The following is a 144,179-nucleotide window of genomic DNA, read 5'->3' as shown; positions in this document are numbered from 1 at the left end:
TGAGCCAATCGACAAGCTGGCTTGCGATGGTAAGGCAGAGCTTCCTCTTCCATCACCTTTAAAAAAAACAATGTGTCAGCATGATCAATTTCAATGACCCATTTTCTAATTTGAAAAACGAAGTCGTGGTAGTCATCGTTTACCTGTCAGTGCTGAGGAGCGAATGCTGTCAAACTCAGAGAAGTCCTCCCTGGAACTACCATTTGGTGTGGAGAAAAGGTCAAAGCTACCAACTGAGGTAAAGACAGATGAGATGGGATTTATAATCAAGACAGAGCTTAGGCTTTTAACAAATAAGACATCAGAAAGTTCTTCATGTAGTGTAGAGACCTGCACTTAATTTAGATTTGAAAATTTAGATATTTATGTATTAGCCTAATTCAGGCTGTCCAGACTATGTTCTAAAAAGATGCTTGGTCGTGTCCTCGTTCATTATTCCATCCAATTCAACACAAATAAGATGAACCGAATTTATATTCAATGAATTTTTTATTTATATTCAACAGGAAATGCCTGAAACAATAGAAAGACTGATGCAGCAGCCGATGAATTTAGAAAAAAAATTACTTTTGCTAGGCAGGAGGGGAAGACTTTTTTTTTTTTTTGGAAAGAGGGCAGCAGCTGGACAATCTTGCATGAGAGGGTCTAAAAAAAATTTTCCCGCACAGTACTCTAGTGTAGAGCATGAACACACTATGAATGTGAAGATTAAGTAACCTTGAGTGTTCAGTGCTCACCTGTGGCAGGGGCTTTGGGGCGGGTAGCAGGCATTGGGCCCCAGGGATCAGCAGCTGCAGGAGCTGAGCTTGACCCCCAGGGGTCAGTGCTCTTCACGGGAGTGGCTGAGGAAGAGGCACCGGGAAGACCCCAGGGATCCACAGGAGCAGCTGGCTTAGGGGCTGCACCTGCAAAATACACAAAGATGGATGCATTAAATAACATAATAAAGGCATTTTCCATAGGTAACAGTTCAAACTGTGATCTTACACTACATTAGTATATCATTAATATATTTATGTAAATGATCATCTAAAACAAACTACAAGGATGAACTAAAAATTTTGGTAGACTTAATGAAGAAACATGCACATGTGAGCTTTCAATTGACTGCAACAACTTAGTTTAATATTAATAATCATTATTAATATTTTTAATTATTAGTGCCATTAAATAAAAGGTTGAGACGAATAAAAATATACATGGTCGAATCATTCATAAGACCCCTAAGGTTATATAAATTATAGATGAATTTCCATTGCATATTGACATTAAAGGGACTTCAAATCTTTCTGTTGTCTGAGTCAGATGGTTTCAGGTGCCCCCCGTAGTGTTGGTCTGGTTTCATACACGCATACAATTCCATTGAACCCGGATGTATCTGCTTTCGTTTTCATCATCACAAACGTGAAAAAGATAAATGTAGGCAAATGTGTAGTGCTGTTTTGACGAGCTGTTATGCACAGAAAAAGGAACTTCCACGTTGAAGGAAAGTTCTCTAGAACTAAAGGCAGAAGGACAGTCAGATTCACGTCAACTCAGAACAACAGGAACTACAGTGATGCAAGTTTATGCTGACTGACTAAATACGTGCCATGCAAACCACCCGGAAAATAATCTAAAGTATATAAATATAGAAAAATCTAATACTGTCAGCTTTTACCGTCACTTTTTTCTATGACCTGGTGTTTTTTGATGATATGTAGCACAAGATATTAGGGGTGTAATGATACTCAAATCTGAAACTCTCAATAATGTAGGGGTGTGAAGCTCCGTTCGATTATCATGTCATCAATTCGGTTCAGTTCGAAATTTTGATGCGTCACGGTTCCACAGTTACATTTTTTTATTCACAATACAAGAATTGCTGAATTAAAATGTATAAATGTATATAGTATATTATTTGTAATACAATTTTGCCCTTTAATACAAGCAGTTGTATTATTTTACCAGCTCAAAGAAAACATTATTTGTGTGTGTATTTCTGTTTTGTTTGAAACAATCACAGAAGATAACATGAGCATTTATAGCGAATCTAAATATTATTCCACTTTTTGAGCATTGTCGAGCGAGTTCTAACATCCCTATGATTGGTCTTTGTGTTCACGCGCTCAACATAAAGGGCTGCGATTGGCTCTAAAATTGTCAGCGCTGTTCACCGATGAGTGGCGCAGACACTGAAAAATGCAGGGTAACAGTCTGTACTAATAAACCACACATTGCGCAGCTATCACAGCTGATCTGTAATAGACGCCGTGGAGAAAGTTCGCTTTACAGATACACTCAACTAAGGATCCACAAGTATCATTTTAATAGGGATAGAGAAGAGGAAAAGTAACCTTACGTACATGCCAGCAATTTAATAGTCTAAAGTGAGAGAGAGACAGAGAGACTTTCATTTTCTCCCTTGCAGTGAAATAGTGTCTCCTGGTTCTCCTGTACTTCAGTGTCAGTGAAAGACTGTCCAGCATAATTGCATGTAGTGAATTGTGCACAGTTGTCTGCTTTTTAAGTAGTTGGAGCATTTTAATTACTTGCCCTCGAATAGTATTATACAGCAACATAGTACATATGAGATAAATGACATCAGTATGTAATAACCGGTGATGATCTAATAATGAACTGAAACTGAATTGTCCTTATCTGCATCGCGGTGCATAGAAGAAACAATTAATTTTGACACCCCTACAATACTGTCCAGGGCTCAAAATTGCAACCATTTTGGTCGCATATGTGCCCAAAATGTAATCTATGCGACCTCATAATATATTTGGGAGCATATGTGTGACTGCATATAATGGTTGTAGTGGGACCCTTTTTCATTTTTTCTAAAAATGTGCTGAATCGGTCTTCCCTGCCATTATATTGTTTAATATTAGCTATCAATTACTCAAGGCTTTCCGCTGTCAGATTTTGTGACTGCGGGAAATGCAAACGACTGAAAAGTGAAAAGTACACAGGTTTGCAAACCCCACCTAAAGTTACAAATAATGGCAGCGATGAAAGCGAAACCAAAACTTTTACAGAGTGGTAGAAGTGAGACTTTTCTTTCTTTTGTCCATTTTTTCTTGAGATGCATGTTATTTTTCTATTACGTTACTAACTAAAACAAAACTGTTTTGCAGCTTTCAGCATTGAACTGAATGATTTATTATAATCTTTTGTTTATTTTATAGCAGAAATATTATTTATTAAATTGACATGCATACAATAGTGCAAAATAAATATTTGCTTAAATTTTGTTTGATGCAAACCATACATTTATTTTTCATAAAGTAACACTTTTTTATAGCAGATAACTCACATTCAAGCACATTCAAGACTGCATGATAATGAGAAATGTAATTCATTGTTACTATTATTGTCATTTTCATCATCATTAATATTTATTAATTATTAGACAGTAATTTTGGAATTATTGCACAGAAATATCAAAAAGTCATCTCAGCGTTGGTTAGATAGTTATTTCTGGTTTTTGTAAGTCCTAATGGATGTTGTTTTCAAATACAATAAATCTCTTAAAATACAATTTGCAATGCTCATTCATTATTGATGGGTGCTCCAACATTTTTCTGATGCTCCTAAATATTCAAAGTTGGGAGCACTGTTGCTAGCAAGTAAAAAAGCTAATTTCGAGCCCTGTTGTATGCTATAAAACAAAGTGGTAAAAATGATAAACTCTTTAGTGAAAATTTAGTTATTTTAAAAATATTTCCCAAGTCAGTTATAACAGAGCAAATTTTTGTCAACATTAGTTTTTTTTTTTTATAAGTTAAAAAAAATTCTAATAACAAATTTCTTTAGTCTTTGTCATGGTGACAGTACATAATATCATTACTTTAATATGCATTATCATATAAACCATAAACATGATCATGATGCTAATGTAAACCACAAAACTGGCACTTCGATTTTCTGACTACCTTAAAATAGAAACCTAATGATTAAATATGAATAAACTACCTTATACAACTGGAAAAAATTAACTGGAAGAGCAAATTCTGGACAAAGCAAGAGCTTTTAAGAGCAATCACATTAAATATTTAATAAAACATCATTAATTACGCTTAAATAATATTACAACAGATTGACCAACAACAAATGAGCGTGCTGGGTAATACAAGTTAAATTGGAGTGTAAACAACCCAAATATGACTTGCATTTTTGCCTTCCAGGAAACATGTACACCTGCCTCATTGCTTTTCCCTATGCGTTACATGACTCCAGTCCATCAAATTCAAAATGAAGACAAATAGGCTGTTGGAAGAAGAACCCATTGCACACTCAGAGCTCAGAGTGCAGATCTGAATACTGAGTCTCTTTGTTTTGTGCACTCTGGAATGCACAACTACCAGCCCAGCTACATTACTCGGCTGCCATGAAGAGCTACAGGCCCAAACGACATTATGAAATAGTGTCTGTGGGGGGAGGGGCTCTAAAAGAACAGTGGGCTTTTGGAAAAAGGTGGTCTTTTAATTGTTAAATTGGGATCAGAATCATCTCCGTTATTTAAACATTAAGTCCACGTTTGGTTCGTTTTGCTTTTGTTGTTGTTGATAATGATGACGATGTTTTTTTTAGAACACAGCCTAATGTGATCAGCACAGCAGGAAGCTGATTCAAACTGTTGTCAATGTGCTATTATTAGCCATAGACAAATATGATACTGCACAAGAAGAGTGTTTGCTTGTGTATAAACTAATAAAACTAAAATTAGTGTTTTAAGGAAGGATTATGTAATTTTGTTCCAAAATGATGAGGATTTAATCTCCTAAAGGAATCAATTTCATGGGCAGCTGAAGATTTTTTAAAATGTTAAGTCAAAAAACAAATGAAGAAATAAATAACTAGACAAAGATAAAATATTTAAGTTAAATACTTAAGTGAATAATACTTAGGTGAATATTTAAGTAGAAACCTATGATAGTTTGGGGTATTGTACAACGGACACATTATTTACACATGTATATTTTAAATTTGGTTGCATTTTCCTCTCGTTCGATGGATTAAGATGTAATTTTCTGCTTCCTAAGATGTCAAATATGTTTACCTACGGCATTAGAATAAATTCAACTGGTCAAGAGGATTGTTAACTAAAAAGAAAAATAAATCTTTCAGGACGATGAGCTATACACGTCTATCCATCCGCATTTAAAACCGGAAATCAAACATATATTTAAACTATACAGGAGACATTGTGACGTGGCAAGAAATTCTGACAGCATTCTAAGAGTTGTGGTTGGGTTTAGGCACGCACCAGTGTGCGTACATTCATAGAAAACAATGTGTAAGGAACTTAAGGAAATATAACGGCCAACTGAAAGCAAATTCCTTGTGTGTGTGTCTGTGTTTACCATAGGACTGCCAGGGGTCTGAGGTGGGGCCTGCTGCTGCTGCAGCTCCTGCTCCCCAAGGGTCAGTCCCTTGATTGGCATGGCCCTCAGGAACAGCGTCCATCAGATCCATCAGAGAAGACTGGGGAGGCTGCGCACACACACCCACAACAACTGACATTAGTGCCTACAGAAACCATCCAAAGAAATCACATTAGCTAGAGAAAACAAGAATTTAGCAGCCAATGTGAACAGACATACTCACATTATGAGAAAATCAGTCCGCAAAAAGAGAAAAGGGAAAAAATAAGTTAAACCGAAGAGATTAAAGAAATATACTACAGCTTTTAAACAAAGGTCAGACTCACACTAGAGGTCTATGAAAAATCAACAACTGAGGGTAAAAAGGTGCTATAAAAATTATAATACCACTCAAAAATAAGATTTTCATTCAGCAAAGTTGAATTAAGTGACCTTAAGATGTTATAAAGAAATAGTTAAATTATGTTCTTTTCAACTTTAGCAAAAATTATCCTTATATTACGACCACGACTGTTTATAACAACGATATGCTTCTCGAATTGCAAATAAACATTAGAATAAACAGCATTGTATATTGGATAACAATAAAAATCTTGCAAAATTACAGTCATTTTCAACAATTTTTCTGTTTTTGCAGTATTGCTGAACAAAAATGTAGTCTTGTAGAAAAACGTTTTGGAATATTAATTTCGAAATACATTCAGAACCTTTACTTGAAAGAACTACAAAATGTGTACATAATGTTTTTCTAACACTTTACAGAACTCTGTGCACTTTCACATTTTCTGCTTTGACTGTTAGGGTAATGTAAATAATCAGAATTCTGCTCTACTTCCACATTAGTAAGTATTAACAAATTAATCATTGTACTTCTGAAATATCTGAAAATGAAAAGGTCTATAAAGCTTGACTGGCACTAGTCAGTAAATGTGTCATTTAAAAAAGATTCTGCTGTAAGTAGATCAGACATGACTGAATTTCATTTTCATTCATTCTCATAACATGCAATCAAATCAAGCATGCAGAAGGTGCTGCGTGGCCACAGATGTAGGTCTACTGATACGCTGAAACACTCAGTTTGGTCTGTACCTACCTCTTTCTTTTTCTTGGACACTTTGCCTGTGGAAGTGTCTTTACGGCTTTCTTCCAGAGCCATCTGGAGCCGTAGGTCGTCCCCACGACGCATCCTTTCCTCCTGAACAACCACACAGACACACAAAAGATCTCCTGTTACAGCACATGCATTAGGCAGTGCATGCTGTCTGCTGAATCATACTGTGAACCTGCCTGCCCTGTATTCTACGACAAAAAAAACCATGCTGTTGCAATTCATGATGATTCAGCACCAAAAATCTGAGGCATGTAAAATCAGCAGATCAATCCAAAATCTTGGGTTGATTTTTTTATTGTGGTATCAAACCAAGAGACACGCCCAGCATTTTGTTTCCTCATCTGGACTGTTTGAAAGGAGACAGGAAAGAAGAAAGAAAAATGAAGCATGTCAGTGGGAAGCAACCGAAGATAGGCTTTATTCTAGCACCAATGTTAATTTTGTGATAGCAAACAGCTTTGTATTTGATTAGCCATAGTCATGACAATTAAAGCTCCCAATCTGAAGGAGACCAAGAAAAGAGATCTGTTGCAAAAACTGCAAAAAAGGGACAAAAACTGCGGCATCAATGCCTGAAGTTTGATTAACTTAAAATATTAAACTGTTATGTGTGAAGGTTTCTAATGATATAGTACATTTAATGTAGCAGTCTCTTAAACCTGATTTATACCATTACATTGATTATATACCTATTACACATGTTCATTGCATGTCAGCATTTGTCTTCTGAGGGGCAAGTAATTTATTAAACGAAGAAAGAAATTCATGCAGCTTCTCCTACTGCAGCAAATTCTGTTTTTACTTTTAATATTTGGCACCAGTTAATCAGGAAGTGTGGATTTTGTTCACTTTGACTCATTCAATGGAAATGCTGCTTTATTTGCATGACTTTCATATCTCTGAATGAAAACATAGCTTATGTTACACTTTGTTGAGTCTCTTTGCCATAGTTTTGAGGTTATGCAAGAACTGCATGCAATACTATTGTAGAGACGAACTGGCAAATGTTCCACAACTTTAATCAAACTTTAATCACAACACAAAACAATCCACCTGGAGCTCCTCCATGGGACACAACATTCGTTAAACACTCATGCCACCAGCCTCGCCTTGCTCACATTTGCCCACTCTAGACACAAATCCCAAGCCGACCAATCACAGATATTGCACTACATGTGTTGTCATGAAGTATAGTTACATTTTTAGAGAGGTGTGTGCATCAAGATCCATGTCAGGATACAACTAAGGTTATGCGATTGTACAAAAGCTACACATGACCTTCCATGTGCACTCTATGCAGACTGGCCTTTAATATGGAGCAAGATGGTGCAGAATTAATTATGTTGGGGGCAAAAGACAAAACATTCTGCAGAGAGCAGAAAAGGCAATAAGTGATGTTTTTTCAACAATTTACAACAAGGCTCATTACAAGAATGACTCAAACTCTTCAGTTCCCTCAACCTCATAATGACCACAAATCTGGGGCATTTGAACGTCTCATACAAGTATGCACAATTATGAAATGACCTCTAGTTTACATCAAGAGTTAGGTAGAAATTTTCTCAATGAATGAATCACATTCTTCAGCAATGCCACTTGACTGTTATACTTTAATGGTTAAGTACAGCGCAACAGAGAATTGTATTAAATCTCATCTGTGCACTTCTCTTTCACAGAAACCCCTCCTCTTCAGCACCAAATGCCTGTTTTGTTTTGTTTTTTTTCGGAAATTCTTCCCAGATGTCTGAGCGCACACACAATTCCTGAAGACTATTCTTTGAGCTGTAATCACTGACGGGCCACAAGCAAAATCTGAGCTCGAAGGAACATTATATTTCCTACTGTATCAGCTGTCCCACTTCATCACTTTTATAAGACAAGCAAGATGCGGTTTTAAATCCCAGTGGGACAGCTGTGTGGTTGTATGGCTTCCATACTAATTTGTAAGCTTCCTAAACAAAATCCTCTCGCTGGTCTGGTCCTACTTGGCTAGAAAAAGACAATGAGGTGGCTTTACATAACCCACAATTAGGAAGAAAGCAAGGCAAAGAGTGATCAGTATTCACTATTAGTTGACGATGTGTTTGTTTGAAAGAAAAGAAAAGGGATGTTTGGCCTTCATGCAATGAAAATAAAATTATTTTCTCAGAAATATACTAATTGTATCACATCCGCCTAACTATGAATATACAATAGGCACAGTGAGGTAATTCTGTGTCTGATATACAACCGTGTGCAATCCTGAAACCAATACACTTTTAGAAAGCCAAATTATACAGTGACAAATAACAGATCAAACATAGAAACATGATCAATTTCTACTCCAGAGTCGCAAATATTTTTCACGTTTAACACAGCAAATGACTTTTTGATTGTGTTCGCTGTGGCTAGACCTTTGCTAATGGAGGACCATTAGAGCAAGTCATTCTCTGAAATTGCTTGCTGATTGTGTGAGTGGAAAAACAATACGGTTTAACAGTGGAGTGGTGTTCATGCATATTAGGGCAAATTAAAAACAAGGAAATAAATAGAATGAATAACAGAAGTCAGTCAACAAAAAAAGTCAACTCAAAACAGCATGTGGGACTGTATGGCTGCGCTTCGACTAAAATCACAAGGGAGATTAGCTCAAAAGTGTGGAGGAACTTACAAAGATGCACTGTTTTATATTAAAATCTTTCAAAACATTCAGACTAGACCTCACACCATGTCCAAAGCATTTGCAACTCTGTGTGCTTCAGAGATGAGGCTATTTTTATAGGCCAACACCCCCGATAGCATTTTAGAATTTCTAGTTTCAGTTAGGTTTTGGTAAAATGCCTGAAATAAGGTCTGTGGTTAAAAAGCTTGAGATAATCTGACACAAAACACACCAAGAAACCTGCCAGTGAATCTTTAAGTTTGTACTTGACTTGAAAAAGTTGACTGCTAGCAAGAAGCTCATTGGGACTACACTGAACAGTAGTGCAGTACATAAGGGTCAACTCACTACTAGCCTTATGTTGATGATCCACAGGGCAACATTGGGAAACTATGTCATAAATGGGCAACCAGGTCAGACACAGGGAAACTAATTAGGGCAATGGGTTACAGATACAATATTGTTGCCCATTTTTATCAGAAAACTAGCAAAAGAATATCGCTTTGCAAAATTGGTTATCAACATTGCTCAATAAGTTGCCCAGTGTATTATTAGCACTGGAATCAGCCATAGTACACTTCTATTTAAAGAGTTGTAATAGTGGTGATATTAAAGTTGCGCATTGTTAGTTACAATCTTTTTTATTTTGTTGCAGGGTTTCTGCAGGTTTGAGCAAGTTAAATTTAAGACATTTTAAGACCATTAAGAATGAAATTTTATACTCATACAGGGCTAAACGCAAAGCAGTTTTTCGAATGGCCCAGTTGAAAGTTTTTTATTTGCCCTTTCAAACTTTATAATATTTTAATACATTTCATACAATAATTTAATAATTAAAAATGATATATTTAAAAGCAAAATATTTTAAATATCATGCCAAAACAAGCAAGCTCTAGTTGTATACATACACTTTAACAACATAAAAATTTAAAAATGTTTTAAAGGTTTTAGAAACTATAATAAACTAAATGTATGCACAACTGTCTGTCCAGGTCAGCCTTCTCACCAGTAAACAAATGGTAAATTCAAAAATGTTATTGTACTAAAAAATAATCAAACCATTTTGGTAAATAGGTAAAAATCCGATTCTTAAATAAAAAGTTAATAGTTTTATTGAGATGGATTGTTGGTGATTGGATGAGTGTTGGCTAAATTAGGTAGCTAAACATGAACAAAGGAAAATTAAGACCTACAACACAATATTTCAGTAAATTTAAAGACTTTTTATGGCTTAAAATTTTGTTTTTGAGATTTAAGACCTTGTGGACACCCTGTTTGGTTTGATTAACATTAATGATAAAATGAGAAAAAATATTCAAACAAATGTCATATTCTCTAAACGGTTTATGCTAAACTATGACATTATCAACTAGGTTTATGTGCATTTATCAGTACAAAAATACTAAGATGTGAAAGAGAACTCAATTTAGTACTCATTAACCATCTCAGAGGTGACATTTTGTGTGCACACTTTAGGGTAGTTTAGAGAATAGCACATTTTTTAGATTGCATTGATTTATTTAGTTATTCAATTTACCCATATGCTGCTCTCTTCTTTCTACACGAAAGGCTAACTTCTGTCTCTATGTGTAGATCAGTGTGTTCAAATGGACATATCCAACCTCCCAAATGAGACCGGATCTTTTCCAGAATCAGTAAATTATGAAGCTTATCGTGATTAGCAAAACATAGTCGTCCAAAAAAATAAAAAATAAAAAACCTTGGCTTTTTGTCCAGTACACCGGACACAGGTGATGCTTTCTTCTGGAAAATACAGTGATACTGTATTAAAGCTCTAATGCAAATCTGTATTTCTAAATAGCCCTGTCCACCATGACATCTCAGTCCAAAATCCTGTTCATGACTACAGTAATGTTTAGAAAACTCTAAATCACTGGCTACAGACGTAGTAGTTTTGAGCTAATATTGGGTGAAATTATGTTCTTTACCTGTTCTGCAGCCTCTCGGCTCATAGCAAGAGCCAGCTGTAACTGTAGCTCCTCTTCTCCACTCGTCTGAGGCCTGGCTTGCTCCAACTCTGAAGACGCATTGGGAGATGTAGCTGAAACAGACAAAACACACAATGTCATTATCGCTCAAGCACTGCATTTCTACCTTACCTGGCTGGGTCATCTTAGGCCAGGTCCCGAGAGAGCCAATAAACACATATTACAATTACTGTGGAACAGATTTTGTTTACTCGTGTCCCAAAGTGGCAAAAGAACTAGTGCATCTCGATACTGGAAACATCTGTACTATTTTATTAGATGAATATTGCGATATGAATACAGTTTCACAAGATGGCTTGAATAGCACTATTTGGCGGTTTTCTGGGAAGTCTAACAGTATTCAGGAGCAGAAATTGAATAAATCACAATGCAAAAAAAAAAGCTTTTCTTGCATTTCTTTGTCTCATTTCTAGTTTAAATATCAAAAAATTCTTAGAGCAAGCAAACAATGTTTTGTTTACAACTTCAGAAGAAATAAGTCAAAGATAAGAGTATTATCTTTTAACAAGCAAACATATCTGCCAGTGGGGTTAAGTGAAATAATCTTGTTTTCGCTTTGAAATGTAGATATTTTGAATAGAAACGAGACAAAAATTTCATTTCATCTCATTTTCATCCGCATTTCCGGGGCCAAGTCATGGGGACAGCAGTCTTAGGAGAGAACCCCAGACTTCCCTCTCCCCAGAAACTTCCTCCATCTCCTCCAAGGAAATGCCCAGGCATTACCAAGTCAGCCAAGAGATATAGTCCCTACAGCATGTCCTGGGTCTTCCCCAAGGCCTCGTCCCAGTTAGACATGCCTGGAAAACCTCCCTAGGTAGGCGTCTAGAAAGCATCCATGATAGATGCCCGAGCCACTTCAGCCGACTTCTCTCAATGTGGAGGAGCAGCGGCTCTCCCCGAGCTCCTCCAAAGTGACAGAGAGGAAACTTATTTCAGCCGCTTGTATCTGAGATCTTGTCCTTTCGGTCATGACCATAGGTGAGAGTAGTAGGAACGTACGCCTGTACGCACCAATACGCCTGTCAATCTCAAGTTCCATCTTTCCCTCACTCGTGAACAAAACCCCAAGATACTTGAACTCCTCAAACTGGGCTAAGGACCTTCCTTCAACCTGGAGATGGCAAACCACCTTTTTTATCTGGAGCACAATGGCCTCAGACTTGGAGGTGCTGTTTCTCATTCCAGCCGCGTAGATAAAAATTCAAAGTAAGAAAAACATTTTTTACATAAATCTTACAAACTCTGTATGAATACAGTAAATAAATACAAATCTGTAGGTCCTGGTCAACCATAATTCAAACTTAACATTGCATAAAACAATATATCTTGGTAGTGCTCTTATTATTCACTCTGTCATTCACTGAAGTTAAAAGAAAGGAGTGATGTGTACATTAAATGAACCACTATTAGAATGGCACATAGCAGAATGAAGCAGTCAGAAGGCATTCTGGGTAAGGCACAAGAGCCTCATGATTATATGCCTGTTGCTAAAGCAGTGAATGAGAGCACTTCCTACAACACTGATTGGACAAGGACAAGTTGAGCCACTGAAAACCAAATAATGCACAGTTCACAAGGCCAGAATTATCACTGCGTTCAAAGCAGCCACAACTGTTCAAACAATAACGATGACGTCTGAAAAAAATAAAGAGAAAAGCTGCATGTCTGATGTCAAGGCTCTGATGTTTTAAGTCGCCATCATTAGTGCAGGCGATTTTGTTGTAAGGAGCATCAATCAATAGACTGCTCGTCCGTAATCCATAAGATCTCTGACAGCCATTAGGCCAAGTCTTGATGTATCGCTTCAGTAACGATCAGGAACACTGGACCTAGAGACTCTCAGTCCCTTCAGAGAAACAAGCTTCCCGGTTTCTAACCCCCAAGGGATTGGAAATTACGACCAAAGGGCTAGATTCTGTGGGAAAAGCAGCAGAGGCAAATAGGGGAAATGATGTGACGTGGGCGTGGAGCTTTGGTGAGATCACAGATGACATCATAGATGCTTCCAGTCTGCACCACGCCACTCTTACTGGGCTAAAATGGAAATATGACTCATAAGCCAACTGCGTGGTTCAATGTCAGTCTCTCTGAATCATAACAATCAAAACAGCATGGCTGATTTTTATTCACAGGCTGACTGAGGCAGATTTGACGGTTAGTCTTATTTTCTCTGCTTATTCTGGCCAATAACTGTATATTTAGATAGAAAACATCTACTAATTGAGCAAAAACAAGTCTTGAGAGTACAAAAGCATTCATAAATCCATCATATAAATGCAATTACAAACACAGTAAGATATAGAAGAAAAAGAACAGCACTTTTTTACTTTTTATATTCGCAAGAGAACATACTATAGAATTTCTTTTTCTGTTACCAAGAAGAAGGTCCTAAAAAGTAAAAATAGTACGCTTTTGTTCACCTCAACCGCAACCCTAGACAAATCAAGAGAGATAAGTGATGCAATGATAATTCATAACAGTGCTCACAATTGAGTACCCCATTTTAAAAATGAATGTTTTTATTTATTTCTCAGTGAATATAGGCAATGTATTTTGGTTCATTTAAACAAAACAGATTTATTAAACATATATATTTATTCAAATAATATTTTAGTAACCAAACATATTTAAATTGAAAGATAAAACAATAAAATTCAAGCAAAATATTGCAAAAAAATTACAACCTACAATTTTATTTTATTTTTTTTTTGCTTATCTTGATTTTTCCTCTTTTTTAAGTTTGTATTTAATATTCTTAGTGACATTAATTTGGGTGTACTTGTTTTTGCACCGTTATCGTAAGTTATTTTGTTAGATAAGCGCCAGATTTGGCTTCAGAAGTGACTATCTAATGTATATGCACAAATATAATACTGTATAGCTTTCTATTAATAATAATAATTTAAAAGACAGCTGTATATGTATGTATATCTGTGTCAATATTCCTAGACGTCTCTAGCTATTTTCAGCCGACATGCTGACATCTTGGCTTTATGTGCAACCAACTTACAGCCGGTATCATTTTAAAAGCTGGATATTCAGTTACTTCTAGGCTCACATACAGACTGAGAAACACACTTCAGAATGAAGACAAGATCAGGTCTAATACATTTAATAGAATTAAATGATTAATAAATATATATTTTTTAAATAGACATTTATGGTGTATGCAGTCTGGAGATGTACAGAACATTGGCTGCATTACACATTCTGATTACATTCAGAATCTATTTAAAACAAGGTCAATGTAATGTAATGTAATGTGTATTTATATAGCGCATTTATTGTGTATGGCCATACACCCAAAGCGCTTCACAATCATGAGGGGGGTCTCTCCACACTACCACCAGTGTGCAGCATCCACTTGGATGATGCGACGGCAGCCACAGGACAACGGCGCCAGTGCGCTCACCACACACCAGCTATAGGTGGAGTGGAGAGACAGTGATCGAGCCAATTCGGAGGAAGGGGATGATTGGGAGGCCATGATCGTAAGGGCCGATAGAGGGACTTTGGCCAGGACACCAGGTCAAGATCTTTCCTTGGCTATGACACAGCATCCAACCACGAGCCAAAAGGGTCTCATCCTCTGCTCTGAACATAGTATTTTTCAAAGTAATGGTTATGCAGCTTTATGCACGCTTTCTCAAGGTTATTAACAGCTCTTTATTTTTGTGTGAAACCTATGATGGGGATGTTTTCAGTACAAGCAAATGCTGAAACCATGCCCTGCATATCTTCAATGACATCATAATTCCGACAGACTGACAGAAACTCTACCGTGTAGAGAAAGGAAAAATGCTTGTTGTGAAATCTGAACAAGACGTCATGTGAAGAGGTTTCCAATTTAGAAACCGCAAATGTTTTTCTAGAGTTTTTTCCATCAGTGTTTCATAAGCGGTTCCGTCTCATTTCAATTCACTTGACTAAAAGAGAAATACACCTGTTGACAGCATGCAAGTTCCTGCTTAGTGAAGTGAACATGATTTTTTTCACCCAAAGTATTAACAATTTATTTTATGCTAATAAAAAAATAATTTAGTAATTTTATTGATTTATCTAAATTTAAACAAACATGGTCTGACAAGATTAAAAATACATAGAAGTATTATCTCAATTATTATAAATCAAGTAAACTGCACAGAATTTAAAGTACTTTCAGAAAACTGGGTTTTGCTGGTCTTACTGGAGGGAAATTACAAATGTCAAAAACCTGCAAAAGGCTGCCAAGCAAAACTGCATTTTAATAAACCCAATAATTGGTGATAAAATTAGATTAATTTCTTATTCACAATTTTATTGTATGCTCTATCCTGTTCATCATATAAAGGGGCTGTGCCTCTTCAGAAATGAATTAAATAACTCAACAAAAATGTAGCAAATAAAAACGTACTTTCTGAATACTTGAACACTTTCTGAATTGAATTACATAAAGCGAACTAAATACTTTGTGATTGCAGACTTTTTAAAGGATGAATGGCAATTATGACAAGAATCGGGACGTACCAAATGCCTTCATTTTTGTTCTGAGCATCTAAGTCTCATGGGTTTGGAAATAACAAATGTAAATGGGAACACATTTTTGGTTAAATTACCCCTTTCATTTTAATTTCACCACACTGCCAAATTTTCTACAATCAGATGCAGTGTGAATTACATTAGACTGAGAGCCTATTTACATTTTCAAGAGAAACAATACCCGGAAATTAGCACACCAATGGAAAATAGGGTTGGTCATGCCATCATCGCCGATGGCCGACAGACACCACGAGCCGGCATCGCGATCCTCCGCCCTGTCCACGTTGCAAATCCGCTTGCGAAAAATACACACTCAGGCCGTTTATACTAATAAGTCTTAATTTTTAAATGCCATTTTAGAACGAAAATGATCCACATCCACACTGGCGTTTAAGATTTCTAAACAGCCCTCCTTCCACACTACCGCTGAAAACGCACATCACGTGACCACACACACATTCACACACAGACGCACACACACTGTTATGCGCTCGAGACAGCGGGTCCAGGCAGTCAGCGGGTCAGTAGACTGCTTCAATCTTTCACTTTCACACTTGTTCTTAGTAATTTTAGCGAACATCTCAGATACTGTTGGCTGGTTTCTGTTGGTTGTGCACCTTTTTTTACCGACGCCATCGTAACGACACAGATCACTCTGCCCATTCATGAGTCCCGCGGAAAAAGTGATTGACAGGTGGCAATTATGTGTGTAACTTATCTTTATTCATTTACTGTATGATTTGTTTATGGGTAAAACAAAGACCATGCAGGTAAGGTCGTTAAAACGGTAAGCTACAAATAATTAATTCGTCACAAGTTAATTAATTATTCATAATTCATTCACCATTGCCTATGACGACGATGCCATCGTCCATCGCAATGTTTCATATTAGACATCGTACGATGCCAAATTGGTCGACATCGCCCACCCGTAATGCAAAACACACGAGCGTTTCTTCTACTGGTTTTCTCTTTTTGTTTATGACATTAACAGACCATTTCAAACTATAAAGCACCCCATACATTATCCATTTCCAGACAATTGCATTAATTCAATGCAACTGATGACTAAAGACTTACATGTAGGACACAAAACCAAATTCATATTTAGAATTTAACCATATGAATGATAAAAAGACACTGCTTGACTTTCTTCACGAATACTATCAAATTCTTTTTAAGCTGTATTAAAAGAGGCAGGGGGTAGTAAGTGAAGAGAGAAATATATGCAGCTTCCTCCTTTAAGCACAGGGCAGAGTAAAAGGCCTCTGGGAGTTGAGGAATTCTGTCTTCCTGTATTGAGCTCAGAGAAAGGGGTTGGATGTGGACAGCACACACAGCTGTCCAGCACAGCCACTCACTGCTGCAGGGAGGCACAACTGAGGATGTGTCTCCTGCAGGGTAACAGCACACCAGCCGTTTCCTGGTCTGCAGGGTAAAGAATTTGCCCCATGCAGTCAGAGCTCCAGGTGTGTAGAGTTTATCAAAATTAATTCAACAAAGTTGACTTTTACGATCGCTTGAACAAAGTTTTTGTCGTTGCCGTTAACAGCAACATTTCAAACATAAAGGGCAAAGAACGGCAAGCTACCAACCTTTTACTGTTGGTGAGGGGCATAATTTGGTCTTAAAGAATAATGCAGCCTGTGGCATTTAAGGAACCAAAGATAAAACCTTTAGTATCACAGTCACAGCAGATTTAAAAACCTACATACACAGAATAAAACTGGTAGGCTTATGCATTTTGGTTAATGGCATCACCCTGATTTTGGTTAATTCAATGGCAAATGTTGATCTCTGTTGAACCTGTTTGGAAGTGGGATGAGACTGCTAAACTGTAGATTGGATTGCAGCATTCACATTCATTCATACAAACCGTGTTAACAGAGCAATTCCTTTGAGAAATTAGGTTTAACAGAACCAAACACACCCCAGGTCTTGGTGGGACTCTGGCATTCTGTTTACAATGTCTTAAAAAAACAGCAAATATAAGATTCTGACAGTATGATAACCTTGGATAAAAATATCATGGTTTCACGGTATTGTGATTTCTGCTCTAAAATATAAACTTTTTTAATGTCTGGGTGAAAAACTAAAACTTCTTCCTCTTTAAACAAAATTAATTTTATTTAGAGAAACTTTTAAAATATTTTGGTGCAGTAAACAAGTCAGAGTAAATGATTCAAATGAATCCTTGACTTCTGCTGTCTTCATTAGCTTTAAAAACACAGATCTATTTCAACCGGTAAAGGTGTGTTTGGAGATCTTTTCTGCTGGACATACTGTAGTCCTAATAAAAAACACGTAATAAAAAAACCTTAAATATACCTTAGGAATGGTATAGCAGAAAATGTTGCAGTTTTAAAACCTTGACTTTTCCCGGTTATGGTCTCATGCCTAGTTTACTGATTTAAAAATATTTAAAAAATGATTTTAAATCCACGAACAACCATTACATTCACAAAACCTTCCATGCCACAGAAAGTTCTCTATAGCATTATAAAGTTCTTTATACAAGTTTTTCAAAATTTTCCTCCCATAAAAATAAACTATATTATAACCATCAACTTAATCAAACTGACTTGAAATAAATTTGATGGTATCTCTGCAAAACTGTTCTTTGCGAGTGACTGCAGAAGGCTATGTGCTATGCTTTAGCACAGGGATGGGCAAACTCAATCTTCAAGGGCCAGTGTCCTGCAGTGTTTTGATCCAACACTTATCAAACAAACCTGAACACACTAATCTGTGGTTGCATTTAAAATCACCTACTACTCAGTAGGTACTGCATTTGAATTTAAACATACTACTCTGACATTAGAAAAGTACTTTCTATACCAGGGGTCACCAATCTCGGCCCTGGAGGGCCGGTGTCCCTGCAGGGTTTAGCTCCAACTTGCCTCAACACACCTGCCTGGATGTTTCAAGTATACCTACAAAGACCTTGATTAGCTTGTTCACGTGTGTTTGATTAGGGTTAGAGCTAAAATCTGCAGGACACCGGCCCTCCAGGAACAAGTTTGGTGACCACTATTCTATACAGTATGAATGTAAGCAGAATAAACGGAAACTTGGATGTACTACATCCGCCATTTCGTCATGGTCACGTGACCTACCCACGTCAGTTGCGTCGCTTCACATTCAATCATAAATTTTCTAGCAGTACATGATAGGATAGTGTAGCGTGCATCCAATGCACACTTCAGAATCTCGCCGGAAGTAGCAAGTCATCCAGGTACTTATCACATACCGTGATAAGATCACTAGAAAGCTATAGGCAGGTGTGTTTGATTAGTGTTCGTGCAAAACTATGCAAGGCACCGGCCCTCCAGGATCGAGTTTGCCCATCCCTGCTATAGCAGTTTAGACTGCAATATGGCAACATGAAAACAATTCCGTTTGGCAAGTTGACAAGCTAAAGAAACATCTACTTACATCCATGATATGATGCAGGTGACCCCTCAGACTTGCCGTACTCCTCCGAGTAACTGGTGGAGAGGTTGGGTTGGCTGGAGCCACGGCCAAAGCCGATCTGATTGTTGCTGCCTACACTGGTGGCGACCTGTGCCATGCGCTCCTTAGTCTTCAGGGCCTGAGATCGCTCCCCTTTCAGACGGTCGTCATCTTTCAGCAGCACAACAAGCTGCTTGGACTTTTCTCTGACGTTGATGCCCTGGTCTTTTCCATCCCGATCGATATACTGGAAATCTTTGAGAGTCTGTATGGCAAAGATGTTCTCTTTGCACTGCAGGGCCACTCGCTCTGAGCCCGTTTTGATCAGGTAGTCCAGCAACGTCAGGGCCTTGTACACATGTCGCCAGTTCTTTCCGTGGTCATTCAACCTTTTCCAAATCATGCTCATTATCTCCGAAAAGGCCACCACATTGTAAGTGAGGTCAGCGATCTCTGACATCAGAGAACTGGAGGGCCCCCATGGGTCATTGGAAGTTGCTTCCCTGACCTTCTTCTCTGGCTCTGAATAGTTATTTACAACATTTTTCATTTGTCTCCGAATTGTTGAGCTTGGCATGGTGGCGAGTAGTGTTAAAATCCTTGAGAATCAAAAATAATAAACTCAGTTTTGCTTAAAAACAAAAAAAGGCCTGTTGTGAAATAGCTCGAGCACACGTTCTCCGTTTGAAACGGTTTCTCTGTGTTACTCGGTGTCTGTTAAAACCATTTCCACAGAGTGAAGGAAGCCAGCTCGATGAATTCCTCCATTACCTGAAACACAAAACCAAAATGTCAGACAGAAACAGAAAAGATTCAAATGAGCAGCTAGTAATAGTTGCCAAAAACAATTAGGCCACACAATAAAATCTAGAGCACATGAATCAGTAAACACAATTATCCTGATGGTTTCCTTTCCATTCATATGCAACAAAAAGAAAGTTATCACTCGATCATACAGAACAGAAGTTTAATGGTCCACTTCCAAACTGCACTTGCAGCTCCTCCTCTTAATACCACAGATAAAGAGAAATGGATTACAGCTGTTCACTCTTTAAACTAAGCCTAAGCAGTTTACCACCCCGAAACGTGTGGAGTAAAAGATAACTGCATACACACTGAAAGGCGGAGTATTGTGAAAAGTGCTTCCTATTACTCATCTTTACGGTAACACAACACTCATGTGGGAAGACATCTTATTTCCCAAACGTAATTGCGCCATACTGTGCTCTAGATTACAGTAGCACATGTAAAAATCAGAACCCAAACACTTTATCGCTTCATTTGCGCCAGCAGATTAGTCTAAAAATCATACTAAATAGTAGATTCCTGTCATGAGCACTCCGGGATACTTCATTCGCCAACAAAACATCTCAACCCATCCCATAAATTCATTAAAAGCTACTGAAATGTGACTCCTGCTCTCCTGTGGAGGAGCCAATAGAGCGCTGCCTTACGAGCAACCCCCACTGCCGCTCTCCCCAAGCCCGCATACACATGAATACAGCCACGGCCTAATGAAACATCTGCTGCTTTAATGACCAATTCAGGCCCAGCACATCAGAGGAAGAGAGGGGCAACTGTATCACTACCGGAACAAAGCTCCAGTGGCCCTCACTGTGACGGGGGCCCAGGAAGCCAGCACACAGGCCCGGGTCTGTGTGAGGATTCAGGGTAAGTGGTGGCCTCCTCCATACTAAAAAAACAGGTCTGGCAAAGCCCTGTCAATATCAAGGAGTCTCAGTGATCGGTGTTGAAACAGAGCCAGAGGCAGAGCATAGCAAGTCCTGTGAGCAAGCAGGCTCTGTTTTATCTCTCCGAGAAGACACAAAAGTAGTCCAGAAAAATTGACTGAATCAATACTTTAGGACACTTTAACACACACAAATAGAGACTTGACACTGACAGTCCTGATAAAGAACAGCCACAGAGTCAGATCTGCATCTACAATATTCCGTTTTGACAACACTTTTCACACAGTACATGGAACTGTGGCTATAAACATATTTTAAGGAAATCGCAGCATTGTTTTATCATCAACACTAGATCACCAAACAACCTTTTTCATTCAAAAACTGTTGAATACTTCTTTGAAATGACCTCTATTTGTCTTTCGTTTAATGGGGCAGTTTTAGTACATTTAAGCTTATTTGAAAATTTTTCCTTGGACTATTTTATCTATGACAAGTTGATCAAATGTTGCTCAGTGAGTATTCGCTTTTACTACAAGGAACTTTAGAAAAAGCTTTTCCTCATCAATTTGTTGCTGAAATTAATCATGCCAAAAGACCTAAAAAATCTGTTTTAACATGTTTTCCCACAAGAAAATATAACTGATGTTCTGAAAAAATTTAGAAGAATGTTTATGCAAGATGCTACAAAACATGATATACATTCACTGGCCACTTTATTAGGTACACCTTATTAGTACCGGGTTGGACCCATTTGGCCTTCAAAACTGGCTTAATCCTTCGTGGCATAGATTCAACAAGGTATACTGGAAATATTCCTTAGAGGTTTTGGTCCATATTGACTTTATAGCATCACGCAGTTGCTGCAGATTTGTCGGCTGCACATCCATGATGCGAATCTCACATTCTACAACATCCAAAAGGTGCTCTATTGTATTGATATCTTATATTGGTGACTGTGACCATCTGAGTTCAGTGAACTCATTGTCATATTAAAAAAACAGTCTCAGATGGTTCACGCTTTATGATAGAGCGTTATCCTGCTGGAAGTAGCCATCAGAAGATGGGTACACACTGTGGTCAAAAAGGGATGGACATGGTCAGCAACAATACTCAGGTAGGCATCGAGACTCATCAGACCAGGCAACGTTTTTCCAATCCTCTATTGTCCAATTATGGTGAGCCTGTGCAAATTGTAGCCTCAGTTCCCTGTTCTTAGCTGACAGGAGTGGCACACGATGTGGTCTTTTGCTGCTGTAGCCCATCTGCCTTAAGGTTAAACGTGTTGTGTGTTCAGAGATGCTTTTTCTGCATAGCTCGGCTTTCTATCAGCTAGAACCAGTCTTTGCCATTCTTCTCTAACCTCTGGCATCAACAAGGCATTTGCACTCACAGAACTCCCACTCAAAAAACATTTTCTATTTTTCAGACCTTCTCTGTAAACCCTAGAAATGGTTGTGCATGAAAATCCTAGTAGATCAGTAGTTTCTGAAATACTCAGACCAGCCCATCTGGCAACAACAACCATGCCACTTTTAAAGTCACTTAAATCACCTTTCTTCCTCATTCTGGTGCTTGGTTTGAACTGCAGCAGGTCATCTTGACCATGTCTACATGCCATGTAAATGGCTAATTAGAAAGCAGTTGGAAAAGTATACCCAATAAAGTGGCCGGCGAGTTAATATGAGAAATAGTGGTGTTTTTCTAGCCTGTTCTCCTAAAAAAAATAAAGGTTGCAGAAACAAGTTTGAATGAATGGCCCCATATGGCTCGTTTCCACAGAGTAGTACATTACAGTACACATTAATTCTTGTTTCCACTGTCAAAAGTACCAAAGTAGCAAGCTGTAATATCAAAACACTTTTTGGGGGACGCTTTGTAAAAGTATTAAGCAAAACAGTCTCAGCAAGTCTCACTGCCAAAAATTGGTTTACAGAAAATTGCCACTTGCGTGTGCAACAAGCCAGATGAACAACATCACTGGAAGTACTTATTTTAAATATACACTCAAAACACAACACTGTAATACAATCATGACATCCAGCAATGAATCAAAGTAGACCCAATCTCAAACAAGGCTCATCATCTTATTGTGACAAACAGCCACATGCCAATAAGCAAGAACAGGATCTGATTTATGTCCCCCGTTTTTGTTTAGAGGCCATTCACATGTCTTGGAATGTACATCAAAATTTGAAATGTCTGAAAAATGTCTCTTTACACATGGTTCTGTAAACAGAGTTTATCAAATACAATCACAAGTGGATCACACAAAAGGCCCTGGAATACTTCAAACAAATCAAAGAATTAACTGAAATGATGACAACTACTGGAAGAGCTTGTTTAGGCTCCTAAACGGATTTGAACAACCATGAAGAATAAGCAAGCAGTGGTTGTGTCCTGAAACTCTGCCTTCTTTTAAGTGATTTACTCATATCTCACCTGCATAAAGACAGGTTCAAATAGAGTCTAAAACACTTTAAAAAAACACTTCTTAAAGACTTAAAAGAGCGCATCTACTTCAAGTGGCATTCAAAAACACATTTGATCGAACTACTTTCACACTGCACATGTTCATGTGGTCAATGGAAGCCACAAAAGATCACCTACTCTCCACCTAATGACCTAATTTTTTAAACATTATGGTATGTGTGGTTGAAGATTGCTAGACAAAAAGCACTTTGCTATCTACAACTTTAATTGGTTTATAGGTGAAACAATATAAATAGCACAATATTATCTTATAACTAGTTCTGATTTTAACACAAGCCCATGTTTGGCATAGTTCTGCAGCAGAAATGACAGCTTTTTGAATCATTTTCCATGATCTCCAGTGTAAACTGTAAGCTTACTTTGCAGTATTACATCCAAAGACAAGAAAATTCCTTGCTCCTCAAAGTAATCAGTAAAATGGTTAGAGGAGGACAAAAGATATGGACTGAAAGAGGGTGTGTAGAAAGGAATGTGTCTCCATTTTAGTCTATATCTGAAAACTAATAAAAAGTTAATCACAAAAAAGGAGTGTCTTCCTCCACTACTTGTGACCTGACTAAACAAAACACATCTCAATTCAAAAGAGTAAAGCAGGGGAGTCCAAACTTTTTCTTATAAAGGGCCAAAAATCAAACTTGATTGAGACTAGTGGGCTGAAAGTGAATATAGTTGCCATGGGTAATTTCCTAATTTATTTATTATTAACTAATACAGCATATCTTTTATATTTTATAATAAAACTTTTAAAGTTAAAAACATCTCATTTATAACAGAATGGAGTTACACTAGTTTTTGCCTTGATTTGCGCACAGATGTCTTGTGCATAGTGCTCTCTCCGTCAAGTGACCTTATTATTTTATTTATTATTTATTTATTTATTGCCACATCAACACCTTATACATAAAAATATTACATGATTAAAACAAATTTGTATTATAATTAAAAGTTACTTAGAAATAATATAAAATATAAATAAGATGCACACAAAAACATATTCAAAGTTAAATATGATTCTTCAGTTCAATTTTTTATAAATAATTTAAGATTCTTCCTGGAGGTGAGTGACTTTATTAACATTTTATAAAATCAGATTTATTTACAACATTTAATTCATTTTAGTTGGCTTTTTTGTAGCTCCGCAAAAAAAAAAAAAAAAAAAAAAGGTTTGGCAAATTAGAAATGAACTCTTATGAAGACATTCGCCCCAACCCTCTCTCCATCCTTCTCAATCTTCTCAGATGGAATGACGGCCTAAATCAAAGTTTACAACGGGCGAACTTTGGGCATCTCTAGTGTAAACAGTGGGAGCCTTGGATTACATATATCGCAAAAAAAAAAAAGACTTATTCTGGTTCAATATTGCCTAAAAGGTCATTATTAGTCAGTTATTAGTTATTATTACAAAAACATAAGCCTGATTGCTTTAAACTGCAAAAGAAAAAGTATTAGACTAATTTAGTCGCTATTTTATACAATCCCTCCACCCCCCCATTCTATTACAATAAAATAAAAGACCCTATTTTGTTGCTTGATGAGCAGTTTTGGTTCCCATGTTGGTGCATTTCATGCTAAGACAGCTTTCCAATAAGACATACTACATCTTTAAGCAACCAATAAGCTATTCTTATTTCTTAAGGAGTTAGAATTTCTAGAAAAAACATTTAGAGTTCATCTGATTGGACAGCAATCTTTTTAGAACAGGGTTTCAATATTTTTGGTTCATTTTACTAGATGTGAAAAGTTACTTTTAGTTTCACATGGAAAAAAGAGCTATTGTAAATACCCAATGCAAATAACATCCAAGCATACAGAAACCAAAATGAAAACCAGCAGGTCCTACGTCGGACATGATAATTTGACCTTTCAGCACACAGCAATTGATGTGACCTACTCCTCTATCATTTCACATGCACAGGTCATGCCAATGCTTGTGACACCCACAAAAAGAATACTAATCGTGCATAAAAAACACACCAAGAGCTAGCACTGCTGTGAAGGACAGGTTACCCAGATATGACTCAATTCAAACAAAAGATAGCACACACAGCAAGTGCCAGCATGTCTCACGTCTTCAAGAAACCATCGTGGAAGTGCTTTAGAAAGCTTTGCTTTGGAAGAGCCAATCCAGCAGTAAAAAAAAAGCACTTTGCATGGTAATAGAAGTTTAGAAGCGGAAATTTGGTGGGATATACACATCTTAAATTACTCTATAGAATAAACCCTGCAGGGTCAAACTGAAAAAAGGCTAAATGTTATATAAGCCAGCGCACGATTACCACATACAGGTAATCAAGCCGGTTCTACCACTTCAAGTCAACTCTATTATATATAAAACCCCTCAATCATAGTCATTGAAATTGAGGGTTAAGATTCACTATCATAGTAAATTCAATCTCTAAATGAGTAAGAAAGGACCTGACAAATAATGAACTCCACTTTAGTTTCTAAATTAGGGCAGATGATCGCCTCTTGCTCAGTTGTCCTCTAGAGACTTGGTTTGTCTAATTACAGGAAGCAAAACACTACAAGATAAAGATGCATATGTTGCAGAAACGGATCATAGAACCAACAGACACAGATGCTCCTAAATCTCGGGTGTGTCCGGCAGAAGATAACCGGAGGAACTGTGTGAATGTCAGTGTTACGGTGATAATACTGTTTTGTCCGGTCACACTGTCCACAAAACAAACTGGTCAAACCACAAATCTGTCTTTACAAAAACTTAAGCAAAGGATTTGTGGCTATAACTGTAATCTCACAGACACACCTATAGCAAAACTAAACCAAGAACACTGTGTATGTAAATCTACAGAAGAAAGTGTTTGTTGAATACTTAAAGAAAGGACTGAATAAATTCAAGTTAAGTCATTAGAAAATATGTATATAAGATACCAACGAAAGACCAGGTAATTACACATTCATCTTATACACAAGTGTGCAGAGATTATTAGAAAATCAGTGTTCACTCTTTTTAAGTATATATTTTTATAATACTAACAAAATCCCAAAAATGACCTGTTACCATTGGTTTACTAAACAAGGCCGATTACAAACGTTATTCAAGTGTTATGCTAACTTCAGCACAGACATCTAAAGTAACAAAACATTCGTTTATTGATCAAAATTGTTAGTTAAACGTTAGACTAAACGCCTGTGCGTCTTTTAAAATGTTCAACAGATAAAAAAATATACGACTTTAGACGGTCTCCATCTAACCTTTAATTGCTAACTAGCAAACTAACTGTTACTAAAACCGCGACGAAAGTTTCATTAACTTAGGGAACTTTTTAAAAACTAAACTATTTTATGTAACTGATATACCATGGCAAAAACATTACACGACTTGGAGCAGACACACTGTGCTGGTTTGGTCTTTATTTTTAGATAGCCCGGTTCTTTAAAAGCTATAAAGTGAGTTTAAGTATTAGCCGCTTAGGCTAGCTAACTGTGGCTATGCTCCGACTAATAACTTGCTAGTTTAACCTAATGTCTTTCCAATTGATCTCAAACGCCCTCGAAACCTAGGCTTCATCGCACTCGTTTACTTTCGCAAGTGTGATTATGTAAAAACCTCTAGAATTAGTTAAACTTAAATCCGAAATGAATGTGCGGTGCTCGCTGGAGATATCGCCACACTGAGACAGAGAAGCGACTAGAAGACAAAAACAGTAACTTACCAAAGCTCCAGGGCCACTGATGACCGGGGGTGACACCCGGCATAGGTACAAACTAGTCGTGCGAGAGAGCTATAAACTTTATTTAGTAGTAAACGGTCGAGGCGGTGTGTGGATGTGCGCGTTAGTGTTTTGTGTATGTGTGTGTGCGCGTATGTGTGTGTGACTCCCACAGCGTTCAACATGGCGCTCCGGCTACACATTCATCCTGCTCAGGAGGGGCGAGACAAGCCAAAGGGTGTGACCAAACTCACTGGGCTTCATTCTTAAAACTGTTTATTTCACAAATATCGCCTCTTTGTGGACGTGAAAATCTATCTAGACAGCCATTAGGCTATGTGCAGCAGAATTAAGCGTGTATTTTCAGTCATCGAGAGATTACGTGTGCTGTTGAATCACTGAACGCGATAAAACCGGCGGAATGTGGCCCCCATGTGGGCTAATACTGGAGAAATGTGACTGACCCCGAGGTGGAATGTTTCTTGGAAATACACGAAATATTGTCATATTGTTTAAATAACTGTCTCAGACCGTCTGCAGAGTGGACAAATATAACACAGTAAATCTCTAGGTCTAGCACCAATTCTTTTTGCAAACAGTCAATAGTTTACAAAATTATGATACAAATAAATTCTGATACAATAATGTGTCATTTAAAATGTTAAGAAATTATTGAATATTTTAAAAATGTATTTTAGTATTTTATTTTAATTGCTTTAATAAAAAACGTTCCCCTATTAAATATAGGCCAACAACAATTTCCCCAATTTTCCACCAAAATGCTATGATGATACTTGAAAGACATCCGCCTAAGAGATCTTAGTCTCTTTGAGCTTGTTTATATTATTTTATAATTTCTCCATTTACAAAAAAGTTTACAATAAATTATTTAATATTTTTAAAAACATATTTTAAGCTCACTGTTCATCTTTTTAGTTAGTTTTTCTATTTTATTTTACAATAACACTCCTCTTTTCAAAGCTTTAAATTATTTTATCCTTTAACATAACCAATATCATATAGGGCAACACCATGGCTCAGTGGTTAGCACTGTCGCATCACAACAAGAAGGTCCCTGGTTTAAGTCCCGGCTGGACGAGTTGGCATTTCTGTATGGAGTTTGCATGTTCTCCCCGTGTTCGCATTGGTTTCCTCCGGGTGCTCCGGTTTCCCCAACAGTCTAAACCAGGGGTGTCCAAACTCGGTCCAGGTGAGTTTAGCTCTAACCCTAATCAAACACACGTAAACCAGCTAATCAAGCTCTCATTAGATATACTAGAAACTTCCTGGCAGGAGTTTTGAAGCAAGATGTAGATAAACTCTCCAGGACACTGGCCCTCCAGGACCGAGTTTGGACACAAGTAACTAAAACTGGCCGTGGTGTATGAGTGTGTATGGGTTGCAACCCAGTACTGGGTTGCGGCTGGAAGGATATCCACAGTCTAAAACATATATACATGTGCTGGATAAGTTGGCGGTTCATTCCGCTGTGGCGACCCTTAATAAATAAAGAGACTAAGCTGAGTGAATGGTTAAATAATCAATGTCACAAAACAAAGAATAACAAAATACAGACAAATCGATAAAATATTACATATATAAACCCAGATGTAACAATGCAAAAGCCCAAAGACTTTAATTATAATGATTATTATAATTTTACTATTAATTATGTATAAATAAATGTATTAATTCATTACATTTTATTTAGTTGGTTTGTTCTGTAAATGGAGTAATTTTCTTGCTTACAGACTTGCATTTTACAATGCAAATCCAATGCTCTCAAATGTCTACAATAATTACTATTATTATTACTATTACTATTATTGTAGACATTTTATTATTATTTACAGTTATTATTTAATAATTATTTAAAATAAATACTTTGGCCTCATTTCAACTGTGTTAATCTTTTTTTGTCCTTTTTTTCCATTTTATTTCCTAATATTTTGTTATTTTTCACAAAAACATTACTCTTTTGAAAGCTATACAATAATTTGTCATTTAAAACAATATAAGTGTAATAAAAGTATAATAAAGTACAACAAAACACAGACAAATCTATGACATTTTAAGTTTATAAATCCATAAATAACAGTACAAAATCCCAAATGACAGTACTTCTAATAAATTGATTTTTTTTACTTTTAATTATGTGTAAATAAATGTATTAATAAATTTTTTATTGTTTGATTTGCATCTAATGCGTAATTTTATTGCTTACAGACTTGCATGTTACAATGCAAATTGAATGCTCTCAAATGTCTACAATAAGTTATTTAATAATTATTTTTAAAAATATTTTGGCCTCCTTTTTTCTATTTTACTTTCTTTTTGTTGTTGTTGTTGTTGTTGTTGTTGTTATTTAATAATAACATTCATCTTTTGAAAGCTACAAATTGAGTATGATAAAGTATAACAAAATACAGACAAATTTGTGACATTTTAGCTTTATAAACCCAGATGCAAAAGTACAAAGTCCTAAAAGACTGTAATTATAAAAGACTTTTTTTACTTTTAATTTTGTATGTATACATGTAATAATGAAATTTATTTTGTTTAATTGTTTGTTTTGTATTGTACCTATTTTTTTACTGCGTGCAGACTTGCTGGTTGCAATGCAAATCGAGTGGTCAAATGTCAAAAAATGCTAATTTTAGATGCAACTTAAATTTAAAAGAATATAATTTTCAGACATAATACAAGTTTTGATAGTATTGACATGAGATGTCCAGTAAGGGGCAGCATAGTAAAAATTTTGAAAAGGCGTGCGTAACAATAAATGTTCTTTGTGGAGGACAAATTTACAAATATTCACCACAGTTTTGCCCCAAATATCAAATAAAATCACTCACTTACTCAACTAATTTTACCTTTTAAACAGACCCTGTCTCTTGTCTTGTGGTTAAGCTGTGTGGTCACTTTTATGACGCCTGCATGTGACATCCTCCTGAGAAACCAAAGAGAAGTTTCCCCTTAGTGATGCAGAAATTTGTCCCAATCTTCAGTTTTGTTTTTTTGTTTGGCAAGTAAACTGGATTATCAGTATCTAATGAAAAGGGAAGTTTTGAAACTCAGTCAGAGCCCAACACTTATTTATAACTGAAAATTCTGTCATTGTGTACGCCTGACTTTATTTCTTCTGTGGAACACAATAGAAGACATTAAGAAGAATGCTAGCAGCAGTTGTAGCTGCTCCTGCTGAATAGACAAAAACATTGAGACATTTTCCAAAATATCTTCTTTTGTGTTCAACAGAAAAAAGCAAGATATACATGTTTAAAATGATTTGACTGAGTAAATCCCTTGTTTCTATCCAGTCTTGTTTTGATGACAAAGAACTCCATGCATGACCTCTTCTTAACAAGGATGCACATATTGTGGTTATTAACCACCATTATAACCTTTTCATCCAAACCTGCCAACCTCCTTGTTTTACACTCATTCTGCCTTCATATAACTTATTAAATATAATTAAATATATAATTAATTCATCTCATTCTCATATATATATATACTTTTTGGAGACTTCTAGTTGATCATTTGGTATCAGAAGTGTCTATGAAAGGCAAAAGCCTCTAGATCACGCTTATTTTGCCAAAAAAAGATCATGCCTTTGAATTATTGAATTAGGACAGTAAAGTATTACTTTTCCTTCATATAGTGTATGACTCCCATGAGCTTGGAGGACTGCATCCATACATCTCTGCAATGACTCAAATAACTTATTAGTAAAGTCATCTGGAATGGCAAAGAAAGCGTTCTTGCAGGACTCCCAGAGTTCATCAAGATTCTTTGGAATTATCTTCAATGCCTCCTTCTTCATCTTACTCCAGACATGCTCACTAATGTTTATCTCTGGTGACTGGGCTGGCCAATCCTGGAGCACCTTGACCCTCTTTGCTTTCAGGAACTTTGATGTGAAGGCTGATGAATGAGAAGGAGAGCTATCCTGCTGAAGAAATTTGCCCTCCCCTGTGGTTTACCCAACCTCAGGCTGTTGATGTTGACATCCATTTTGCAAATCTCTCGCACGCCTCCATCCTGAATGTAACCCCAAACAACGATTTTTCCTTCACCAAACATGACTGACACTGATCTAGATGTCAAGTGTGTATATGTATACATATTTTATTACTTTATATCTCACTTATTAAAATGTCCTTTCTGTCCGTACTTCTGTAAACTACAAAAAAAAAAAAACATTGTGCTTGCACACACTTGACGAATATAGATCGTTCTGATTCTGACAATGTATTCAATTTCCAGATTTCACTGATTCTGCAAGATCGTGAGCCGTTATAAAGAGCTTTTTGAATACTGCAATGGCTATAAAAAGGTATGTATTTTTAGATTATATGTGCCTCTTAAAATATTCATAAAAATTTGCAGTAGGCTACCTTCAAATAGGACTAAGCCGTGACCTTGAACTTTAGAAAATTGTAATTGTATAGCTCTCCAGTTTTGTTTTTGACTGTATATTACAATACATTAAACATTTTAAAGGACAATGCTATGCTATAGAAGCTCCCTGCAGTAAATTGTCTCCAAGTAGCATCTCAAATGCCTCAGATCATTTGCACACCAGCATTTTTGCAGATGCAGTTTGCAGTGCAGGTGTGACATTCACAAATTGCATTTTGTGGTGCAAAATGTTTTCAATCTGAAGTAACACTTGAAGTGATGGGAAACGTTCTGCTCAATGTTGTTCACTTCCTAGCAAGGAGTATATGTTTATAACGTTTCTTTAAAGAAGACTTTCTTTATTGGGCTACAGTTTTAATGCCTTGAAAGAGAATTTGTAAGGATCTCCTCCCTTCATGGGGAACTTCATAACATCTCGAACAGCAATAATGACTGCCTGCATATATAATAAGTCCTATTTCTGTCTTCTTGTATCACACGGCTCTTTGAATTTTATTGATTTCTAGTGTGTTTTATCATTTGTTAATACCCATTCTGTCAGTACTCGACCCTAGAACATGACAGAAACAATTAGATGCATGTATTAAAACTGCCTATTCAAGGAGAACACATTTTAAATATTTAAAGCCTAGTTTGCCAAAAAATGAGAATTATGTTTTTGATTTTGCACCCATGTGTCATTACAAACCTGAATTTAAAATGAAAATTGAGATCGTTTAGGTGAAAACTGGAAGTTCCCTCATCCTCCATAGACGGCAATGGTCCACAATGGTACCACAAACATCTTCAAAACAGATCATATGCCTTTATTGGTTCAATGAGAATATTAAAATGCTAGGAGAACACTTCTGTGCGCACATAAAACAAACAAAATATACTTTTTTCAGCAGATTGTTCTCCTCAATGTCAGTATAGGGTGCACGTTCATGTGTTCGTTTGGCTGTACATCAGAGGTATTACTTCAGATGTGCCTGTGCTTTGTTTCAAACATCCAGTTATACATCACTGCAATGTTCGTAAACATGTGCAATACACTGACACTAAGGGGAAGAAACTGGTAAAGTTATAATTTAGACGTTATCTGTTTAGAACAGCTTATCTCTTTAACCCGACTGCATTTTTAAAATTTGCATTGTATTCTATTGACTTTTATAGTGTTTTTATTTAAACTGATTATTCTAGCTCTCCTGTACAGTGACCTTAAGTGTCAAGAAAGACGCTTTTAAATAAGATGCATTATTATTATTATTATATTATTAATTATTACATTATAGCAAATGTTATTCCATAGCTTGATGAGATTCTGATTGAACCACTGGAAGCATATGATCTGTTTTGAGGATGATTTTTTAGGTTTTTTTAAGTATCTTACTCAGTTTGGCACTTCTGGCCATTTTTCTGGCCATTGACTTTGAACAAGTCAGAAACCTTGCTGTTTATGAAGATGAAAGAGCTCTGAAATTTCCCCTAAAGTTTTTTTATTTGTGTTTTGAACATGAATGGGGTCTTTTGGGGTTTGGAACAACATGAGCATGAATAATTAATAACATATTTTTCTTTTTGGGTGAATTAATCACTTCAATCATGATTGTGTTAGTTTTTCAGTTGGCATTAAGTGGCCCAAAGTGTGCAAAGGAAATATCAACATCCAACAGCCTGAACCGCTAACGCAAGGGAGGATGAATCCATGCTTTCATGCAGTTTCTGCTAAATTCTGACCCTATACCATCTGATTGTCACAGCAGAAATCATGACTAATGTAGGTTTGTTGAGCCTATATAAACTGAAACCTCAGTTTAGTGTTATTGTTAGCTGACAGGTGTTCAGACCTTTTTTTCTAGAACATTCTTTGTAAACCGATGGTTCTGTGTGTGTGAAAGTCTCAGCAGATCAGCAGTTTTTGAAATACTCAGACCAGCCTGTTTGTGACAAACAAGTTTTTTTTTTTTTTGCATTTCTTCCCTTTTCTGATGCTCGGTTTGAGCTTCCTTTTGTTGGAACCTATAGAAGCTTTAGGTTACACTTTAGATCAAATAACACATATTCAACAATAACAAATACTTTCTCATTAGCATACTAACTACTTCCTATTGATAGTGTGATAGTTGTATGAGTTTAGATTTGAGTTAAGGAATCTATACAATACTGTTGTGCAGAGCTTAGTAAGTACTTACAAACACCCTATATGCTAGTAAAATGTGTGCTAATAAGCAATTAGTTAATAGTGCTTACGTGTAAAGAAACGTGTAACCTGTTTTAACATTCATTCATTTATTTTCCTTCGGCTTAGTCCCCTTATTCATCATGGGTCGCCACAGTGGAATGAACTGCCAACTTATCCAGCATTTGTTTTACAAAGCAAATGCCCTTCCAGCTGCAACCTACTATCTATACACTCATTCACACACACTACGGCTAATTTAGCTTATTCAATTTACCTATAGCACAGGTGTTTGGACTGTTGGGGAAACCGGAGCACACCGAGGAAATCCAAGCCTACACGAGGGGGAACATGCAAACTCCACATAGAATGCCAAACTGACCCAGCTGGGACTCAAACCAGTGAACGTCTTGCTGTGAGATGACAGTGCTAACCACTGAGCCACCATGTCACCCGGTTTTAACATCAAACGCATCCAAAATAAAAATAAAGGTTCTTTATTGCCATTGATAGGTCTGTGAAGGGGCTGGGTTGTGACTAGAAAGGTATTCGCTATGAAAAACAGCCATACAAAACATTCCCCTGCAGCCCAAGACCGGTTACTCACTGAAGCTAAGCAGGGCTGACCCTGGTCAGTTCTTGGACGGGAGACCATATGGGAAAACTAGGTTGCTGTTGGAAGTTGTGTTGTTGAGGCAAGCAGGGGGTGCTCAACTTGTGGTCTGTGAGTCCTAATGCCCCAGTAAATTGAAGGGCACACTGTACTGTCTGTGAGCACTGTCTTTCGGAGGAGACGTTAAACTGAAGTCCTGACTCTTTGTTGTCATTAAAAATTCCATGGCAATACTCATAAAGAGTAGGGGTGTAACCCTGGTGTCCTGGCTAAATTCCCTCCCTCGGTTCCTACCCATCATGGCCTCCCAATCATCCCCATCCACCAAATTGGCTCCATCACGGTCTTTCCACTCCACCTATAGCTGGTGTGTGGAGAGCGTTGTCCTGTCGTGATTGTGAAGCGCTTTGGGTATATGGCCATACATGATAATAAAAACATATGCCAGAGTAATTGGCAGTTCATTCAGCTGTGGCGACCCCTGAGAGATCAGGAACCAAGCAGAAGAATTGTGTGTAAATGGTTATGTTAAGCAAATTTAACAGATTTAACCTTTCCATTTCACAGAAAGTTTGTGTATGGTGTAAAATAAGTTCTTTAACACTGAATGCTCTTTGAAAAACCAATAACTTTTTGATTAACCAAAAAATAAAGAGTTCAGATGCAAAAACAGTGCAAAAGAAAGTGCAGCCTGAAATTTCCATAATTTGCATTTTTTTCAGAGTTCTTTGTTTATGTTAAGTTATTTAAAGACCTTTAAAAGAGTGTATCCTTTAACATAAACTTGAACCTACACACAAGACCCTGATAAAAACTGTCATTTTTGAAGGAAGTTTCAAACGGCTTTGGGGTTTTTTCATCTAAAGTCTTTAAATGTTTTAAACTTTTAATTTTAAGAGAGCAAGCAAAAATTAAACCCCAAAGACACTTCAGAGTAAAATAAGACCACTTTGTGTGAAAGATGCAGCCTGCATGCTATACATTTCCTCACAGCACCTCCATATAAGAACATGAGAGGTGTTCGGTGACTCATGCGGCTCTATGGGGATGTTTTTCATCTCGAAAAAAAAAACACACACACATGTTCTTTGAATCATGAAATCTTACAGATGATCTCCTCGGCTATTAAAAAATCATCTCCAGCTATTTCCAGACACACCAGCAGTGTATGCAACCCCACACTAACGCACAGATTCACCAGATAAACTTGGCCACAAAAAACAGCAGTCAGATCTGCAGTCAGGCAAACGCACGTGTTTCTTCACTCGTCATACGCAGGTCCGGCTCTCTGATGACGGGAAGTTTTCGAGAGGCTATTCTTCTCGTCGTCCTCCCATCATTTTCAACTTTCCTGTTTCTCACATAGCCGCGTTTCCTTCTATTAAAGCACGCAGAGACAGGAACTGCCACCCCTACCTCCCTCCCACATGCTCTCTATCTCTCTTTCTCTGGTTTAGATCCACACACATCCTTGTTCTCTCGGTTCATTTATCAGGGTGAAGTGTTTGACAGCGAGCGTGTCTCTGGACGCTCCGGTTCAGTGTGGATGCTCTCTGGACTCCTCTTTTCCTCTGTTCAGGATTCTGTGGTGGGACGATTACATACATCGATCTTCTGAGGTGTGGCTTTACCTCCAGCTCAGGATGGAAGCAGTAGCACTTTATAACTTTTGTGCCACAGAAAGTGATGAGCTAAGCTTTCAGAAGGGGGATGTTCTCAAGGTAGGAGCGTTTGGTTTTGGTTTATCCTCAGAGATTTGAGTTTTTTCCATGCATGATATGATTTAGTCAGATCTGTTGGCTGTTCTTCCACTAGATTACTAATATGGAAGATGATCCGAATTGGTACACAGCAGAGTTCGTGAACAGGAAGGGCTACGTACCCAAAAACTATATCAGTTTAAGACCGCACGCGTAAGTACTGTTTGTAATCATTACAACATGTTGATTTGGTGCTTAAGAAACATTTCACCATAAATAAATCATAAATAAGTCTTTAAATAAGTCATGACAACATACAGGGAAATATTTAATAAAGGGGCAGTGAATGGGATTTATTTTATCTAATTGCATCATGTGCTGATTAATCTAATTAATCACATTTAATAAGTACATAAATATTGGGTGGGAAATTTACCCCCAAAATGACATTTAAAATGAATGATGTTTATGAAGACTGCTAATTATATTACAAAAAAATAAAAAAACTGTTTACTACCATAAGCCTATGTTATTATTATTTGTGAATTGCAACAGTTTAAAACTATTTAAAATAAAGTCACTGCTTGGTTTAAAAAATTCAATTAAATCAGAAATAAAATGTATTTTTACAACAGAATTTTTCTATTAAATTAAATAATTCTCAAATACATTTAATTAAATATGATGTTGAAAGTGAATTATTTTACTTATATAAAAAACATATTCAAGACATTTATTACACATTTGGTCCATGGATAAAATAATTATGCAATAAATATCTTCATCTTATGTTTTTTCCATATCTTCTTTTATTTTCATGTAATTTTTGCTATGTTTTGAAAAAAGGTTTTAAAAATTACATAAAAAATGACAATGCTTTTCGAATATAGATTAAGGCATCACACATGTGTGTTCTTGTGTAATGTTACTAGTGATGTGGTGTTCACACTGACCCTTAAAGAATGTAGAAATGAGCATTTGCATCATCCAGTGTCACTTTTTTCAATTGTTTGTTTATTTGGCTCAAATTGATTTTACTATGTTAATGGTAGCTGCGATCTCAAGCTGTGATGCATGACGCACTCAAAGACTCACTCAAAGTAATATAATGTCGTAACAGTTGCGCTATAGGCTAGAGAAATGCAATATTGAACACTTGAATAAAAGAGGGAATGTAAAAAGGAATAAAAAAGAGATAAAGAGATGGTCTGCCTCTTATTATGTCTGTGTGTCTATAGGAACTTGGATTTCATGTAGGTTCTGCATGTAAAAGGAGCTGCATTGAGAACCATTCGATACAAATGCACACGTCCATCAAACCTAAAGTTCAGTGTTTTAATGTGTATGTGATTCGTACCACCCCTAGTGGAGAGATATAAGAGCATGGGATGAAACATAATTGTTTTTGCATAATCTAACTATTAGTAACAGCCCTACTTTAAAATTCTTAACTTGCTTAAATGTTAGAGTTCACACAAATATTTTCTCACTATTCCTAAACTTTTATGAATTTCTCACTTTTATTGAACACAAAGCAAGATATTCAGAAGAACGAAGGAAAAAGGCAGCTGTTGACATCCATACCAGGGACAAAAAATACTATGGAAATCAATGGCTGTATTTTCCCAACATTGTTCAGAATATCTTGTTTAGGTTCAAGAGCAGAAATTTTTTTTTTATCAGGTTCAGCCTGATCTCGCGAGGAAACGTAAGTATTTTACGTTTTGTCAGTTTAGTGGCTAATTCATACGAATTCAAGTGCAGTCGTACGAAAATGTACAATTTTAAAAATGAGGCATGGCACCTAACCCCACCCCTAACCGTCATTGGGTGATGAGCAAATCGTTCTAAATTGAATGAAATAGATCATACAAATTCACACGAATTAGCCACTAAATGAAAAAGTTACGAATTGCAGTGAGATTGTTTGGAAACAAGTGAAGGATGAGTAAAAGTTGGCAGAATTTTCATTTTTGGGCAAACTATCCCTTTATTATTCATTTCATTCTTTAAAGATCTGGTAAATTATTACAAATTTTAAATAAATTTTGTCAGCGAGAGGGCTTTTTTGGTAGAAAATTCAAATTGGCCCAAAAATCAAATTAATATAACTGTTGTGGTTGAATTTCAGATTTCTTTACTATTCTAAAAATGAATGAAGCATATCTGAAAATGGCATATATTTTGACCAATTATTTAAAATATAAATAAAAAAAAATCTACAATTACGCTCAAAAAATAACAGAGTACGCCACTGTATCTCATGATATCCTGAGAAAGAAAGCACAGCCTCTAATACAACAATGTCCTTCAGCTTACAGTGCTCAGCATATGCGAGTACACCTCCCACAAATCTCTCATTTAAATTCATATTTTCTAGAGGGTGCTTCGCAATATTTTATATGTGCACATACATTAGTTTTGTCAGTACTAAAGCCAAATCTGGAGCTTATCTAACAAAATAATTTACAATAATGGTTCAAAAACTAGTAGCCCAAATGTACTGTTGAATTCAGAATTAATAGCCACCCTTTATTTTTTATTTTTTTTTTTTAAATATTTCCCAAAAGATGTTTAACGGATCAAGGAAATTTTCACAGTATGTCTGATCATTTTTTTTTCTTCTGTTTCTTTCTATTCTTCCATTCTATTGTGGAGAAAGTCTTATTAGTTTTATTTCGGCTAGGATAAAAGCAGTTAAAAACATAAATAAATAAATAATTAAGATCAAAATTATTAGCCCCTTTAAGCTATATATTTTTTCAATAGTCTACAGAACAAACTATTAGTTTTAGAAATGTGTTGAAAAAAATATTCTCTCTATTAAACATACATTGCGGGAAAAATAAACAGGGGGCTAATATTTCAGGAGGCCTTATAGTTCTGACTTCAACTGTTGATGTTAGGGAAAAATATTCAATAAAATCTAAGTTAGGGTAAAATGTTCAATAAAACAAAAAAATACATAAAATTTTGTAGAAATATTGTAGCTTATAATTGTTTTTGCAATATTTTGCATGAATATAAATTTATTATCTTTCTATTTCTAAAGATGTTCTGTGGCTAAAATATGATTTTAATAAATATATTTTTTAATAAATCTGTTTTGTTCAAATGCACCAATAAATATTAACCATATTTACTGGGAAATGGATTAAAATATTCATTTTAAAAATGAGGTGTACTCATTTATGCTGAGCACTGTATGATCTGTAGTTTTTCTATAGCAATAAAAACAAAAATAAAAAAGACTCAATCCTTTTCACATCCCAGAAGCCTGTCTAGCTGTATACTGCATGCCTAATAACAGTGCTGACGTGCCTCGATCTTGCCCACAGATGGTTTGCGGGTCGAATCTCCAGACATGTGGCAGAGAATCGTCTGCACCAGCGGGACTGTGGAAGTTTCTTAGTCCGAGAAAGTGAAAGCGCTCCTGGAGAATTCTCCATGTCAGTGAGGTAAGACACTAAACCATGTCTGCAGCTGAGCTTGGGTCACTGTATTTTAATATTTGCTGCACGCCTCATAAAAGCATAACTAGAAATTGATTGTAGGGTCCATCAAGAGCACTCTGACCTACTTGGCAAACGACAGCAACATCCCCTGCTGCTTAAGAAAATGTACCATGAAGTTGTCTGAAAATGAGAGCACCAGAAAGCTATTACATCGGTGCACAGATTTCATTTAAAATTCATCAAGCGCATTGGTGCTTGCGATCACATTATTATTCCATCCGGCTCATTTAACATCCATTCCTTGATGGCCTGGTTGGGTTTGGATGGCAGAGCACAAGCTTTCCTGGCTGGGATAGTCAGCTGTGCAGTTCGGAGCGGGTCTGGCCTCAGGTGTGGCTTGAGTTACTGTGAGATCAAATGTAAGGCACACTGCGAGAAATGAAATTGGCAGCTGGTGGGCAGGTGTGATGCACACATCTAATGTGTGATGCAGTGATAATGTGTGACTTCCATGCATGCCTTGAGAAAGCAGATGGAATTTATTAATCATCACCTCTGTAGCTGTAACTATTAATTAAAGTGGCAGAGGTGTGATGTCTGATCAATTAAATCTAACTCTGATATTTTGGCTTAGACACACTAGAGGATTTTTCAATTCTTGGTTTTAAAAATGTGGTGGACAGACACCCTTTTAAAATAATACATCAGTAAAAGGTGTATTATTTTACTTTAAAAAGTACTTGAATATTATTGTACTTGAAGAAACTTTGTTTGTTTGAAATGTTTGAAATATGCTCATTTTACAACTCCTCTAAAGTAAAACAGTTGAGCTTTACCATTTTTCAATTCAATCAGTCAATCCCTGAGAGGTTTTAGCTTAGAATTAATCATTGAAATGGATTAGACCATTATCATCTCGCTCAAAAATGGCCAAAGGATTTAGATAATTTCCCTATTTAAACTTGGTTTACTGTGAGATTAAATGATTGTATTTCATACCACACGACTATTCTAGTTACACATTGTTAGGACCAACTGAAAATAAAAAAGTAGCTGTCTTCAAGGTTGATATAGTGGAGAACTATACTCTCATTCTGTCGTAATGATCAAGGGACTTTTCTTCTGTACTGTGGGTGCAGCAGGCGCAATAATATTATGTGGCGCAGCCGGCACATACTCTTTGTGCAAGAAGGTGGTCACTTTGGAAGACACCTAGCTGGGATTATTTTCAGGAGCTGTATGATATCATTGCCCCATGTGCCCATATGTTAATTTTGGACCTTTTTCATAAAGATATTTTAGTGTATTCAGCTGCATAACCTACTTTGATAATACTTTAGTTGTATTAAATGTCATAAATATATTTTTTATATAATCTGGTCATCATTAATCATTTATTACGCAATCTGATCTGCCATGACTGCAGCAAACTACTTGATGGCTCCATTGTCAACTCCACCCCAAAATGCGCTTTGCTAATTTCGTTGACCACCATCCGAAGCCTTTATTTAAGTTAAACGCACCTATTGGGTCTGACAGTTTGATTTCAATCACTGAAATATAAACTATGGCTGCACAATATTGGAAAAACCAGACATTGTGATATTTTGTTTTGCTGCGATAAATATTACAATATGCATATAATTTCACCAGATGATTTGAATAGGGATTTCATTAATTTAGATCGAGTGGGCAGATTAAGTATTTTTCTATGCAATGCATCTCCATAAACTACACAACAGAACAAAAGTGCTTTATGGTTTTCTGGGCAGTCTAGCAGTATCCAAATGTAGAAACTGAATAATCAAACATAAAATAACATGGTAAAAAATCATTCATTGTAAAAATCATTTTATGCAATTATAGAAATAAAATAATATTTAATAATATCTTTATCTTTTAATCTTTAATAAATAATCTAATCCTGCAGATACACACATTGCAATATCGTTTCTCATATGATATATTGTTCAGCCCTATTATATACAATCTCCAATCATTTAACTGTTGAACTGAAAACTGATGTAATCTTTGTTTTGTCCAGTAATGATAATTACTCTTCAAACTTTTTAAATCTTTAATACGGTACATTTACGAAAACATTTTTTGGAAATCTAGTGAAGTAAAAGTAAACGCTCAAAATAAAAATATTTTAAAAATGTACTTAAAGGGTCATGAAACCCCCTTATTTCATCTACTACAGATTAAAAAATTAAATGCGGAAAGATGTAAGCTGAGGTTAGGTAAACGGGCTTGACGGGGCAAAGTAGGGGAGAAAGAGGAGAGCAAGAAACTGTCATCTGTCAGTAGCTCAAACTGTGTGAGAGTGCTTGTTTTAAATGTAGACACGCACATATGTACTTACTTAAAAGGGATAAAAATCCTTGGGAACTGGATGATTTGAAAGTCGTGTCTATCAGTGTTTGAATGTCATATCAATCCACTGATGGATCTGCTGATAGACGCAGCTTTCAATCGCTCCAGTGGCTGTGTAAGCGCTCTTGTAAACCGATGATCATTATAGCCAACCACAGCCATATTTGTTGAGTGTGTGAACACAATGGTCGGTCAGCGGCACTCAAAATGCGAGCAGTAAATGCTGACATTGTCAGCATGCTATGCTGCTTACTGTGTGATCTCACATATTGACCGAATAATTCAGAAGCAGCATCTCAGACAGCAACGCATCATCGAATTATTCACTATGCGAAGTTACATCACCACTAGTAACATTGCCTCCATATCAGTTTTAAACCTGGAAGATGAAACTAGGGGAGAAAAGCCTCAAAATTAGCCAGTTGTTAAATATTAAAGCAAATGATGCTAACATTGTCTTAATGAATGGTAAATATGTTAAAATCTCAGAAAATGTTTAATTTTTTTTTTCCTTCAAGAGTTTCATGACCCTTTACATACTGTAGTTAAGTAATATATGGTATGTATATAGTTTATATGAATATAGCTATAATAATATGTACATACTTATGGTCTATATTGTTTTTATTTACAGCCACCTTAAAAAAAATAAGATATTTACTATTTCAGGATCTTAATGCCACAACACGTCTGAGTATTTTTTGTACAAAAGTGGGTTGTGATGAGCATAAAAGGAGCCCACAGCACACTGACCACTGAGTGGCACAAATCAGGTTTAAAATTGGGCAAAAACTATATGTTTAATTGTAAATAGAGGTCATATAGACTATAGAGTAAAATGAGCAATGTGAATGATTGAAACATCTTTGGTTTTAAAAAAATGTAAATCTTTGATAGATTAGGCAATTGGGTTCAAGATTACCTTAAATTCAATCATTTTGCAAAGCATTTATCTACCTGCAGATTTAATCTTTCACTCCAGAATTTTAAAGAAAATATCCTCTAATTTTCAGATAGCAAACGTTTGACTTTTAAAAACTATTTCAAGAGTTCACACTTAGCTGATGATTGATTATAAGCAAGTTTGGCATGCTGTCCCGGGAGAGAGCCCTGAGCTCAAAGGTTCTTGAGACTTGGGCTCCCTCCCGTTTGAAAGGCGAGAGGGGAGCCTTGAGCTCAGGTAGATCTCAACAACTCCCATTTGATAAAAACTGATGACTAAAAATTGAATGCTATGAAAAGATATGCTGCAGGGTGAGAGATTAACTGTAGTGCAAAATTTAGATTTATCAATTTACTTGTTGTACATGTTTTTGGAATGTGGGTAGGAACCGGAGGACCCGGGGAAAACCCACGCAAGCACGGGAAGAACATGCAAACTACGCACAGAAATGACCACCGGCCTGTTAAAGGACTAGGACTGGTGATGTTCTTGCTATGAGGCGACAGTGCTAATCACTGGCCACCGTACTGCCCAATGGAGGGAAAGGTGAAGAGGTAGGGGTGGAAGGGGGGATTCTTCAAATCAAAGATGCCTGTAGTGAATAAAAACCCTGGCTCTTTATAGTGGGTTAGGAATGGCCTGATTGGTGGATCAAGCATGCTAATGCAGAACCAGCTGTGTTCAATCATAATCACGTGATCCTCTCGAAATTAGTTTATGAATAAACTTCACTTATAGACACCCAATATAGGCTCAATAAGGATATTTAGAGTTTAAGACATTTTAAAAAAAATGCTTGATTAAACGAGATGTTGAGCATTAGCTGACAAACATGAAGCTTGTATTTATTTAACTATTAAGAGAATGCATTATTTTATTCTAAGCGATTTTGAGTTAATTCTGCTTGAATCTACATTAAGTAACAAATTATTCTGTAATGTATTTCATGATGAAAAACTGGGTTAATGCACACAAAAGAGGATTTTTTTTTTAATTTGACATTTAGATTACAATTAAACATTTTAGAATGTTTTCTGAAGGATCATATGTCCCTGAAGATGCTGAATTTATTCAATGTTTAACAATATACAACATATATTTTTAACAAAACTTTTGTTTTTACTATTTTTATCAAATAAACCTAGCTTTGCAAAGCATCCTTTTTGACTCCAATCTTTTCCATCTATAAGTGTATGTTTAGTGGAAGCCTTTTAGCTGTGCTGCAAAACTCCTAATCAGATTAGAATGCACATGAAGTGCTTTCAAACATATCTGCATCCTCTGCTGTGTGTCAGGTCTGCTGGCAAAGGTCACCTGGTACTAAGAAGACACTGTGTATGTCATATAGTGTGTATTTAGTGTGTGTATGGGGTCAAGTCAATCCACTTGCATGAATGAAGATTACTGATGATAACTGACCCGTGAAATGTCTCTGAACCATCTGTTTGGTCTTAAAGTGGGGCACTGACTGACTCCTTCACAAATCCAAGCCTGAATAGCTTGAATGACATGGTCAGTATAATTTCATAGTAAATACTGCATACTGTGCTATATACACATTTGTTCACATTGCTAAAGAAAACATCCCTATTATTACTTAAACCCAAGTATTGGTACACTTTCTCCAAAGTGCAAAATAGTCCCTCCATGTTTGTAATTTGTACATGAATCATACCATAACACTGGTCATACTGAGAAAAGGTGTTGCTATATTTAATTATAAGTGAAAAGACTTTTTTGCCAGGCTGACCACCGAGAGCAACACCTTTGCAACCATCCAGAACACCCTTGCAATACACTGGAAACCACCCAGCAACCTAGCTTAGCAACATCTTAGCAACAATTCAGACTACCTCAACAACATATTGGTAACCACAACTAGCAACACATTGTTTATACTTGCGGCAACCAATTAGAATACCCTAGCAACATCCAGTATTCATACAGAAAACCCAAGCAACATCTCAGTAGTCACACAGAGCAACCTAGTAATGATTTAGATTTTTTTTAGATTTCTGGGTCTCTCAGTAGCAGAGGTCATCATAGTTTGGTAAATTTAGAGAGAAGTGAATGGGGAAAAAAGAGGAAAAAAAGAGAACAATGTCACATTTGCCTCATCCAAACACCTTGTATATTCATTTATTTATCAATGTTTCTTCAGCTTAGGTCCTTGTTTTTCAGCGGTTGTCACAGCAGAATTTGGCACAGGCCAGTATAAGATTCCAACCGTATGATAACCTTGGATATAAACATCATGGTTTCGCGATATTGTGATTACTGCTTAAAAATATGTTCTTTTATTGTCTGGGTAAAAACAAGTAGGGTTGTGAGGTTAATCGAAATTAAATCACAATCACTATTTGAAACGTTGCGATTAGTTAATCGCAAGATGCTGCAATGTGAAATATATATGTATTATTTAGTTTCCACCACCCAAATGCGTGACTGCTGGCTGTGTGACAGTCTTACTAGTCAATTGAGTAAGCATACTTTTGTTTTGCACAATCAGAATTGCACAACTGAACTATGTCCACAATTAAAAAGAGAGAGAAAAAAAACAAGAAAGTTCTGACAAGTAGGATTATGGCTCTTGCTGCTTCAGAAGCATTACTAGATAAATTAATATCAAAGAAAAACAGCACATCGGTAATATGGGAATATTTTGATCACAGACAAAACAAAAACAGATCATTTTTAAGAGCTGTTGCAGAACTGTTGCCACGGCTTACAGATTACTGAGCTGGAGCTTGACTACAAAATAAATCATAAATCAAATCGCAATTGCAATATCTGTCAAAAAAAAAAAAAAAAAAAAAAAAACGCTTTTAGATATTTGCCCCAAATAAAACAGCACTAAAAACACGAAGTTTTTTTTTTCACTTTGAACACAATAGCTGCATCCAAAATCATATACTTCCAAACTGTATAGTATGCTAAAAACAGTATGCGAGCCAAGTAGTATGTCGGAATTTATAGAATTAAAAAAACAGTGAGCAAGAATTACCTGGATAACTTACTACTTTCGGTGAGATTCTGAAGTTCGCATTCAATGGACGCTACAATATTTATGGATGGAATGTGAATTTATGGATGGAAGTGAAGCAGGTCACGTGATAATGACAAAATGGCATCCATAGAACGTCCGAGCGCCATTTATACTGCTCACATTCATACTGTTTAGAACAGGGGTCACCAATCCTGGTCCCGGAGGGCCGGTGTCCCTGCAGGGTTTAGCTCCATCTTGCCTCAACACACCTGCCTGGATGTTTCAAGTATACCCAGTAAGACCTTGATTAGCTTGTTCAGGTGTGTTTGATTAGGGTTGGAGCTAAAATCTGCAGGACACCGGCCCTCCAGGAACAAGTTTGGTGACCACTGGTATAGAACATACTTTTCTGTCTGTCAAGTAATACACTCTAATTCTAATTGCAGTACCTACTGAGTAGTAGGTGATATTTTATTTTGAAAAATATTTTAAATGTTTTGGAGCAGTAAACATGTCAGGCAAAATAATTCAATAGATTCATTGAATGAAATTCCGCCATCTTCATTAGTTTCAAAAACACAAAACAGCATTTTTGGATATCTTTTCTGATACTGTTATACTGATACTGAGATAATGTTGTCCTAAAAAAGAAAAACAACAAATGGGATGGTATGGTAGAATATTTGACGGTTTTAAAATCTTGACTTTTCCAAATCACTTAAATCTTGAAAACGTAAATCGTCTCATGCCTATATGGAATGAACCACCAACTTATCCAGCATATGTTTTATGCAGTTGGAAATACTGGGAAACATCCATACACTCTCACATTCACACCATGGCCAATTTTAGTTCTTCCAATTCACTTACAGCGCATGTCTTTGAACTGTGGGGAAAACCTGGAAGAAAACCCACACCAACACAGGGAGAACATGCAAACTCCACACAGAAATGCCAACTGACACAGTTGGGGTTTCAACCAGCAACATTCTTGCTGTGAGGTGACAGTGCTAACCACTGAGCCACCATGATGCAACACCTCGTATTACCATTAAATTAATTTTTTCATTTAATGCAAAGTTGATATAATACAAAGATTAGCTTAATATAATATTAAAATATTAAAAGCCTTTGAGGATTTAAGATGATATGCGTCTATAACCCTTTACCTGGCACCATATCAAAACAGTAACTGTCAGAAGTACTCTAGAAACACTGTAGTAAACATTCAGTGCTGTAGTACAACACCTAATAAGTGAATATCCACCCTGAAATAATTAAAGATGACACTGCAGAGAATAATTCAGCCTGACAGTCATCTTTGGTGAAAGAACAGAATGCTAGCAAGCAGGTCTTGCGTTGGAGAGCGAAAACTGCCACTGTGCTTCTGATAAAATCATTAAACTGTCAATCACAGTGGTTTAAAAAAACAACATTGTTAAAGCAGCGAACATATAGACCATGCAACATACCGCAGCCGTGTGCTGTAGCCTAAACCCATGCAAAATGCACCTGGCCTGCTACAAACCACAACAGTGAAGAGTGACGCACTGAATGTAGGTCATTGTTAATGACATTGACGGCTGAAAGAGGAGACTGATTTGCTGACAAGCCACTCGTGCGCATCTATATTTAAGTGCAGCTTCTGCCCTCACCAATGGCCTAAACCTCATCTTCAGCACATTATGCCATCAAAAACTTCAGACCATCAAAGTGGAGTGACCTGCTAGAAAACTCAACTTCTTATATGCTTTCGACTTTCCTGGTGACTTTGAACATGAGATAGGATGCAATTTGTGTTATTTGAAATCTATTCACTTGTGACTATTTGAACTTACCACCATATTTGGCTAGACCTGTGACTCATTTCAAGACTGCACTTGTGACTACTAGTTTAATCCGTTTTTAAATAGCAACGTGTGACCCCTCTTTTAAGGAAGTTTAGCATATCACATTGACTGACGCAAGCTTTTAATTTTAAAAAAGAGCAAGCTATTAAACATTCACCTACTTAAAATGAGCAGGCTTTGGCATTTGGTTTGAACGTAAACTGAGTGACAAATGGATTTGATTACTGACAATGTGTATCTTAGTGAATTCACAAAAACAAGAGATTAGATGACTCCTCGCTTGTAGCTTTGATCCACTTCTCTCTCAAATATAAAGATATCTTATTAATATTCATCAAGTGAAAATTCATCTTTTAGACATTTTCATGCAGATGAAAGAACAAAGTTTAAAACATTGAATTATTTAAATGTTATTAATTTGACATTGATTTGCAGAAAAACAGTGAAAAGTTTACTGAGAAGACAAAATGACTGATTGGAGAACAGCTGTTTACCAGCCCTAAGTGTTCAAGACAATGCAGGGAGGATGTTTTGAACATTACAGTTTTGAGTCTGCATTATTGTGGTCAACATCAGCAAGGTCTTTCGGTGAAGCAGTTTAGTTATGAAGTTTGTTTGTGTATGGCTGGCCAGATGCGTTGATATTTAGTTTGATATTTCTAACGCAATGAATTTTTTAAAAAGTTTTTGAAATGACAACTCTGGCACAATATATTGTGTATATGTGATGTCAAAAAGTACATGTTATATAGCATTATTATCTATAGCATGAAAGTAATTGGCGGCACAGTGGCTCAGATTTAGCACTGTTGCCTCACAACAAGAAGGTCGCGGGTTCGAGTCCTGCGCTATAGATGAATTGAATAAACTAACTTGACCAATATGTTGACTGTGTGTGTGGATGAGTGTGCATGAGTGTTTCCCAGTACTGCATTATGGCTGGAAGGGCGTGTGCTGCATAAAACGTATGCTGGATAAGTTGGCGGTTTATTCCACTGTGGCAATCTCTGACATAAAGACTAAGCTAAAGGAAAATGAATGAATGAATGAATACATGTAGGTACACTGTTAAACCCAAAACGTTAAGGTAACTCAAACCATTTGAGGAAACCGATTGCAACAAACTATTTAAGTTCAAACACTAATCCTGAGTACTATGAACTTAATTTATTTGAGTAAATAAAGCAATTTGCATAGTAAAGGCCAATAAATGAAGAGAACTCAAACCAACAAGTACTGTAAAACCTAATAAGTTAAGACAACCGTTTGAGAAAATCGATTGCAACAAACCATTTGAGTTAAAAAACTAATCCATAGGAGTACTGTGAACTAACTCCATTTAAGTTGAAGTAATGAGGTATTTAATTAACTCGTTACCTACAACACTGAGTTCAAACTCTAGAATTAACCTTCAGTCAATTTTGAGTTAACTACAATCATTTCATTTGATAAAGTTGAATGTTGGGTTTTACACGGTAATACAGAGGTACTGTATTTGCTATATTGTTATTGTCATGTGATCTTTCAGGGAATCTTCATCGCTATTCACAATTTTTTTTGTTGCTTTTTTTTTTTTTAAGTACAGTGAATTTTGTAACATACTGCATTTCGCCTGCTGTACAGTAGTGACAGTAGTAAACTAAACTAAAATAAAATAAAATAAAATAAAACAAAAAATAAAATAATAAAATAAAATAAAATAAAATAATAAAGTAAAACAAAACAAAATAAAAATAAAAACAAAGCAAAATAAAAGTAGGAAAACCTAAGTTTCAGATCAAGTATTAAAATTATTAAAATTAAAATGAAAACGAAGCTAATAAAATCTCTTTTAAATTTAAAACATTCAAACTGAAAAAAGCATCACACTAAAACTGACAACATTAGTAGTCTGTAAATAATACTAAAATAGTGTTGTTGTTGTTTTGCAACTTCAGGCTTTTTGGGGGTAATGACATGATACCTTATACAGAGCTTTTCCTGTAAATACTCTGATATTCTGTAGAGCTGTGTGTTTATTCAGAATTGTTGTTTCCTTTGACCAGCTATGGGGACCATGTACAGCACTTCAAGGTGTTGAAGGACAGAGAAGGCTATTACTTTGTTTGGGAGGAAATCTTCCCTTCCCTAAACCAGCTGGTGGACTACTACAAGACAAACAGCATTGCGAAGGAAAGGACAGTTTTTCTGAGGGATTTAGATCACACACTAAAGGTAAGACAACACAATTATGACTACTTTTTGAAAATACCAGTGCCAGCAATGATGACTTCACACCTGAATGACAGAAGCGTAGCTAATGACTCCATTGGAAAACATCAGCAAATTTGTGAAAACAAAAGTATGTATGTTTCAGATGCCACCACAAAAACAGGAAAGGTGATTTGTGTTCAGATTCACGTGTTCTGAGATAAAGGTCCCGTGAAGTACTTTTTAATTCAATGTTTGAAAAAATCTCGACCAAAACATGAAGAAAGGAAGGGACATAGTGTAGCCTCTCCCCCTTTTTAAAAAACAGCCAATAGTGTTTCATTTTTAGCACAGCTCTACCAGTGAGAGTGGTTGAGCTCAAGCACATCAAATGAAAAGCAAATAAGAAGCTTCTTGAAGGAGGCGGGGCATGTCAGATTCTAGAGAGCATTTGATTGGTCAAGTTTGATGAGATTCTGAAGTATGAGGTTATGTTAATAAAACCATTGATTAATTTAGGCGGAAGTGAACTACAAGCTTTACATATTTTTATCAGGTTTCTAGAGTTCACACTTAGCTGATGATTGATTATAAAGCTTGATTGGTATGCTGTCCTGGAAGAGAGCCCTGAGCTCATAAGATCCTTGAGCCTGGGTCTCCCTCCAGTTTGCAAGACAAGAGGGGAATTTGAACTCAGGTAGATCTCGAGAACTCCCCTGCTGTAGTAGCTAATGAACAGATAGTGATTGCTCTTAAGAGTTAACTACTTACTAGGAGCATGTCTATGGTGCTGATTTGGATTAGTCAATTAACTTAAGTTGCATGTTTTTGGACGGTGGGAGGAAACCAGGGAACCCGGGGGAAAACCACGTGAGCACAAGGAGAACATGTAAACTCCACACAGAAACGTCAGCTGGCTTGGTAAGGACCAGAGCCAGTGACGTTCTGCTGTGAGGAAACAGTGCTGACCACTGGGCCACTGGGCCACCCATTTAGGAAAAGAGGAGGAGTAGGGGTGGAAGGGGGGGTCTTCAAAACAAAGATGGCTGTCATATGGAACATAAGGTATTTATAGTAGCTTAGGAATCGTCTGATTGGTGAATCATAAATTGAATATTGCGGGTCGGCTATGAGCAATCATAAGTACGTGATTCTCTTGAATTTAGTTTATAAATAAACTTCACTTATATCTTCTAAACATGAATTTGGTGACTGTTTTGGACAAACTAGCTTATCGATATCTTAAAAACTAGCAATACTAATGCTAACATCTAAAAAAAATTATTTTAATTTTATGGGACCTTTAAGTGTACCTTGCATAGACTCAATTATAATTTACTTAATTATTACAGCTCATATGATGACTTAAAGTGGTTCAAATGAAGTAAATATTTAAATTACATGTTTTGGTGGACTTCACACTTACAGCTGTGCACGCTGTCTGTGAAGTGAGTTTTTTATAGATCACAACCTTTGTGTGGGAAGTGGCATACGCATGTTTCCACTTCCGTTTTTGTGCATGCACCCTGTTTATATATGAGACCTCTTTGTCAGGTTTTTTAAGGACACATTCTATGTTAATCAAACTATTAACATAATTGAGCAATTCCAGCATTATGGATGTGATATTAGCAGTAAAAACAAAACATAAATTCACAGAGAAAGTTTAAGTTAACATTATATTGAAACATCCGGTTATATTTTCCAAAACAACCAAGCACTAAGTTATGGGATCAGAAAAATATCAATCTGTAAACATTTTTATATTTTAAATAAGGAAATTAAACATTTGTTATGGATGTGACCAAAAAGTATGCAAGTTTGCAGTGTACAACATACTTTGTAGAAATTCTGTGAATTAAACTGCACAACTTAAAAGAAATAATGCTAATCAAAGGATAAGAGTCGGCTCACTATAAAACAAAAATGACTGATTTTATTTTATTTAACATTATTGCATGTATGAGAAAAAGGCTTCGTTATGACACTGGTGGGACTTCAAAATTGATTATGGTTTGAAAACATTGACAGCAACATTTCTGATATATTTACAGTACTTTAAAGGGCCATGACCCCAATCCCCCCTTTAAAATACTTGCTTACACAGAAAACTTGCATATCAGGAAAAAGCAGCTGTTTTTAAAAACTGTTAAAACATCTTAGGGGTTTCATATTTGTGAGACATATGAAGTGCGAAGATGTCCAAAATGTGGAGTAAATGTGTAGAATGTAAAGGCAGGAGTGGCTCTGCTGACCTTTGTCTGTTATTGTTTCCCATCAGAGGCCTCATCACGCACATGCCCTGTTTGACTTCAATCCAGAGCACAACTCCCAGCTGCACTTCCTGCGGGGTGATGTCATAGACCTGCTGGACTGCTCTGATTCCCAGCGCTGGAAAGGTCGCTGTCGTGGCCGCGTGGGCTTTTTCCCTCCTGAGTATGTCCAACCCATTTATCACTGACTCTGAAGGACAATAACAACACTGCGTGTACATATCAGTAGTAGATTGCAGGCTTATTGTACTGGTTTGATATGATGGGAACGATCAAGCTGAGTGTGTTTAAAAATGACTTTGGGACGAGCAAACAGAAATGTTACTAAAACACAATCATGCTATTGACACTACAATAACACCTTTCAGGTTTTTCAGAATTCTCACAAACCCTCAACTTCACTATACAAAACAATATGCTTTAGCGTATTAAAATGAAAACGGAGAGTCTGATTTTTCTATTAATACAATCTCTTCACTGCACTTTGCTTACAAAGTTTGGATATTGGCTCTAATACTTTCATAATAAAATGATTTATTTATTATTACACATATTTCCTCTGTGTATATATATACTGTAAATATATATGTTGTTGATAGCTGTTGTCTGATTTTCCTTTAATGATGTAAATGTTACCATTATGATGACTGAGTATGAATGTGTGAAATGAATACAAATGAAAGTTAATATGTACATGTCAGTCCTTTTGATGCTCCACATTCATTTTTTTTCTCCAATGGAACTTTTACAGTATTTGTTTAATTTCAAACATTGTTGGGTATATTAAAAGGCACCTTTGATGAAAATCACCTTTTGTAAGCTGTTTGGACAGAATTATGTGTAGGTATAGTGTGTCCACATTCATACTGGGGTGATATAAAGACAATAAGCCTCTTTTTTAAAATTTCCTAACGTTAAAATAGCATCCAAATCCCTCCCATTTTGAGACCCACTACAACGTGATGTAGAAATGCGTTTTTTTCACTGCCCACCGAATTGATTGACAGATGTATTAACATGTCTCCATAGTATATATGGGCATATAATCAGGGCTTAATTTGTGCCGGAACAACCTCATTTTACTGCTACCCTCCTTACATGCACCTCTTGTTGTGAATCTCGAGGTCCCAGAACAGATCGGGGTAACGGATCCGGCATGCTACCCGAGGATGTAGAGGTGTCGCGCATGAAAGTGGAAAGAAAGTGGGGGGTAGAGAAATAGTGGGGCGTTGGATAGTGGAGAGGTGTAAGAGCCGTGAAGTAAGTTAAGAGCTGGGGCGGGGGATTGTAGTTGCAGACGAGAGTGAAGAGGGTTGGGGGGTCACGAAAAGAATACAGCGGACGGGGGAGGAGGGGGAGAAGGGGAATCAATAAAAATAAGGTGCTGGATCAGATTTCAGAGGTGCTGGATCCGGCGTGTTCTGGCACAAATTAAGCCCTGGATATAATCATATTAACAAGACAGGACGAGCGCAAAGCAACCGGGATTAAAAGATCTGTTCAGCTCTCTGTGACCATCAATCATTATCAAATGTCATCAAGAATGAGTTTTACAAGTTTAAAAAGTTTTTAAAACAGTGCATGTGTGTAATGAATTACAGCGATTTTATCTTCTTTTACATCACAGCCGCATATCAGTACAATTATAAAAGAAGACGATTCAATCCTGGCTTATGGACGTTAAATCAGGTTTATTTTGTACATTAACATTACAGATATCTATAGAACAGTGGATATTAACGTGTATCCTGTTACATTTGCCATGCAAAAACAATGCAAAGTTAAATGCTGCATTTGTGTGTCTGTGTGACTGCGTGAACTTTGTAATGGCATTGTGTGTGACTCATCGTTGCAACTCCACAACAAATACATCAAATATTAATTGGGAAAGTTCTTACTGTAGTATTTCTCACAAACATTACACGAGATCTGCTTCCTTCATGTCTGTCACTGTGCTTTTTATCTGATGCAGCCAAGGTGGAGATTGAGGCACACTCTGACAGGCACGCTGGAACGGTGTGTAGGGAGAACTAGCATTTAAGGCACAGCCACCAAAAAAAGCTACATGGTCTACAGAGCAGAAAAACTAATTTTCTGAAAGATATAATAAATAATCTGATGGGTGTTTGAGCTGAAGCTTTACAGACACATTCTGGAGAGACAAAAGACTTCTCTTAAATCGTGAAAAGGAGGTAAAATAGGTGCTCTTTAAAGTCCGCATGAACCGGAAGCTGCGACCTTTATTTTTTTCATTTTGTAATGCAGCTCCTAGAGAAACGGAATATAAAATGTGTAAACAGTGGGCGTGGCTTGTTTTTCTACAGCGAGCTGAATGGATGTAGTAAAGTAGACATCTCATTCAGAAGGATCGGGGGAAAAAAGTTGGGGTAGAGTTATTACAACCTAACAGACACTGCATTGCAAAAGATGCCAAAGACATTTAAGTGCAAAACAGGAATATCGCATAAAAGACGTGCGAATAAAGCAGCGTTTCCATCAAATGAGTTAAAGAGAACAAAATCGTTACTTGCTGAGTTACTGGCATCAAATGTTAAAAGTAAAAGCAAAATTTGCTGCGGTAGAAGAAGCTGTGTCGATCTTTTTATTCATTTAATACTAAATTCTGCGCCTCAGAAGACGATGCCGACACACAATGAACACGCGTTCGAAGGCATGAGACGCAGAGCACAGACGCTCTTGTCAGTTCTGGAGGTCATTAATAATGTAATAACACTAATACCGAAAGGATTATGGTGTTTAAGAATGACCGAAACAACATTTCAGATGTTTTACAGTGTGCTCAGCCTGCTGGTTTGTCCATTCCTAGACATTTTTATATAACAGGATCTCATAACAAAATCACATGACTTTTTTAAATGGTAAAAGTGTTTCATTTATAGTTTAGGTGCATCTTTTCATATGTTTTTTATGCACATTTTTAAAACTTATGCGCATCATGTCGTTTCCATCAATCATTTTTATGCATGCACATAAACGCACATAAAAGTAGGTGGATGGAAACATAGCTACTGACAGTTGGAGGTGTGTGGTTAAATATGTTAGCATATTCCTAAAATATACATAATCTGACAATTAAACTGTAAAAAAACAGAAAGTGCATTTTTGGATTTCAATTTAAAATCAGAAGGGCAAACTATTTTTTCCCTTAATGACATTCACAAATGAATTGTTCACCACAAAACTAGCAATGTGAGCTGACAAAGTTATATGGCTAGTTTTTATTTCATGTGGACTTTAATAGCAAAATTAACTAAATACTTAAAAAATATGGTCAGTAATCTAAATTCCTTAGTTTGGTTAAGTAATTACTTTTGAATTGCTTTTAACTACTTTCAACCTATTTGTTCCCAAATTTAATAGCTTGAAATGCAGATGTGATCGTTCTATAATTTAGTCACATTGTGGGAATAATTTGTTGTGATTTGATTCATTTTAAAAACATTAAAATGTAGTACAGTGGCTCAGTGGTTAGCACTGTCGCCTCACAGCAAGAAGGTCGCTGGCTCAAACCCTGGCTGGGTCAGATGCCGTTTTTGTGTGGAGTTCACAAGTCCTTCCCGTGTCCAAAGACATGTGGTATAGATTAATTGGATAAGCTAAATTGGTCATCATAGTGTATGTATGTGAATGAGTGTGTATGGATGTTTCCTAGTGCTGCGTTGCATCTGAAAGGGCATCCGCTGCATAAAACACATGCTGGATAAGTTGGCGGTTTATTCCGCTGTGGCGACCCCTGATAAATAAAGGGACTATAAAGGAAAAGGAATATAAAGGAAATAAAATGTAAAGTAATTGCCAGTATGCAACATTTCTGGAATCACATTATGTAATTCAGATTAGCCTACATGTAATAGATTAACACACATGCATCTGATCTGAACATCCCCTTTTTGATACATTAACATAATTTAACACATTATATTACCAATATTTACACAAATTACATTATTATGGTGTTTAAAAAGCTAATTCACGTCAACTCATTTAAAAGATTTCAAAAGAATCAGTGACACTCTGAAATGTATTGTGGCTAAACCACAGGCAGCCTTTCTGGGTCATCTGTCACTTCAAAATGAATGACTGCAGTATTAGGTGCTGTGTGTGTACAGTTAACAATAATACCAAATACTTACAAGACCAGCACGACGCAGCAGCTTATTTTACTGCCTAACTGCTGTGAAAGTATCATGGTATGTTTGAACCAATGGTTTGAACTCATGGAAAACAGCAATCTCTAAAAGTTTGATAACGCCGAGTTCTCTCGTTGGTTGTTAGTCACGTGACTGAGGTGTGCACGCTCACCTGCTTAACTTGAGCATTTGTCGTGAACACGCATAATAGAAAGTATTGCTGACAGGATCAACCAGATGAGCAGAGGTGACTCAAGGAACCGGATCTAACATTGTTTGCGTACGTCTTTTTTAATATACGAAATTTTAATGAGTGGTTTCAACAGTTAAACTGTACCTGTCAATAACAAAACTATGTTAAATGCTGTTTAAAATACAACTGAGCTCAAGTAATGGCACTGTCACAGGTCCAGTGCCTTGATGACAATCACATCAACGCGCGCACTAATGAGTCCAAGCCGGAGTTTTTGTACAGTGAAGGTCAGAGACTCGCGTTGGAGACACTGATCCACGCCGGACGGGACGCTTTTGAGGACTACATCAAAACAAACAGCATCCGCTGCTTTCTGTCGGACCTTGAGCTTGAGAGGATTTTCGGGACCGCGGAGGTTTATTCCCCGGGATCTCCTCAAAATAATGCTGAGGTTTACTGGGAAGGTGATGGGGAAGAGATTTCCCTACAGTACTGGCCCGACCGCTCGGACCGCTCCATCCCGCAGCTGGATATCGGATGGCCGGACCGGGCGTCCTACCGCGGGGTGACCCGTGTTCAGGTGTACACTCAACCCCCTTATGAGGGACAGTCACATATTAAAGGGGTCGTGAGAAAAATGATCGGCCAAGCACAGAAGGTAGGTGATGAATGTTTTATGAGGGGATGATTTTTGTTGTGACTCAGCTCTGGTGAATAAGACAGTACTGTTCAAAGTACAGTGGGCATGTAGAGATCTACACGTGTGCTCGAGCTCATAAAACAGGCTGATGTCATATATATTTTTGAGTTGTAGGGCTGGGCACCGCTGGAACTTACTAACTAAAGATTTAAACACTTCATAGGCTATATGGGGTTTAAAGCAGCACATCAATAAACAGCCTTAGTATTATTACCACATAATCAACCATGTAGGCTACTGTTTTAATTTTGTTTTCTGAGCTCCTCCAAATTTGAATGTTATACATTTTAAACATTATTTACAGAAATAAAGTGTAATAGTATACAAAAAAGGTGTCCGAATTCTAATTAAATATTACTATATAATAATAACAATTAACTGGCATAACATTTTTAGACTTTGCCACTATCATTCAAACCACTAGGTTTTACATATTTGTCTTAAAATTCTTAATAATAAGATTCAGTGTTACTTATTTTAAGTAATGAGATTAAGTTATTTTTTTCTTGCATCTCTTCTGAAGCCTGAATGATGATTTCACCCAAACCATTTTTAACAATAAATAACAAAACATTAAAGTAGATGCTTTAATTACTTTTTCAATGTAAATAAAGTACTTTAATTTGATATAGAAGCAAATGATATAAATATAATATATAAATATGATAAATAAAAAATGTCAATGTGAATAATGTTAATATAATTTATCCACACTGAACAAATAAGAGTATAAATAAATGTAAATAGTTATAATTACAAAGTGATGATTTAACATTATAGTTGTCAATTATTAGCACCGTTTATTTTTTCCCCCAATTCTGTTTAACAGAGAGAATACTTTAACACATTTCTAAACATAATAGTTTTAATAACTCATTTCTAATAACTAATTTATTTTATCTTAGCTATAATGACAGTAAATAATATTTTACTAGATATTTTTCAAGACTCATTCGGTTTAAAGTGACATTTAAAGGCTTTACTAGGTTAATTAGGTTAACTAGGCAGGTTAGGGTATTTAGGCAAGTTATTATATAACGATGGTTTGCTCTGTAGACTATCGTAAAAAGAATATAGCTAAAAGGGGCTAATAATTTTGACCTTAAATATTTTTTTTTTAAACTGTTTTTATTCTAGTCGAAAAAAAGAAATAAGACTTTCTCCAGAAGACAAAATATTATCAGACATACAGTGAAAAATTCCTTGCTCTGTTAAACATCAAACACACTTAAGTAAATTAAATGGAATAGAAAATACCAGATCATACTCAAGATCCTCTTTTAAAAACATTATAGGAATATGAATTACAAGTTTAGGCAAAAGTTTATCATCCCATAAAAATATAATTCAGAAAAAAATAAACATTTGGACCACAATAACAAAGTACAGTATGTTTTTGACAGCTCTTACATTGTATAGTTTTTGTTTGTTTGTTTGTTTTGTTTTACCACTAAGTTCTTGCTGAGACCCTTTCCTTTGCAGGTTATTGCAGTTGTCATGGACTTATTCACCGATATTGACATCTTTAAAGATCTCCTAGATGCAAGTTACAGGCGAAAGGTTGCTGTGTACATTATGCTGGAGGCCACTGGAGTAAAGCACTTCATGAGGATGTGTGAGAAAGCAGGCATGCACACTGGACACCTCAAGGCATGTCACAATTTGACCTAGAGTTTAAGATTATTAATGATTCGTTCACAGAAATAATTAAAATATACAGCGCTTTTATTACATTATTAAAACCAAATGAGAGAAAACTTTTGTTACCAAAACTACTCCAAATCAGAAAGTCAACAGCCTGAGGCAACTGTGAACACTTATGACTCTTGACACTCTTGTTAATCGAGACAGAACAGATTTCTGTTGCTGGAATTTAATTATGCTACACAAACAAAACATTTTTAAATAGACCAGAATTTTATACTGCATTAAGTCATTTCATCTATAGTGTTGTTTTCACACAATGTAATACAAACAAATCAAACGTACTTACTTCAAAACTTCTAGATTATGTGTAACAAACATTATGGCCCAGTTTCACAAACAGATTAAGCCATTAAATTAGCCTATTTAAGCCACATTTATAAAAATGGCCTTAGAAAAATACATTACTGGTGTGCAACTGGAGACAAAAGATGCCTGACATCTTTTGAGACATCTCACTGCATGGTATTTTTTAGTTGAGACAGCTCAAACATGCAATTTAATATTGACTAGCCTCAAACCTTGTCTGTAAAGCTGTGGACAAATGCAAATATCTTGACCTAAATATCTGCTATATTAGCTTTTGTCTATCACCAAAAGGTATCGCGTACACTTGGTGGTAGTACAACTCTGGTTGAATGTATAAAAAACACAAATGATGATGAAGACCTGATCACAACCAGAATAATTCTGTTTTGGCCTTATATGTTTGTTTTAATTGTTTTATCAATTAAAGTTATATGTCACGGAAAACATGCATACACATATGTACATACATTTTTTTCTATAAAAACCTTAAACAAACATGCTTTGTTTTACCAACAGAATTTGCGAGTGCGCAGCATTAGGGGTGCAGAATTCCTCAGTCGATCCTCAAAAAGAGTGTATGGAAGCCAAAGCCAGAAGTTCATGTTTATTGACGGTGACAAAGCAGTCTCAGGGTCATATAGGTAAGTCTGGTTATAGCAGTCTTATGCAAGGTTACATTTATAATTCTAGTTACTTAGAAATCCTTATGCTAGTATTAAAATTTAAAAAGAACCTCTTAACTTTCAGCTTCACATGGTCTGCCTCCAGACTGGACAGAAACCTCATCACTGTTCTCACCGGCCAGGCAGTCGACACATTTGACACACTGTTTCAGGACATGTACATGCTATCTAATGGAGTGTGCCTGAGCAAGATTAATCTGAGCAGTGAGCCTGAACCTGAATACGTCCCTCAGGCAGTACCCACTCCACTTCCATCAGCCACCAAAGCACTCAAGCTCATTAACCCGAAATACACTCTGGTCTCCAACTGTGCTTTTACCACCAATGGACCTGTATCTGACCAGACAAGTGCCCAGAACAGCACTTCTAAGAATCAGACAGAAGTTGTCAAAGTCACCCCAGTGGTGCCACCTGTTCACCCGGGACTGCTCAACCTGGAAAAGGCGGACATGATCAATTATATCCCAACCTGGCCTGATCCTGACCCACCGAGTGACGTCATTGGTTTCATTAATATAAGAGATGCTAACAAGCCGTTGCAAGCTCACCTTATGCGTTCAGAACTCTTTGAAGTGTCTCAAGCCATTCGATTCAAGGATCCTGTTCATGAGCCAGTGGAATCTTCATTTCTGAGAGCTAGTCCTGGACCCGTATCTCAAACATCGTCTCACCCTGAGGTTCCAGCTCAGAAGCAAACACCAGGAGAAGCTCAGATGGATTTTGATAAAAATCAACATCAAACGAGCAACCAGAGTGAGAATCTTGTTTTGCCTTTGGAAAAGCCAAAAATGATGCATGTGCTAGCATTTAATAAAGTAGATAAAGAGGAACCCTGTGTGTCAGAAAAAGACCTGGACACTAAGTCTTTACAGAGCAAAAACATTTGCACCAAAAAAGACTTTGCCAAAGCAATTTCATCTTTTCAAGACGATACAGTCTCAGATACAAAGGGAATCCAGGATACTTTACAACCTCTAAACTGTTCTAACCATACCTCAGAAGAGTTGTACTGGAAATCATCAGCAGTCTCCAACAAATCTGATCTTGTGGAGTCATTTGCAATCCCAAAAAGCCCTTCTGTCAAGCAAAGCCAAGATGACCAAATCATAACTGATGTTGTCACTCAAAACCACATTGAAACAAAACCAGAAACAAATCAAAATGGCTGGAATGGTACAAAGATGTCTAACTGTGACTCTAGCATGTCTTCGTTGTCTGATGAATACTATGAGTGTTTTAGCCCAGTGGCTGACTTCAGGTCTGTGGAAGATATCTTTGTGCCTGAAGAAACACGAGAATCTTTGCCTAATCCGATCAAAAAGGGTCATCAAGGGCAAGCAATTCTTCGTTCAAAATCATGCCCTGCTCAAGACTGTGAAGATTTGGGTAATTCTCAGAACTATTTTACTCCGAAACTTTTGAAAACCTCTTGCAGTATTATCTTCAATTTCTTATCAGCAGAGTGCAAAACAACAGCTGCACTTTCCAAAACCACCTTTGCCCAAGAAAACGACAAAGGTGCTATAATAAATGATAGTAAACAACCGGTCAAAGATAGTGAAAGCTGCTGTTTCTTACAGACTCCTAATGGTTATTTAAACTTCTCTTTAACATCAGATGAGTACTTTGAGTGCAGTGACACAGTGGGTTTGAAGTCAGAGATTGACTGTGTGGTTTCAAAGGAACTCAGTTCAGCTGAAAACATTAATGAACCTCAGCGAATAACAAAGCTCATACTGGAAGCTGAGAAACTACCTGAGCTAGGCTGTCAAAACATTAAAGAGAAAGTTGAACCTGAAATGCATTCTGGACAGGAGCAGCCTGAATTTCAACATGTACTACACATGACAGCTGATAGTAACCTGCCAGATGGCTCAAGGGCAGTTTTATTATCTGAAGATAATACTCAAGCTCAATCGAATGACAAACTTCTCAAACAAGTACAAGATTCTGAAGTTACATCAAAGCCAGCGGTAGACACTGAATCGATGAGCAGTGTTTTGCAACAACATATGGCACGTGCATCTCAACAGTTTTTAGAGAGACAAACCAAGGCAGTGTCTGTAGAGTTAACTGAAAAAATGTCAATACAGGACTTACAAATAGAATCACTACAAGAGGTATTACCTCATGCAAGTCAGAATATAAATAGTAAGGATAAGTTTGTGCTGTTTGATAAGAGAAATTCAAACCCAGAGTTTGAGTCGGAGGTTAGTGTAGATGTAGTATGTGAGGAACACTTTGTAAAGTCACTCCAGGATTTACAACCTGAGTTAAGTTCAGACTTAATACCCAAACCTCCAGAAGTAAACAAAGTAGCTGACAAAATGGCAATGCAGGACTTACAGCTTAAGGCAAGTCTAAATTTAATGTGTGAGGGATCTAAAAAAGAATCAGTACAAGGGTTACAGCCTAATGCAAGTCTAGATTTAATAGGTGAGGTAAAGCCTCTATGGTCATCTAAGAAAAATTCTGAGTCTGGCTTTGTGTCTGAGGTTAGTGTAGATTTAGTATGTGAGGAACAGTCTGTACAGACTCTCCAGGACTTACATCCCGGGTCAAGTTCAGACTTGCAACTCAAAACTTCAGAAGTAAATGTGTGTGTAGAGAAATCTGAAAAGAAGGCAATGCAGGACTTACAACTTGAAGAAGGTCTAGATTTAGTGTGTGAGGAATCTGAAAAAGAATCACTACAAGGGTTACAACCTGATACAAGTCTAGGTTTAACAGGCAAAGAGAATCCTCTACTGTTAGCTAAGAAGATTTCAAACCCAAACCTTGAGTGTGAGGTTAATCGAGATGTAGCATGTGAGGAAAAGTCTGTAAAGTCACTTCAGGACTTGCAACCTGAACCAAGTTCAAACCTACTACTCAAACCTACAGAAGTAAATGTGTCTGTAGAGGTAGCTGAAAACAATGCAATGCAGGACTTACAACTTAAAGTAAGTCTTGAGGAATCTGAAAAAGAATCACCACAAGGGTTACAACCAACTGCAATTACTTTAATAGATGAGGAGAAGCCTCTACTTTTAGCTATGAAACATTCTGATTCTGGCTTTTTGTCTGAGGTTAGTGTAGATGTAGTGTGTGAGGAACATTCTGTAAAACCACTTCAGGACTTACAACCTGAAGTAAGTCTAGACCTAATGCTCAAACCTGCAGAGGGAAATGTTATCCTGCACTATGCAACCGACAGTGTGTTTAATTGCTCAATACTGCAAGATAAGGCAGATGTAACTTCTGTAATTCCAGAGAAGCCTGAGATAACAAAGTTAATAGAGTTGCCTAAGATTAAGGAACTGCAAAAGTCATTGACTTGTTTAGATTGTAGTTCAAAACACCAACATAACCTCAGATCCGAAGAAGATGTGAATGAGCATTTAAGGTTACCGAATGATGAGGTCAGTCAAGCAGTGTTAAAGATAAAATCTGAACAGCACAATTCTCAGATGAAAATTCCAGAACAATTTGAATCCATTGAGCTGTTGATATTAGAAGATTCCGACCTCCAAATGACAGAGCAGGACCAGTCTGATCCCGGAAGTCCAATAGTTGCACTGAGCAAAGAAACAAAGATATGCAAAACCAAGCCTATACAAATGAAAACTACAATTGATAGAAAACTTACAGAGGAGAAGCTGGGTCATGAAGTTTACAGTAGAAATGGGAAGGAAACATGTTACCCAACTGCCCCTGATGAGGAGAAACAAGAAGGGGAACATATTTGTACAAATCAAACGTACAAGAACCTGCCAGAGGCAAAACCCAAGATGGAAAGTCTGGCAAGGAAGGTAATGAATTCTTTCAGTACTATCAAGAAGCAAACTCTAGTTCTGAATTAAGGGATAATATTATTAATTCATGTTCTGTTCTTGCTACTAGCACTCACTTCAGACGTCATCCAGAATTCCTATTCAAGCTAGAAGAGGGTCAACCAAGTTACCCATTGGCAAACTAGACACTTCTAACTGCTCATCTGGGCTTCAAGCTCCTAAGTGTGGCATACATAAACAACTGCCTGGAAAACCTATGGGACAGAAGAAGACTAGCATTACACCCCCTTCATCTCCTGAAAAGCCATCCATAGGAAAAATCACTCCAGTTAGGCCAACACAAATACCACAGAGACCCACTTGGACAGTCCCCACACCGAACAGTCCCACCTCTCCCACAAACCAGAACCAGCAGACTGCACCCAGAATCAAGCCACCAGACCAGCCAAATGTTTCCAGGTCTGCATCCATGACAAAGTATAGCAGGTCTTCTTATGAAATATCATGTACACGACAGGTTAAGAAGCAGGCGGTTAAAGGCATTCTGCCGAGCCCATAAAATAGCAGTGTTTACACTGGGAATGCGGTTAATGCCGAGTTCAGACTGCACAATTTTCAAAGTAGTCACAGATGTCTTCATACTGCATGACTATCTGAGCTTGTGTTTCATCGCTACATTGTTTACACTGCAAGATAGATCGGTGGCCGGGAGTTTCACACTGCTTGACTTTGGAATAGGAAGAATTGCAGACAACTTTGTCTTGGTTCGCAAACTACATCTCACATCCAAACACAAGCGAGAAGTGACATGGAAACAAGGTAGTGTATCTTTTGTTATTAACTACACAATGAGAAAGAAGCTTTTAGTGGGGTAGTGGTTGTGGTATTTCTCGGATGACATGTCAAACAGACATGGGCGCTCCTGCCAAATTTCAACTAGTTTTTCCTTCATTTCTTGGGCTCAAATAGATCAAAAAGAAGCATTTTTAACTTCTACCCTAACTTCCCGCTGACCTGCAGATACTTAACTAGTGGATGCCACTCTCATTGGCTGTAGGTAATCGTCAATGTTATTTTCAATAAGAACACATTTCACACGCCATGGTTTGAATGGCCGACAGCTCCAGATATTTAGCATGCCAAATATGTCATGGGTGTCAGCGACTCATCTGCAATTCTCTCAGATCTTGTCACAATAGTTCACACTGTGTGATTGTTACTCAGCTGAATAAGCACTGCTTTGCCTGTGATTTTGTGCATTCGATGGCGATTTTTCAAAACTTGTAGGCGAGTCAAAATTGGGGCTAAAATCATGCAGTCTGAACTCGGCATAACAGGGGAAAAAAAACAGCGTGATGGATGTAATGTGTATTTATGTAATACATTAGGCGTGTATGGCCATACACCCAAAGCACTTCACAATCATGAGGGGGTCTCCACACAATCACCAATTTTCAGCATACACTTGGATGATGCGATGGCAGCCACAGGACAACGGTGCGCTTACCACACACCAGCTATAGGTGGAGTAGAGAGACAGTGATAAAGCCAATTCAGTGGATGGGGATGATTGAAATGCCATGATGGTTAAGGGCCGAGAGGGATTTTGGCCAGTTACACCCCTACTCTTTACGAGAAGTGCCATAGGATTTTTTAATAACCCACGGAGAATCAGTACCTTGGTTTCTCGTCTCATCCGAAAGACAGTGCTCACTGACAGTATAGCGTCCCCTTTACCTTTATTGGGGCATTAGGACTCACAGACTACAAGTTGAGCACCTCCTGCTGGCCTCACTAACACCACCTTCAACAGCAACCTAGATTTCCCATGTGGTCTCCCATCCAGGTACTGACCAGGCTCAGCCCTCCTTAGCTTCAGTCAGTAAGGGGTCTTGTAATGAATCTTTTGATGAATGCCCTGTTCCAATTCTGCGGTTCTTCAAGTGTTTGTGCTACTTCCAAAATGAAGGATGGATGTATTTGAAACATTTGTTTATGATTTGATTCATGAAAATAGTCATATTTGGTGTAGGCATGGCGCAAGGTAATAGTGCAATCTGCTGTAAATTGATTTAATGAATGCAATGATGTGCAATAGAAAAAAATATATATTTTAGTATTTGTTTTTATTGAACTTATGTTGAACTTTGTGAGTTGATCAGTATTTATTGTTGTTATTGTACTTTGTTTGTTAATCTCATGTGAAACTTTGTTTTATTCATTCCGTTTACCAGCGCAATTGTATCTCGCTATAGAGCACTTAAGCAAACAGGGTTTTCCCTATTCAAACAGGTTTCATCATGTTTTATGTAAATTTTAGTTATACCTTTATGACAGTTCCTAAAGTTATTCTAAAACTCTATAACTATATTTATTTTTCTATTTAGCTTATTTCAAAATGTCTCAGTAAACTATCAAAAATCAACATTTGCTTTATTTATCTAATACGCAAAGCCTACTGAAGGAAAAACTGGACATGGATGCTGTTTATGTTTTGATTGAGGTCAGAAACTGCAGACTTTGTTTGGCTGAAGATTACAACTCTCAGACTCTACATTTGTAAACCAGCATTTATCAGATCGAAACAGACCTTCATCTGATCATCTGATTATGGCTGAACTTTACTCCCTTATTCAATATTATGATGTTTTACCATCATTGTTCTTTATTGGAGCAACTTCACACTGGGTTTAAACTAATCAGATCACAATATTCAGCATTTCACCACCATTTAATATCAAGCTAACTTGTTTACTCAGCAACCTGCTTCCTCTCTATTGCAGCAGACTATTGTGTTATAAGATTACAGTTCTGGGAAACTTTGCTGAGTGATTTACATTGAAGTTAGATTAGACATCTAAATAAGTTTGCCATAAGGTCTGTGTGAGTTTTATGCTGTCAGAAAAGGCAAATAAGCATGATATCAGCAGAAGCAAGCAAATTCAGAGAATTATTGTGACACTAATGACCCCACTAAAGGAGTTGTTTCAATAAGAAAAGCATCACACCCAACATAAGAACGCTTTTAATATTCATTATTATCAGATGTTCCATCCAGTTCAACGTGCATTACATATATAGCACAGTGATTATATGGTTACATCTTGTTTGGATGCTAACCACAAACTTTTTATTCGCCTATTTAGCTCGCCCAAATTGAAACCCAGTACATCAGCAACCTGTTGAACCACTGTTATTTGCAATAGTAATATGTGCACAATGATTTACTTGTTGATGCAGTGTTGTAATAGAAAAACAACAGAGCCAACTGTTGTGTCATGTGTGCTGTTTGAGTAATTGACTAATGCATTAAAAGGAGTGTTGAGTTTAATAAGAGAATTCATTCATTTTGTATTAGAAAAGTTGTCGTTATTGGCCCTTTATTGAGAAGCAAAGTCAGTAACGTCACACATTGGTATAAAATATATTTCTTTCTGAATCCTGAAGTAAATGTGCCATTCCAAACATTCTCCAGAACATAATTTATTTAAAAAAATGTTGAATTGAGAAGGGGAAACTTATAAAGAATTACATCAAATTGAAAAACTGAAAGACATGGTTTAGCATCTACAGTTAAAATGGATCAAAGAATAGTCAGAACAGCAAACATGCAACAAAATATCACCGTCAGACAAATCAAGATCATCTGAAATGACCTGTAAGTGCAGATATTAAGATGATGTCTGAGGAAATCATGCTATGGGGATGTTTCTCATACCGTGTCGTTGGTGCTATTTATTATTTCTGAGTTTCAGGGATCAGTGTAAATGCATCCAAATACGTGGAGATGAGGTTTTTCTATTCTGAAGAAGGAATGCCCCTGAAATTAGTGTTTCATCCAGACAATGACCACATTAAAACAAGTAATCGAGCAACAAGTTGGTTTCAGGTGAAATAGATTGAGGAACCGAAGTGGCCTGCTCAATCCCCTGACCTCAACCCAATTGAAAACTTGTGGTAGACATTAAAAGAGAAGTTTCTGAAGAAACATTCAAAGAAACTGCGGTGTAGTTGTTCTAAATGAACTGAAAGAAATTTTTGGCGACACTTTATAATAACTGCACACTATGAATCATTTATTAAGCATTAGCAGATCGTGAATTCATTATCGGTTAAGCATTAAATCTACATTAATAAACGTTAGTAAGCAGTTTATAACTGCAGATACAAATGCTGTATTCTTGACTTACAAGCACTTGTATAATGTGCTTAATGATTGAGCTTTGATACTTTAATGATTCTTTTTTTTATTACTAAATTAAGTATTGCATTATATACAAACCAGTTATTTAAGAATAGGCTGTGGTTTTTAAAGATCAATCAGAATGAGTAAGTAAATGATTATTAAACTACTCAAATCAACATTTATATATTATTATTCAGGCATATAATAGTAGTTAATTTGTTTATTAATACATGCTTTATGAACTCAACTTCATCCAGTTTTGTGACCTAATCTAAAGCTAGGACTATTTATGCTTTATAAATCTTGCTTTATAAAAATGACATTTAAATGCTCAGTTATATTCTAAACAAGAAAATAAAGAGAAAATAAATGACTATATTCATTTCTATTAATTTCAAGATACACAAACAAAACTGTATCAAATGAAAAATAAATCAATTGCAATTGATTCATATCAAATTGCAGTCTTAACTAAAATAAAAAATACTGTACAGTTTAAACATTGCTAAATAACATTGAAATGTTGCATCATGTTACATTGTTAAATTCTTGTATTGTCTAATCATCCAATTTTACAGTGATTTTATTTTAAGATAGGATTGCAAAGATGTATGGTTCATTTGATACTGAGCCTTTAATTGTCATACAGCAGTTACCAAAGCAATGGCTAAGGAACTAAATATTAGTGAGGTGATATAAACTGATATTACTGAAATAATGTCTATAGATTGAAAATGTTAAGATATTGATACTGCTGTTTTTTAACACTTTTTTTTAATATTGGCCACCTATAAATAAAAAAAATACACAAAAGTGGAACACACAAAAACAGGAAAATGCTTTAGAGCAATGTTTTTTGCTCGCTGAGAGTACTGTCAGGTCAACAAATGTTGCATCAACCCTTGCATTAAAGGGTATATATATATTTAAGTGTGGGCTGCAATATTTTTTAAGTACACATTAGAAATTCAGCGATGCAGGTTTGTGAACTTGGCTTCTAGGTGTGGCTAGGTTTGAATGAGCATTAGTCATGTACTAAATACAAAAAATAGAGAACACCAGTTTGCAGACCCTGCTGCTGCTAAAAACACTTCTGTAAACGAATCTCCAAGAAAAAAAGACATGCCAGACATTTTTTCTTACTTCCCTGTGAAACTAGTTTCAAGTTAATGTCTATCATACGTCTGAAACTTTGGAAAGCGGTACTTTCCATCACAGACGTCTTGTCACAATTATCTGCCTTAAGGTTGCTAGAATCATTATGCAAACAGAAGCGGTCTGTTTATCGTCTGACCCACTGAGGCTTTGCTTTGGTCATTTAATGCTGAGAATACATGTTTTTTCCCAGACCAATCCTGTCACACAGTGGCATAATTGATCTATTAGGGAGTTAAAACCAGTTAAAATCCATCCAGTTTCTAAAATTAAGCCTATATGACTTTGGTGTTTCTAGCATAACTCTGGAAATATTTGAACAGGGGATTTTGTAGAGTGCTGCCCTCTGTTGGCTAATTATTTTGAACTAAGCTCAACCAGCATCAGACAGATCCCAAGAAGCCAGCAAACAGTGTTCTCTGGTGATGGAAAGAGTACTGAAAAAATCTAACCCAAGTAAAAGTACCATTACTTGCCTAAAATGTAGAGCAAGTAGAGTAAATGTATCTGTTGTAAATATTACTCAAAGTATGAGTAAAAAGACCTTTCAAAAGTACTCAATAGTAGTATTACACTGTGAAAAGCTGACACATTTACTTGTGATTTTTGTATGTGTGTGTGTAACATTCTGTAGTGCAGTGGTACTCAAACTTTTTTCATCAAGTACCACCTCAGAAAAAAATTCTCTTTCCAAGTACCACCAAAATGAGCAGTATTGAAATTCAGTAGTGTAGTAGGCCCAGTAAAGCAGCTACAACTCTGCACAGTTAAAAAAATGTGGCAGATTACCTATAGAAATATAGGCTATATGTCATATATGGCATATTATATACATCATTTTTGATAAATTTTGAAATGTATTTAGCATGTACATGACATATTTCATTCCTCCACGTACCACTAGAAGGAAGCCCGCGTACCACTAGTGGTACACGTAGCACAGTTTGAGAACCACTGCTGTAGTGCATCTAGTTATTGCCCAGCAGGCACACTACATCTATGTTAGGTGACCAAAATTCAATGTCTAGTCAGCGTCTAAGGACAACGTTATTTTGACTTACAATAACATCATCAAATGGCATTGATATTTGGTTGATTTTAGGTTATTAGAAAGTGACCAAAATCCAACATCTTAAACCAACACCATATTGACGTCAAATACTGACATTTATTCGTCAGGTGTGGAAACCAAAAACCAGAAAAAAAGATTTTGGACAACTTCTTGGACACTTATAAATCGCCCATGTCTCGAGGTTGTTCATTATGATGCAATTTACTTTCTATGAGCGATTTGATTGAACAGGAACCACAGGACTGATTTTCTAATCCCCATAGACAAGAAATAAAGTAGTGGCAGCAGGTTGAAGGAAAGTACTGGAGTAAAAGTAGCGATACTGCACTATAAATGTACTCAAGGGAAAGTAAAAGTACACAGTTTTAAAACTACTAAGTAAATTACAATTCCTGAGACCAACTCCTCGATTACAGCAATTTGAGTATTTGTAATTTGTTACTTTCCACAACTGGTGTTCTCAGAGTCTAAAATGGACTAGCATAAATCAACAAACCCGAAACTCCAGATCTGACAACGCTGTCAGTCTAACCTGCCAACAAGAAAAAGGGCGGATCATTAATTAAACACTGCACACATGACATCAGTAAGTCTTTAACCTGTTTATTCATCGTCATCAAGTGCTGTGAATAAATACAAAAGCCTGACATATTAGTCACATAACAAAAACCCTGCATTTCATTTGAAAATGAGAAGTTCTCAGAGGCAAATTCTGGCCGCTATGACCAAACATTTATGAGGCAAACATTTCCACGGTCCCGTTACTGGCAAAACTTCAAACCTAAACTCTCGTGTCAAAGTGTTAGTAGAAGAATCGAGCAAGAAAAAACATTCAGTCAAGTGCATTAGGCTTTAGTTTCAATCTTAAGCACTATATTGAAATCTATGAACGTACCTTGCGTGTACAAAATAAATGTTAATTTAACATCAGCACTAACACGGACAGAACACAAATCAACTAGTGGCACCGAAAACGCACAATTCATGAGGCACTGACACTGATATGTCACAGCATAGAGTTCTGAATTGGAAACATTTTGGAGTTGTTGGCCACACAGTGGAGTTATCCGTTCTTTAAATATTAAAAAGAAAAATGAGAAAAGACAGAAGATCTACAGCTAAAAGAGCCGAAGATGTCCTTTTAGCATCCAGTGGTTCTCCCTTTAAATCGAAATCTTAAAAAGTGACAACATTTGAGATCACGAGGTGAAAAATTCCTGCACTTCAAGCCTGTTTTCACATTAGCACGCAAGACTGAAAGGGAAAGCAAATGACACGTCAACATTTATTCACCCTCTGAGTGCTTTCAAACCTTTATGAGTTTCTTTTATTTTCGTTGAACTCAAAAGAAGATACTTTGAAGATTGTTGAAAGCATCCATAGTAAAAAAAAAAATACAATAGTAGTCAATGGCCTCCAGTTTTTATCGTTATTTAGAAATATCTATGGAGGATGAGTAAATGATGACAGTATAATCATTTTCTGGTCAACAACCCTTTACACATCCTGGTTCTTCGAGCGTACTATTATTATTTCAAAATATTACACATAAAACAAGCGGTTTGGAGAGATGACAAACAGAGAAACGGTTAATGACACAAGCAATAGGGACAGAAAAAAACTCTTGACCTATGACTGACTGTACAAGAACCTGCTAATCATCCATACCTATATTACGAAACAGGTAAGACATGGATTCTCCATTGTGGATGCGGCGAATGGCTTCTGACAGGATCATGCTGATGTCCACTGTTTTGATCTTGGGACACTGGAGTTTTTGGATCTCATGTGGAATGGTGTTGGTGACAACCACCTGATTGTAGAGACACCAAAAAGTCAGTCAGTATTCATAAACAACAACAGGCATCGTTCTGAAAGGACGATGCTAAAGCTGACCTCGTCTATAGCCGACTCCTCTATTAGTCGAGGAGCATCTGAGGAGAGGATCCCATGAGTGGCCATCACGAAGATCTTGTAGGCGCCTCTTTCTTTCAGAGTTTCGGCGGCTGCTAGGAAACTGTCAACATCATCAATGATGTCATCCTTTAGATGAAAACAAGACGTATTAGAAGAAGGGTACATTTAAAATAGCACAATGAAGACATTCAAATCATCCAGAACTAACCACTATGATGGCAATTCGTCCTCCTACATCTCCAACTACAGTTATCGGTGGTTTTTCTTTGGGAATCAGCACTACACAAGAGAAAAAGGCAATAAGAAATGGAGATTAAGAAGTCAAATGAAACAACTGAGTGAGTTTGTACGAGGTGAGATTCTCACATGGTATTTCTAGGCTTGGATGGATGGCGCCAATGTTTTTGACAGTAGGTGGTGAATGGCGTCCATCAACCAGGTCTGATTCTGCATCCTGTGCTTCACCGTGAATCACAGCAATGCCCAGACGCAATCTTTCAGCAAATGACTGGGCCCTGTAAACACACAGACAATTGTGTTGTTTTTGTTGTGTTGCGCCATGAGCTCCGGTCCCCTGGTTAACAACCAGTTTTCTATAAAAAAATTCATATTGGAAACTCAAATAAAAACAGCAAGAATTAATTTACAATTTATACATCTGATTTTGTTTTTGTTAATCTTATATAGACAAATGTAAAAAAAAAAAAAAAAAAAATTATATATATATATATATATATATATATATATATATATATATATATATATATATATATATTTATATGCTTACTGATACCGGTCAACCCTCCCATTTTCCCTGGGATTCTCCCTTATTTTGCAATTCTATCCTTCCATCATCCCTTAAAGGTATTTTCCTGTAATTCTCCTGTTTTTTTAATCTTTCTATAAAGGATGGCAATAATAAACATTAACGAGCCGATCCTACATATAGGCAACTCATACTGCCGAACCACCAGGGGACACCCCTTGCTCTTAAATATGAGTCTTTTCTGTGCTTTCATTTTATTTAGGCATGATAACACTTTGAAATAAATTTATAAATGAAGGGATTCCCTTCATTTCCATTACAGGTGCCGTTGCCCCTCATATACAATCCTTAAAACAGACTATCAGATGATAAATAGATGCTGTTTCCCAAACAGATTCTGTACACTCAATTTGAAGCGGAGAGAAAGTGGACACCCTGGGTATTTAATGCATGTTTGAATAGACATATACACATAATAATAATAATAACAACAACAACAACAACAACAACAACAACAACAACATCTAAACATGTCGATCTTGAGGGGGGGTAATTTTGTCTTAAATAAGCATACAAAGTTAGGAAAGAAATTGAATGCTTTCATTATAGATCTGTGCATTTGTGAAGTGACTCCTCTGTTATTTAATATGGTCAAAAGAAAAATCTAAATCCCTTATTTTCACATCCCAATGTTGACAGGCATGCTGACAAACTACACTCCTGAAATGAAAGCATTTGCACACACTGAAAGTCCTGACATGTTTTTGACAAAGAGCACATTTATTTTTCATGTAGGCTTAGCGCTGGACAATAATAATAGTATAATAACAATAACTGTACAAATATAATTTTTCCTCAATAAAGTGTTTCTTTGTTCGATAAGTGTTAAGATATAAGGTCTATCTAGATGTGTATTAAATGCTTAAGAAAGTAATAGAAATAATTACAGTAATTGTTAATAAGCTATGGATTAGCATTTTTCATTTGCATGTATTCAGGCTATAGTTTAGCATATATAAAAATCAGAAAAAACAAAGTTACGTTTCAGCATAATAATGAGGTACAAAATGTGTAGTTTATCGTGTATGTTGTTTTTTTTTTTTTTAATTTATTTTCATAAAAGATTAGAAGTTTTACCTTTATTAGGATAGGACAGCATATTGACAGAAAGAGAAGTTGAAGGGGGTGAGATTGCGAAACGCTCAAACTCGGGACACCCACAGCACAGTTGTGGTATATGTCAGCAAACTAGCTATGTTTCCATCCAGCTATTTTAGACGCATTTTGGAGATGAGGCGCATTAAAAAAAAATCAGTTGATGGAAACGCGTAGATGCGCATACATTTTGAAAATGTGCATTAAAACATAAGCGCATAACTGAGTAGGATAAACTTTTTATTCAATAAGAAAAAAAATGTGCATGAACTGCAATGAAAACACTTTACCGAACATATTCCAGTAAGCGCAATAAAAAGGTCATGGGATTTTGTTATAAAAGATCATGTGATGATAAAAATGTGTCTGAATGGACAAACCAGTAGCGTAAGCACATTGTAAAACATCTGAAATGTTGTTTTAGGTCATTATAAAAAAACCTTAACAGTTTGTGTATTAGTGTTATTATATTATTAATTACCTCCTTCATGCCTTCAAACCACCACCACACGTTCAATGCATGATAGCATTTGTCCGATAAGGCACAAGTAATTAATTAAAGTAAAGATTGACGCAGCTTCTCCTACCGCAGAAAATTCAGTTTTTACTTTTAATATTAAGGCGCCAGTTAATCAGGAAGTGGCAATTTTGTTCTCTTTGGCTCATTGGATGGAAACGCTGCTTTGTTTGCACATCTTTTATGCAATATTCCAGTTTTGTGCATAAATTTAATTAGCATCTTTGAAAAAAAAACGTAGTTAGCGACAACTGGGCTATCAGCGTCCACAGGCAATGTTTAATTTTAATTATAAACAGATTATTTCAATACAATTTCTACAGATGTTTTTGTTTTACGGAACATAAATGTTCATCTAAACCGGTTTCAATACAAGTTTTATTAATATCAATATAAACATTGTAACTCGGATATGAAAAATATTCATCAGGTTGATGCATTTTCATGTTCTGACAATAAAAGAGTAGTCTAAATCAAAAGTTACCTGTCTGCTTTCTACATTGTTTACACAGGAGCATCTGTCTTTAAACTCGAAAGAAATACAGATTTGAGATTGAATGTTATAAGCATAACTATTAACTGATCTGAAAAAATTGTTCAAGGTATTTTTTGTAAAGATCACTCCTATTAAAAAAAACCCTAAAAACCTAAAGGGCCTGAGCAGCTGTATAATGTTAGTGAAAATACAGATGCAGCCCACACAGCTGAGAAATGGAGATCAATATATGAAATTCTACAGAGTGGTTTCCTCTTACTACCAAAAAAAAGAAAACAGATAAAAACAGACACGTGTGGGAAAATCAACAGTTAAATTAAGCTCTGCAATTTGACACTACAATCCACTCCACTTTATTTACTCAGCGATATATATAATATGGCTTTAATTAAAGGGACTTTACAAAATTAAAAGTGAAAAAAAACAGTGTCAGTTTTGTTTTCAACATATAAAGCAGCTCTTCACTCTACACTTTTACTAATGAATGTCTGATTTAAACTGACTACACATAAAAAATGAGCCAAAGAAACATTTCAATGTCAAAACATCCAGCCATGCACATTTTTTCAGCATGTTTACTTTGGTTTTCTCTTTCAAACGTTAAAAAACTCTAAACAAATGTTTTTGATCACTTTTTCCTTTCAAAATGGTCACACCAGTTCATTCATTGATTCTATTTAAAATAAATCAGGGCCTTAAAAGTCAACAATCTAAAGATGTACAATCTTAGTGTTTACAGACAAAACAGTGTTTGCAGATTTATAGTGTCACATGTTCCTATAAAACAGGCTCTAATAGTCTGCTGTGCTGAAAACATAGTCTACCACCACATGGAATCCAAAAACATTTACTTTCAAAATTAGATGAAGTTTTGTACATTGGGATGCATGAATCTTAAAAACTATTTAATATATCAATACAAAATTGACACTGGATGTATCTGAAAGCCAAAACCATCATCTCTCCATGCTTCAACCTCACGATTGCACAACTTTTACAACTATTGTTTTAGCCATCATGACTGAACAACTTGCATGACAATACAGAGGTAAGACAGGACTTTACCTTTTGGCTGATGCTGGAGATTTGGCCACAATTACAGCATTTCTGTAATCAGGAATCTGAATGCAGAAAAAAATAGCAAAAATAAATATGGTCATAGTTTAAAAAATATAAAAGTAGAGGTAGACATTTACAGCTAAGGTAAAAATAGCTGTATACTATGTAAAAAAACTGCAAAAATTCTAGTTTATCTAGATTTACTGCATTTATTAGGTATGAATTTTGGAAAATGGTAATATTTGTATTATTCTATAAACGTTAGGTATATCCACTAAACTACATCTAAAATATTTTAAGCATGTTTGGATTCTTTACTTTTGGGTTGGGCTGAATAACCAGTGTTTTCACTAGAGGTGATGATAAAAACAAAACAAAAAAAAAAAACATTCAAGGTTATTCCACCAAATATGGATTTCTTACGCTCTGAAATTAAAGCACTGGTATGGTGTCGTACAAAAATCTCTATAAACATGTCTGAAAACATCTTTATTATTTATTTAGATTTTTTTTTTAAATCTGTAGTTTCAGTTTTATTTAAACTACATGTTTAAGTGGTCTCTTAATTCATTTTAGTACACACACAGTTGCACACACACAGTTGCGCACACACACACACACACACACACTTAATTCTAGCCGAAGACATAAGACCTTCCCTCTGACTTAAGGCTGGTTTATACTTTTGCGTCTAGCGATCTCCAGAATGCATGGCGCATGCCTTGCGCATAGTAATGAATTTAAACTTCTGCATGCTGTTTGTGCTGCTCTGCAATAACACTTCTGAAACACTAGCTGGCTAGTGGTTAAGTTATTACCCTCTGTATTAATTTCTTCGGGGGTGTTTTGTTTTTTCTGAAATGCTACCTTAATGTACAAGTAGCTAAAACTCACTCGTTCTGAAGCAAGAACCTGTAAAAGTCCTTAAATCAGATTATAAGACTTCAGAGGTTCAATCGGAAGATTATCAAGCTACGAGAAGACTTTTGTGCACATTAAACAAAAATAACTTCTTTATTCAACATTTTCTTCTCCTCTTTCTCAGTACACATTTATTTATTTTTTTGCTATTTTTATGGACTTCGAACGTCTCAAGACCCTTTTTGTCAATAGAGGATGAGAGAGCTCTCAGACTTTAAAAAATATCTTAATGTGTATGGAACATAATGAGGGTGAGTAATTAATAGCATCACTTTCATAGCATCAGACGAGTCCAGTTTCTATTCTGCATTTTATTTTTGAGCAGCATAGGTGACATATTGCTAAAGTGAAACTAGACTGACCTATTATTAAACCTGAATGCCCAGACAGCACAAACAGGAAGAGCAACTACAAAATCAACAGGAATTGCAAATAAGCTCCACACAAGGACCTACTTCTTCCTGGATGTACTGCAGCAGGAATGGAGAGGCCCGGAGATTATCCACTGGAATGTTGAAGAAACCCTGGATTTCCTTTTGATGCAAATCCATAGTAATGAGATGAGTCAGACCTGATTGATGCCACAATGGACACAGCAAATGAGTTGAAGGACTGGATTTGCACAAAACACAAATGAGAGGACAATTTAGTGATGGACGGACTCATTTACCAGCTTTACACATCATTGAGGCCAACAGTTTGGAGACGATGGAGCCTCTCTTCCTCATTTTGCACTGTTTGCTGTAGGGGAAATAGGGGATGACGCCGATGATGTTTCGAGCGCAGGACGTCCTGCAGGCGTACACCATAATGAGCAGCTCCATGATGGTGGTGTTAACATCCCTGCAGATGGGGAAGAAGAAAGATTACAAGAACTGGGGTTGGAGAAACAGAATTTGCATTCACATACATTTGAGTGACATTTGATGTCTCTACAAAGCTAATTTGGTGTACTGAACGATTGTTTACATTTCATGTTAATACGTGTGCAACATAATAACATTTTAAGAAACTTGAACATTTCTGCATAAGTTTGCACCAAAAAAGCCTATGCAAATGATCACGCTTAAAAACCAAAAGTTAAACTTCTTATTGGTCAAACCAGCTCCAGAGGATGGGAACAAAATTATTCTTATAAAAGCTTGTGCCTAAGGCCACTGCCCGAGGAAGGACCACAGAAAAAGACTTGAACTCAGAGGACTCAGAGCAGGCAGGGACCCAGACAAAATGAGTCAATCTCACAGCTCAGACATTCCCATCTCTGATACTTTCCTTTCTTTTCTGTCGAGTCTAGTTTAAATTTAGCGTGCCTTAAAACCAGTAGTCAAACACAAATAGCCATTTTGCCGATAAATAAATCTTAATTCTCTTTGAGATAATTTGCTACAGCGGTCAAGTAAACCAGGGCTTCAGTAGAGGAAAAAAACAGAAATTGATTGTGAATTGTTGATTATAGTTTTACAGTTAAAGCTCCCATGTAGTATTTTTTCTCTATTCGACTTTTATGTTAAAACCAATAAATGGCAGTATTTTAGGTAAAATATAAATGTTTTTTAAGGATGCTATTATTGATTTAGAACATTCTATTACTTGATACAACACAATTCCACTGTAAAATCGTATTTGACATTTGTTTGTGCTTTAATTTCACATTAACAAATAATAACTTGACTTCTAGTTGATCATTTGGTATCAGAAGTGGCTTATATGAAAGGCAAATGCCTCTAGATTACGCTTATTTTACCAAAATGAAATATGATCAAGCCTTGATTTTTAATTATTTAATTGGGACAGTAAGGTCTGACTTTGGTTAGACAAAAGTCTCGTCACTTAACAGAAATAATGTGCGGTATAGAATATAAAGTCATGGTGCAGTGAAAAAAGAATGAATATAGTGTATGACTCCCATGAGCTTGAAGGACTGCATCCATACATCTCTGCAATGACTCAAATAACTTATTAATAAAGTCATCTGGAATGGCAGAGAAAGCGTTCTTGCAGGACTCATCAAGATTATTTGGATTCATCTTCACTGCCTCCTCAATCTTACCCCAGACATGCTCAATAATGTTTATTTCTGGTGACTGGGCTGGCCAATCCTAGAGCACCTTGAACTTTTTTGCTTTCAGGAACTTTGATGTTGAGGCTGATGAATGAGAAGGAGTGATATACTGCTGGAGAATTTTCCCACTCCTATGGTTTGTAATGTAATGGGCAGCACAAATGTCTCGATACCTCAGGCTGTTGATGTTGCCATCCACTCTGCAGATCTCTTGCACGCCCCATACTGAATGTAACCGCAAACCATGATTTTTTACTTCACCAAACTTGACTGATTTTTGTGAGAATCGTGGGTCTATGTGGATTCCAACAGGTCTTCTGCAGTATTTGTGATGATTGGGATGCAGTTCAACAGATGATTCATCAGAAAAATCTACTTTCTGCCACTTTTACAAATGATCAACTAGAAGTCAAGTTATTATTTGTAGCTCTTACAGCTGGAATCGATGACAATAATTTTATCAAGTAGTGTATTTAGAGCCCTTTTAACATTTTTAGAGGACACAGGATTGGGTCATAGCATTTAGTTGGTTAAAGTAAGGATTTTGGTGATTCTGTCCATTTCGGAGATTGAGGATCTCAGTACAAAGGTGGAGGAGCTGAACACGCAGTGCCAGCTTGGCCTAGGAACTGATGCTCTGAGGTGGATGGGTCACTTTCCAGTATTTTGTTCTTCCCCAAGCTACACAGACATTACAAATCCATCACACAAGTGCATAAAAAGTACAGCAGGTGGCAGTAATACTTCTAAGGAGTAAATGGCCAGTAAACAAAAAAGACAAGAGACAGACAGATATTACATAATAATAACAGCTTCATACATCAGTTAGAGACATTAAAGCTAATGATCCATTTTATGACACAGAACTTCTCATGACAAAAGACAATTTTTTGCATTCCAATCTGTACTTTTCCTCACAACATCCCAGACTTACTTTTTTTGAGCAAAAATCTTTAAGTAAATCTTTCTCTTTGAGTCCTTATGTGGTAAGACTCATCTATTCTATATTCAGTGACAAGAATAAAAAAAGACAAGAATTAATTAGTCATTTAGGGCTTCACTCCGATTGTTAACAGTGTGTATTAACTGTGCAAATCATCAAATAATTCTTTATCTAAATAAACATATCTGACAAGATTTTGGCATGTAAACTAGATACATTGAATGCGTCACCTATAGAAATCAACATGAAAGTTTACATGATAGACATTATTTTTTGTATAATTTTGTTTTCTGCACTAAACGCTTGATGCTCATTTGTGTTCTTCTAAAATCAGTAAATCATATGTATCAGCAGCGAGGAACAAGGTAGTGTAAATGATGAAATACATCTCATATTTATGTGAAATATGCCTTCAAGGCTTCTTACTTGGACACGGTCTGGATGATGAAAACATCTTTGCCGCGCACAGACTCTTCAATCTGAACCCTTGTTTCTGTGGGAAAAGAAATGTTACTTGAATTTTTTTTTTTCTTGCTTGGTTCAAGATAAATATTGAACTTCACACAAACAGACTGCCTATTTAAGTTTGCATAGGGATTTGACTGTACAGGCAGAGTTTCATCAGCGTCTGCATGTGCATGTGGGAGTGCAAGCATATCTCTCTCTTTTTTCCACAACACGCAAGCTTGACCCAAAACAAAGACTGTCAGTTTAATTGGGCAAAAGAAGCTCATGGCCCAGCTCTGTTTTGTCTGCTCTCTCTACAATGGCATGCAAAGAATGAACAGCCACTACAGCAGCAAAGATGGGAGACATTTGATAGAAAGTTGAGGTGAAAAAAAGACCATCACCTCTGTTCGCCTCCTGATAGACCTGCACCTTCCCAAGCTCCACCCCCAATCGCCTGTGCAGGAACAAATGTTCAGGAAAATTGATGAAATATAACAGCTTAAACATTAAACCCAAAGCTTTCACCGAAAACATTAGTATTTTGACATTATGGTTGTTCAGGTTAGCAAATCTAAATATGATAGGTCTATAACAATGCTAATTCTACATGTACACTACCAGTCAAAAGTTTGGGGTGAGTAGGATTTTTAAATGTTTTATAATACGCTTATCCTGCTCACCAAATTGTAAAATAGTGAACATTTTATTTCACTGTAAAATAACTGTTCAAAAGTAGTTTATCATTTAATTTAATCATTTATTCCAGTGATTTTAATAATGAATTTTCTGCATCATTACATCAGTCTTCAGTCACATGATCCTTTAGAAATCACTCTAATATTAAATATTATTATTGTGTTATTATTATTGTTGTTGTTAAGAGTAATAAAAACAAGAATGACAGAAGCAGTACTTTCATTTGAAACTACAGTGAAAATTATATTTAAATACTACATAGAAAGCAGTCATTAAAATGTTAATATTTAACACTTTAACAATTGTTTTTCTTTTTACATTTATTAAATGCCTTGATAAACCTTGATAAACAGAATCATTTTATTTAAAAGAAAATAAAAACCCGGAAAAAAAATTAACCCCAAAATTTTGACCGGAAGTGTATACATTTATTTTTTGCTATTTAAAAGAATTTAAAAGCACTGTGTTGGTTTTTAGGATTGCAGAAACTAAAGCAATTTCATGACAATGCAGCAAAATAAAAGTTTGGTCTAACTTGAAGAGGTTGAGACGGAAATATGCTATAGTTTTATAATAAATATATACGAACAAAGTAAGTGTTATATAATATTAATAAAAACAAAATAGCTATTTAAAGTAAAAGAGCGTTGGCGCAATAGCCTAGCGGTCAGCGCGTCGACATAAGGTGCTGTAGCACTTGAGGGCGTCCCGAGTTCGAATCCCGGCTTGAGGACATTTCCAGTCCCTAACCCCACTCTCTCTCCCACTTCGCTTTCTTTCTGAAATAATGTCCTATCCACTTAATCCACTTAGTAAAGGCAAAAAGGCCAAAAATAAATCTACAAAAAAAAAAAAAAAAATGCTAATAAATGTTAGTTTGAATACCATTTAAAAAAAAAAAGTAATGAGCAACCAAAAAAAAAAAAGTAGCTGTTAACATAATTTATATATATATATATATATATATATATATATATATATATATATATATATATATATATATATATATATATATATATTGTTAACTGCTTCTTTTTTTTTAAATGTAACGATGAAAATGATTGTTCTAATCCTACAATTCCTATTTCATGGTAAGATTTATTTCCTTTATTAGTCTGTTTGTTTTACTTATGAATTTACAAACTATCAATAATTTTATTTAGATATTAATTTATATTAATCACTGTTATCATTAATTCACCAATTTACTCAATTTCCCACACCTTACTGAAATTTACCATGGTTTCAATACAACCATTAATAATAAAAACATTTTATTAAATACATAATAACCATGAATTTAAGGCATACTGTTTACTGTTTGTATAACCAGTCAAATACCATGGTTATCCCGTGTTTGATGTAGCAAAACGTGAAAGATGAATTTGTGGTTACCATGGTCTTTTGGTTTCAATTGTAGTAAAACCATGGTTAACTTTCTTAAGGGCCGGACCCCGAAGCCCAGTGTGAAGAGCTCTGCTGTTGGTGGACTCACTCTGCGATCCTCCGGGCCAGCTCTCTGCTGGAGGGGTTGGAGTTGGCCGTGAAGATGACCAGGCCTCCTTTAGGAGCACTCATGTCCAGTGTTTGCTTTAGGTCGACCTCTTGGGACTCAGGCAGTGGCTCCCTGGGCACCCAGGCACTGCTGAGCCCTTCCTAACAACAGGACCACAGGCACACTGTTAGTTTAACAGCAGACTTTCCTGCAAGACATGGGGAAGATGGCATGTTTACAAACACATACACACATATATGAGGAAAAATGTGAGACGACTAGCTAACCACAAACACATTATATCTAATGTTACAGCATTACAGACTCTTCTGCGACTGCGCGACAGTGAATCACGATTCGTGACTAGTCAACCTGTCTGGCGTGTTTGATGATGACAATACTGCATGACTGAAAAACTCGACATCCACAACACAACGAGCACTCAGAGAATACATAACGGAGTCACATTAATAACAAGAACTTGTTAAAAATGAAGTAATCAAGCTAAATAGTTTGGTAAGTTTAGACATTATATTAGCAATGCTGCTAAGATATGAGATGTTGCTAGGGATTGATATCATTGATATATTCAGAACTATACACAGAGCGTAATACAGTAGAGCTGATTTAATGAAGTAAAAATATAGCCAAATCTCACCAGTTTTAATCTTTAAATCGATCCCTTCGCTTGGTTACTGTATCACATGCAACAATGTGAACTTTGCTACCCACAAGAAACACTTAAGATGGCTGCTCGATGGAAGAGCTTTCAAAATAAAAGACCTTACAAAACATTGCAAAGGTAGTCGACACACAAACACAAAACGTTTACAGACAAAATAGGCATACACATTTTTGTTTTATCTTATATCTGTTTTCACACTTATTAATTTAAATTAGGAATTTCCTTGTATTTTCATAGTAAGAGATTTTTTTGTACTAAAAATACTGTAACTATAAACTCAATATAAATTGATATAGCTGGACAAGACAAATAGCAGTGTCTGATAAGATAGATAGACAGACAGCAAGCCAGACAGGGAGGGAGGGACAGACAGACAGACAGACATATGTAGATGTAAGACCAAAGTCTTTTAAAATGTAATATCTATGTATTTTTACCCAAAAGTGAGCATTTACTCATCCTTCACTCACACTCAAGTGGTTCCAAACCAGTATGATTTTCTTTTTTTTCTGTTGAACACTATAAAGAAAATATTATAAAGAATGTTAGAAACCGGTGTCTAATTTGACATCCATAGTAGAATAAAAACTATGAATGCCAGTTGTTACCGGTCTCTAAGATTTTTCAAAATGATGTATTTTGTCAGACAGAAGAAACAGATTTAAGGAGGTTTGTGACAAATGGATCATGATTAAATGAAGACTCATTTTTGGGGGTGAACTTTAAACTACATCTTTCTGTAGCATTCAAAATTTCTTTAACAAGTGTTGTGAAATCTGTCAGCTCAAAGTGGACAATGAGGATCTGCCACATGGTTAGTTTGCTTTTTTTATCATGCCACATGATGAAAGCCAGACAACCCCTGATGCTTTTCACACAGAAGTGCAACTCTGTACCTCCATCTAGTGGTTAATAAAAAATTTCCATTTTCCACTTGGTTCCTAAAGTTGAACTGACACATCACATAAGGAGAATAAGGGGAAATGAAATTAACATCCTGAAAAGGCAACACAGTCAGCAGACATTTAACCCCAAAAATATTTGCAAAACAAAGAGCGAGGACATACGAACGTCATCGTTAGCCACAAAAAGAGAAATGAAACTTCTTTAGTAATAGAAGCACTAGATATTATTTTAACAGGTCTCTCTCACACACACACACACACACACACACACACACACACACACACACACACACACACACACACACAAACTCGCGCACACACACACACACACACACACTCGCACTAACACACACACACTTGCGCACACAAAATATTTTAAAACCAAAAGAAAAAAAAAACAGAATGTCAGGAACATTAACACTTTATTCCCTGATTAGGATTTACAAAGAAGACAATAAATTAAAGCACACATTATAAAAATTCACCAAAAATGATTCAGTCTTTGATGAGATGCAACTTTAGTAAGTCAGAATGTTTTTTTAAAAAATGTTAAAATTGAAAATCAACAGAAATAATAATTAGTCAAATCACTACGAACGACTTTAAAGCATAAAAGGGAATATGGTTATTGTAAATTTCAGGTGTATGAAATCAACACATGATTAGCAAATGTAATTTTTTTCCTGATGCACTCATAAAGAGCAGAAATAATGGTGAACGGGGAAGGCAGCAGCTGCAGAAAAAGCAATTCCCAGACTGTCCCCTACGGTGGCTGTGGCCATCGCAAACTCTCTCTCCCGCTCAACACTCTGTCAAGAAACAAAATACAAGACATAATGCATAAGAAAACATTCACTCGTTGAGTCTAACATCATGCGGCTGAGTTTCTGGGTCTAAACATTCTATCACACCGGTGTCAAACTCAGTTCCTGTAGGGCTGCACCTCTGCACAGTTTAGTTTCAACCCTAATTAAGCACACCTGATCAAACTAATGGAGTCCTTCAGGCTTGTTTGAAACCTACAGGTAAAGCTGCGGTCACACTAGAGTTTGAGCATGCAAAATTCTGTGGTACTGCGCTGCAAAAAGGGACGGGATTAAACAAGATGATTAGACATTTTAAAAAGTTTGCTCCATATTTAAAATTTTTGTCCATAGAGGTCATGTTTTGATCCTCGATGGGTCTCATGCAGTCAAGTGATGTGATTTCCCAGGTCAGGGTTCACCAAGCTTGAACTTTGCAACACAGCAAACTGTGAAACTTGTCGCACAATCTTGCCTTTCCGGTCTGACGCATTCGCGTGCGTATGAATGGAAGTCTATACGGCAGTGGCGCCTGCAGCTGTATGGCTGTACGCACTGTGCGTACCTACCATAAGAGGGCGGGAATTAATGGCGCCTTTTATTATTTATTTGTGACATCATTTAAATTGATTAATAAACAGTATACACTACAGCTGTCTGCTTTTCTATTATTGTGCCAAATCGTTTTAAGAACACTTCAGTACGGTTACGATTGTTTCTCCACTGAGCCTGGAACGGCGCGACACGATTACAAACTGTTCTCGGCCTGGAATTCTCCGCATGGAGACAACCGTGCTGAACTGTGCAGACAGATTCTGTGTGTTGATGCCGCGGCTCTGTTGCCACGATGACACAGCTGGCTCAGCAGAAGTGCGCTATTTATCAGATATCTACAAATAAACTATACTACATTTAACATTAAAAAAAGATACAGGTCTAAACGATGCAGTTTTGAAAAGGGGTTTAAAACCATAAAGCAGTCTCTGTCAGAGAATTACTGTCCTACCACATTCTTACGAACATATTTTATTTATTAAAATCATTATTTCATCGACTTAGATAAAACCAAGTATAATAAAAATTACTGACTCGTTGTCTAAAATTTTAAAATAATAAAATAGCCTATTATTTTATTTGTGGCAAGAGCTTGAATAATTTAATTGACATTCTGGGCAATGAGACCTTTACTTCGCCTGACTGACTGCGAGTTTATTGCATGCAGCGCTGCATTTGGTAGCACAAAAACTCGCTCTGATCCAGGAGAGAACTTTACCAACAGCTACATGCACTGCTGAAAGACTTTTTTTCTGCTGCGCATCGAATAAAGACACACTTAGCATCATCAATGTCCACTGTCCTATACATCCTATATCCATGAAACATGAACTTGCAGACTCTTTGAACAACGAGGAAATAACTGCACTTTAGTCAAGCCAGACAGCTTGTTTTGTAATTTAATGCCGGCTATAGCACCTGAAGAACGCTTACAGCGTGTTGTGATGTCGGCCGTCACTGAAGAAAGTCAAATCTTTCTTTACTTTTTGGAACTTTTGTTTGAAAACTTTAGTGGCACTGTAGATCTCCTAGGTACTGTTGTATGATTTAAATAAAGCCTTATATATGCACCAACAAACAAGTCAAATTAATAAATAAATAAAATAAATATGGATTCTTAAATGTCGGTATTGTTTTTTATAAAAAAAGAAGCAAAAAAATGTTTTATAAAAATAAAATGAGCAATTTTCACCATTTTTTTTACAATTCAGTTAAATAGAAGTTGGACATTTATGGGGCCATGTAACATGTTTCTGTGTGTGTTTTTGTCCTCGGTGATCTTTAATATATACTGGGTAGCTATGCAAAATATTTCCTAAATGTCAAGCAGGAATTTGTCTATTGCTTTAATTATGAAGAAAATAAAATATTAAAAATAACAAAAATAAAATGATAAAAATACAAAGATTAAAATAATTTTCCTAAATTATAGACAGAATTTTGCTAAATTATATAAAAAATTGTTTTTATTTCACTTGATGCATTCGTTATTTGATGTTTGAATACTGAAATAACAGCCATCAGAAAGAGGGCGGGGCCGTGCTGGATTTGTGTGTACTTTGGAATAAAATCCTGCAATCCCGTGTATAAGGGGAGAAAAGTCTAGTGTGACCGCAGCGTAAAAGTGTTGAAGCAGGGTTGGATCTAAACAGTGCAGGGGTGCGGCCCTCCAGGATCTGAGTTTGACACCCCTGATCCATCAGATGCCAAAAGCAAACAAATAGCACTAATACACACTCTCGTTGTGCTTTAATACTCCTGAAAATCATGATCATAAAGCTTATACCCATACCTAATCTCAGATGGTCAGACAGTGATTCATATGTCATTAATCATAAAAATATTGGTGGCTGTGATGCAGCAAGTACAGGCACAGTTGTACCATGATTTTGTAAAAAAAATAATTAAATAAAGGAGGTGACGGGTGGGGTGGGGAGAGGGTCAAATCACAAAATCCATTCCAAAGGGAGATATTTAGTTTTAATAATCAGTTTTCAAGTACTACAACAAATGGCTCATTTGATCTACAAGTGCTGGTTCCCGGGCTTTATGATTTCAAATATGCTTTTTTAGTCGAGAATGTAGTTGTTTAGATTGCAACTATGCAGTTTATTTGTAAGAATAGTGCCTATTTTAAAATATTTACAATTTCTAAGAGAGCTTGTTGGCGGCCATTAGCCTACCAAAGTGTAGTAGACCAAAGACGGTTGACGTTGTCCATCCACAATTTGGTGCCAGGACCGCATAATAAGCCCTTGCTTTGATTAAAACTGTTCTGTGTTTTCTTGAGCGCGAAGCTAAAAAATGGAAGCCTCACTGTTTTTAATGTGGACCGGATAGAGTCAATAAGAAGCTGCGAATAAGAAGCTGAATTAAGCCTCGTCCCTCCTTAACGCAAACACAACAGCAGTCTGGTAGTGACTGCACTGCATTTTTCGAGGTTAATTATTGTGATATTGTAAAGGTCGCTTAATGTATGATATGCATTGTGCATAAATGTCCCCTTTAAGAAGACTTGTGTGGTTGTTTTACCTTTGAGATGTAAGTTCAGTTCTGGCGAGCTCTGAGGAGAAGTGTGTGATGGTCCCTCCACTGCTGTATCATTCTTTTATTTCAATAATGTAACATTTTATTTTGCGACGGATGTTTGAGTGTCTCTTTCTTATCCTTTTGCCTACTCATTGTCGTTGACTGGCATGTATGTAGACGACAGCACTTGAGAGAAACGCATAAAGGCCTATAGGAAGAGCGAAATAGTTTCTGTCTCCTTTTTTTATTCCCTAAATTCTCTGGGTAAACATTGGGACACCTGGCACCCGTCACAATACCGATGACAACAGAAAAATACTGTAGACTATAATAGACTGTAGGGAGATACATCTGTAGATGGAGGGTAATTCATGTCACGTTCAGCCTTATAATCTTAAAAAGAAGCAAAATTAGATTTTTTGTCATCACTTTAGACATTACGCTATAGAGAATCATTCAAACACTAGCTCTAAAGTGACGTTGGTGAATTAGTAATGGCTTCTGCTGTTCTGACGTCAGCTGCAGATGTGAATGAATGGCGGAAGAAAGTAGTTCTTAATACAAAAGGGTTCCTCTGTGTTTGATTTTCTTTTTTATATACAAGATTGTGCCATCGAACTGTTGTTTAAACACAATATCACACTCGTAGCAGTGTGATATGGCTGTATATCAGCACTGGTGGGACGCTAAGGCACTTGGCCTGCGGTCTCATGCCAATGAACGCTTCCCTTCAGTGCTGATATACAGCCATATCGCACTGCTACTCGTGTGATATTGCTCATATATATATATATATATATATATATATATATATATATATATATATATTAGGGCTGTAACGATACATGATATAAAATCGAAATCGCGACACTCAGATCTACGATCATGTGTCGCGGTGTGATAAGGGAAAATCGCGACACACCCCGTGACTACCTTTCCAATAACGTCACGCGTGCCTGCAAAAGTTGAGCTAGTTGAAGAAGAACGTGAGGAAACACTTTTTTTCCGCTCGACATTACGAGCACTGCTCCGTTTAAGCCCTCGCAATTAGCGTTTAACCGGGAGAGCTCGCACGGAGCTCTTAGTAAGGGACTGTCTGAATGTGTCAGGAATATCAAAACCAAAACCAACTTAACCCCTCTTGACAACCGACAACGGCAGAAACATTGCCAGTGCTGTCAAAGCATTGTTGTTAATGTGGCTGCGCAGAGAGAGATGGGCGTTCACCAGATACCCCGACTCCTCTGCAGAGGAACCTTTTCTGTAACCTTGCTCTGCGCTTTCTGTTTAACCCTTTGGGAGTTAACGTTACATGCTGACTGACAGGTGCGTGATGCGTGAGGCCAGAAAACAGGACGAAGCTTTCAGTTAAGATGAACACAGTTTCTATAGTTATACTTTATTTGTAGATAAAGGTATATGACTCTGTATATAATCACTCTATCTTGCTGGAGTTTATAGCCGTTTCGCTTTACTTCAGGACGCATGCCGCTCTGAAGGTCTAATCGCTGTTTTAAGTTATCCAGAGCTGTATGAATGTACAAATCTTGAATATAACAATAGCATTAAATATTACAATTGTAACAACACAGACAGCAACACTTCTGCACAATCGATACCCAGCTGATTCAGTCGTTTCATAAGAGGACCGCGCTTCTTCTCTTCTTTTTTCCTTGTCAACATAAAGGCAGTGAGATGCGCCTTGTTTTCGGCTTATAAAGCATGTATGCACATTAATGCAATAGCATATTTAAACAACAAAACTGTTTACAAAAAGTCTACATATGCGCGCGTTGTTGTTGTTGTTTTTTCATCACTCAGCACGCGCACTTGAACCGCGAGGGAGAGAGAGGAAACCATCAGGACTTATTCTTTAAAATAATAATTTCTATTAAAATGTAAAAGTTTTTGTTATTATAATAATAACAGCGGGGCATTAAATAAATGCCTATTTTCCGTGGAGCGGGCAATTTGAGGAAGTCTGCGATTTTTATTTGACGGAAAAAACATGATTGGAAAAAAACAGCCTATGCCGGTTGTTAAAAAGAATCAGTCAGTATTTTCGTTTTGTAATATAAATTAATTATTTAAATGAAAATAATTTAGGGCAGTCCTATTTATTTTATTCATTTTATTTAGATTATTCTGCTCTTCTGTGCTAAACACTGCAGGTGCGTGAAGATGTTCTGTTGATCTGTTCTGTTATTAATATGCTAGCATTTAAAAATAAATCAATAGCCTATTTTAAAATGCAAAATTTTATGTGTCAGACACAAAATAGACACGTCAATTTGTTTAATATAAAATTAATAGTAATCTGACCAGTTAACCGTTATTATAATAACCGATTAATGAGCGGCGGTTGTCTGTTAGAAAAATTAACCGAAATGAGCATCCCTAGTAGCCATTTAATTTACTTTTTCTATGTAAGAGAACTTGATTGAAAAAGAATTTTTAACATGCTTGAACCATCTACACAATGGAGTTTAGTTCTGTTTGGTTTTACAAAAGTATTGTGTTACAAAGAAAACAAAAATGATATAATTTTATTAAATAAAAAAATAGTTTTAAAAATCTTTTTTTCCCCACCCCACACGAAAAAAAATATCGTGATACGAATCGAATCGTGGGTCAAAAATCGTGATATATATATATATACATATACACACATACACACACACAGTTATATTGGGCCTTTGCCAATACTGGAACTAACAGAACCATTTGTAAGTTATGTGAAAAATGTGTTTAATGCAACCCCAAACTGATTCAAGATTTTGTAAAAGAGCATAACAGGATCCCCTTGATACGTGACAAGACTATGTAAACAATTATAACAATTCATAAAGTTTTCTTAATTTAAACAAGTAAATGCTTTAACCCAGAAACAGAAAGAAGCAAATTTATTGATATGAAAGTTAAAAGGTTTGAATGATGTTCACCTACCTCCTCCCTGATGAAAAAGAAGGTATTTACATATGCTGCTCCTCCCAATAGACCCTCAAAGGCAATAATAACAAACACCACAGATATGTTTGGCAAGAACTGGTAATACACCGCGAATACCAACAGAACAGCATTGGCACACTGAGGGAGAAAGAGTAACGCATGTCATGAAAAGGGTTACAAATGTATTAACTACTGTTGTATATGTATGTGTTAGCTCATGCTTTCTTGTGTTTTACATCATATTTCACCTGTAAGAGGGACATGAGAAAAATCTTCCTGATTTTAAAACAGAAGAGAGACGTACGCGACACAAACACTCCAATCTGATAAACTGTCTGATACCTGCAGAGGAGAACATGACAACATTTAGGTTGAAATAAACTACATCATATTTCAAGCACACTGGTCTAAAACAGGGCTTTTCAATCTTTTAGGACACACGCCACTTTCTCCACTTTAACTTGCTTGAGTGAAACTGCCGAACTGCAGTTAAAGTCAAAAAATAAAGATGAAACACCAGAAATTACATAAAACTCTGCAGGAAACATGGATAGCCTGGTGACGCAACATTTAAAAAGCGCTTTATGTAAACACCCTAATTATTGTCTTATTCAGACTACGGCAAATGACTAGATTACTGATTTCCATGTAAACGTAGTCAGTAGTGTCTTTAAAGTAAGTGGAAGATCCAAAAGGGCAGATTTGATTCAGAAGGGCACTTTTTGCAACCCAGGCTCATTCTGAAAACGTACTGCTATGCACATTTCTGGAGAGCACCAAATACATCTTAGGAGCTACATTTTTTTGCAGTTTTTGTTTTTGTGAATCCACTAGAGGCCACTGTGTAAGCTATTTAGATCTCAAATTTCTCTTGTGAGTGCCATTTGCGTCTGCTCTTCTCACTTTAATCCACCAGAGGCCGCTGTCTGACTGACTGACTGACTGACTGACTTATTGACTGACCCACCTTCTTTCTTCCCTGAACCCAACCAATAGTGTTTTCTAAATCACCGATGACCTGCTAAAAAATAAATAAATAAATAAAATTCCCAAAAAAGAAAAGCCCTTGTCTGATTTTTACCACATTTTCAGATTTTATCACATTCTTACTCTGTTTTTTTCTTGTTTATTTTATTTTTTGGATTCTGTTTTTGATGCACCCACTTTCTGGAAATGTACTTTACCGGACTCGAACCCAGTCAAGCGAGAAAACCAACCATACAGAGGTAAGCGGTCAGCTGGTAAGTGCAAAAAGAAATGGCATCATAACACCCCGTAGCGATCTTTTAAAGATAAAATGTAGCCATATGTACTTCTGGCTACATAATTTGCAATCTCCAGAAACGTACATAGAGCTACATTTTCAGAATGAGTCTTTGTTGACTTTTTGCCAGATGGCTCACCAGTTTTACTTTTTTCCCCCCCTTAATAATTATAAAAAGCACCCGGTCCATTTTATTTGTACATTAACTCTACAAGTGACAGTTAGCTGTGGACCTAAAGTTAACCAGATTCACTCTAGTGATCGTATAAAAATAGTCATCATAATTTACTCGAGTGCACACCTTGAATTCTCACACCCCTCTTAATACACCCCACAGGTTGAAAACCCCTGGTCTAGAACATTCATAAAAGTGCATTTTTGATGTTCCCTTAAAGGTTCACGAAACCCTCAAGTACTTTTTGGAGATTTTAACAGATTTGTATGTGTTGAGCATCAGTTAAAACAATGTTAGCACCTGTCAGCTTTAATTGTGGGAAAAACTGGACAATTTTGCTTTTGTTAGCTAATTTCATCTTCCGGGATTAAAATAATTTTTGTGGTGGGATCAAAATCGGTGACGCATGGCACACAGTATTTAGCTGTTCATGAAGGGTCATATGTGTTTGTTTCCATGATCCACAGGGTTTTGTTTCATGTTTTTCTCTGCGATGCCGTCAGGGCCAATACAGCAAAGCTGTTTGTGTCCAGCAAGCATTTTTGTCGGGAGAGCAGTATGAGAGGTGGAGTATGTTGTCTTTTATCAGGAGTTCGTGCACATTTAGACACATAGCCGTGCTGCTGTGTTTGCCTAAATCTTCTAGATTACCAACAGGGCTAATGGTTAAAATAGACAGGGCAGGAGACCTGCAGCACTGAGTCTGCATTCAGACCTATGATTCAGACCCGGGGATTGAGGGAAACGTCCTCATTTATAGTGTTTATATGAACATGAATATCTTTATAATGATATAAATTGTGGTTGTCTGTATATGAAATTACGAATAACAAATGTAGCAGGGCAATAAATTACTGTTTATTTCTTTGCATTTTAACTTTATAAACTATAAAATCATGCGTCTCTTCGCGGTTTGCGTCTCATTTTGTGAACTAACTGACAACAGTTGTTCGCTGCCCTTCTTCTCCCCTGCTGGCCACGCCCACTCCTGCCCTTTGCTCGCGGAGCTCCACGCCCATTATGATGCATCTTTTTAAATAATACAATTCTGAGGTAGACCTAAACCGAAAGAGGGGGGTGTCATGACCCTTTAAAAAGATAGTTTACCAAAAAAGTATTCTGTCATCATTTCCCCATGTTGTTTCAAATATGCATCCCATTATGTCTTCTGTGGAACACAAAAGAAGATATTTTGAGAAATGTCTTGTGTGTTTTTATTCTTTTGTCAATATAACAGAAGTCAAACAGTACCAAGACTTTTTGTTCATTAACATTCTTCAAAATACCTTCCTTTGAGTTGCACAGAGAAGATAGTCAGTCATACAACTCTGAAGCTGCATGAGGATACATTAAATAATAATAAAAGGAAACACTACCAGGATAAAAATGTGTTTTATGACTGAGACTGAATCTTTTTTTCAGCATTACGGCACAAAGAACTTTTCTCTTGAGGACATTATTATAGTGCATTATTTATACAGCTTTTATACATTTTAATAATTCTGTCTTATAATTACTACTAAATACATTTTTATTCAAAGTATCTTTACCCATATCTTTTTTTTCTATTAATTGATGCATTTAAAAAAAATGCTTTTGCAAAAGTTATTTTACAATTAAAGGCCTTTTTGGATAAATATATACTTTGGTTAATCAAGGACTTATTCAATTAATAAAAAGTTACAGTTATGACATTTACAATATTACAAAATATTTCTATTTTACATAAATGCTGTTTTGCTGAATGTTTACTTTCTCAAAGATCACAAACATTTTACACTGTCCACAAAAGCATTAATCAGGTAATGCTTTTTTAGATGAATAATAATACATTTCACATTAAATTTGGAATAATGATTTGATTCTGAAGACTATAAATAATATAATAATTACCAAGATTTACCAAAGAAAATTATTTGGAAAAAGTAAATATTTTAAGTGTTATATTATACAACATCACTGAATTTCTAATCAAATGAATCTATTAATTTAGACCCCAAGGTACATTAGTAGTGCAACGTTACTAATAGTTGTAAAGGAAATTTTTAATAAACAACATATTTTTGTCAAATGCAGACAGCAGCTAAGCTCTTTTGTACTGGTCAAGGCCAAAGTCACACACATTGTAACACTCTTAGTCAGGAGTTAGGAAAGCACAACAAGATAATTTTTTTCCCACCAGAAGTATATCTTTTCTGGAGTTTGGCACATATTTAAGTGTACATGCACTGAGGGGTTTAAATCCGAAAAAAACAGGTGTAACACCTGTCATCCTGTAGGAATATTTTAATACTAAACAATATTCCTATTTTAAACTACTTTTTTGCTTTGCTCTACCCCTGACTGACTGAAGTCTAGCCTGATGATATGATGTCTTACCAGCGATATTGTTCAGCGTGTGAAAGTCTGGAGTCAGGAAAGTAGAGTAGCTCCATCTAATGAGAGATGAATGAATTTATAGTGAGTATTATTGCTGTATTGCTGTTTTACTGTTAATTTCTGATAGAGAAAACACTCACCAGTCCTTGGTTGATGAAATACTCAGCAAAGTAAACCAAAGCAAGAGGAAAAATAAACTTCAACAGACCCTAAAAAAAAAACACACATGTGTAAGAGCACAAACAAAAGAACTAGACTATAAAGTATCTATCTCTGTTTCCAAGCAAAAGCTGCGTAAATATTGTAATGTATTGGATAAAATATTTGCTAATAAATTACTCTTTCGATCCTATGTTCAAGAGAATAAAACAGTAATTTCCTGAAAAAATATAGCATGATTTATAAATAATAAAAATAAATGTTTATACAAGCTAAGAAGCCATTTTAGATTTTTTTTTTGTCCAAGGTAAACAAACGTCGCACCTTTAAGTGGAAGACAACACATATTATCACACACAGTAACACACTCACTCATTTCTTCATTCATTTGTATTGAGTAACAGTTTTATACATTATAAATAAACATTTAAAAAACTTAATAAAAGCAAAAACTAACTTAGTCACTAAAACATTTGTGCAAATTAAAATCACATCTTGGTGTTTCCATTCAATGTTTATGTAATATAAAATAGACAAAATAAGATGTGGACCGAAACATAGCTAATAAAGAACATTTTAATTGTGCTGGGCACATAAAAGGTGTTTAATTGAAAATAAGGACACTAACTGAATTTAGATGTTTAAAACGCAGCCCTAAAGCAGGTCTGTGTCTGATCAGAATTCAGCGTTTAAAGATGTTGTACTGCTTTAAACAGTAAACGGAAAAGTCAAAACATTTATCGTTTAAACATATAAAGATAAAGAGGTTTTAGATTTGGTTTCTGTGCCGCCTTTGCTGTGTAAAGATGCCTCAGTACAACTATTGCAAACAAGGATCACATGCAAATTCATTGCAAATAAGCATCATATGACTAACTGGATATGCTTCGTGTTACCTCAGTAATTGTATAATGACTTAATATAACAATATTACAGAGATACAGTTATTGGAACATGTGAAGCATAAGCCTGTGGGATTTACAGTTGATGTTCAGAATTATTAGCCCTGCTGTTAAATTTAAATTATTTCATATGTTTCCTCAATTTCTGTTTAACATAGAGAATAGATAATAGTTTTGATAACTAATATCTAATAACTGATTTATTTTATCTTTGCTATGTTGACAATAAACAATATTTTACTAAATAGCTTTCAAGACATTAGTATTCAGATTAAAGTAAAATTTAAATGGGTTGACTAGCCAAGTTAGGGTAATTAGGCAAATCATTGTATAACAATGGTTTGTTCTGGAACTAATGGAAAAATATTACTTAATGGGGGCTAATAATATTTACCTTAAAATGATTTTAATGGCTTTTATTCTAGCCAAAATAAAAAAATAAGACTTTCTTCAGAAGAAAAAAATATTATAGGAATTACTGTGAAAAATTGCTCTTGCTCTGTTCAACATCATTTGGAAAATATTTAAATATTTATAAAGAAAGAAACACTTTTTCAACAGCTCATTAAGCAGAGATGGCAAAAGTGCACACATCCTTTACTCAAGAATCAGTACAGATGCTCATGTGTAAAACGACTACACTTTTGTACTCAAGTAAAAGTAAAGAAGTATGGCCTCGGCAACGCAGTAGGCAGTAGTTATTACTGGCAATCGCAAGTTTAGCCACATTACTCCTATCCGGTGCTCCCTAAATTGGTTGCCGATATGTTTTAGAATTGAGTTTAAAATTGTAATGTATGTTTTTAAGGTTTTAAATGGCCGAGCTCCAACTCATCTGTTGAATCTTATCAATGTTAAGATATCTGACAAATGGCTGAGGTCATCAAACAAAAGAATGCTAGTTGTTTCCAGATCCAAATTGAAAAAAAGGAGATTGAGTCTTCTCAGAAGTAGGTCCTAAAATGTGGAATGGGTTACCTATGTCCATTAGAACAATTTCCAATCAATCTTTGTTCAGGGGGAAACTTTAACTACACATTCCAGAAAGAGCTTTTAAATTAGGAGAAAAACTGATCCTATTGTACCTATCTGGTGTCTTGTTATTTATCGGTGATGCTTTTTGGTATGTTGGATGTATTCTATGTTGTTTTATCTCTCTTTGTTTTTAGGTTTGTACAGCACAATGCTCAACGACTGTTGTTTTATTGTGTTTTACAAATAAATAAAACAAAAGTTTCATTTTTGGGTGAACTAACCCCTTAAGCGACTGGCGAGTGTGTGTATATATATAACAACTAATCCAAAATGACTTACTGCACATTTATTTTCATTCAAGCAGAAAAAAACTTAATCCACGAAGCAGGTCTAACCTTAATGATGTATTTTTTCTCAGTGAAGGTTAGGGGTCCGATGTGTTTGTCATCTATCAGAAACAAGAAAACACAGGCAGTACAGTCATTCGAGCAGACACCATACACATCATCATATTGAAAATAAGATACAAGCAACAAATTCCACATACCTTGATCTTCCAGAGCTGGTTCAGAGTCCTCATCTGTATCCGTGTCCTCCTCAATTAAAGCTCGTCTCTCCTCAGAGTTCAGCCCTCTGGAAAGGCTCTGACTAACCTCGGGGCATCTCCACTGTGGAAATGAGTGCGGAAACACCAGGAGGACAAAATAGCTGAAAGGAAAAGATGCAGTTTATGTGCTTGTGTTCAAATGTGATATACAATCTAGTAGGCTGAGAAAATTCTCCTGACCTAACAGCCAAAATAACAGGGACCACCAGCATGATCCATAGAGTAACTTGTGGGGTCAGGCCAGCCTGTGTTAATGCAGAGTAGAGTAAAGCTCCAGCGACTCCTGCTGCCCCTGTGCCGGACCCCCAGCCACTTAACACGTCACTAAAAAGATGGAAACACAAATGGAAAGCATTGAGAAACAGTTAATTTATAAATGAGCTAAAGAAAAAGTGCTTAGCTTGCTCAGCTCAATATAGCATATCAACAATGTATAGTTTAAACACAAAGGTCTGAAAACACTTGACAGGGATACATTTATATTTTTGGGTGAACAATTTTTTTAAACTGTGTTTGTAAAAATGGAATATGTATGCTAACAGTGAGTGTTTTGTGTTCATCAAGTATTTTAATTGACCAAACATACACAATATATGATGACATTTTACTTACTGTTCTATTTGCATATACAGTCTTATGCAAAATTTTAGCCACCCCTTAATACAGTGTTTCTCAACCACGTTCCTGAAAAACCACCAATACCGCATGTTTTGGATGTCTCCTTTGTCAGTCACACCCAATACAGGTCTTTCAGTCTGTGTTAATGTGTTGATGATCTAAATCAAATGTGTTTGGTTAAGAAGACATGGAAAATATGCAGAGCTGGTGGTCCTCCAGGAACGTGGTTGAGAAACACTGCCCTAGTAAATAATAAATAGGTGATTTTTTCTAATTGACATAGTATATCTTAGAAATGACAAAAAATGCACAATATTTTCAGCAAACATTTATGCATAGTTGCTAGTTTTTTTTATTCATAATTAAATCTGTTATTTATCAAGGGGTGGCAAAACTTTTGTATAAGACTGTATTTTAAAATGTAACATATTCCTTTGATTGAAAGCTGAATTATCAGCAACATTACTGCAGTCTTCTGTGTCAGAAATCCTTCTAATATGATTATTTGTCACTATAAAATTCATTTATTACTTTTATCAATGTTGAAAAAAGAGATTCTTAAGAACACCATTTAGTTTAGCATTAAATAATCTGATTTTATGCATCCACAGAATATCCTCACAACCTACTAAATTTGATTGAAAATAAATACATAAAAATCACCATCAATATACACAACTAAATTCTACATCTCTCAGTCATAATACAGTTAGATTGAAGCTTGCTTATTGGGCTTTTATATTTCGATCAAAATTACACAATAATAATAACTGTCCATTTTTCATCTTAATCCCTACTTTTTTTTTTAGGAGTCATCCCAAAATGGAATGAACTGCCAAAATAACTAATTCATTTATAAGAAAGTCCCTTTTATGCAAGTCATTTCACTTAGCGGGCATCTTTAAAACACCTCTCGGGCAGTATACTCGGGCATTCTGTCTGAATGGGGAAACATCAAATTCTCCAAAACTGCTTTAAAAGCTTAAAATTCAATTCCATATTAGGAACCACCAATAAAATTAAACAACAACAGTCCCTTTAGTTTCATTTCTAAACATCCAAATTATACAAAACCTGCAGAAACTCATGTCTGGCCCGAGCCCCTCCACCGGAGTATCGTCAGTCTATAGCGACTGATGATTGGCTGTTGTACTAGAAGGTGGGCTTTATTCACTATATAGCGATCGATGATTGGCTCATGTACTAGTAGGCAGGGCTTTACTCACCATTACCAAAGAGCATAGAATCACTAAGAGGCAACACTATAGTGCAATTTGGGAGCCATTATGAAATGAAAATTCCAATAGAACAACAACATTTATTATAAGTGTGTAAAATAAACTGTTAAAAGTGCTGATGATTGTGATAGTAAGTGTTGTATTGTCGTATTTCAGTTTGTATCTCAGCTTTAATGCGTCTTTAAATAAATAAATAAAAGCAAAGCAGCTGTCTGCCATCGCAACAGCAATAAGATCCAATAGACAGCAGATCGCTTTCACACCAAAATGGCGGAATCTAAGGCTGTTGCTGGGCGCTGCTGTTGCAATGTAACGTTCTATTGAGTGTCGCCTCTTGGTCATTCTAAGCTCTTTGCCATTATTCACCGTTACACATTTCCCCATTCAAAAAGATACAAGTGACATGTCTCTGCTTTCTAGAGTCTTTGTTTATAGATATTACAAATTTTGTTCCCAGAAAAGAGTTGCAGCTGGCAGGGCATCGCTGCGTAAAACATATGCTGGAATAGTTGGCGGTTCATTCCACTGTGGTGACCCCTGATAAATAAGGGACTAAGCCGAAGGAAAATGGATGAATAATTAAAACAAATTTTTTATACTAAATAATAATGATTATTATTAATTTAATTAGTGAATGTCCCCACTTGAATAAATGAATGGGTTTGTAAGATGCTCTACCTGCTGAAAAACACTGAGAGCGAGAGGAAGGAAAGTTCTCCCAATCCTGAACTAACACTTGCAAAGATGACACCTGAGAAAAGATTCAACACATTCATCAGATATCATGTACCAATTTTTAAAATAAGAACACAAACACACATGCTCATTACCAATTATGCTCATCGATATTGTTGATGAAAATGACACCATCAGGAAGCTGACTACTGCCGTAAAGAAACACACCAAAACACGGAATCTGTTTACAGTGAAGAGAGAAAAGAAAACATCATCATCAATTAAGTAACAATTTTATCTGCTTTTTTTCTCTTGAATTCAATAGAACTGCACTGCAAATAATGCTTTTCATGCTTTTTTGTCTTGTTTCTAGTCCAAATATCTAAAAATCCTAAATCAAAATGTATTTTGATTTATATTGTCTTGTTTTAAGAAATAACATCTAGGCCTGTCACAACAATAAATATATCGACTTATCGCACAACACATGGACATTACCTCAATCATCTTTTGGTGATCTACACTCTACACTCTCTGGCCACTTTATTAGGTACACCTTACTAGTATTGGGTTGGACCCCATTTGTCTCCAGAACTGCCTTAAACCTTCGTGGCATAAATATAACAAGGTCCTGGAAATATTCTTCAGAAATTTTTATCCATATTGACATGATAGCATCACGCAGTTCCTGCAGATTTGTCGGATGCACATCCATGATGCGAATTCACCACATCCCAAAGGTACTCTATTGGATTGAGGTTTGGTGACTGTGGAGGCCATTTGAGTACAGTGAACTCATTGTCATGTTCAAGAAACCAGTCTGAGATGATTCGTGCTTTATGATATGGCACATTAAGTAGCCATACACTGTGGTCATAAACCCTAGAGATGGTTGTGCGTGAAAATTCCAGGGGATCAGCAGTTTCTGAAATACTTCGACCAGCCAATCTGGCACCAACAACCATGCCACATTCACTTAAATCCCCTTTCCTACCCATTCTGATGCTCGGTGTGAACTGTAGCAGATAGTCTTGACCATGTCTATATGCCTAAATGCATTGAGTTGCTGCAATATGATTGGCTGATTAGAAAGATTAGAAATTAGAGCAGGTAGACAGGTGTACTTAATAAAGTGGCTGGTGAGTGTATTTCACTCGTACATAAAAAAAACATTCAAACAACATTTTAGCTGATTGTGCAACATCTGTATCTCTAATGGAGGTGTCGGTGTCAGTATGGCTAAAAAACACCATAGTATTTACTGTAGATGACTTGTATTTACTAGTATTTAGCATTTACTAGTAAATAGTATTTACTATAAATGATAGCATATTTTCATGTGGATGTTTGACAACTGAAAATAGATCTGGTAGCAGATATCACAGACTCTGTTACTGTTTTGCTTTGCGCTTTTTTGTTAAGATTTATTATTGATTTGTTTAGAATATATGCATTTTTATATTCTGATTCCAATGCCTGATTATTAAATTGTTAAAATGACTATAATTGACCCTAATTATTGTGTTAAGCTGCTATGGGGTGTTTGGGTCTTGGGGTGGGACTTGTGTTAAAACAAAAACAAAAATAATAACAATAGAAAGAAGGAAACTGTTATGTTTATTGTTGTATTGTATGTATTCTTTCCATATCAAAAAATGATAACACAGCAATAATTTTAAAACAATACCAACAATCAACTCACATCATTATAAAAACATTTTATAAGGAGTTCCTCCAAGTGCCATCTGAAATTTTCTTCTAGAATGAGCATTTTTCACAAACTCCTGTGTGTTCAGTAAATCCACTTTTAAGGCAAAAAATAGGCTCTTTGCGTTGCCTGATGTGAAGTTACTGAACAAAAATATTGGATGGTTTTGGGTGATACTTGGAGATTTTTGCATCTGAACTCTCAAATCTAAAACAATTTTAAAAACATCCCTCAGCACTTTGAGCAAACTTGTTTCCTTGTGGCATTTCAAATATTAGATTACAGCAGAATTCACTTTATGTTAAACAATCTAAAAATATTTAGTAAAACAGTAGTTCTCAAATCCTTTATTTCCCTAAGTCCCTTTGATTTTTCCAGTTGTTTGTGATTTACTTGATAAGAATGGATAATTTATACTCCCAATTCCTACCCAATAAAATATTAAAACATAACAAAGGGAAAAGGGGAAAAAAACTCAAATTAAATGAAATATTTTTAAGAATAAAATATGATGTGTTCTTCAGAAGAGTGTACTTGCATTATAATGCTATTACTCTCATTCTGGCATTATATAATAAGTGGCATAAAATGGTCTTAAAATGACAATAATATAGTTTATAACAATATATTTTGGTTCGATATATTGTATAACAAAAAAATATATTGAGACACGTCTAATAATATATACAAAATAAGTGAGTTTTTCCTTAAAACAAGCAAAATAATCTGTCTATGAGGTAAGAAAATAATCTTATGTCAAAAGAAAAAAAAACACGATTATTTTTAAAAAGTTTGTTGATTTAATAATCATTTGATAATTGGACTAGAAACTAATCTAAGTAAGAAAAACATAGCAGAGTGTTCATTTAACTGAAAAACATCAGACTTTGTCCCTTTAAGTTTAAGAACAGTTTTGCCATTGATTTCAGTGTCAATCCATCTCTTTTCACAACACTACATTATTTGCATTTAAAGCTACATGGCTAAACCTGTTCATATTTAAGCAGTTAGACCTCAAATAAAGAAGTGCTTGTCAACTTACCCATAAGGCACTTTGTGTATGTAGAAAGGTGCTGTGAGTTTGATTAATAGGGTGGGTAGGATATCAGCCAACAGCACAGCCTAGAAAGAGAGACAAAACAAAAGTCTCATTATTCCCTAATCAAATATTTGCATACGACAAGGCAACATGACAGACAAGCGTATAAATGAACAGGGTAAATGAAAAATGTAAGAGAAATATAAAGGCACTGAGGGAAGACAGACTTACAGCAGTGGACACAGGATTGCAGTCATAGCGACTGCTGTTGCTACTGTTCCTGAATTCTATGTTAGTCCCATTTGGAGCTGGACTCTAGTGAGTGAACCGAACAAAAGCATCAATAGTCACACAAGTCAAAAACAAGTACAGTTTAGCATAGTTCAGTCTAGAGTGCATACAATTTATTTTATTTATTAATATTTTTGTATTAATACATTTAATAAACACTTTATTACGCCGATGTCTAGATTACTTGATTCTGATTGGTTAGTTGCAACATTCCAAGGTACAGTATGTTATCCCAAGATAACAACAACTAAATCACCATATGTACCAACATTCCCATTTATCTGGGGATTCCCCCATATTTCAATAATTTTCTGTTGTTTTCTGCAAAATAAAGTTTTTTGTTGAAATGCCTTAGTTATTTTGTGGAAAAGGTGTTCTGGTAGCATGGTATTGACGGGACAAAAACTCCTTCAACTGTTGAGCAGTGAAGATGACATTATTTCAGAATTGTTCAATTATTTGTAAATTGTTCTTGTTCTCTAATTTTGATCGCCATTGTATATATATATATATATATATATATATATATATATATATATATATATATATATATATATATATATATATATATATATATATATATATATCCATGTTAGTTATACTTTATTTTGCAACCTCACTGTCAAAATGAACCAATGCATGTAAGTACTGTATAATACTAATTAAATGAGTGTATTATATTTGGATTGGACTTTTCATGACGGTTAGGATAAGCTGCATGTAATTACCCAAAATGTATTGTTATTACTGTACTAAATAAATTAGTGTCACTGTGTATTGGTGTTTACTACAGTGTAGAATTGATCCAGCTTTATTTTTGAAGGAAAATGAAGACGTTGTGAAACCTATGAAAGAAATTTAATGCTGAGCAGTAAAAACACAATGCTCAGAGGTTTCTTACAGGTGCTGTTGTGTTTTGAGACTCTTGTTTCTGTAAGATGTCATGTGCTGCGCTCAGCATCACCACATATGCAAAGTTATTGCAAAGCCCCAGCAACCTAAACAGAGATAATACAGATTAGTTTACATATCATATCACTTAATGCAATGTTGACAGAAGATTGACTCAACATTACCAGAACGCAACACAATTCCTCCAGCGTTGACAACGACCTGAAGACACACACAGATACACACATTTTCAGCCTAAATTATGAATAATAAAATACAGTTAAAATGTCGTTAAAGCATCTTACCTTCGGTGTCAGATGTACTGGCAGTGCCAGAATTGACTGATCGATCCATTGCGACTTTCACAGGAGAAATGTGTCACATAGAGAAAACTTAAAGTCTCTCGCTGAGGCAAGTTTAAACGCGGACAGTCATAAACACTGTAGATTCATGACAGCGGTCATCGTGTATGATCATCGCTCATCTGCGGTGTTTTATGTCGAATCAACAGAAAGGTGTTACTCTCTTCCACTTTCATCCCCTCAAATGCTTGACAGTCGAACGCAGTAATCACAGCAGCAGTCCGTGCGGCACAGAAATACATCCGACCGAGCGCACTGCAATGGCGAGAAAGGTAAATAGTTCCCAGCAGCACTACTGTGATATCATATTATGCAATGCAAATCTATTGGTTGTTTCTGTCCTAAGACAAATTAAAACTAGGCAACAAACACTTAAAAGAATCAAGAATTATTGTAATAAATAAGTTTATCTTTCATTAAAGATTGTCAGCATAGCATTCCCCCCCATTATTCTATACAGTGTCCTTTGAGTTAAAGTCTAATATTTCATAATATTGAATATGTACTTTATAAACTGAATATGTACTATAAATTATGTACAATGCTACGTGTTACTTTAAAAAATTGTGTATTTAATAATCTGTAGTTAAATATATTTCTTTTAAATACAGCTTTAACCTTGTTGGTAACATTGAGTCTAGTATTGGTGCCTTTGAGCATTAATTGATTAACATACAAAAACAGTCAAATCTTTCTTCTGACTTGGGCATTTTCAGGATTTTTTCTTATCTTTTAGTACTGAGACATATAGATACAAAACATATATAGATATCTGCAGTACATTGCCATTCAATACATAAGTTTACCTAAATAATAAACAGAACAGTAAGAATAACCATAGACATATTAATAAACAGCATATCTATTATAATGTCTATGAGAATAACTGTTAAAAATCATTAGAATGTTTTATTGCAGTTGTCAATGTCTCCATCTGTTGGTCAACCTTCATAAATGCATCAAAATAAACTTGCAGGAATAAACAAAATAAGGACATCAGAAATCATGTTTGTAGTATTTTTTGTCCGTACTTTTTCTCTTTTGAGGAATCCTAAAATCAAAAGTTTTATCCCATGTAAACAATTTCGCCAGAAAACAATATGTATTATTTTGTTTAAAATTGAATCTAATAATGAAAATTATCTGAAAATTAGTAAGAAAACTTTTGTTTTTTTAGAACATTTGTAATAAAGTTATGACAACATAATCACTACAATTGATAGTTTTTTTTTTTTTTACAATTGTTTTGGTTCATAATGAAAAGTGCAAAAATTTGATGAAAGCGCTTTTAAGAAAATATATAAAATGTGTAACCAGTTTTAGAACAAATGTGCAATAATATACACCACGACAAAAGTCTTGATGTTGATCCCAGCTGTAACAGCAACAAATAATAACTTGACGTCTAGTTGATCATTTGGAAAATGGCAGAAGGCAGATTTTTCTGATAAATCATCTGTTGAACTGCATCCCAATCATCACAAATATTAGGATAGCACTCCTCCTCATTCTTCAACCTCCACATCAAAGTTTCTGAAACCAAAGAAGGTCAAAGTGCTTCAGGATTGGCCAGCCCAGTCACCAGAATAAACATTGTTGAGCATGTCTGGGGTAAGATGGAGGAATTGTAGATGGATCCAAAGAGTCTTAATGAATTCAAGATGAATCTTGAAGTCCTGCAAGAACACTTTCTTTGCCATTCCAGATGACTTTATTAAGTTATTTGAATCATTTCAGAAATGTATGGATGCTGTCCTTCAAGCTCGTGGGAGTCATACACAATAATAATTCTTTTTCCACTGCACCATGGATTAATTTTCTATACTGTACATTATTTTTGTTAAGTGACAAGACTTTTGTCTAAGCAAAGTCAGACCTTACTGTCCTAATTAAGTCATTAAAAACCAAGGCTTGATCATATTTTATTTGGGTAAAATAAGCGTAATCTAGAGGCATTTGCCTTTCATATTTGCCACTTCTGATACCAAATGATCAACTAGAAGTCAAGTTATTTTTTGTTGGTCCTAAAAGTTGGATAGGTGACAATAATTTTGCAAGGTAGTGTATATATTTATTTTCGTTTACTTAATTTCTATTGCATGTTGTTGAAAAGTTTAAAGATTTCAAAACAGTAGGTTGGGAGTTATTTCCTGAAATAATTTGATTTTAGCCAGATTAACATCCACGATCCAAGAATTGTAGGGCACTCATTATTAGATCATTCATCACTAAAAAAAAACTTAATTTTAAAGATCAAATGTCTACCACTCATTTTACTTTTATAAATTACCATACTCAAACTTGAATTATTGAATATTCTGTTGTTGTAATTAAGTCTATTGTTAATTTTCAGTCATTTATTCAAAAAATACTATAAAGCTGAAAAATGTTACTTTTGTTACTTTGCAAAAATGCTCCTCAAGTCAATAACCATCATATAAAACTAAGTTCTTGATTCAAAAATAAATAAATAAATCACCAGATAGGTGTTCAAGGGGAAATTTTGCAACAATTCTGACTCAAAACCTCACAAATGTGTCATCTGAACAACCACACAAACACAAAGAGGAACAACCGTTAGGTTAGAATAAAGATACTTTACTGTTCTTTTTCCAGTGTCTGTAATATTAAACATTTACGATAATAATACACCCTTGAAAGGTGTATGTGTTTTGTGCAAGTCAAATACAGTTAATAGAAGTACTACAAGTACAACAGCAACATTTCTCTACATCAGAACACATAGGACCGTCATTAAAATAGAGGGGGGTTTATATATCGAGGTTATTAAATCGTCATTATTACTCTTTTAGGTTTCATCTCTTAGTTTCATAATCTTGTTTCACACATGGAAGTAACAAACACTAGAAAGAAACAGGGAATGGGTCAAATGATGGAGTCAATAGCAGGTTGAGTGATTCTTCAGGAATAAGATGAGGAGTGAAATGTAAAAGGCATCTTGGTGATTAGTAGGCATGATTGGCCACAAAGAGAGACTCTCCAGCAGCAGCACCCTTATCTCCCGAGGACACATACTTTCCAACACAGGCCTGGCTGTTGTTCTGCAGATTTGGGAAACACAAGACAAAAATGTAAATCAACATGAGAAATTCTCAGCCTCCTTCTGAATTGATACTTTCATGTCTTTATTTCCAATGCTGAAATTAAACATTGGTCTTTTAAAGTCTGTGAATTCAAAATGTACAATGTCTCTTTTGCTAGCGCACATTGTTGTTCTTTAGGTGAACAATTAATTAGTGCAAGTTAATCCATTAAAAATAAAGGCATAAATGCATGATTTCCAGTAGGACTGTGCGATTAATTGAAACTGTAAGTTGGACATGCGTAATTTCTAAATCGTGTTACAGCATGATTTTCCTGCAGTATGGTATTTGAACCAATCATAGCGCAGCACACCTAAACAGTGTGTGAGAACAGGAGACAGAATAGCCTGCGTATAGAGCAATGATGACTTCAGCACAGTGCTTGGTGCAAAAAAGTCAACATCTGTGGTATGGGATTAAGTAACTTTGGATTCAGGAAGGCTGATGTATGGCAGAACCAGGTAATTTGTAAGGCAATCATATATTGCGTATAAAAGTGTGTGGAAAGTGTGAGCGTGTCACTTTCTTAAGCATTTTTAATGTGCTTTGTGGTTGCTCCTTTGTCATTGCTCAGTGACCATCAACCGTTTTCTCAGAGGATGATAACCTTACAAAACAGTGCTGCAGTACGATGCAAGTTTCATGTATGGAGAGAATGAAAAGCACTTCAGGTGTCTTGTGTTTGTCTGAGGTAACTGAAATGTGTATATTTCACAGAATGTATGAAGCTAATCAGTCAGTACTTGTTACGGTCAAGAAAAGTTACAGCAATTTAAAATAGTTACATTTTAAGTTTGTCTGATAAGAGTGGTTTTCAGCTGGGTGCACCAGGCATACAAGCGCGAGAGTGCCGCTCTCAATGTGTGCACGCAATCAATCTACCTCTATTGGAAATGATGGACTTGTGCGCACAAAAGAGCCAATATGTGAATGACCCATTTCACGGCAGCGCCACAAAGAGGTCTATGATCTATGCATGTCAAAACAAATCTGTGAACACGCACGCAACTACTTCTGATATTTGGTCAAACAGAACATCAGAGCACACACACACACACGTTTTGCTTTAGGTCTGTTCTAAAGTTACAGCTTTAGTAGGTGATTTTTATTTTATGTCTGTTTTAAAGACATGATACAGGTCTTTAGTGAAAATCTAATTATTTTTCCTTTTGAAATATATTTCAGAGTCACACTGTAAACACAGATTCAGTCTGTGAGACAAAATTGTGATTAAAATCTAAATATTGTTCAAGTAAACCGTAATAGGCTTCTTTTGCCCATATCATAATTCCCAGACTATATTATTCTTTATGCCATTATCCTTGTAGTCATAGTGTTGATTTTTACACTCTTGTTAAACTAGTTATTAGAATGTCACATTCATTGATATGGCTGATGGCTTACAGAAAGAAGCAGTTGCTGAAATAGGTTTTTGAATTCACAGATTAGTAACCTCAGATGATCTTAAGTTCTGGAAACTTACAAGAGCTCTCTTTATGAACTCCTCCTGGCAGGCCTTGCCGTTCTCCTTCTTGCCACCCCAGGCTTTGAGGGCAGATGCCTGCAGTGCACGACCGTAGGAGAAGGTCAGAGCCCAGGGCCTGTGAAGAGGACACTGGTTCATGGCATTGAGGTTGAGCGTGGCCTCCTCCTCACTCTGGCCTCCAGACAGGAAGGTGACGCCTGTATCATTAAAAGGTGTGGCAAAATGAGTCGGGAACGTGAAAACGATAATGAATGATAAAATAATGGACATGCTCTAGAAGTTATCTGTGATAAGGTAAAGCCTGTGTCATCATGAGCTGAGTTAGCAGAGGCCTGTTTACACCAAACACAACTATTAATATAATGATAAATACATTTGTATCAACACTGACGAATGATAAAAATCTGGTTATTTTTAGTTGATACTTTGTAACACCCCTTGTAAGCAGCAGATGAGCTCAGTGAGCTTCTAGCGCAGTGGTCACCAAACTTGTTCCTGGAGGTCCGGTGCCCTACAGATTTTAGCTCCAACTCTATTCAAACACACCTGAACAAGCTAATCAAGGTCTTACTAGGTATACTTGAAACATCCAGGCAGGTGTGTTGAAGCAAGTTGGAGCTAAACCCTGCAGGGACACCGGCCCTCCAGGACCAAGATTGATGACCCCTGTTCTAGCGCATCTGACCAGTGAATCTTTATTTTAACAATGTAATAATATAATCAAAATACTTTAGTGATTATAATCAGTGTAGTGGAATAAAAACCCCATATTCCCTAGCATTTTTAAAAGAGGCAACACAAAAATGCTAAAATTAGCACTGAATACTTGAAGTACGTTTATTTTTACACTTCAATTTGCAAAGTTATAACCAATCGTTTTTTATATAGTCATCATCTTTGAAAAGTGGCCTCAACTTCAAGTAGTGCTTCTTCACAATGACATCCGTGGCTTTAAATTGGCCAAGCCCCTTTTATATGAGAGGATTCTGACTAGCAGTCAGTGTTTTATTGTTTGTTAGCCAAGAAAAAAGAAGTTCTGAAAGTGCTCCCAACAATATCATCTTTACATCTTTATCATTATGGTTGTAGTTTATACTCTGCTGTTGTTTTACATTCAGAACTATTTTTAGAACTCAATTGTTATTCATTATAGTTATCGTGCTTTGGATTTGAAACGCCCTTAATCGTGGTTAAGTACTGACCGGGCACAGCAGGAGGAACGGTGCGACGGAGAGCTGTGACTGTGGCCATTGCGATCTCCTGAGGGGTGTTTTTCTGGGAACACGCGTGTCCTGCAGTCACCATGTTGGGTTTGAGCAGAGTGCCCTCCAAGTAGACATGGTGGTCGGACAGGGCCTTGTACACAGCAGCCAGAACCTTCTCAGTCACATACTGGCACCTCTTAAGGTCGTGGTCACCATCAGGCAGAATCTCAGGCTCAACGATTGGAACGATGCCATGCTGAGGAGGAATGCAAGATTACATCAGCGTTCAAAGCATACAGAAGAGTGGGGCTAAGCAAATGTTCATTTATCATTTTAAATTACCCATATTTTAAACTATGGTAAATTTGATACTGATTGTCAGAAGCTGTAAAGCATGTTTTTTTTCAATATTCTACATTTCATATTCAATTCATCTTCATTTCTATAGCGCTTTTACAGTGTAGATTGTGTCAAAGTAGCTTGACATAGAAGTTTAAAAAGTAAACGCAAATATGTGTGAATAAATTACAAGTTAATTCAATTCATCCTCATTTCTATAGTGCTTTTTACAATGTAGATTCAGACTGTATTAAAGCAGCAAAAATAGGTTTTACAATAAAGAGAACTATATTTTAGCCATTTTCAGGTATGTTTTTTGTTTTTCTTCATTATGTGCTAATAAAAAAAAAGAGGAAAAAATCAGGTTTTAACATCAAGTGTTGAAGAGTACAGTATAGGGTTATCACATACAGAGACACTGGAGCGTTTTAAGCGATGCAGATCGCTCGTATGTCAGCTAATAGACAAAATAAGCTGATCGATGTGTCCCTTTTAGGGATGGGAAGATTAACCAATATGTATCGATACGCGGTCATGCGCGTGCACGATGCGAGTGCATCGGTTGAGCAGCAGAGGATGAATGAGATTTTGGAAGCAAATCGAGATGCATCGGTTTTTGTGAGATGCATCGGTTTTTCCGAGATACAGTTTATATTTTTAATATAGAATGTATTTTTTATTTATTAACAAGTGTTGTCAATCTGTTTTTGGCGCATAATTTAATCGACCTACATAAAGTAAGCCTTAGCAACGGATTTGTGGATGTGCACACACTACAACTCAGTGTATCAGGTGTGCGGATGAAGCTAGTGGAGCGCCCTCAGAAAGCGCGAGAAGCAAAACAAACATTTTATTCCCCACTGAGTTTTAAATCTAAAGTATGGCAACATTATGGATTTAAGGATGGACGACATGACAGATGCAATTTGCAAAATGTGCCGCGCATCTGTAAAATACGCGGGCAGTACGACTAATCTGAAATCTCACTTGAAGCGGCGCCTCGGTGTTGTTGTGAAAGCATCTTCCAGTGTTTCTGCATCCCCGGCTTTCGCACTGCTTCAACCAGCTCCAAAAGTGGTGAGAAAAGCATTGCAAGTTTTTTTCCATGCGCAACAGTTCTGCTCGCTCTACGCCAATAACGAATGCTATTGCATTGTTCATCTGCAAAGATATTCAGCCTAGTGTCACGGAGAACGAAGGTTTTAAACACCTCCTCCTGTTAATTTTTATTTAATTATAATAATAATAATATTAATAATAATAATGATAAAAATAATGGGTGGCACAGTGGGTAGTTTGACCACCTCACAGCAAGAAGATTGCTGGTTAGTTATATTTTTATTAGCCTGTTGTTTACAGTGACAGTGATGTTTCAAAGCAGCATAACACTGCTAGTTCACAACCTTAAGTTTTGAATAATCAGTGGCAAAATATATATTTGCAAAACTTCTTTTCATAGTTGAAAAGTTAAATCACAATTCTTGTTGTGCAATGCTAAATTTATTTATGTTGAAAGAGTGCAAATATATACATATTTTTTTTATATATATTGCACTTATACATTCTGTTTATCTTGAAAATACTTAAATAATATGTGCTATAGGTTCTAAAATGGCCCTCTACTGTAAACTGACACTCTGGCTCTGAGAGAAGAGCCAGTTTGTAAAAAAAAGTCTTGGTTTTGCTTGGTTTATAAATAATCAAACTCATTCAATGGCACAGCATCCTCTTTCACATCATCTCATAAACTTGATCTAATTAGTTAGTGCTGAAATATCGCATCGTATCGTGATATGGGTGTGAATCGTATCGTGTTGCATCGCAATGTCACAAATGTATCGCTAATATATCGGATCGTATTCTTTGTAACGAGATGCGTATCGGATCGGCATTATAGCTTAGATGCCCAACCCTAGTCCCTTTATGTGTGAATACATTCAGTAAACAGCAGTGGGTTTGGTGAACTGATGACCTTCATGGCCAACCAGTCTTTTCTGTTAAGCACAAGAACACAATGGCAAATCAGCGCTGTTTAAGAACGTGGTCCACACACTGCAAAAAAAATATAAAATTCTGACTTCGATTTTTTGTCCATATATCTGAAAATTCATAAATCAATAAGCATTTTCTAGACAAGCAAAACTTACTGACTTACTTTAAGAAATAATATTCCAAAATGAAGTGAGTTCTTCCTTAAAACAAGCTAAATAATCTGCCAGTGTGCTAAGCAAAATATTCTTATGTCTAAAGTAAAAACAAGATTATTTTGCTTAGCACAATGGCAGATTACTTTTCTTGTTTTAAGGATAAACTCACTTCATTTTGGCACATTATTTCTTAAAGTAAGACGGTAGGTTTTGCTTATCTAGAAAATGCTTATTGATTTAAGAATTTTTATATATTTGGACTAGAAACAGGACAAAAATGCAAATGAGCATTTTTTTGCAGTGCTTAAATGTTTGCGGGAAATGGACGTTTTTAAAATTTCAGTACTCATTGGTATCGAATTCCAGTATCATGACAATTTTGCAAATGAACTCTTATTATATATATATATATATATATATATATATATATATATATATATATATATATATATATATATATAGCAGTCTGTGTCTTACCATCTGGCAGATGCTGGCGTAGCGTGCGAGAACATTGGCGTTCTCGATGATGGCCAGTCTAGAAGGGGTTGTGGGAGTGATCTTCAGCACACACCTCCACTTAGCAAAGTCTGCCCCGTCCTTCTTATACTGAGCACAACGCTCGTACAGACCATCCAGACCTGCAAACACAGACACAAATAACAATTTAATGAGTCATAAGCACAAGTAAAAGACTGCGCCCATTCAATATCGGTCAAAGTCCACCTAGCATTACAGCTCATATCCAGCATTACAGTGGATATGAAAAGTTATAAATAACTATGTGTCATTTTACTACCCGATAATCGATTTCACACATTCAGATAAAGTCAAAATTATTAGCCCTTCTGTAAATTTTTTTAATATTCCCTAAATTATTCCCCTAATATTTGTATTTTCTGGAGAAAGCCTTATTTGATTTATTTCAGCTGGAATAGAAGCAGTTTTTAATAAAAAAAATAAAAATAAATAAAACATTAAAGGTCAATATTATTTGCCCCCTTAAGCTATATATATATATACATTTTTGATTGTGTACAGAACAAGCCACTGTTATACAATGACATGCCTAACTACCCTAACTTGCCTAATTTATCTAATTAAGTCTTTAAATGGCACTTTAGGCCAAATACTAGTATTCTGAAAAATATTCAGTAATTTATTATGTACTATCATCATGGCAAAGATAACTTCAACCGTATTTAAGGAAGTTTCACCTTGTGTGGTGGTCTCTCCATTGGTGCCAGCAAGGGGAACCACACCCTTGTCCACTTTGATGCCAACTACCATGCCCCTCTCCTTAAGGTAGTCCGAGAACACTTTGCCATCATCTGTCTTCTGGTAGAGGGTCTCGTGAAAGAGGATGACGCCACCGATGCAGGGCTTGACGCGGTCGTCTGCCGTGAACAGAAGCTGGCGGTACAACCTCCGGTTCTCCTCTGTGTTCTCAGCATTGATGCTCTGGAACCGCTTGGCCACGCTACCTGCACACGACCAGCAACATAAAGACCATTACAACACAAGCTAATAAAAGAAAAAAAAATTTTTTTTTTCTTATACATTTAATCACTTTCCATAATTATTGGACTTGTAATATTGCATTTACTGATTGCACCATCCTGTACACATTTTAAGAATCATGTGTAAGATTACAACACTGAATCAGAGATGACTCAATGCTGCTCACATAAGCAACTTCTTGTGATTTAATTAATTAAACTTATTTAACATTACAGCCATGAAATCACGAAAGTGACGCATTACATAAGCTTAGAAATAAAGTCAGACTCAGTTACATAACCAATCAAATCATGCCCAATGTAACTTGACGCAATGTCTTGATTGATGTGACCTGAAAATGGAATTTAAAATGAAGGGCTGCTCATGTTTCAACGCTATTTTGTTTTTAAGATGACTGAAATTACAGATTTAGGTTCAGTTCAATAATGTAATTGTCACAGTGTCATTACCACTAGATGTATAGCTTTATTAGTTTTGGCAGTCAGTTATCAGACACAAAAACATTTTTCTAAATCCTCAGATTCCATTGATTATTGAAATTTCAGATAATGCATAAATCTCCATTTCCAGAAATTGACTGGTTTTATGGTCCATGGAAACATATACAAATACAGAAAAAGACAATTCTCATTTTTTTCTGGATGTACAATGTATAGTGGTGTATTTTTTTATAAAAAAAACATTGCTGCATAAAATAAAAAGACCATTTTCAGACATTTGGTTTGCCTTTTTTGACAACACAACACCAAGGTTTCACTTCAGATACATTAACAAATAAAATCAGAGATAGGATTTAAGATGACTTTTAAAAAACCACAACAATTAAAAAATATATATCACAATATCTAAACCTTTTTCCTTTGGCAAATGGAAGAGTCTTTATCAGTATTATGCAAATGTATGTAGTGTTTTTAGGCTAAAGTACCTGTAGACTCATCAGCAGCAAGGATGCCTTTGCCAGGGGCCACAATCCTTTGAGCAATATCGCTCAGCTCCTTCTTCTGCTCTGGAGTGAGGAATGGGTAAGCGTGAGGCATCTTGACTCTAAATGGAGAAATGGGAGGAAAACACAATTACATAATCTCTCAGATTCAAAAAGTCGAATAACATTAAACCACGTACAAACCACAACATTATAAAATAAATAACAGCTAATCACGTGACTGGTTAAATAAACACCAAGGAGGCTTGGCAAGGATTCAGATAAGGGTGTGTACTCTAAAACTGAGCTGAAAACTGTGATTTTTCCTTCGAATAACATCATCTGGTCATCGAGCTAGTGATGCAACGTGTCCTTGAAGCGCAAACGCGAATGACCTCCTCAGGCTCACCGACTGATAAACGGAAAAACGACGAGCAAACGACTACTTATACTTGCTTTAGCTAATACTCCAGAGATGTTGTTTATTAAAGAAACACTTACCAGTTAAAAATAAAATACGACACTGCGATGGATTCCGGAAAACACTCACGGATCAGCCTCGACCACGTTAATAAGTTGCAGTAAAGGAAGGAAATCATCAAGCATTTTTACACAAGAGAACAGTTTGACCAATCAGAACAAGAGGCACGTTTTGCTGGGCAGCGGGATTGGTTGCTGTGCTCAGGAAGGCGGGTATAAGGAGACGTAATAAAAAAGGGAGTGGCTTGATTACAATGTGAGGCGGGGCGTGTGTACTTGATACGTGACAAAATTCACTTGCTGGAAACAGAGGATGTTGCGTGGATGGAAATCAATTCGCTTGACCTTGGCTGGCATCATGAGTGTGCAGTTACTCAGTCATGTGGCGTATTTTAGGAATGATGAAGGAATGAATGAAGAAAGAATGAATGCTGATAACATTGTTCGCCAGTCAATTGGACACTGAAGAGCAGCTCCACAAGAGGCCTCTTCACATTCCAGTAACAAACTAACACCCCCACTCAAATTGCATTCAACCAAAGGCCAGATTAAATATAGACAATAATTTAATGGCTGAAAGCCACTGATCCAGCTGGGAAGGTTTTATTTGGGTAAGACAGTCTGAAAAGCCTTGAGATGTTAAATGTTCAATAAAGCTGGAATACATTATTAGTTCATGCTAAAATAACAGATTATCAGTGTTTTGGGTTATTCTGTATCTAAACATGATAATTAATAATAATTATAATGAATAAAACATGTAACAACAGCAAATAGATTATTTAAATGCATTTAAATAATAAATATTCATATACATATTTTGTAAAAGCACAGAACAGGATGCTTTTATTAGTTTAAAGAATACATTCATTGGCATATTTTATTGTAGTATTTGATTAACATTTTAGTTTTTAATGAATAATACTATTTCTATTAATAAAAATACATGAAATTATGGAACAGCAGTGTGTAAGGAAATGCAAAAATTAAATATATATATATATATATATATTACACACACATTACTACATTTTTAAATAATAGAAATTATAACATTAATAATAATAATAAATGATAGATGGTGTTGCATTATTATTATTGCTATCACAAATATTTTAGGTTTAAAATGACATTATTACAATCATTATTATTCTTTCTTTTAATATTTTGAAACGAGCAATGTACGTCAAACTCATGCAACAGTGAAGCAAATGCATTAGAAATAAAAGCAAATGCAAAACAAAGACATCAGAACATAGTCAGTACAGCAATAACAATACAGTGCTCAAGATTTACACTTAATAAATCCTCCAAAAATAACAGAAATCATGTTTTGTTTTTTTGTTTTTTACCGTGTAGCTGGATGAGTGAGCAAGAGATACTCCCCGAATGGAGGCAGAGGAGGTCTGGACCGTCTGTGACACCCGTCTTCTGCCAGGTGACCTGTATTTATTCAGCTGCCATGACCTTTGACATTACGTGGGTTTGGCTAATCTTAGCAGCGGGCAAACCCACGATGCAATCTGAGAAGGGCGACGGGACATTCATGTACACTGGCATTCAGCAAAGAAAGGTTAAAGAGAAAGGCACTCAGCGGCATACACTAGGCACATGATTATTCATGCTGCTACATGCACAAACTGCATCATGCATGTATATTATTTCCAATGAAGCAATAATGGCCTTCAGGGGTCTAGAAATAAAGGCAATGTTCTGAATAATATGCTTTTTGTCTTTTTATCACTTCATACACTCTCCATATGAACATCCTCAGCCCATGAGATTACGGTCATCAGAAAAGAGATCAACTGTCATGAGATCTCCTGTCATGACCTTTCATCTCTCAAATGTCTGCTATACATAATCAGCAAGAGCTCATGAAGACACAGAGGACATAAAACAGGGTACATAAAGGAATGAGGGAAATTCAATACCTTGTATGACCTTTTTTTAAGTCTCTTTCTATACATTTTAAGAGTTCAAGGACATTTTAGGTTTTAACTGGTACTACTGGCAATGTTTTTAATTTGTATTATATTTACTAAACACTTATTGTAAGAAATTAATCCTCAACTAAATCAGTCATCATATATTGAATACAAAGCGCCAATAACAGTAGGGATAACAGTGTTGCCTTGGTTACTGCAGTAAACAAAGCAGCGTGAGGTCAAATCAAGTAGGATTTTAATTATCGTTTATTTCATGAACTACACAGCACTCCAATATTCAGATTTAATACAGGCTTTAACATATTCAATTCAATTCTTCTTTATTTCTGAAGCACTTTTAAAATGTAGATTATAAAAGCAGCTTAACATAGAAGTTCTAGTTAATTGCAATTGAAACTGTGTCAGTCCAGTTTTCAGAGTTAAAGTTCACTTTAATTCAGTGTGGTTTAAGTTTCACTGCTGAAAGTCCAAACACTGAAGAGCAAATCCATCAAAGCACAGCTCCCAAACAGCTATACATTTTAAAATTAAAAAAATTATGAAATTTAATAGCATGTAAAATAGCATTTAAGATTTTTCAATACTTTTTAAGGGCCATACATTTCTCTAAATTGATTGATCAATTTGTAGTACTTTTGCAGACCTCTGTGGACACCGAGTAGAAGGCCTGTCTTAAGAAGTGTAGAAACAGCAGATTAGTTGAATATTTTTGCAATGTTTTATACTTGTAACCCTGGATTATAAAATCAATCATGTGTCAAGTTTTGTTTAAAATTGATATTTATATAGCATCAGAAAGTTGAATAGGTAAGCGTCAAATATTTATTCAAATACAATTTGAAAATCTAAAATCAGAGTAAAAAAAAACGAAATATCAAGAAAATCACCCTTAAAGATGTCTAAATGTAGAGCTTAGCAATGCATATTGCTAATAAAAATAAAAATAGTTTTAGTTAATTATTAATATAGTTAAATTTTTTACAAAATATGACATATATACTTGATCATTTTTTTACAATGTATTTTGGTTATTGGCAAAAATATACTTGGTTTTGTGCTCAAGGGTCACATATTGTTAAGATATTCTGGTGTACACAGTCCTCAAGATACACTACCGGTCAGAAGTTTTTTTTTTTTTTTTTTTCTCCATGTGTGCGTTTTTTTTTTTTTTTTTTTTTTTTTTTAAGAAAATTATTCTGTTTATCAAGGTGGCATTTATTAAATCTAAAAAAAAAAAAAAAGTTAAATTGTTGAATATTTATTACAATTTTAAATAACTGCTCTCTTACTGCATGTAGTTTTATATGAAGTTATTACTTCGGTAATTATTGCTTTTATTACTATCACCATTAATAAGGATATTATTAATAACAGTAGCAATAATAATAATATTAATAATTATTATTAAAGTGATTTCTGAAGGATTTTGTGACTGAAGACTGGATTAATGAAGCTGAAAATTCATCATTAAAATCACTGGAATAAATGATTAAATTAAATAATAAACTACTTTTGAACAGTTGTTTTATAGTGCAATAACATTTTACTATTTGTACTGTATTTCTGATTAAATAAATGCAGCCTTAGTGAGCAGGAGAAGCTTATTTTAAACATTTTAAAATCCTACTGACCCCAACTTTTTGACCAGTAGTGTACATGGAAAATAATGTCAGACATGTTTTATAAGTAAATCCTGCAACACTTGTTTTTGTACTAAACTTGTACACTTGTACTTTTACTAAAATAACTTTTTGTAGTCCTTTTAAATTTAACTTAATTCTTTGAATAGTTTAATTCCTCCTTTACAAGGGCTGGCTTTGCTTATAAAATAGCATGTTTCATGCAGTAAAACAAAGAGAAATCAGGGCTAAATTGTTATATAAATAAATGAAAAGAAATATGAAGGAAATCTAAAATAAAATAAATTCATCATACACTCAGTAATCAATATACAATAATAACAATACTTTAAACAAATTCATTTTTGCAGGAAATCTTTAATTTTAAATCTACACATTTACAAAAATAACATATTTCTATATAAAAAAAATTCATACAAAAAAGGACTATGGTGACTGCAACACAGAAAGATTATGTAAATCACAGTAAACTGGCTGTTGGCATTAAAATATGGCCTCATCCATAACAGTACATGACATAAAACATTATTATAAACATATTGTTAGATCATATTTCATATATAACAATCAAAATGATGGCCTGTCAATAATATACACTTTCATCATTACACTAGATACCACAAAAACAAGTTATGACAAGGGTTATTTAGTGAATCAAAGTGGAACAATGCGTGTAAACTACTGATGGTTCATGTTCAATTGAAAGTAAAATGTAGTCATTTAGAGCATTTAGTGGCATAAAATCACAAGAAAGGCACCAGACATGTTCAGATTCCATTTCAGACAAAACAATACTAAAGTTTTAGCTATAGAAGAGTAAAACAAATTAAATCTGTATTTGGCAAAATGAAAAAAAAAAAAATGTTTCAATCTGATAAATGCTAAAAAATGACAAAATATAAATGCTCTAAATGACTTATTAATTTCAATTCCTATAAAATGTTCGAACAAATATTAGCATACCAATTTTCAAATGCTCTAATTTTTCCATATATGACAAAAATAATTATTGATTTCTGACTAAGACTATATAAAATACATAAATGAAAACATTTGTAAACAAACCTTTGTGCTGAAAAGTAAAAATCTGTTTTAAAAGTTCATGGCACTGAAAGCCATACACAGTATAAAAGAGATTAATTGACTTTACTTTTAAAAAGGGTGTAAATCCATTGCATTAAAAATATTACTTAGTAAAATAGACGGCTGTATTATTGTATATGATGACATGAGACACCAATACCACTGTTTTGTCATTGCAAATCTTTAAATAAGTTAAGTGAACATAACAGCTTTAAGTTACAACAGAATTATTTACATTTTTACTTACAGGTAAAATCAACTTTAAGGCAATGGATTTACTAAATTTTTCAAGTAATCACTATCTTAGTGCTACAACTATATATAAAAACCCTTAACTTAGCGCTCTGCAATTCTGTAATGCTTGTGTACTTACAGCACTTTTTATGACAAAAATATGTCCAATAACTCTCATATGACACTTTAGCAAAAGAAAAACAGTCATAGAAAGTCATGTTTGAAATTTTCATGTCAGATTTTTCATTTCTTCAATTGCTCTGATTTGTTGGAGATGCTGTAATGTTTCCCAAATGATGCAAACGTTACAGAACGATGAGAGTTTTAGCGTAAAACATGCTCAAGTATCACATGGAGTTTGTAAGGCATCTTTTATAGTAAAGTGGGTGGGCATCTTCCTTCATCCCTCCACTTTTCTATTTAAACTTGATCTCGAAGCAGATGCAGTTGATGGAGTCGCACTCTGGCGGTTGACAAGTACAGGCGCAATCCATCATGGTACACTACATAAAAAATTAATAAATAATAATAAATGTAAGTAAATAAACAAAGGTCAACACAAACATGCTGAGGGTTATTGTCATGAGTGTACTGTAGTATAATTCACAAAGACGTATGGAAATGTTGTAGATCTACTGAGATTTTAATGAACACAGAAAAGCAAATGCACATGAATGTTAACACTGATGAACCAGAACCCAGAACCAAAGAAAGAAGTGTATGTAAAATATTCAACAAAACAAGAAAAAAGTGTGTTTGTTTGTTGATTCATTTATTTATTGCCATGGCTTATGGCTAGGGCCAAACAGAATCTGCAGACATTTTTTGCTATTTCTGCTAAGAATTTTGGTAAAAATCTGTAGATTTCTGCGGAATTTTTTTGAGATTGTTATGACTGAAACTTTAATATGTGAAATAAAAAATTATATATTTTTAAAGTTTTTTTAATATTTAAAATGCAAATCCAATTAGATTCACTTTATTTTTGGAAACAAAGCAAGTCTCTCAAAAAAAATCTCTACTAAGAGACACTGCATTGACACTGCATTGTACATAAATCAGATGAACATTTTCATATTAGTCAATAATTTTACTGTATTTAAAAACTGAATATAGATTTACACACATTTACTCAAGTAAATAAACAGGACTAATGATGGGCTGAAAATCTGCGGAGTTCTGCGCTTGAGATTCTGGGTGGGCCTATATGGCTACTTCATAGCCAGATTATAGCTAAAAATATGTTACAACAACTTCATAATTAAATAAGACATGATACAAGAAAATATATTAACAAAAACAAAACATTTTACAGAAACAGGCAAGTCATCATAACCTTGACAATTCTAAGGTTTATATTTGTTTTTGTTCATATTTTTGAGGATGTTAGAATTTGTGGACTGTTTGAGTTCTGAACCTTGAGTTCTGATATAATGTGTTGTCTTATATGTTTCTACAACACAATATGAATTTAGTAGTCAAAAAGATCAGTGACTACCCCAGATCAAATATTTTGTAGTTTAAATCCAAAATGAAGTTTAAAAGTTGATTTAATAATAATGTGACAAAAATAACAATAATAATGTGAATGGATAAATCATTTATAATAAATATTGCAATATTAATCTAAACTGTAATAATTTACAGAAAGTTTACAGAAAAAAACAATAGTATTTGGATGCTGCCTTTATGATGCAAGCTGAGATTGCATTACTCAGCGATGCAATGTCAGGCACAATGCACTCAAATGGAGCGAGTGACGTCACTGTGACGATTCTACTTGTTTTCATTTTCAGTCACAAGATGGCGCCAAACAGTTAGTATATACAGCTGAATTCAAAATGATTCTTTCTCCTGTGAAATTATTATTTTTTGATTTTCCAAGTGCTGTTTAACGAAAAATATTATTTTTTCCAATACATTTTTAAACATAATAATTTTATTAACTAATTTCTAACAACTTTTTTATTTTTATCATAGTGTCAGTGAAATTTTTTTTTTTTTTTTTGCAAAATATGAGTAGTATTCAGCTTGAAGTGCAAGTTTAAGTTTACCTAGGTTAATTAGGCAATTTCTGTTAATTAGGCAAGTTATTGGATAACAGTAAAGATTTCTTAAGGTGCTAATAATATTGACCTTTATGATTATTTTAAAAGATTTTAAAAGTGCCTTATTTCATCCAAACTAAAACAAATAAGACTTTCTTTAGACAAAAAAAAGGAAATACTGAGAAAAATTACTCAGTAAACATCTGAAAAAGAATAAAAATATCCCAGGAGGGCTAATAATGTTTGTATAAAACTGTATATATGACTATATTAACAAACGATCAAGATGATTTAAAGTACCCGAATGAGCCTGAATGACCAATCAGAATCAAGTAAACTAACATGAAGTAATATTAGCAAACAATGCACAATTGTATGAGCTTCATTCTGTTGTTAAACACAAAAGAAGATACTTTGAAAAACGAAAAAATAAAAACACAATGGAGGTCAATGGCCAACACACTTCAATGTAACTTCTTTTGTGTTCAACAAAAGACAGAAACTCAAACAGGATCGAAACAAATGGAGGAGGAGTAAATGATGACGGAATTTATATTTCTGGTTGAATGATCCCTTTAAGCAATTCAGATCTTTCTTAGCTTTTAAAAAATATCTTATAATTTCTGAGAATTTGTGTCAGGTGGTAAATGTGCGAGGAACAATAATCACACAGTGTGTAATGCAAGAAATAGCTCATGTGGGACTTACATTAGGAGAAGGACAGGAGTTGTCTAGACAGGATCTCAGAGATGGAGGACGACAGTCACATGACTGTGCACACACTAAACAGTACTCGCACGGAGAGAAACCCACACAGCAGTCTGAACACCGAGGATCACATTTAGCCTGCAATTGGAGAGAGTCCTTACATAACAGCAAAATCTGACAGTGAAAGTCAAACTGCCTTTCAGAATAATGCAGCTGTGAAACATGTATACTTGAATGAGCCTTATAAATATAGTAACCTAGGGCAGCACAATATAACAAAATTATTGTTATCGCAATAATAGTACATGCAGCATCCATATCACAGAGGACAGTGCAATAAGTTAACTTAACTTTATGTGTGTGTGCTACATGCATTTATTTATTCAAATCTGACCAATCACATGGGGCCTTTACTATCGGTATCCCCACTACTTTAGTAGGAGGTATAGAGCTGAAAATAAACACTTATGCTAGTGACAAGAGATGAAAATGACTACAGCCTATAGGATTCAGAATTTTCTCTAAGGTTTTCTGTTATTTGTGTTGTTTTAGTTTATTTAGATTTAATTAGCACAGAAAAAAATTATTACCTATTACCGATCTATTATTGATTATTAAAATATCTATTATTAAATATCTATTTTATTTTAGTATGATCATAACACATAGATTTATGTATATAAAAATGTATTGCTGATAAAAGAGTGTTTTAAAGTATCATAAGAAATTTCATTATCACAACACTCAACAATATTGCATATTTTCTTAGTATTGTGCAGCTAATATACATTACACCTACAACCCAAATTCTGAAAAAGTCAGGATGTTTTTGTAAAATGCAATAATATTTTCATTTAATGCAATTATTACAATACAAAAAAAAAATCAATGGTAAAAACACACTCTAAAATAAAGCTGAGACAGAACAGAAGCATGTTTAAATGCCTTTGTGTCAATGGTTCTGGTCTGCTCAGAGATTGAGACAGAAATTTCTTTGGATTGCCTGAATATTTTCACATTATTATTTATGAGTAGTTGGGGAATGACATAATTATTTTCTTCTTTTATACCCACACATGTATTACCAGTTCAAAAATAAGCCATAAATAAATAAATAGATAATTAAATAAATATGAACAATTACATGAAGGATTCAACATGAGAACATTGTATCAAATCACCATAATATTAAATTACATTTTGTATTCAATCAAATCAAAATCAAATGCATTGTGAATCTTACAAAACAGATTAGTTTGAATATTCTATAATCTTTTTATTTGCCGTCCCAACGTTTATGTTGCAGCCATCACCATGTTTACATTTACAAAATGCATTTAGCAAAATTGTAAGTGTATTTGTAAATTAGTACTTTTATCAATTTCATAAAAATTTTTTAAGTAAAAGAACATGAATGAATTACAGAATTCTTGCATTTTACAAAAAGCCCAGATTTCCTTTCATTTTTGGAATTGTGGAGAATCCAGGTTGTATTCGAATGGGCCTTTATATAGTGTATAACAACAACTTTATTTGTTTACTCAGTTTGGCTCACAGAATGGTTTTATACAGCTTCTTTAGAAAGAAGAAGTTAAAATAATGAAATACCTTGAGGCAGTGATGACACCACAGCACGACTGCAAGAAAAACCATATAGAGTCCAACCGAAATCATGATGATGGCAGGCAGCGGGATGGGGAGATCCCACACTGGAACAGCCTGACAACACAAACACAGGTTGAAACAGTACCAAAAATGTGGACCTGAGTATTGCTCCACTAAATAAGACTGCATTACATGTAAAAGCACTGGTGTCAAACAGTTCTTCGAATCACAAAGCACTCTTCTCAAAAAGTACCTGAGGATAGTTTAAAGTTACTCTGGAAATTTGTTTGAAACATTTGAAGACATAAAAAAAAATTGGTATCTTAAAACAATGCTAACAATGGGCCTTTTGAAACTTTTCCCCAAATTATCAGTTTATAAATGAATCTAAACTTATTCGTGGCATAATAATGATCAAATTGAATCTCCAAAATGTTTTTTAGTGCAATTTGAGGGTTTATATTGGTCAAATATCAGATATCTTTACAATTTCAATCTTTTCAATTTCTCCATCTAAATGAGGACACGTGTGAACTTATTGTTTTTGGTAAAAAAAGGGTCGGATTCTAATAAATGCTTTTTGGAAAAATACGTTCCTCTGTAAAAAGTCTTGGTGCTATTTTTGACTCTGAGATAAAATTTGATCGCCAAATTAATGCGGTTGTCATTTTCAGCGACTTGGAGAAGGTTGCCTTCATCTCTTCTCGTCTTGATTCTTGTAACGCATTGTATCTGGGTGTAAATCAGGCATCTCTCTCTCTCATCTGCAGCTGGTCCCGAACTCAGCTGCCAGGCTTTTAACTGGCACAAAAAAGAGAGCAAATCATACCTGCACTGGTTTTCCTACACTGGTGCCCAATCCAGGGTAGAAATCAGTACAAAATATCGTTATACGTTTTAAAAGCCTTCAATGACCTGGCCCCTGAGAATATTTCCGAGCTTATTAACATACATCAACCCGTGAGATCTCTTTGCTCTAAGGATCGACTCTATTTGACAGTTCCACGATCATGCATGAAATGTCGAGGCGATAGAGCTTTTCAGTAGCAGCTCCAAGACTGTGGAATGATCTTCAACTCTTCTTAAGAACATCTCCTACTTTTGAGTCTTTTCAGGTCACTAAAAACACACTTATTTTCTTTAGCTTTTAATCATGTCTTGTGAGTTTATGTATTTTGGCTCCTTGTATGTTTGCATGTATTATGTGTTTTATGTACAGCACTTTGGTCCCCATTGTAATTGGTTGAAAGTGCTCTAGAAATAAATTGACTTGAGTTGAGTTAAGTTTACTGGCTACCAAAATAATGAAGATTTTCAGACATCTGAAGGTGTTCACAGTTAAAAAATGTAGCAACGCATTTAAAATTACAGACATAAAAATTTAATAAAAAAAAAAAAAACAGATAAAACTAACTGTTGGGTTAGAAATCATATTTTTAAATAACTTGTAATTTAATTTGATTGGGTTATGGGACATCTGCCTTTAATTGCAGGCCCATAGATGAAAGGTGGTTATTTTTTCACAGACAAATGTTTATTTTTCAAATACAATTTTTTACATGTGGCGACGCAGTGGCGCAGTAGGTAGCACGTTCGCCTCACAGCAAGAAGGTTGCTGGGTCGCTGGTTCGATCCTCGGCTTAGTTGGCGTTTCTGTGTGGAGTTTGCATGTTCTCCCTGCGTTCGCGTGGGTTTCCTCCGGGTGCTCTACCGTCCAAAGACATGTGGTATAGGTGAATTGGGTAGGCTAAATTGTCCGTAGTGTGTGTGTGTGTGTGTATGTTTCCCAGAGATGGGTTTTGGCTGGAAGGGCATCCGCTGCGTAAAAACTTGCTGGATAAGTTGGTGGTTCATTCCGCTGTGGCGCCCCCGGATTAATAAAGGGACTAAGCCGACAGGAAAATGATTGAATGAATATTTTTACATCATATACCATTAGAAAAATGTTTCAAATTAAAAAGTGGGACCTACTATCATTTATTAAGCAAATAACAAACTGACCAGCACATTCAACTGTCGTCAGTCAGAATTTGGCCATTCGAATAATTAAAATTTAAAACATAACAACAACAACAATCACAATCTTTCTAGCCTCTCTTGTAAAAGTGCTTCACACATTTTTTTAATTGGTCATGTTTTCTTTCAAGTAAAAGGTCCAAGTTCAACTTGTCAAATGTTTTCTCTATTTAAAAACAATATAGCGAAAGAATACTTCACAAATGTCAGGTGTTTTCTTGCACAGCTGGATGTTGAACTCATGAAAAATAATTGTTTGCATTGGCCAAAACTGATTACCTAAAGTCACACCAGGAATCTGCTTGGTCTTCAAGCCTTTTCAATGTGTTATTTTTACTATTTATGCATAGCAGTCAATATAGGACAATGAGCTCATGAATGGGATAAACTCTGGACCCTGTCAGTAAGGGGTGGGTCTTTCTGAACTCCCCTGGCTACAGGCCTGAATTATAAATGAACTACAGTGAGTTTTCAGCCTGGACACGTTTATTGAATTGGCTAACAAAATTAGAAATGTAGGTTCCTAATGTACATGTTTATAAAACTGTTCCTCACTGGACTTGAACCCTTTTGTGGTCAACTCCTCTCTGCGTCTCAAGTCCACTAACATACATGGTTGGTGAGTTAACTGGACAAACTAATAACAGCGGGAAAGCCGTCCACATGGAGGTAAGCGGTCAGCTGGTAACATAAGCTTAAAAAGGAACTGTCTCATATCGCCCTGTATCTTTCGCTTTAAAGATGAGATGCAATTTTCAGATTGAGTCTATGCTGTAAAGTTAACTTATGTCATAGATATTATAATAGAATGTATATAACAGCTAAGTATAAAAACAGAAAAGCATTTGTGCTGCCCATTACATTAACGTTACTAACCACTGTTTAAACTTAAGTGAAGTTACATGTCTGAGGTCATAACTTCTTTAATTCTACGTTACTAGAGCAAAAAAAGTAGTCAGTAACGTTATGCCAACTTTTACAGTCATTTTAAACATGAATATCCGTGTTTCTAGTTAAGCACATAATCTCTGATAGGTAAACAAATATAATGTGTGTACATCCCACAACGCAGATGTGCCGAGTAACGTTATACGCAGAATAACGTTCATTTACACACATGTTGATGTTCAAAATGTTGCAGTTTAGACATGTAACAAACACAAAGCAGTCGTACATACCATTATGACGTCGCTGCATCCCCCGTGCAGATGACTTGGTTTTCAATTATCAGGAGATTTCTTTACTTTGGTTAACCCTGATATTTACTCTGGTGAGCACATTACTTTTGGTGAGACTGGCCAAACGTTGTCGTAGCAACAAAGATATGACTTGACTTCCTGTGTTTGTACGGCGACTTGGAAGGAACAAACTCGTAGTGGCAAATTAGGTATTCGTATTCTCAGTAGACGTAAGTTAAAGGATGAACATGGATGCATTGAAATACATTTTATGCAATTCTTAATATTACATATAGTATTTTTTTACACAAAGCGATTAATTGTTGTAAATAAAATTCAAACTAAAATAAATTGAAGCTAGGGTGTAACGGTGGCGCAGTAGGTAGCATGATCGCCTCACAGCAGGTCGCTGGTTCGATTTTCGCCTGGGTCAGTTGGCATTTCTGTGTGGAGTTTCCTCCGCGTACACCGGTTTTCCCCACAGTCTAAAGACATGTGCTTTTGACTTTATTCTTCAATGCAGAAGTGCACCTTTTTTGCGATTGTTTTAGACTTCTGATTCAGTTGCCTATGGGAGAAATTATAGGAACAATAAACAGCTGAAATCGCCAAAAACTTGCTCTACAGACAAGTGTTTGCATGACTATGCACACAAAATAGAATAATATAATAAAATATAAGTTTGCACAAAGCAGCAAAAGGAGCTGTTTTTAATGTCTGAGAATGAATGGAAGTGAATCTGGAAGTTTTCAGCCAAAATGATTCAAATGGCTGCGCCCGTTTGTTCAATGAGAATAATGAGAGTGTGTGGATGTTTCCCAGTGATGGGTTGCAGCTGGAGGGCACCCGCTGTGTAAAACATATGCAGGATAAGTTGGGGGTTCATTCCGCTGTGGCAACCCGGATTAATAAAGGGACTAAGCTGAAAAGAAAATGAATGAATAAATGAATGAAAATTTAAAAATAGGTGACAGTGGTTCATTGGTTAGCACTGTCGCCTAACAGGAAGAAGATGGCTGGTTCGAGGATTTAATGCAAGAATGGGTGGTAAGAAAATTCGGGACCATACAGATTAGATGAAACAATGCAAATCACTTCAGTCTTACATCAAGGAAGTGTAAATAAAAAATGTTGGAAAGTCACAAACACACCCAAAACAAAACTGATGGCTAGGAATGCGGTAAACATATCAGTGACTTAATCAACTAAATTAAAAAAATGTCCTGTCAGAGCAGACAATGGGATTCAGTGGTATATAGAATTCATGTTAAACCAGCTTAACTTGTATAATGTCAACTTAATGTGCTGGCAGAGAGTGTGATTGTAAAGCAACTCAAGGTCACTTGAATTACTTCACTGCAGTGTTGTCCGTCCATAACCAAAGATGAGTATACCTTTAAAGGATTTGAAACACTAATTAATTAAAAAGGACACCTATTATGCTTCTTTATAGAATATATCAAATAAGTCTAAGTGTGCCCAGAATGTGTCTGTGAAGTTTCAGCTCAAAACAACCATCAGATTATTTATTATAGGCCTACCCTGCTGGAAATTTTAGGGTCAGTGCTGTTTTGCGCCTGTGGCTTTAAATGCAAATGAGCTAGTTTGTTTTCTTAGCATTTCCAATGTCAGGAGACCCAGGGCCTACTCACACTATGCTTTCTGAACTGTGCCCTGGCCCGTTTCCCGGATCGTTTGAGAAGTGTGAGTGCGCTGAACTGGGCTCAAGCACGGTTCACTTGGCCGGCCCTGGCCCAGTTGGAAGAGGTGGGCCTGAGCGCGGTTCACTTGGGCTTTGGTGCGGTACGCTTGTAGTGTGAGTGCAAAGCGCCCCAAAGCCCGAAACTGAAAGCGAGACGTGACATTTAAGGGACTATTTCATATGAATTTATTAATCAATACTGTTCAATGAATGCAAACTGCCGTAGTTCATTAAAGGCGCAAACTCCTCACTGCACGACAGCTGCGCGCCTTCAGCAGACCTCCTCATTCTTGCTGTAAGAGGGCTTTATGATTGTTTATGAGCGTTAAAAGTGGCGGATCTGTTCGGTGAAATATCTGACTGCGTGTCACTGCATCCCTAAGCACTGTTTGGGGAAATATTTGACTGCATGTCACTGCATATCAAACCGACTGAAATGAAATAACTAGAGAAATCTCCACTGTGCTGAGTGAGAGCACTTCTCACTGAACAGCGCAGCATCGATGACGTAAGCGTGCCCAGGCCTGATTGTATTGTGAGTGGGGGCCGTCAGGGCAGACGGGAGAGGGGACAAGTGTGCTTTGGCCCGGTTTGAGGCAACCTAGTGTGGGTACGGCCCCAGCCTCAGATGTCAGGATAAGCACAGCACAATGACAGTCAGATACTGATGAAGCCGACACCCAGTCACAAATACAAACATTTAAACTGAACCAGGATGTTTCCAAATGTTTTTTTTTCTGAAATGATGAATGAATCACACAAAACGGTGTACAAAGTTCAATAAATTCATATCCAGCATATGTTTTTAAGAGGATGCCCTTCCAGCTGCAAGCCAGTAGGCCTACTGGGAAATACCTATACAACTCTCACATGAACACACATACACTACGGCTTGTTTAGCTTATTCAATTATACAGCATGCATTTGGCCTGTGGGGGAAGCCGGAGCACAAACATAGGGAGAACACGCAAACTCCACATAGAAATGCCAACTGACCCAGCCAGGGCTCGAATCAGCAAACTTCTTGCTGTGAAACAATTGTGCTACCCACTGCGCCACCGTGCTGCCCCTTATACTTCTTTTTTTTAAGAGTATACATCTTTGTGGTATAGGTTTTGCCTGATTTATATCAGATAAATATGCATTTTCACATGTTTCTGTCTATGGTGTTATTGTGCCTTGACACTTTCTGTTTCCAGCCACATGTTGTTCCTTCCAAATATGTATATAATTATTGGTTATTATTTTGAAGCATGCAAAGCGGAAATATTTTACTCAGGAATAAACATGATTGGTTTGAAGTTGTCAGTTTTCATCACCGTCAAGTCTGAATTGAATCATCCTTAACATTTTGTTATGGCTGAATGTGCTTTACATCAAACTGGTTTGATGTACGCAGTGTAGTTTTCTACTGAAAAGTAATGCACTAATTCATTTATCATATATATATATATATATATATATATTTTTTTTTTTTTTCTTTGTCTATTCACTTTATTCTCTTAGAGGAAAAGACTAGTTTAATGTTGGAAACATGAGTATGAACAGATGAACAAAGTCAAAACAAATGTTATTTTTTCTGGATATTTGTCTACAGCCAGACACTTACACAAATCCCTGACCTGCCTTATATGCTTAGATTCAGTGAAGAAATTTAAACTGTTCAGATAAACAGTGATATTAAATAATTTTTTGTTGTTGTTTTCATCTCCACGGTCATTCAATTATGTTTGTTCATAATTAAAATGTTGCTATTTAATTATTACATCAGTGCTTAAGTTTCTTGGTAGTAGGGTTTAAAAAAAAATCACTGCGTAATTCACATGGTTCTTGTGCCATTACACTGTAAATCTCTTTTTGGCTTCAACTATTCCAATTTATTCAAGTGTATTTTGTATAATATAGTATACTATCCTTAATGTCTTTAAGTAACATGGCATAAAAGATATATTTGATGATCTTATTGGGACTGTTGTTCCATCTCATGTGGGTCAAAAACGACACATTTTAATTTCAATAAAACGTGTGTGCTATATTTTAGATCCATAATATTTTACTTTAAGAGTTCACACTCAGCCGATGATTGATTATAAAGCTTACTTGGCATGCTGTCCTGGGAGAGAGCCCTGAGCTCAAAAGATCCTCAAACCCGGGGCTCCCTCACGTTGCAAGGCATAAAGGGGGTTAGATCTCGAGAACTTCCCTGCTGTAGTAGCAAATGAACAGATAGTGATTGCTCTTAAAAGCCACTTACTAAGTGCATGTCTATGGTGCTGATTTGGATTAGTCAATTTACTTTATTTGTTTCTGGATGGTGGGAGAAAACTGGGGGACTCGGGAGAAACTTACACAAGCACAAGGAAAACGTGCAAAATCTGCACAAAAACGTCAGCTGATTTAACGTTCTTTGCTGTGAGGCAACTGTGCTAACCACTGAGCCACCGTGCCACCCATCTAGGAAAGGAGGATTAGTAGGGGTGGAAGGGGGAATTCTTCAAAACAAGATGACTGTAGTATGAATCCTAGGGCATTTATAGTGGCTTAGGAGTTGTTTGATTGGTGAATGATAAATTGGGTAATGCGGGGCCAGCCGCAAGCAATCATAAACATGTGATCCTCTAGAAATTTGTTTAAAAATAAACTTCACTTAACATGTTTATCATTATCTTAAGGTATTTTGTAACACTTAATTGTTTTATACTGTAGTTATAATCCAATTATGACTTGTTTTTTATTTTATAATACATATACAATGGAAACGGCATCAGATTGCTTTGAAGAAAAACACACTTGGCTGTTTATTGCTTACTGCTTATTGTAAGTCGAAGTGAAATCAACTAATAAATAAAGGTATACAATACATTTTAAATGGAAAGTTTTAAATGTGGCATATTTTTTTTCAAATTAGTTTTTTTTGCTAAAATCAAAGCCACAATTTTCTATAAAAAAAAATAAAGTTTCCAACTTTAAGTTGTATATTGTTGGAGCCCATTTAAATATCTAGTTGTTTCTTAAGTAGCGTGACAGTGTTCAAGATTTTTGTTTGTGTTCAGGTAACCCCCCCAGTCTTACGCCATCCAACCCGCTCCGAGCTGGAATCGAACCAGCGACCTCCCACATGGGAGTCGGTTGCTCTAACAAGGAAGCTAAAGACCAATGCCTCTAGCATCTGTCGCTATAGAACCTTTAGAGGTCAGAGGAGTGAGGTTTACCTGCAAGGCACTTACTAGCTGGCCTCCGTTACATTCACATACTGTAACACGTCAAAACATTTTCCACAGTAACCACCTGTGGTCATTAAAAATCCCATGGCACTTCTCGTAAAGAGTAGGGGTGCAACCCTAGTCTCATGGCCAAAGTCTCTCAATCGGTCCTTGCGATCATGGCCTCCCAATCTTCCCCATCCATGGAATTGGCTGTATCACTGTCTCTCCACCAATACCATGTGTGGTGAGCACACTGGCGCTGTTTTCCTGGGGCTGCTGTTGCATCATCCAAGTGGATTCTGTACACTGGTGGTGGTGTGGAGAGACCCCCTTCATGATTGTGAAGCGATTTGGGTGTATGGTCATGCACAATATATGCACAATATAAATATACATTGCATTACATTACATAATATTGTTGTTTTAATATTTAATATTGTGGTTTTAAAACATATTTCACGACTTTCCTGTATTGTAGAGGAAAACAAGAAATATTTGGAAAGAGAACACTAATCAAAGTGAAAAACTTGTCAGATTCCACCAAGTCATTTAGGCTATGTTAATCTGCCCCACTGTATTATTATGAATGATCTGAGCAGCCAGTAACCAAACTTTCTAGTTTTCTGCTGATTCTAAAGTTGAAACCCTCTGGCAACAGGACCATGCAAGTCATAACAATCTTGCCATTTAGGAGAACTGGAAAATTCTACAATCATTGCTGTTCTCAAAATGTTTCATCACTGTATTTTTCACTGAACAAAGGGTTTTGTTGAAGTGCCACAGAAGATGACTTATTTCTGGAATGATAATGTGTTTTCCAAGTTAAATCTTCACTATATGTATGTGTGTCTGCGTATGTGTGTGTGTGTGTGCAAACCCAGTAAATAAATATTTGTATTAAAGAATATGTAAGAAATATATTGATAAAATATATGTAAAAGTATATTTGATTTTTGACAGATTTTCACAGATTTTTTTACAGGCATACATTTATTTAAATTGTAATTTTGGCATAAACACAGAAAGTAGCGTTCAAACATGTGAAGTGAGAAACAATAATATATTTAAACAACAACAAAAAAAAAAAACATATTTCATATTCAACAATCATATCTGTTTTATTAGGATTTTACAGTGTTAAGGTTCCATTAATTACTTCATTTAGGTCGACATTTAGGTTTGACAGTTACAGTATAGTTCTAATGCAAAAGAAAACAGCCTTAACGTCCCTATAATGCACTGCATATTGTATTCATTAAGCTGATGCCAGTGTTGTGTCAGATTTTTTCTGCCCCACATTCAAAAAGTAGATGACGGTATATGCAACCTATCAGATTATACTACAAGTGCAACTTTTTTTGGAGTAGTGTGACCTACCCCAATCCCACCTTAACCTCCAAACCATTCATATACAGTGTTGGTAGCATAATCTGACAGGTAGGATAAAATGTCAGTACACCCTATTTCAGAACATGGCCTGCAGGACTGCAGGGAGAGACAGTAGAATGGTGCAGGTGAGAGAGAGGGGTGAGAATGACTCTGCCCCACCGAAGATTACCGGGACATCGTTGAGAGTGTTGATGATGAAGGTGGTGAAGGGAACCGTACTCATGAAGGCTGTGTTATTTGAGTTCTGTGGGTTCATCTCAATGCCAGGGGGAACGGACAAGATGCCAGCCTGAATCCACATGTAGCCATTATTGCACAACAAGGGACTGCCGTTCTGAATGAGAAAGAAGGAATGTTTAAAAACTTCATAACAACCATTCAAACTTCTTTACACTTGAAATTAGATTGTAGGTTTTCTCAATCCGAACACAAGTGGCTGACACTAATACAGATGCAATTGTTCTGTTTAGATGTGTGTGTAAATTTTGAGTTCATTCACTTTTAACCACTTCCAGAGGTAGTCGAAAGCACATTAGACTGGATTACTTTTACAGTGTCATCTGATTTGTTCAAACAGACACTAAATACCACCTTCTCTCTTTCTCTCAACTTTCCTACAGCGCTTGGTGTAGTAATGTTGCTCTTAGAGCAGAAACATAAACTATTGCTGTTTATATAGTTTAAATTCAGGCTTATTCTGATTATGTTCCTCTATACACATTTCTGGAGAGAGCGAAATATGTCCCAGGAGTTATGTTTTCGCCAATCCAACCAGGCCGCTGTGTACGCTTTTTCAGATCTCAATTTTCTCTCGTGAGTGCCATTCGCGCCAACTGTTCTTATTTACTTGTTTATTTTATTCTGCTTCTGTTTTTGTCTTACCCACTTACTGGAATCGTTCTTCACTGGATTCGAATACTGTCATCGATGTCAACTCTGCTTTGCATCTTAAGTTTGCCAACGAATGTGTAAAGCTAACTGGACAAACTGGTAACAGCGGGAAAGCCGTAGCGTTCGTTTTAAAGAAGAAATGCAGCTCTGGCTACATAATTCACAATCTCCAGAACCGTATATAGGGTTACATTTTCAGCATAAGCCTATGTTGAATAGTTTTGTCTCTTTTCACATTCACAGGAACATTTTATTATGTAGTCTGAATTTTATTTATTATTTTATTACATTGAAGGATTTTTTTCTACCATGGTAATGGTCTAAAGGTTTCTGCTTTCGGCCACACTTTATTTTGATGGTCCGTTTGTTGAGTTTAGGTTTCATTGCATCTACATGCCAACTAATGTTCAATAGATTATAAATAGACTGTTAGGTTGGGTTAGGGTTGGTGTCAGATGACATGTGCTTGCAAAGTTTCTTATAATCAGTTAAATGTCTGTTGAAGGAGCAGTATCAGCAGATATTAAGCAGACAGTTTACTATAAACTCAAATGGACCATCAAAATAAAGGGTTACTCTGCTTTCTAGTATCTTCTTTAGTGTGTAACAGAATAAAAAAATTCATTAAGCATTATTGAGGATGTGTAAATAGTGAGTGCATTTTCATTTTGGGATGAACTATGCTTTTGAGGGCCCTCAAGCTGGCATAAAAATAATGAGAGAACTGTTTTATGCAATTATTGTATTTATGAAATTATGCATCAATAATCAAATTATAGGATCATTAAAACCACCCAGATAGCAAAATTCATGTGGCTCAAATCCAGCCCACACCAAACACTTACATCTGGCCCCCACTTAGGCGGTACGCTCTTGTTTGCCAGATCTGGGCCACAATTAAGCCATAGCAAAACCACATATCCGTCAATGAACCAAAACTGACCCTATACTGGACCACAGTTTGCTGTTATTTTAGCCCAGATACGACGCACACTAGACACTTACATACGACCAGAGTTTACTGTGCCAAATATTTGCCAAAAGTGTCCCACATATGATTTAAGATAACTGGTCCAAATATGCCATATTTTCTTTGGGCCACTTTAGGCTCAAAGTCACATTAGACAGAGCTTACTGTGCCAAGTATTTGCCAAAAGAGGCCCTCATTTGTTTTAAGATAACTGGGCCACATTTGCCATATTTTCTTTGGGCCAATTGAGGCTCACAGTCACATTAGGCAGAGATTACTGTTCCAAATATTTGCTAAAAGTGGCCCACATTTGTTTTATAATAACTGGGCCACATTTGCACCTACACATGTGAGCCACTGTGCGTTTAGACCCAGATTACTCTTAAATGACTATGCCACATTTATGCCAAATGTATCCCACATTTGTCCTTTATCATTTGAGTCAAATTTACAAATTTACATGGGCCACATTAGGTTCACATTCAGATTACATTTAGCCTTAATTGCAAATCTTTGGGCACCTTTTGTCATTGTACAGGTGGGCCACTTCAGGCTCACATTCACTTTGTCTGGGCCGAAAGAAGACCACCAGTGCTGCATAACTGTCTAAAGTAGCCCACATTTGTATGCTATCTGGACAGTTCATAGAGTTTAGATTGAATCATTTTGCAGGCATTTTGTAAAATAATTTATGGTTTATTCAAGGTACACATGATCAAACCATTAATTGTTGCAATACTATTGACGCAATACCAAATTGTGCTATTCAGTGCATGATTGTTGACAAACTCAAACAACTAAAGAGGATTGTGCAGATACCTGTAGAACATTGACAGGCTCTGTGCAGACATCGGTGTGTCCGATGTCTGAAGGATCACAGTTTACAATGGTTGTCTGCAATTCCTGAAAAGATAGTCCAGCTGTAAACAAAAGAGAGAGAAACAAAAGGATCAGTCATGACATATTGCAGAATTTCCTGATGAGAAAGTAAGAATAAGTGATTACATAAACTCACATGAGTCGAATGAGCTCAAAATGGCTACTGCACACTGAGCACCAGGGCCAAAGCTTGAATAATACATATCCATGGGTAAATTGGCAATGGTATACATTGGAGTGTATAGCTGCACAAGTGCTACCCCATTGCCTGAAACGCTGTCAAAAAAAATGTTTGCTACATCAGATGATACAGATGAGCTGGAGCAGTCCCACCAATTGGCGAGACTTAGGGTCGCAGTCCATCCATTTACACCCGTAAATCTGAAGAAAGAGATATTAATATCAGTGCACAAGTCATCTATGTTTGCTCAGTAATTTCTTATGAGATAAAGTTTTCCTGGTTTGGTTACCCAGAAAAGCAGCTGGCAGAGGTCAAGATGAATTGGTCAGACACCAAAGTTCCTACACACTCTGGGCTACCGTTAAAAGATACAACAGCCATCCATGGATATACGCTGGCGGAGCCTCCACACAAGGTCGCTGTAGAGAAAGCACAGAGAGAAAGAGAAAATGTGAATGGAGGCTAAAGTGTCATTTCAATGATTACTTTTGATGTTGCTTTGTCAACATACGTTTTGTAGGACAGGTCTCACTGTCATCCTGAATTGGAGCATTGACATCAACAGGAATGAAACTAGCCCTGACATACTGAGAGATCCAGTTCTGGTACTGAGAAACTCTGGCGTACACACCAGGATAATTCGGGTCAGCACAACCTTTACCAAAACTCACAACACCAGCCTGGACCCATGTATTGAAGCTTTTGATGACCATTGGACCTCCGGAGTCACCCTTTACAGTGAGGGAGAAACAAAAAATTATATTTACACTACCGGTCAAAAGTTTGGGGTCAGTAGGATTTTTAATGTTTTAAAGTAAGTTTCTCCTGCTCACAAAGGCTGAATTTATTTAATCAAAAATACAGTACACACTGTAAAATTGTGAAATGTTATTGCAGTATAAAATAACAGTTCAAAAGTAGTTTATAATTTAATTTAATAATGTATTCCACTTATTAATTATTATTATTATTATTATTATTATTATTATTATTATCATCATCATCATCATCATCATCATCATCATCATCATCATCATCATTATTATTATTATTATTATTATTATTATTATTATTGTTGTTGTTGTTGTTATTATGAATGATATTAGTAATGAAAGCAGTAATGACTGGAGTATCAATTTCAATTGAAACTTTATTCAATAAGAAAGTAGTTATTTAAAATTTGAATAAATAATATTTTTTTTACAAATGTTGCCCAAATGAAAATAATAATTTTCTTTAGAATTGTAAATAAAATTCTATATATATATATATATATATATATAGAAATGAACATTGTTTATACCTGGCAGGAATCCTTTCCTCCTTGCATTAGTCCAGCGCACATCATGTTGTTTGTTATCGAGCTACCACCACCGTAAAGGCAGTTACACAGGTTGTTTCCAACAATAGGCACATTCACCTCCTGTAGGATTTGAGGTGAAGGAAGGGATACTGCGAAACAGATAATGAGAGAAATTCAGCTAAATAGAATAAAAAATGTATAAACATTATGAAAAAAGCAAGTGAAATGGGAATAAAATATACTAAACTGATAAAACTGTATATGTTTTTAAAATTTGGAAATTCTGAATTGTAGTTTGAGTAAAATGTCATCTTTGTTTTATCCTGTATTCAACTAATCAAATTTGATTTAAGAGTTCACACTTAGATAATGCTTAATGATATTAGCAGGTTTGGCATGCTGTCCCGGGAGAGAACCGTGAGCTTGGAGATAGATGAGCCCAAAGCTCCCACCTGGTCAATGAGAATTTAAAGCATACGAGATCAGGTAGTTCTCAAGAGCTCCCCCCGATTCGTTTGGCCTATTCATTGATTATTAAAAGACAGCTCTATAGGAATAGGCCACCAACCACACTGGTGTATACTCACTTAGAGAAGCTCAGTAATAATGTATTTGTGACTGTTACTATTATTTAATTTAATTGTGTCTCATGTCTTTGGACTGTGGGAAGAAACCTGAGTACCTAAGGGAAACCCACGTGAACACGGGGAGAACATGTAAGCACAGAAATGTCAACTGGCCCAGCTAGGACTTGAACCAGCGACCTTCTTGCTGTAAAGCAGTGCTAGCCTATGAGCCACTGAGCCGCCTAATCCTAGAAATGAGGCGGAGGTGGAAGGGGTGGATAGGGGTCCTTTCCAAACGAATATAGGGAGTAAAGTTAAGCTGGACTATTAAGTTAGATTTGGAATAATCCAATGGGCTAGCTAATGATTACTAAAAGGGACCAGCTGCAGTCAATCATATCACATGCCCCTCTCAAAATTAGTTTGTGAAACTTCACTTACAACATTGTCATTCAGAGTACCTTTTGCATAATATAACTAACTGTCAGTGTGTTTTATATTTAATTTTAGACAACATTACCAATGTTTTAACTTAAGAGTTAAGAAATCAATATTTGATTTTCAATTTTTAATCATGACAACCCCACACAAATGACAAAAGGAGCTGCCAGTTTTTTCCCCTGTTATTTTATGTGTCCTGTAGACCCAAGCATTAAAAAACATGTTGTTTCTTACCACCAGATTCAATGGTTCCCCAGCCTGTGATCCACATTGTGTCATTGTAGAATGTGCTTCCATCTGCTGCCAGACAGACGGGCTGGATGTAGTTAGAGAAGGTCACCGGTGAGGAGAGATGCAGCAGGGCCATGTCATTGTCATGGGTTGAGCCTTGGTATAATGGATGAACAATGACCTGAGAGACCGATTTGGACACTTCATTCGGATTGGGCAGATCTTGACTTTGCCGACCAAGATACACAGTGTAGTCTGAAGGATTAGGATTGCTGAAAGGAGAACACAATCATTATTTTAGAACCAAAACTAGTGATGCACTGATCTTAGCTTGGTCATGCCAATGAATTGGATTTAAGTTAATTGTACTTAAACTTAATTTAGATCGTATTGACCTTATTCTAAAATGCAGAAGTGTGCCTGTTTTCGCGATTGTCTTAGAACTTCCGATTCAGTCGTCTATGGGAGAAATGTCTAGGAATAATAAACGGCAGAAAACGGTCAAACTATTTGCTCTACAAACAAATGTTTGCATGACTATACAAACCAAGTAGAATAATATAACAAGGAAATATCAAATTGCAACATCAAGCAGCGTAATTAGCAGTTTTTAATGTCTAAAAATGAATGGAAGTGAATGAGACCGGAAGTCTCGAGCCAAAAAGATTCAAATGGCAGCGCCCGCTCGTCGGCGGAGAATAAGGTCAATAATTTCAAAATATAAAGTATGAACATAATGATTTACAAAATTATGCTACATAAAACAAAAGTGTACGAAATAACATTTAACATATGCATAATCTAGGGAATGATGCCTATTTACAGTACATACAGTACTCTCCTGTAAAAAAAAAAAAAAAATCAGCGAAAATTCTGAAACATAAAAATCCAAGTCATCTGGCCCTATCATACACCCGGCGCAATATGGCGCAAGGCGCGGCGCAATACTCTTTTGGTACTTTTAGCTCGGCGCAAGGGTCATTTTGAGGCATTGCGCCACGCTGTTTAAATAGCAAATGCATTTGCGCTCAAATGTGCGCCCATAGGCATTCTGGTCTAAAAAAGCAGGCGTGTTTTGGCGCGTTGCTATTTTGACAAACTGTAAATAGTCTGATCTTTAGACCAGAACAAAGTCAGTCTATTGTCTGGCGCAAAGTGCGGCTGGCTTACACACTACACACAAGATGTAGAGCAATACACAAATATCTTTACATATGAAAAATATATAATATCTTAAGGATATATATATATACATATATATATATATATATATATATATATATATATATATATATATATATATATATATATATATATATATAATAAGGATATATACAGGATATAAATATAAATGATTAAAATATTACAAAACATATTAATTTCTAGCCTACATGAAGATTTAAAAACCACTGCCTTACTTTCTTCATCTCGGGAGGCTTTTTCAGTTTATTCAATTTGCTTTTGTATAATGTTATTATTATTAGCAGTATTATTTATTATATCCATATTTATATTTGTTTTATTAAAAACAAGCTTAGATTTGTCCACCTGTCAAATTTTAGACCATATGGGGCATAGCAGGTGTATTTGGAAATAACTCAGTATTTTGACCACACTTGGTTATTATTGTTTATTTATTCGTTTGCTAGAAATTAGAACTGAATTTAGAAATAGTTTAGAAAAAAATCTTTGCGCTTAACAAACGAAATTATTTATTTATAGGCTAATTGATGTCTGTGCATAAAGGTTTCCCTATCCACGAGAGCAAAAGCGAAAGTGAACTTACTTTATGTCAAAATGCACTTATGGCGCGACGCAGCTGGGTCTTAAAGGGAATAGGAGATGAGGCTCTAATTGGTTTATTCTCAAAACACACCTATAACTCATTAAGAAAATAAACTCAACCCTTTTAGACCATGCGCCATGGCGCAAAGCGGATTTTCCCGTCCTTAAATTAGCAAAAATGCGTTCTGACACGCCCTGAAAGCGTTTGCGCCCTGCGTTTTGCGCTCTGCGCATGGACCGTCAAAATAGAGCCCATCGTCTCAACATAATGAAAACCAGCCAAACACAAAAGTTTTATCTGTACACACTTTAAAGAAATTATGTTTACTTTTTGTTCAAGCTACTTATTTAAAATGAGCTGAAACAACACAATTGTTGAGTTTTTTGGGACATCTTAAATGTTTTAACTTCAATCCACTTAAGTTTTTACAAACTTGTTCATTCATTAATTTTCTTTACGGCTTAGTCCCTTAATAATCCGGGGTCGCCACGGTGGAATGAACCGCCAACTTATCCAGCACATGTTTTACGAAGCGGATACTCTTCCAGCTGCAACCCATCTCTGGGAAACATCCATACACACGCATTCACACTCATACACTACGGACAATTTAGCCTACCCAATTCACCTGTATCGCATATCTTTGGACAGTGGGAGAAACCGGAGCACCCGGAGGAACCCACGCAAACACAGAGAGAACATTCAAACTTCACACAGAAACGGCAACTGGCCCAGCCGAGGCTCGAACCAGAGACCTTCTTGCTGTGAGGCGACTGCATCGCCTGTAAAAACTTAACTTAATTTGTGATTGTGTGGAACCCAGCATTTTTTACAATGTATAATGTTTTCATTCATGTGAAAAACATCCCAAACAGAAGTATAAATCAAATGAAGGTCGATTAAAATTACATTTCTTCAAGTTATTGTATCTTGTGTTTTTCCGTCTTGTTTCATCAGCCCATCTGGCCTGTTAACTTTTACGTATTCTTAGTAAGTCATTGCAGTGCAGTTTGTATGCAAGTGACCAGAACAGAGATATTAATAAATATAAAAAACTAAAATAAAAAAAAAACTAAAATAAAAAAAAAGTTTGGCCAGTCGACCGGTTGATATCTAATGGAGACGCTAATGATTGTGCTTTACCTGGGGAAGCAGTGAGCGGCTGACAGGATCCACTGGTCACTGATGAGCGAACCGCCACAGAAGTGAGAGCCACTCTCATGAAGGCTGGCCTGCCATGGCCATGAGCCAGCAGATGCGTTTGTTCCCCCCACAATCTTTGTGTTGAGAGGAGCTTTGCCACATGCTTCAAATTAGAAGTAAAAAAATGTTAAGAACCATTACAGTGACCGTCTCAAAAGATGTTATTCAGTTGACAATTAATATGTAATGAGTAATTATTTACCAGGGGGACTCTGGGTAGGCTGGCAGTCACACCCTTTAGAAGATCAGACATTACCAGTTAAAAAGATGAAATTCACAGATACAAAAATAACGTACATGTAGCTCATATTTTAAGCTACTCAAAGCTTAAGAAAATAATGTCATTCCAAAAAAAGCACCGTAACTGCATCTGAAATGACTGTGTAAAAAAATATGCATATAATAACTAAAATAAAAATGAAAATGTAAAAAATGATTGTATCTCAATTTATTGTAAATAAATATAATAATTTCTATATGTATTCTATAAAAAGAAAAACTATAAGCAAAAAATCTGTTAGGCTAATTATGATAAATGATCTTTTTGTGTAAAAACTACAATTTTTACTTATTTGACTTATTTTTTTCCCAATTTCTGTTTAACGGAGATAATTTTTTTTCAAGACATTTCTTAACATGTTTTAATAACTCATCTCTAATAACTGATTTATTTTATCTTTGCCATGATGACTGTAAATAATATTTTAATAGACATTTTTCAAGACACTTCTATACAGCTTAAAGTGACATTTAAATACTTACCTAGTTTAATTAGGTTAACTAGGCAGGTTAGGGCAATTAAGCATATTATTGTATAACGACGGTTTGTTCTGTAGACTATCGAAAAAATATACAGCTTAAAGAGGCTAATAATTAAGACAACTTAAAAAAAAATTAAAAACTGCTTTTATCTCAGTCGAAATAAAACAAATAAGACTTTCTCCAGAAGGAAAAATATTATCAGACATACTGTGAAAATTTCCTTGCTCTGTTAAACATCAATTGTGAAATATTTAAAAAAAGAACTTGAACTTCAACTGTATATTTAATAATAATAATACATTTTAATATAAATATTTTAAATTAATTATTATTTTGATAACAGATTTGATTATGAATTTATACTGTAAAGATGAAGGCGATTACCTGTGGACAGGAGGGTGACCACACAGAGCAAGCTCAGTTTCCAGAACATCTTCAGCTTCCTGATTTGAGAGGCGACTCTGAATATTTATTCCCTGTACAGTGTGACGTCTGCACACCTCTCCTCATATTCCTATTTAAGCTGCAGGCACACCTAGATGAAAAGCACAATCATTCTATACACAATGAAAAACATTCTGAAAAAGATTCTGTCACATTAAATGACCAAACCTGACAGTCAAAATGACATATCAAGCTTGTCAAATGTGAAATGCATGTATTCCCATAATGTTTCTTCTTCTGGAGAAAGTTTTGTTTGTTTTATTTCAGCTGGAAAAAAGTTAGTTTTTATTTTTTTTTCCAATATTATCAGCCTCCTTAAGCAACATTCATCTTTTTGATTGTTTTTAAGCTGAATACTAATATTTAAAAAAAAAATTCTAGTAAAATATTATTTACTGTCATCATGGCAAAGATAAAATAAATTAGTTATTAGAAATGAGTTATTAAAACTATTAAGTTTAGAAATGTGTTGAAAAAGTTTTCTCTCTGTTAAACAGAAATTAGGAAATGAAAAAAA

General features: G+C 35.8%; 7 protein-coding genes and 1 non-coding gene across 19 annotated transcripts in view; 2 read left to right on the top strand and 6 right to left on the bottom strand.

Annotated features, from left to right (window-relative positions):
• epn2 (epsin 2) overlaps window positions 1-27,133 on the bottom strand; it is a 33,681-nt gene extending 6,548 nt beyond the window's left edge. For 2 of the 6 annotated variants that reach the window (XR_012401140.1, XM_073944910.1), the window contains exons 1-8: window positions 26,966-27,133; window positions 19,090-19,878; window positions 11,074-11,186; window positions 6,466-6,567; window positions 5,352-5,517; window positions 738-905; window positions 144-233; window positions 1-56 (exon numbers count right to left, since the gene is read on the bottom strand). The exon at window positions 1-56 is cut by the window's left edge and continues 142 nt beyond it. Coding sequence is in view for 3 of the 6 variants with exons in the window: in XM_073944910.1 (XP_073801011.1) it covers window positions 1-56; window positions 144-233; window positions 738-905; window positions 5,352-5,517; window positions 6,466-6,567; window positions 11,074-11,186; window positions 19,090-19,684 (1,290 nt within the window). In the remaining 3 variants the exon portion in view is untranslated. The remainder of the gene's footprint in view (window positions 57-143; window positions 234-737; window positions 906-5,351; window positions 5,518-6,465; window positions 6,568-11,073; window positions 11,187-19,089; window positions 19,879-26,965) is intronic. The other 4 variants (XR_012401141.1, XM_681373.10, XR_012401142.1 and 1 more) reach the window with 2 other exon arrangements.
• An 8,516-nt stretch (window positions 27,134-35,649) lies between these two features.
• Window positions 35,650-52,740, top strand: grapa (GRB2 related adaptor protein a). Its single transcript, NM_001020573.1, is given in 5 exon segments — window positions 35,650-35,882; window positions 35,977-36,074; window positions 39,200-39,319; window positions 49,517-49,685; window positions 51,943-52,740. Coding segments are annotated over 5 exon segments (645 nt in total). The 5' UTR covers window positions 35,650-35,804; the 3' UTR covers window positions 52,123-52,740.
• A 3,580-nt stretch (window positions 52,741-56,320) lies between these two features.
• Window positions 56,321-64,086, top strand: fam83ga (family with sequence similarity 83 member Ga). 2 transcript variants are annotated; one of them, XM_073944909.1, is made up of 6 exons: window positions 56,321-56,365; window positions 56,493-56,936; window positions 58,461-58,628; window positions 59,508-59,632; window positions 59,739-63,465; window positions 63,557-64,086. In XM_073944909.1, exons 2-6 carry the CDS (start codon window positions 56,916-56,918, stop codon window positions 64,004-64,006), a joined length of 4,491 nt encoding a protein of 1,496 aa, XP_073801010.1. In that variant the 5' UTR covers window positions 56,321-56,365; window positions 56,493-56,915; the 3' UTR covers window positions 64,007-64,086. The 2 variants fall into 2 exon arrangements, with proteins under 2 accessions (XP_073801010.1, XP_689861.3); XM_684769.8 differs by having other exon boundaries at window positions 56,321-56,936.
• Window positions 64,087-70,443: 6,357 nt separating this feature from the next.
• prpsap2 (phosphoribosyl pyrophosphate synthetase-associated protein 2) lies at window positions 70,444-83,053 on the bottom strand. Of its 5 annotated transcripts, none has more exon segments than NM_213496.1 (11): window positions 70,444-71,673; window positions 71,757-71,903; window positions 71,986-72,056; window positions 72,144-72,292; window positions 75,777-75,832; window positions 77,147-77,262; window positions 77,362-77,534; window positions 80,123-80,189; window positions 80,548-80,600; window positions 82,338-82,498; window positions 82,996-83,048. In NM_213496.1, coding segments are annotated over 10 exon segments (1,074 nt in total). In that variant the 5' UTR covers window positions 82,421-82,498; window positions 82,996-83,048; the 3' UTR covers window positions 70,444-71,514.
• Window positions 83,054-84,332: 1,279 nt separating this feature from the next.
• cln3 (CLN3 lysosomal/endosomal transmembrane protein, battenin) lies at window positions 84,333-104,220 on the bottom strand. Its single transcript, NM_001007306.1, has 15 exons — window positions 103,990-104,220; window positions 103,870-103,906; window positions 103,695-103,791; window positions 102,734-102,817; window positions 102,506-102,585; window positions 99,911-99,996; window positions 99,759-99,831; window positions 97,405-97,548; window positions 97,165-97,325; window positions 97,013-97,065; window positions 94,722-94,790; window positions 94,582-94,637; window positions 91,012-91,105; window positions 90,761-90,901; window positions 84,333-84,736 (listed from the first exon to the last, which is right to left on the bottom strand). Exons 1-15 carry the CDS (start codon window positions 104,036-104,038, stop codon window positions 84,620-84,622), a joined length of 1,341 nt encoding a protein of 446 aa, NP_001007307.1. The 5' UTR covers window positions 104,039-104,220; the 3' UTR covers window positions 84,333-84,619.
• Window positions 104,221-106,623: 2,403 nt separating this feature from the next.
• On the bottom strand, window positions 106,624-116,669 carry aldoaa (aldolase a, fructose-bisphosphate, a). 2 transcript variants are annotated; one of them, XM_005164116.5, is made up of 7 exons: window positions 116,600-116,669; window positions 114,771-114,889; window positions 113,542-113,808; window positions 112,805-112,965; window positions 109,839-110,097; window positions 108,634-108,833; window positions 106,624-107,108 (listed from the first exon to the last, which is right to left on the bottom strand). In XM_005164116.5, the coding sequence occupies exons 2-7, from the start codon at window positions 114,880-114,882 to the stop codon at window positions 107,013-107,015; spliced, it is 1,095 nt and encodes a 364-aa protein (XP_005164173.1). In that variant the 5' UTR covers window positions 114,883-114,889; window positions 116,600-116,669; the 3' UTR covers window positions 106,624-107,012.
• A 2,504-nt stretch (window positions 116,670-119,173) lies between these two features.
• Window positions 119,174-127,848, bottom strand: si:ch211-198p11.6. Its single transcript, XR_012401143.1, has 4 exons — window positions 127,709-127,848; window positions 124,518-124,628; window positions 122,910-123,047; window positions 119,174-120,656 (listed from the first exon to the last, which is right to left on the bottom strand). It is a non-coding gene; the product is annotated as a si:ch211-198p11.6 (transcript).
• A 5,860-nt stretch (window positions 127,849-133,708) lies between these two features.
• Window positions 133,709-143,660, bottom strand: zgc:165423. Its single transcript, NM_001100150.1, is given in 10 exon segments — window positions 133,709-134,339; window positions 136,686-136,786; window positions 136,882-137,126; window positions 137,216-137,345; window positions 137,438-137,657; window positions 138,230-138,378; window positions 139,471-139,739; window positions 142,397-142,559; window positions 142,659-142,691; window positions 143,603-143,660. Coding segments are annotated over 7 exon segments (1,236 nt in total). The 5' UTR covers window positions 139,604-139,739; window positions 142,397-142,559; window positions 142,659-142,691; window positions 143,603-143,660; the 3' UTR covers window positions 133,709-134,081.
• Window positions 143,661-144,179: the final 519 nt, after the last annotated feature.

Source organism: Danio rerio, chromosome 3, assembly GCF_049306965.1.
Source record: "Danio rerio strain Tuebingen ecotype United States chromosome 3, GRCz12tu, whole genome shotgun sequence".
NCBI lineage: Eukaryota > Metazoa > Chordata > Actinopteri > Cypriniformes > Danionidae > Danio > Danio rerio.
The sequence above is the reverse complement of the archived record's forward strand: the minus strand, read 5'-3'. Positions and strand labels throughout refer to the sequence as shown.

What these genes read in the sequence shown, in the direction of transcription:
- fam83ga (XM_684769.8), top strand. Translation starts at nt 56,478, where the DNA reads ATGGCACTGTCACAGGTCCAGTGCCTTGATGACAATCACATCAACGCG. An exon ending in TGATCGGCCAAGCACAGAAG is followed by an intron (nt 56,937 to 58,460) that starts GTAGGTGATGAA and finishes TTTCCTTTGCAG; the next exon opens with GTTATTGCAGTTGTCATGGA. An exon ending in TGGAAAGTCTGGCAAGGAAG is followed by an intron (nt 63,466 to 63,556) that starts GTAATGAATTCT and finishes TCTTGCTACTAG; the next exon opens with CACTCACTTCAGACGTCATC.
- aldoaa (XM_005164116.5), bottom strand. Translation starts at nt 114,882, where the DNA reads ATGCCTCACGCTTACCCATTCCTCACTCCAGAGCAGAAGAAGGAGCTG. An exon ending in TGCTGCTGATGAGTCTACAG is followed by an intron (nt 113,809 to 114,770) that starts GTACTTTAGCCT and finishes GGTCGTGTGCAG; the next exon opens with GTAGCGTGGCCAAGCGGTTC. An exon ending in TGGAGAGACCACCACACAAG is followed by an intron (nt 112,966 to 113,541) that starts GTGAAACTTCCT and finishes CTGTGTTTGCAG; the next exon opens with GTCTGGATGGTCTGTACGAG.
- prpsap2 (XM_005164119.4), bottom strand. Translation starts at nt 82,420, where the DNA reads ATGAGTGCTCCTAAAGGAGGCCTGGTCATCTTCACGGCCAACTCCAAC. An exon ending in TGCAGTACATCCAGGAAGAA is followed by an intron (nt 75,833 to 77,146) that starts GTAGGTCCTTGT and finishes TTCTGCATTCAG; the next exon opens with ATTCCTGATTACAGAAATGC. An exon ending in AGGAGTCGGCTATAGACGAG is followed by an intron (nt 71,674 to 71,756) that starts GTCAGCTTTAGC and finishes CTCTACAATCAG; the next exon opens with GTGGTTGTCACCAACACCAT.
- cln3 (NM_001007306.1), bottom strand. Translation starts at nt 104,038, where the DNA reads ATGGATCGATCAGTCAATTCTGGCACTGCCAGTACATCTGACACCGAA. An exon ending in ATACACAAAGTGCCTTATGG is followed by an intron (nt 99,997 to 102,505) that starts GTAAGTTGACAA and finishes CACTGTAAACAG; the next exon opens with ATTCCGTGTTTTGGTGTGTT. An exon ending in AGAAAAAATACATCATTAAG is followed by an intron (nt 94,791 to 97,012) that starts GTTAGACCTGCT and finishes TTTTTTTTTTAG; the next exon opens with GGTCTGTTGAAGTTTATTTT.